Raw genomic sequence first — 144,179 nt, 5'->3', positions numbered from 1 at the left:
AGTGGACGCAACTATGCCACTGTCCTGCAGGGAGAGATATCTGGACCAAGGGACTATGCTGGCAGCCTGGGGAGAGGAGGACTGGAGATGGGGAGCAACTTTGTGGTGGCAAGGCCAGACATGGAGAACGGATTATCACTGACGGGGGCTCCGTCTGTGTACCCAGAGGCAGCTGGCTTCATTGGAGACTGGCGTGATCGAGTGGGTCTGGGAGGGTATGGTTTGGGCAGACGGGATATGAGTCCTCAGCTTTTACCTTTCCCAGGTCAGCCACGGGGAGCATATGCTGGAGTGATGGGCTATGGGCCCAGCTGGGTTCCAGGAATGGAAACAGTAAGAGGGCCACAGGGGCCAGGGGGTCCCTCGTTGGCACTGAGGGTCGGTGAGTTCCTACGACTGCGTCTGGCCCAGATCACTTTTGACCCCTCGCAGCCCCCGTACGACTCTGTGCAGGTGTACGGGCTGGAGGGGACAGGGTCCAGAGCCGGATCCCTCAGCTCACTAGAGAGCGAAGGAGAGAAGGAGGATTGGGGGGCAGGCCTGGAGGAGTGGGGTCCCCAGTTCCAGAAATTAGCCCAGCTCTTTAAAGACAGGGAAAAAGAGAGGGAAGATAACGAAAAAGTGGAGGAGGGTGCTAAAACGGAGAGGGAAAAGAGCGAAGAACCTGAGAAGAAAGAGAAAAAGGAGGGAGGAGAGCAGGCTGGAGAGGAGGGGAAAGACTGAGGTCGAAAACAATGAAACAAATAGAGGCAAAGGAGGTAGAGAGGAAGGGAGCGAACAGGAGGAGGATGAAAAGTCAACTAGAGCTAGAATGATGTGAAAAGAAGTTAAAGGGGAGAAAGATGAAGAGGCAAAGTAATAAAAAGAGACAGAGAAAAATGAGCCTAGGGAGGATGGAGAATGCGAGGGCAGGAGAGGGAGTGATTGATGTAATTTAAAGCAATAAGTGTTGAAACGCTGATATGGTTGAGCACAGATACTGAGACAATGCAGAGGCTGCTTCGGCTCGGGGCAGCAACAATTTGTTAAACGCTCTGGACAAAGAAAAACAACCCTAAACATCGCAGACTCGATTTAATGCAGCTCGCACGTCTGGAATGAGAAACAGCAGGAAACAAGAAGGAAGACGTTACTCGATGCGTGTGCAGGCCTGAACTCCGCGTCCGTGCGAGGGAGGATGGCCGTGCGAGCACAAGTGCGTTGTGTATATGCATTAGTTTGCGTGAGCGTGTGTGAGAAATCAAACAAAGACAGAGAAGAGTGGCAGGGACAAATCATGACACCCAGAGACAATTAAAAGAGGACAGTACGGACTGGCGCTACATAAACTGCCACTTTAGCTTTTAGGGCGATGTGTGAGAGCAAAATTAGAACAAGGACGTTAAGAAACGAGGGTACAACAAAGGAGAAAATGATATCTGGATATAAGGGGAATGGGATGACAAGAATGTATAGAGACAGAAAGGATCTTATAAGTGAGGCGATTGTACAGAAAACTGTTATGTTTTTCTCCATCTGCAACGGCAGAAAAGTGAATTATTCAGCTTGCTACTCCATTCCAAATGAAAATTATGGGACATTTAAATCCTGCAAAAGATTCTCCCTCTATTCAGCCCACAAGGAAAGCAGACATTGTGAACAAGGTAAACGATTAAGGGACGCGATCCCTCCCCTTTCCACCACTCCTCTCCCTCCAGCCTTTTGTAGTTTACTCTTGATATGTTTACAGAGATTCACACACAAACACACACAGCGACGCAAAAGAACTGATAAACACTACAAGGCTTTGATTGTACTACAGTTAATCCTGAAGGCCAAAACACTCAAAAGTATTCCATCGACTTTTTGGAGTCACGATCACTCTTTTTTAAAATTTGCTCAAATGTTTTCATAGACAAAGTCTCCCTTTCACTCTACTGTCACTGTACGCACCTTGAGGACGAATATGCATGATTTTTTTTTTAAAACGAGGAGAGAAAATAAAAGGCAATCAGTTCCCACTTTGAACACTCATACTGCCCAAACATACCCCAGTCGGATAATGAAACGATAGAGGGAACAACACCACGGAGACTCCAGCTACAGGCTTTCTGTTGTCATTAAAGGTCACGATGCAAAGAAGTTTGGAGTTTTCAGCTGGAATGCACTTTTATACTGTGTGATGTTACATGATAGATAACGAATATTGTCAAAGATTCCAGTTGTTTTATAAGACGTCGATGAAAAGATACCATGTCTGACTGTATGTAAAAACCATTTCAAATGTAAATACCACGTAATATTATTGCTAAAAGAGAGTATGTAAATTTAAAAAAAAAAAAAAAAAAAGAGTTTAAAGAGAATATATGTCTAAATGAAGCACTGTCGGGACTACCTGTATGTACTGTAGATTAGAAATTGAATAACTGAGATGGACTGAAAACAACGACATGTACTCAACAGTTGTATATTGGTTTTTGTCATGTGGTAGCTCTTGTCTTGAAATGGACAGGCCAAGGTTTTAAATAAACACGTGGCCGCCGGCTGAAGCGTGTTGTGTTCAAAACAGTGCTGTTGGCAAGCCCGTCCCCATGAAGAACCAAACTGATGGAAATCCTGTGGCGAGAGGGGAATTTCCTTTCATAGACATTCAAAACACGCACACAAAATTCAGTTTTTTCCCTTTAAGATCTTGTGCTGTTTAGAAAGGTAAAATAACGCAATAAAAAAATGGAATATGTAATGATTTGGCTTTTGCCTGAGAGATATGAAGGTTTTATAGATAGTTCCTTCTCTTTGGGAATTTAATAAGCTGTACATTAAGAGAAAGTGGCTTCTTTCATCTTTCATGCATTTCAGGCAGTGCAACTCAAACACCAGTTTCATATTGCATTTTTGCTTTGCCTGAGGAAAAATCTCTAATTTCCTCGGATAATGACTTAACTCTCAAATAGTTATTTTACTCCAGAAAGACTGACTTCAGACCGTCTGTGGTGCGCCGTCGCAGAAATGTCACAGTTTTTTTTATCACCGGGGGTCACTTTTGGGTCACAGTAAATGGTAGACGGCTACAAGCTTCACAAGTGTCCACCAGTTTGGTCCTCCATCATGTCACTGTAAGATTTTTTTACTGTCAACACTTATTTCAGACGGCTGTGAAATGGAACCCACATACACCTGTAAACCCTTTACCCGAGCTACAGACATGTCCATGCAGTGCCACTGTGCAGACTGGAATATATCAGGATCAATGTACAAATACAGCACAAGAACTGGAAAGAGGCTGGGGGTGCAGAACCTCAGGGAGCCCTCACCGATAATCGATTTAAGCCGATCAGTGGTGCTTCAACAGCTACCTAAACCTTTTCCACGGCTTTTGTGTTGTCTCTGCCCGTGAATTATGTTAGCACTGTTGTTTTAAGCTTTGCTTAAAAGAACTCCCATTGGGGCAACAAGCACCAACTTACACATTTTAAACAAACCACCGATACTACTGTCATAAGGCTTGTTTTTGTTTCTTTGTAAGATTTTATTCAGATGTAGATGACATGCACTTTTTCATCAAGGGCTTTGCAATTTTTACAAAAAGATATATGTCATCCCTTTTTATTCATCTCTGTTGTTACTGGCTTCTTCTTCTTCTTCTTGGGGTACAGGCGTACGCTGTTATTTCCAGGTCAAAGTCCCGGGCAGACACTGTAAGCGCGAGACATCCAAGGCCGGTTTGAGTCTAGTTGAGTGTATACATGCAGGAGAAATTCAGTTTCCAACCACATTAACTGGGTGTGTTAGTACGGTGTCGATTTAGCATGATTTCAGTTGAACTAACGTGTTTGGGTGTATTTTAAATGTGCTGATTTGGTCTGACTAACGCCAAGAGAAGAGTTTTTCACCATCTGAAAGAAACTCAAATCGCAGATTTCATTGTTTTAAGTGGTGCGATATTGTGGATTTTAACACGGTGTCATTTCTCCATCAGACAGTTGTTTACTTTGCCATGACATTTTCTCAACTGCAAACCGTTAATGCTGCTGTGTCCACAGTCCTTACAACACGCTGTCAGGGTGGGGACACCATGTGAAAACACGGGCTATCTCATGCAGATCCAGCATGTGTAACTGTTTGATTCAGAAGCGTTGCGGTGTAAAAACACACAATACAGCCTTTGCGTGAACCACTTTGAAATCTTTTGAGTTTGAACTGTTTTACATGGTGAAAATGTGTGTTCTTCTTATGGCGCTAACTTTTAGCTTACCTCACCTGCTGGGAAACTTTCTGAGTCTCCCATACTGAGAGCGAACTGACTGCTGTCTGCTGAAGATAAAGAACTGACCAATCCAAAGTATTTCACACATCAAAATATCCCTCCAAGGTTTTGAATGTGAAGAGTGAGATTTTAAAGTCAGCATGAAATCTAGTAGGAAGTCAGCACGGGGAGACAAGCTCAATGGTGAAGTGTTTGTGCTTTATAGTCCTGGTAATGAGTCTAGCTGCAGCGTTTCGAACCAGCTGGAGACGGCGCAGGGAGCCCTGACTGTGTGCATTAGTGCATTCCAGTGGTCCAGGCGAGAGAAGATAAAAGCATGCATAACTTTTCGTCAGTCAGCAGCTGAAAGAAAAGACCAGATTTTGTCTTAAGTTTGAAATAATGAGGATGAACAACATGTTTGACTTGAGCATCAAAACTGACATGGAGATCAAACATCACCCCTACGTTCCTAGCAGCCTGGGTGCTAGCTGTTGTTAGCTTGTTAACCTGATAATGTTGTAACCAAACTCTTCAAGGGCAAAAGTTCTTCTGCTCATTTTTCTGCACCGCCAGCACCTTCAGATTGGAATACGACTAACACTGATTTGCATATTGCCTCGAAATTTCGAAGCAATGTCCAAATCATACAGCATGCATGCAGCGAAGTGAAAATGAGGTCTGCCTCTGCATGATCGTGATAAGCTGCTGGCTTTGGCTTAGATCTTTTGCGCAATGTGATCTCCCATTTTTGTGCCCTATTAAACTTTTCAGCAATGTTTCGTCTATTGGAGTGAAATAAACAATTAGAACAAGGATAAGGATATCTTCTCAGAACATCTTACAAGACTGCCTAAGAACATGGCTATTTTGTTTATTTTTATGTAAGTTAAACTATTGTTTGCAACACTAATGTGTCAATCAACCATTGCATTACCTTTGCAGTGTTGTCCCCAGCACTATGTGGAATGTGCCAACTTTCTACGACTCACACACAGAAACACATTAAAAAAAAAAGGAAAGACTATCAACAGTTCTTGGGCAGCCATTGCAAAAGCGGTTAACATGCTTTACTAAGTGACCTTTCTCTCTTTTCTAATTATATGGTTTATTCTACAGTCTTGATTGGTTCCAGGTGTCTCATCTGTGTTTATTCAAAGCTCTGCCCTGGCTGATTGGTCGAAATCAAAGTGACGACTCTCTTGATTTGTCTTATTTCAGTTTTTGGAGCGCCGTGCCGGCTAAACCACTCAGCAAACCTGATTTTCGCATCCCCTGAGCGTGGCAAATTGGTTCAATCCAAATCATGATTAGTTTAATCAGTTGTTTTTAATGGAATAAAGGCTTGCTGTCCCTGCAGCAATCCACAACTCTTCCTTGCTTCTCTTGCTTGCTTAGATTCTCCAACAAATGAAAGTTGTCCTGTCAGGTCATTTGTCAAGCCAAGTCCCTAAGAAAAAAAAGCCCGGATGCTGACGATTGCAAAGTCCCACTCAATTACAAGATCACACACCCTTAGTCTGTAGTAATGTAGTTGCTGTGTGTAGCTTAAAGGTGCAAGGTGGGCCTGGCCTGTGGCCTTAGGAGTACTTTTAACGGAAAACAAGTTGACCCTGTCGGTTCTGCACCCTCCAGTGACTCCATAGCTCCTGCACGATGTTGATACTATTCTACAACTGTGTGCTGAACAGAGTGTATTTATTTCTGTTGTACTTTTTCTTTTTGTAAATTTGAATAAAAAAGGAACTATTTCAAAGAGAATCAAACCTGCCTATTTCTGTTCTTTTTAAAGAGTCAAACCTCTGTTGCTTGTACCCGAATATGCCTGCTTTTGTGTGTATGTGTCTCATTGTGAGTAGGTGGATGTGCCTTGTCAAATTGAACCTTTGAAACTTCCAAAACTCTTGCGGTTTGTGTGCACATGGGACTCTGTGTGTGTGCATGTGTGTGCGTGTGTGTGAGAGAGAGCATGCCTGCAAGATGAAGGAATATCTTGTCTGCTCTGATCCACCCAGATAGGGGGATGTGAGGCCAATAACAGAGGACAGAAGAGAGAGTTCTGCAGAGTAATCATGGTTTCAGACAGACAAGGAGGATTCTCTGTTTGTGCCCTGACAAAAGAAATAAAAAAGAAAAAAAAGGACATTTGGAACTTAAGAGCACAACAAATAGAACAAACCTGACAGCTGCAACCAAATAAACGAGGCCCCTTCAACAACCTTTGCAGCTCTCCTGAATTCTGTAGCGTTTGTCCTGCTCAGTGATGGATTGGGAAGATGTGCACCGCTGCTGTGTGACTGAATAGCTAGTTAAAAAGATTTATTACAATAATCAAATATGAAGGAGGGGATTATTGCTACATGATGATTTAGAGAATGATCGTGTTAGCTGGGTCTTTGCTTGATTAAAATGATAATACCCGCCTCAAGTCAGGAAAAAGAGAGAAGCAGAGGGAGAAGGATGGGATAGAGAACCATATTAGCAGCTAATATGCAAGTCTGTTGCAGTACATAAAATCGTATTTGTGAGTGGGTTTGAGCTGATGCTGCAGACTGCTGAAAAAAGCCTTTCCCATCTCACTCAGAGTCTATTCGCTACCATAATTATGATATTGTCGAGACCGACTTGCCCCCCCCATGGAAGCACCATCTTGTGTCCAAAGAGGTTGGGAATTAACTTTAACTCGCTTTGACCGCCACCAAACTATAAAACCCATCGACATGCAGCCAACAGAACACTGTTATCAATGTTCAGCTCCTGTATGTGCGTTTTATCAGCCTCCCTCAAGCATCAACACTGCAATGCAGTAAGCTAGGTGAGATGTGCTGTCATGGCACCGTCAATAATTACAGCATGCATAATTGATTAGAGTATAATGGCGGCGCTGGAGATAAAATGGGCTCTGTTAAAGTTGCACACCTGGGAATGCCTGACTTTACACTGTGCCGTAGAGCTACATACAATCTGTGTGCTGCAGGATTGCATCACATGACACATGGCTTGAGGTTTGTGTGTGTGTGTGTGTGTGCATGACAATTCGAGTACATAGAAATTTCTCATTCTGTTTGAACTTGACTGACACACTCGACCCCTCTGGCTACCTGGCACAATGGGAGCGTGTGTTTCCTAGTGTGTGCTGTGCTTGCGGTGTTGCATTTTTGAATTTCTTGGATGGACGGGGCTTTAAAGGCATCTCTAAACACAGGTTGAGTGTAACTTTTGAGACTTGAGAACTTGTTTCCTCGTAGTTAAATGTGCAAACTGCCCCCGCACTTTTTACACTCTCATTTGTCTTCCTCGAAAGTCTTCCTCCTTCTTTTTTATTTCTCGCTCAATGCTCACTTGTTCTCTTAAAGTGGAAAATTAAATCTTCATTATCAATCTTAATTGGAGTTCGATCTGCCTATTGCTATCTGACAGGGAATCCATAGTGTAACAGAGGGAGACGTGGAGAAGGGGTTGGTTTTGGTGAAGTGGTGGTGTCGGTGTGGGATTAGAAGGGGTAATTAGTGAATGGGTCAATTACACGAGAGGTATTTACACTTTAGAGGCAGGGGAATGGATAGAAGAAGTGGTTAATTAGAGTCGCCTGCTGGTTGATGTTGGACAGTGGAACGATAGTCCCACATGTGTGTCTGCGGCGCATGCGCAGCTCTTGTGTCTTGATTGCTGGCAAACTGCTGCTCCCTGCTCCTGTTAGAGGGAGACTACTTTATTAGTCAGAAATCTTCATTGCAATTGCCTCTTGTCTTGTTTTTGATTACATGGTTTTACTTGAGGCAACATAATCCCTTATCGTTCCATAAGCATAGAGCATTTGCCTAATACCAGCTGTAAATCATTCAAAGACATGCGGCCCAGTGCTTGCTCTCTCATCCACATTTACATTCGAAAGTATTTTGCTCCTGTGTTCAGGGATTGGCTGCGAAATTAAGAAATGATTTTGCGGCACAATTAAAATGGGCTTTGTGCTCCTGAAATGAGCTTCTCTTGAAGCATGTCTTTTCAGCTTTTCCAGTGAACGATGTGTTTGCTCACTGTTATTTTGTAGTTAGCCATCCTATCAGAGAGCATCAAAATCCCTCCGCGGTCCTCTTTGTGGATGCAATGAGCAGAAGAAGAGAGAGTTCTGCCTGTGACAGGAAGCACACGAGAAACAGTTCAACCTGGCCTAAAAGAGATGGTGTGTATCCTCGAAAATTGATTCCCCGTTTAGCTGTCCAGATGCTCCCCCCCCCCCCCCAGTTACACATAGCAGCAGAATATTTCCAAATGGTGAAGGCAGATAGTGTACGGACCTTCATTTTGCTTATCTCCTCGGAGCTGTTTCCAGGGAGCTGCGCTGGTTGACCGCCAGGAGCACGGTGATCATATCTGCAGTAATGTTTTCTCGGCAGCTGAAGACTCAGGCGACAAGTCTGTGGATGTGGATGAGTCTGCGTGTGTGTGCAAGAGAGTGTGTGTGTTGGAAGGTGACAGATTCTATTTACACAGCTGATCGTTAGAGAGAGAAAAAAATCTGAGAACATGATAACCAATTACAGACACACAAACAGAGAGAGGGGGAGTTAAGTACGTTCATTAGTGCTTTGTGTCAGATTGGTTAATTGTTCAATGAAGTGAGTGGAATAATAAGTTGAGGGGGATGTTATGCCTTTGGTGAAATGTTCATGGGGATTCGTTCTCATCTGCTGTGCCTCTTATTGTCCTACATAGATCATGAAGTAACCAGCTGATGGCGGCAGAAAAAGCCGGAGTCAGTGTTTGGTCACCTGCCTACACCAAACACCAACTCCAAACTCCAAAAGGAGGCGACTGGTTTAATTGATCAACAGAATTAATTTCCAGAAAAGTTCAAAATGTTCCAAAAGGCAACGAAAAGCAAAATCAGTTTGAACCTTTACTGAACAGACACACTGACAAATAAATTATATTTGTGACTTCACTGACCAACTACAGTGAATGGAAACAATGTAAATGCAAATGGGAAAATGTGAATAGAAACAAATTTAGAATTCGATAGCAGCAACACACGCACACACACAAAAAAGTTGGGTATAGGTTTGGCATTGTGTTACCCCAGCCTTCTTTTTGATTACACTTTTTAATTGAGGGAACTAATTCTTGCAATTTACTGAAAAATCTTTGTCTTTTCTAACTGATTCAAAGATTTCAGCTGCTCAGCAGCTAATTCTCCTCTTCATCAGAGCCCATGCATTTTCAGCGGAAGACAGATTCAGACTGCAGACAGGCCAGTCAAACACACACACACACACACACACACACACACACACACACTGTGCACCACAGACCTCCATGGGAGCATGTTTCTTCCAATTCTATTACATGCCACTGCATTAATGTTACTTTCACACATATGCAAGTCATTCATAGACTACTGCACCTCCATACCATCACAAATAATTTTGCAGCTTTAACTGATAACAGCTTGTACTCATCTGACCACAGAACACATTCACCCTGTCTTTCTGTCCTTCTGAGATGAGCTTGTGACCACAGAACTTTCTGTGCAGAGGTGATATATGGCTTCCACCTTGAATACAATTTCGGGTCATATTCGTGGATGTAGGAGCGGGCTGAGTTAAGAAAAGGATTTTCCAAGCTTCCTCCCGAGTCCTCTGTCTCAAAGGTCGCATGTATCCAACAATGGTTTCTGGCCCGGACTCACTGAATCTTTCACAATGTTATGGCTCTGTAGACATTGCAAATCAAAATCTCTTTGCAGTATTAAATTGAAAATATCTTTTTGTTGGAACTTGCTGATGATTCTCTGGCTGAGTTTGGCACAAAGTGCTTTTTCCTTGTGTCTCTTGAACAAAAGTAAAGGTATAAACTTTCAAATCAGGTGTGGTGTTGACATCACATGTGACATTTGTTCAATACGATCCATGCTGATGCGTTGAATGTGTTGAATCTGCACAGGATATTGTGCTTTCTTTTCATCTGTATTGTCAAAATTTCAAGATTCTCCTCCCACTCAGTCTTCAATCATGTGGGTCATGTGGGCCACCTTCACATGCTCTACCGTTAATTCTCCTTCCTCCAGGACTTACAGTTGGTTTTGGTTTTGCTGACTTACAGGCTTTATATCAATTTATTCGTTTTATTTTGCTTTTTCTCTGGAATGCTATAAAAGAAATCCTGCGGGCTAAGACAAACAACGCAGCAAAAAACTTCTCACCTTACGCTTCAGAGAACCTTGAGATTCGGTTCCCTTTACTCATCTCCTAACACAGCTTTACATTTGTTCAAATCAATACTCGGCTCTGATTTAGATATCCGTATCGTGTATCAGCTTTTTCAGCTCTTCACCAAAGCTGTATGATTGAGTTATTTACTTCTTGGCCCCTGTGATTGTTTTGCCTGCAGCAGTTATCAGATGGAAATATTGAATGTGAGAGGATCTCATCTAAAATTTTGATTCACAGGAACACACTACACACTGTGTAATGCTGTTGGAAAGTTTGCTTTTTTTTTCCGTCTCATCGTAAAATAGATTAAGTTATTTCTTTCCTAATCTATCACTCCAACGACGACAATAAAAAAAGAAATTGCTTTTATTTATCTGTACACAGCTGCGATATTCCATTTACATAAGACTGAGTGCTGCCTTTGTCGTGACGCTCTATTAAGCTGTGATGCTTCCACCTTCTATCAGTGATCTTTAGAATGACGCTCCAGCGTAACAGGAGTCCATGTGTGAAAAGGCAAGCCAGGAGCTTGCCTTTTCACTCATGGACTCCTGTAGATTATGAGGTCACACAACTGAAGGTATTTGTCAGAGTGGAAAAACAAGTTGTGAGGACAAGTGAGCTGTTCGCAGACCTGCGAGACAGGACTGTGTGGAGGGGAAGGATAGGGTCAGACATGGCAAACTACAATGGTCACTTTTAGAGAGATCCAGAGTTCTTTTTTTAGAGATGCGAGAAGCTTACAGCGGAGCAGCTATTGATGCAGCACTCTACCAAACAAGCTTAATGTAGACAAACAGACCAAAGGAATTATTACTGAAAAACACATAAAAGCCTCCTGGTAGTTTGCAAAAATGCACCTAGGTAACTCTTCAACTATGAAAAGTAAAATCCTTTGATCTGATGACAGAAAGATTAAACTATTTGACCCCAATCCTCAACGGGGCTTGTGGGGAAGAAACCACGTTCTGAGTGTTACCTTAAAGGGGACACTTTTACAGAAACATTACTTTTTCTGTGCTTAAGAGCATATGTTTGAATAATACCAACCCAAAAGCTCACACAGTCCTGGCTTAATGTTCCAGATATCTGAAAATGTGACTCTTAGTGAATCGTTCAGATTTGCAGGGGTAACTTAGGTCACTTCACAAGGTCATCAAGGCCATATATATTCTCATGTCTAACTTCAAATTCAGATGATGGTGTGTTCACTGTACCTCAGAAATGGGGAATTAAAAGTCATTTACTCTTGCTTTTCACTTTAATGTTAATATTGAATCTCACCATTAGCTATTTTAGTTCACTGAGCTGAAAAAAATAAATGAGTTGATAATGCTTCACTAATACTTTGTCTAATGTTCTACATCCAGACAAGAAGATAAAACTTTTAATTGGTGTATTTGATTACTTTTTAACCAGTCGGGGTTAGGAAGTCTGATTTCCCAATGGTAAATGAATGCAACATCAATACAGCACCAGCAGCAGCCCTTACAAAAACAGTAGTTGGTTGAATATTGCCCGACAGGTCATAATATTAGCTGGTAATTACTTAAACAAAACACAGAGGGACGCAGGCACCAGGAAGTTTAGAGTTAAAGTAGTTGATATAACAGGGGAAATTTGAGTTCTATATGGTGGTATTGAGAGCCAGCAGCCATTATGTCTACAGTGCGTGCTTTAGGAACTTCAGCACACGTCCTTGCATGAGGCTGCGCCTAAAACAGGGAGTGGTAGCCTACCAGAGGTCCATGGTGAAACTGCAGGCTGGGAATCGGAAGTATTTGAGGAAAAAACTGCTAGCCAAGAATGTTTCTATCAGTTTGTTGTGTGGTCCGAGCTCTCAGGCGTTTAACTCTATGCTCTGTCATACCATAATGATATGCTCCAGTGGCTAATAAGTAGGAGACCGGAGCCGTTTCTCAATATGTGTACTTGTCTGTACTTGCGTACTCGTGTACTTCTGAAACGTCATCACTGAAGGACCAAGTACTGTTCCAATTCAAAGTACGCATCCAGACAAGTACGCTCCACATTCCCGGATGTGTGCTTGCTCCGCCCATTTTATTGAGTTTGCTTCTGTGGTGACTTGTGTAGACTTCAGACAGCTTGCTATCCCAGAAAGCAGTGCGGCACGAGCTTCTGTTCCAAATGCACAATGAGCGTACTTGTGTGCTTGTGTGCTCAGAAGTCCGTACTTCTGACAAGTCCATACTTGTAAGCACACGAGTACGGACTTGTGTACTTGGGTATTGAGAAACGGCTCTGGGCTTGATGTCACACGGGCCTCGGAGCCGGAAGGTAAACATCAATCAACGACTTTCACGATAGACGTTGCGAGATTGGGTCGTTTAACGTAGCGACGCCTACTGATCGGGAGGTGAATTGCCTTGCGTATCCGACAGCCCGACGGAGAACTTAGAAAGGACGGACTACGGAGACGGATTGACGGATAGCGACGGAGAAGCATACTGAAGGCCTCAGTATGCTTCTCCGTCACTATCCGTGAACAGAGAAAGACTGTTGTTGGAGTTGGAGCTTATTGATTTTGAAATGTGTCGAATGTTGACCGACACACAGTAAACTCTTTCAAAAATGTTGTTGTTGTTCTGAGAGGAAGGCGCTAAACCGGAAAAGTGATTCCGGAAATGTTGTTGTTAGCCGACCAATCACAACCAATCACACCCTTGCGGTCTCCGTCGCCTGTCACACTGCAATTATCTTCTTCACCAAAGGGGGGAGCTAAAAAGTGGAATACTAGTTTTCTGCCTCGACATTGTCAGGTCTCATGTCCTGTGTGAGAAGACACCAACACATTGTAAGTTGAGAGGAGCACCAATTAACCATTTTCCACAACCCGAAGTAAAAAAATATTAACTTTATATTTTTAAAATTAAGCTTTTTTCAGTAGCAGTGATACATGTGGACTTGTTAGAGAAGAGATTAAGGTATCCTGTCATACCTCAGTCATTGCTCTGTGTAAAGCTAACTTTGAGCTAGAGCTTGCATCAGCAAACATGGTAGTTTGGGGCAACTTGTCTCAGTCATCTGGGGGTTAGTTGTCACATGTGACAAGTTACCCCAGACTAACAACTCTCAAAAATGATGAATAAACAAAAACAGTCTGCTTATCAGCAGTTGTCATAATGACATTTTTACTTTATTTATTTACAGAAAAAAAAGAGTGATTTAAAGGTGAGGAGAAAGTGAGAAGACATGGTCAAGAATTACAAAAGAAAAACAGAACATGGCAGTGCAGCGCCTGACGTGATGCTGAGGGCAGTCAGACAGGTGACCCTAACTAAAAAGTCAATCAGGAGTACAGCAAAGGATTTTAATGTCAACTACCGTACCTTGGCTCGGTACTGCAAGACGTTCACCCCAGCTGAAATACAGAGTCAGAGAGCTGTCCCAACTACAGTGATTGTGTACAAATCACCATGGCAGGTTTTTAGTAGAGAGATAGAGCTACAGCTTGAGAAATATATTAAGAGATCTATTTTGGTTTGTCCCCATCTGAGGTAAGACAGCTGGCATATGAATTTGCTGTGGCACATGGCCTGAAATTTCCTCAAGCTTGGTCTGACAAAGAAAAGGCCGCGCTGAATGGTTTTCAGGCTTCCTAAAACGGCACCCTTCACTCTCACTCAGAAAACCATAAGCAACTAGCCTTGCCAGAGCAAGTGCCTTCAACAAGTAGAATTTTAAGTCTTTTTTTGACAATCTTGGGAAAGTGCTAACCAGAGATTCCCTCGGACCAGGAGATATCTGGAACATGGATGAAACTGGCGTGACAACGGTACAGAAACCAGACCGATTGGTAGCCAGGCGTGGGTTCAAGTAGGTGGGGTCACTGACATCTGGGGAAAGGGCTACCCTGGTGACCCTTGTCTGCACAGTCTCAGCCACAGTACCCCCGCCTACTTTATATGTCCTCGGGTGCACTTTCGTGATCACTTCATCAACAATGGGCCACCTGACAGCAAAGGTGAAGCAAATCCGACAGGGTGGATGAAAGAGCAACACTTTGTCAATTTCCTCCATCATTTTGTGGAGCATGCCAAGTATTCAAAGGAGAAGTCCTGGTTGCTCCTCCTCGACAACCACTGCTCACACCTCTCCATTGATGGGCTGAATTTTGCAAAAAAAAATGGCATAATCATGTTGTCCTTCCCACCCCACTGCTCGCACAGGCTGCAGCCTTTGGACAGACGTGTTTATGGGCCGCTTAAAAAGCACGTGAACTCTGTTTCAGATTCCTGGATGAGGAACAACCCAGGTAAAACACTCAGCATCTATGACATCCCTGGGATTATAGCCACTGCTTATCCTCTGGCTGCAACCCCTCTTAATATCCAGGTTGGCTTTCGGGTGACAGGGATTCAGCCTTACAACAGAGATGTGTTCTTGGAGATAGAATTTGCTCCTTCCTATGTCTCAGATCGCCCTCTACCAAGCCCAAGCACTGACCCAGCCATTCCAGGCTCCGAGACTGAGCCATCTTTTCCAGGCCCCAGCACTAACCCATCCAGCACCAACCCAACCATTTCAGGACCCAGCACTGACCCAGCAACTCCAGGCCCAAGCAAGTGAGCCACCTCCACCAACACATTAACTCCAGAGAATATAAGGCCTTACCCAAAAGCTGGTCCAAGAAAACAAGTTAACCAGCAGAGAAAAAAGAGAAAAACTGTTATTCTCACGACACACCTGTGAAGGAAGCACTTGAAGCTGAAAGGCAGGGGAAAAAAAGACTATTCAAAAATAATGGCAAGGCAACCAAATCCAAAATACCAAAGAAGCAAAGCACAGGGAAGAAGCAGAGGGCACGTAAAAAAAAGAAAAACTCCAGATGACTCCTCATGGGAAGAAGATGAGAACCTGTGTCTGGTCTGTGTAGAGCCATTTGGAAACAGCTGCCCAGGAGAAACCTGGGTGCAGTGCATAATATGCAAAGGATGGGCCCACGAAGAATGCACCCCCGGCAAATCAGTGTACGTATGTCAGAACTGCGACCTAGATGAGGAGTCTGACTAGTGAGGTCAGGTTTTGTTTGAGATTTTATGACTGGAAGTTCCATGAGTTACTGAGGTCAGGTTTTGTTTTAGTTTTTTGAATAGATCTTCCAGGATTAGTTTGGGACTAGCTTAATGTTGCATAATGGTTTATGTCAAGGTTTATTCACATTCAAGTAAAAAGATAACAACAAGAATAATTTTGTCCTTGTTTTATTAACTTTGCTGTTGGCTGGGCAACTTGTCACATGTTAACAATCTCTATATAACTCTTATAACACTGACACAAGATATGAACATGATATGAATACAAAATACATACCTGAGACTTTTGTCTTTCACCTGGTACACATTTGTTTTATAAATGATGTATTGATTCCAAAAAATATATAAAGGAGTAAAAAGTGTGACAACAAGCCCCGGTCTGCCCTACAACAGATCTCAATTGAGGCAGACCCTGAAGAAGAGAGGGGCGGTGGAGTGGAATCGAATGGGCTACTCCACGCCCCCTACAATGATCTGCTCGAATAGAGGTGTAAACTAACAGAAGAAGAAAAAAGTGTCATTACGATGTCTTCCTCTGTTGTATTGAACAAAACATATAACAGAAAAAGACCTGTGAAAGCAAGATCTCAACAAGTCTCCTCTAACAGTTTCCTTTCTATAGCCAATTTCTATTCTAATATGGTGATGGCGGCAGCATGCTGCGGGGTCCTTTAACTGCAACAGGGTGTGTGAGACGAGTCGGGTTTGAGAGAAAGATTCAGGCAGACAAATATAGAGCTGATTGGGAATTTTTTTCTGAAGATCTTGGGCTGGACCTTTCAAAAACACAACAAAGCTCAAAATGTGGACCTGAACATCTGGCCCATCTTGATGCTCCATGTCTGGCCCGTTTCAGCTTGAACATTTCCAACATGTGGAACAGGAGACACTTAGAAAGGAAAGGAATTCTAAGCTCAGTGATTCATTCGCGTGCTCTTGAACTGAAAGAGCCTCTACTGCATAAACTGTGGCCCAGAACAGATTGAAGAATATCGGCCTTTTTTTCTAAATATTTTAACTGAAACCTCTAAAACTGACATTTTAAAGGAAGAGCTTGAATGGAACCTATTCAATCCGAAATTAAAATACCAGTGTCCGTGCGCGCATGAGTGCATGAGTATCTTCTCTTCTGGACCTTCAGTGCATCCCACTTTCCCTGAAAATGCATTACAAATACAACAATGGCTCCAATCTGCCGTGCTGTCAATATAGATTCCCTTTTTTAGGCCTTCACTATTTCACTAAAAACCAAATATGTGGTATATTCAACCACACCAACAAGAAGAAACAGCACACAAAGCTCATTGGTTTGTGTGTGCTGCCACCTGCTGGAATAATAATCACCAAGGTGGCTTAACTTCTGTCCCTGCTTATTCATTTTATTGGTGTCCGGAGCCCATCCCATCATGACCAGAGGGAACACCCTTCACAGATCATCAGCTCATTACAGAGCTAACTCACTGGTTCAAACTATCATTCATGTTCTCACCTTTGGCCAATTAAAATTCCCCAGTATGCCCGGCCTGCGTGTCTCTGGAATTTGAGAGAAAAATCTATCTCACAAAAACCCAGAGTTTAAAAGCTCGGAGGAGGAATTAAACTTTCATGTTGGGAGATTAACGCAGCAGGGGTTCAGGCGCCAGAATGCCTCGCCGAAGTGATGCACGGAATTTGAATTCGGGTGAATAGCTTGTTAAAGTGATTCATTGCATTAATCAGATCAAATGTGTCGGGACGGGACGATGCTTGCGAGATCAGTTAAACAAAAAACTGTCATGATGTATTGGTTTTTTTGCAATCCTATTAGCTGTTTCAGCCCTCTCCTGGAAAACATGCGATCAGCATTAGTGTGTATGGTTTCTGTATTTATAAACTTGCAGAACAGAGGTGTGTGGAGAAAAACCTGTCTAGAATCACTTAAAAAAAAATCCTCCCTTTTGGGATGGCTGAGATGAAAGCGAAGAAGCTATAATCCTGCCCAAACTACGGTCTGATGACTGCATAACGGACACAGTAACATTATGCAGGTTTCATTGGCTTCCTGTACAGTCTTAAGGAGCTCCATATCAACCAAAAAAAAAAAAAACATCAATGGATAAGGCGATGTCATGTTTATTCAAGAATACAACTCGTGATATTTGTTGTTTACCCAATACTTTGAGATTATCACTGCAGCTGAAGTCTTCTCTGTTGCACCCTTAATGAAGCTTTTGTCTACTCTCATTGTCTGACTTAAGGGCTTTTCCTCTGCCAGCTTTTCGTCACATTGCTGTCAGAATTTCGCTCCTCGTTAATTCTGATGTCACTGCTCTGGTCCAGTGGTTCTTCCTGCCAGCTGGTTGGTATGTTCCCTGTCCTTTTTAAAACTCACTTCTGTCCTGTCATTGTCCTTTCAGAGTGAGTCTCATGGAACTCAGCTCCTCCCCTTCTCCACCTCCTCCTGATACCCGGTAAGAGGCATCACCTGAAGTATCTGCCTCCCTCTAACTTGCTCATCCATTCCCAGCGTCTTGACTTGGTGGGTGCCGTTGTCCCCTCCCTTCTCTCCGTCATGTCACAGTTCGCTGTGACGCTCCATTGGAGCCAAACATTGGTAATCTAATTCTTTGTACTTCAATGAATTCTGTTCCATCCATTCAATTAGCCTCTCCTTTTTGAGCTTTATGCACATTGCGAAAACAAAACACTGATTAAACAAAGCCTGGAGCTTTTGTAAGAGCACTGTAGCTTTTGGAGAATTGAAGTTACTCAAAAGGTTTATTTATCATTCTATTTCACCCTGAATTGTTTCTATATTGATCCTAGAGGGCATAGATTGTGTGTAGCACTTTGACTTTCATACAGTTTTATACTATATATTGTGTACTGCCTTTTCTTTCTTTTTTTTGACGCAACATGCTTTTATTTTTCCTTCTGACTTTTCGCCACAGAAGCCTCAGAGTCAGTGATGATTCCCTTTCATCCGTGTCCATCAATCTGCTCTGCTATCATCCTTTGCCTGCCTCCAACTTTTTGCCCCCTGGCTTGAAAATTACACAGAAAAGCTTCCAATGCTGTTGCCAAGCATCAGTTTGTGCATTTGCTGTTGGAGGGCATCATGGGAAAAACTGAAATCTGGAACAAACAAAATGGCTGATTTTCTTTTTGAACAAAAATGAATCAGTAATAAAAGACTAAAGTGTCCCATTTGGCTGCGGGATCTCGTTTTTTTCTCTAATTCTTTTAACCGTTTATTTTCTGCCCACTGTTCTCCAGCTCCCAGCCTCAATAATGGCATTTTCCATTTTTCCTATTATTAATCCCAATGCACTGTTGAATAGCAGTTACAAAGGTTCATAATGAGCCTCCACAGCACAAAGAGACTGAGATAAGACTGGAGGACAATACCCTATTCAGTCTCAAGACAACGGTTTCATATATTTTACAGACTCAGTGGGTTTTATGACTCAGCTGTCCCTGTCTTCAGTCCACAGGTGCTTTTTTTCATTGCTTCTGTGAGAGATGGCCTAACTGTCAATGAAACTAAGGGAAAGGATGAAGTAGGATCTGAGAGACAAAGAGAAGAAATAATTAAATCAAATTTGAGCAACAATAGTTTGAGACACAATAAATCTTTTGAAAGTGGACGCTCTGAAGTCTTTTTATTCTGTAGAAGTGGTGAAAAGGGAACGCTTCGGGATCCTTTGGTGACTCCAGACAGTTGCCCAGAGGTACACTCTTTGGTCTTGATCCACCAATTACTAGATATTGCCTGTATTCATCAAGAGCACTATGTCACGATTATGAAACTCTGCAAATATCTAATATACCAACATCTGTGGTTGTATTGCCTTCAGGTGGTAACACTGCAGCACTGGCTACTCTCTTTTTTATGTTCTTGGGATCTTTGTGGTCAATAACAAATTATTCATAGGTGATCTGGTCGTCCCATCAGGTCAAAGCCCCCTCTGTAGTCAACAGCCTCTGAAACTGCAGTCATACAAAGTGCTGCCCACGTTCTTGTAACTGGATATGCATTGCTAAAGCTGCATGATTTCAGGTTTTGATGACTTGCTTACATTTCACCTTCATCTTTTGACAAACACTTGGATAAATTGGGAGGTTTGACTGAACTTGAAGGCTGGTATCTATATTGAATATAACATGATTTAGAGGCAATTTCATGGTATTTCTGGAAATCCTTATTTGTTTTTCACTTCAGTAACATCAGCAGCAGATGTTTCCTTTTTATTATACAGTAATTATGATTCCAGTAGGTGTAATCTCTGTATGTTACGGTGAATTTGTGAACCCCCCCAGATCATAATCTCCCTCTGACCAAGCTTGTGGCTCACAGCACCAAACTATCTCAAAAACCAGCTGCTGATTTTCCTGCACAGAATGAGTCTTAATATTCCTGCCACTCTCTGAGGTTTTCATCACTCATCCATAGGATCCCACCTCTCTTTTGAGCACCACATTAATTTGCAGCTTTTTAAATAAAATGACCAAATACAGTTGGAGAGCTCTCTATTTCATTCTTTTCAACTGAAATACTCTCCAGCAACAAAGAATGCCACTTTCATACTGGAGTATCCTGGAAACTACTGTCCCTTCACCAGCAAGTGTTCACACATGTTTCCTTTAGCAAGCCACAAAGTCCTCTTAAGTGAGGAGACAGGGTTTCCATTTTGTTGTTTCCATGGTGGCACATACCACAGTGATACTTCCTGGTTGGGTTTAAGCAATAACATCACTTGGTTAAGGTTAGAAATCGAAATGATGTGGTTAAGGTTTAATAACATTGTGGATCGGCTTGAAATAAATCCTTTCTGACGTGATACCGTCACCATTTGCTCTCACAGCAACTCAAGGTCACACATCCTTTAACCATAATTATAGGTCAGGCTATTCAGCTATGCCACTGCTCTATCTGGGTACTGTTAGATCTCTTGAATTGACAACCCATTCAACGTGGCTGCCCCCTCTAGCTGTGGGACTGGGAGTACAACAAGCGAACCAGATATTAATTCGAAGGCAGTTGGAGATGACTGGGGGATCCTTGATGTTGGACGTTAACATCTGGCCAGAGATCAGGTTTCCTGATGTTTATACATTCCTTGTTTCTATGCAGAGAATATATTCACAGAGCAAAGCCAGGAAGCATGTAAAGGTCTTGATTAAACTTCATAGAAAGATTTGTCAACAAAATGAAGTTGATGGGGACATAGACATTCACAACATGTGAATAATAACTCTTTTATCTTATTCAAATTTTTGTGGCAAAAACTGTAGGCATGGATTAAATCATAGTATTAAAATCCATTGTGCAGCCCCTGTCATGCGTGAGAAAAGTAATCATACAGTTAACATGTTTAGGGAACACACTTTTTGCTGCTTCATCGTGGTCTCTCATATTTATCTTTTATCTTTTTTTCTAGGTTTTTTTCTGTTAATGCAGACCAAAAGTAGTGTTGTTCCACGTGTTTTTAACAATCGCAAGGATGAAGTCTGCAGTCACTTGAAAAATGAATAGGAAATGGTGAATAGCTTATTATGTCTGTGGTTTGTCATAGTATTGTAAAATAAGGATTTTACTGAGAAATGGAAAAATACCTGAGACAAAGTGCTCACTTCAAATCCACATTTCAGAGCCTGGATTCCATTTGTCTCTGTGATAGGAAGAAATCCATTTGGCTCTCTCTCCTTTTTACTTCAAAGAAAAAAAAGCAAGCCCGACTTTTCTGAATCTGTAGGTGTGGTAAATTACACAACAGCTCTTGATAATTTCAGGCATGTTCTCTGTGTTTGCCAGCCAGTAAAACAGTCTGCAGCTGCTGTCTTTTTTCCACTCGGTGGCAATGAGTAGATATAACCGAGTCCGATCACACAACGCCACGTGCAATACGGCACTGAAGCATTCTGTTACAGTTTCTAGAGACTTCAGGTCTATCATGTTAGCTAGTGCTTTGTTTAGTTTATTGAACAGGGACCATGTACAGCAGCATTAATCACAGAAGAAAATGTGCTTTGTACCAGATTACGACTCTCTGAGCTAATTTCCACCACCTGTCCCTGAAACACACTGACATACGCTACACATAGAACAATACATAGCACGTATACAGGTGACAATAATAAAGAAGTACATTACATAGTATAAAAAATACAATGGTACAATAGTTGTAAAATAAGTGAGTGTGACTTGAGCCTTTTTAACCTCCTGCCCACCCTGCTTCCTCCAGTTCCCTGTAAAGTGCTGCTTTACAGAATGTGACATTGGACATACATTCCTTTTTTTGGTAAAGGAAAACATGACAAATGATTAAATCAGTGCTTTTTTTTGTTTGTTTCTGTGCAAAATGTTTTGAAGTGTTGGCATATTTTCATAAGTTTGTTCCATTCCGTCAGTGTTTTAAATGGGAACGCTGATCGTCCTCGTGCTGTTTTTCTGCCCGTTGATTGTTGACCCTGCTACGCTGCTCATCTGTTTAGATGTTGATTTGACAAACGTTTTGAGTGGTGGAGGCGCCGTATTATCTATCAGCTTGAAAAGTAAACGTATATTTGCATATTTAATGTAAGTTTCAAAGTTTAATATGTTGTGTGCTTGACTGGATATATCCACCGACCCTTTATACTATTTATCAATGCACCACCCACACAGTTGGACACACACATAACCTAACACATACAAATACTTGCAATACAGTATGATTTAATTAATTCATTTTTATATTTTCATGTCAGTTCAAAGGATACGAGTAATTTTCCAATGATGAAAACTTGCTGAATGAAGGTGCAAAATTAATCAAACGATAGGAGGAGAGTCCTTGAGAAATATAAGGTATGAATGACTTTATAAATGTTTTCTAGAGCTTTAAAGTGCCTCTTTTTGTCATTGTACAATGTATCAATTTTTCTTTTTGGTACGTTTGTCCTCCTCTCCTCTTTTTTTTTTTTTTTTTTAAATCTCGAACACCGAAAATAAAAGAGCAAGGACATTTGTCACTCAACCAAAACAGAACGTGACCATTTCTCCTCTGTTTGTGTTGCTGCCCGCACTTTATTGAAAAGTAATTTGACTTGGGGGCTGTGATCGATGAGCGACTTTGTGTTCATGCCGAGCTTCTACTGTGAGATATCAGTACCGCTGTGTAAAATAAGCTCAGGCACAGTATGGAGTCGAAAGTGTATTCTTTAAAACCCTGAAACAGCGGTGATAGATCATCTACCAGACTACCAATCTTTATAACATTTTCACTTTGATGCTCAGATAAGTGAAAAGGCTGCACTGCATATAAATTTCTACCTTCATAAATCATTAATCTTGTACAGAGTCTGAAACACTCCTGAGAAAATCTCACTGTCGGTGCATACGAGCTAGTGTTTTTTCTTTTTCCAAATCAGAGTGAAATTATTACGATGCAGGCGAGTTCAGATTGCATGATCAGCTGCAGCTGGACCCTTTTCTCTCGGCTGGTGGGTTTTTGAGCTTGTGAGAATATGCAGACTGAACCAGATGAGGTTACGTGCCATGCCGAGGAAGACTGACAGCTCTGTTACATTCTCTAGTTTGTTCTTTTTCTGCTTGACCATCCTGATGAAACGACTATCTACACCCTGCTCTTTGTCAGAGACAGGCCAGCCTGAAGGGCAGATCACAGCAGGGGTCTGAAGCAAAAACAAAACAACAGCAAAAGAAAACTTCCTTCTAATATATTCTCATTCTCTTCTTACTCCCTAAGCTCAATAATCCTACAGGACCAAGTAGAGGTCATAATTATGCTGAGCTTTTAACACGACTCAGTGCCTGTTCATGGGGCTGTGAAAAAAGAACCAGATAAATCAGTCTTTTTGTCAGTAAATGTGTTTCAGACCTCCGTTCTGCTGCATGAGAGTTTCCTCAAAGAAGATAAGGGTTTCATTTCCATCAGTTATTTAAACCTTTTGCTGTGCTGTTAAAATGGAAGGCTGTTCTAACTTTAATCTTTACTGCTGCTGTTCTAACTGCTAACATATTTCTTTTTTTCCTCTGGCTCCATCAGTAACCAAGTGTTTCAGGTATCTGGCTCTTGTCTTGGATGGTATGGTACTACTAAGGCCCAATCCCATTTCACCCCTTGGCCCTACCCCTTACCCCTTCCCCTCCGTTTTGCGCGTTCACGTGTAGGGGTAGGGGTGTCCCAAATCACCGAGGGGTAGGGCTAAGGAGAAGGGCTTTGTAGCCCTTCAAACGGAGGGCTTCGGCCAGGCAGACTCCGTTCAAAGGGGTATGAAATATTTCCCAGAGAACAACGAGACTACCGGAGAACGCGAGTCATTTTAAAAATGGCGGAAGCAAAGAAAGCACCACACAAATGTAAGTAGCTCTATTTTTTTGCCATAATTTAACTGTTGCATCCACAAACACACTTACAAAGTTGGGTGTAAATCGTCCGATGTCCAATTCTATTCATGTTTTCTTTTCCTATTTTTATCCTGACAGCAAACCTCACAAGATAATAAAGAGAAGCTTTGTAGCTATATTATCAACTTCCCAAATTCACTTTAACCATGTTAGACGGGCTGTTCAGATGTTATATCATTATATTGCAGAGAAAAGGAGAACCAACAGAGGCCAAGATGCCTTTGACACAGGGATGTAGCTCTACTGTGAGTCAGGTCACCTTGCCCAGTCTGGAAAACATGCAACAAGTAATCATAAGAGCTTGAATAAGGGTGACTGGACTTTTTTGGGGGATCCTGAAGAGGTTTCACCTCTCATCTGAAAGGCTTCTTCAGTTCTGAATGACCCTCTCTGCTTATAAGCTGATACTCCCCACCATCTAGTTCAGAACTGAAGATGAGATGTGAAATGTCTTCAAGATCCAAGAAGAAGTCCAGTCGCCTTTACTCAAGAACCTTCACCAACGTGTAACAGGTATGTTCAACATTTCTAAAACATAGTGGTGTCACAATAAAGAAGAAGAGATTTTGAGAAAAAGTTGATGGAGAATATTGGATTAGATGGGACTCAAATTAGTTTTTTGTTGTTTAACAGTATGAGGTGTCACACCACCATCTTCCCATTTTGAGCCTTTATTGTAAAACTGCTACTTTTTATGATGTGAACCAGCACAGCTAGCTAAATGTTTGGGTTTCATACTGTGTTGACTCATCACACCTCAGGCTTTCTACTGGCTTGCTTTGAATTCACGTTATTTCAGTTTATTCGTAGAGCGCCATTTCAGAACTGAAGTTATTTCCTGGCACTTTAAAGAAGAAAAATAAAACAAGTTCAATATGTTCCAATGAAAATCAATCCAATCCATTATAATCCAGTTGAATTTTGGAGCAGTTCTTTGATGCAGGGGCAAAAATGTTTGGAGAATAAATTCAAGGATTCTTAGGGAGATTGTATATTTTTCCAAAGATAGAGCATACTGCAATGAGTAACTGAGATATTTAAGATGAAGGAAATTAGTCAAAGCAATCATCAAAAGTTCATTTTGAAAATATTTGGTGGCTGTGTCATTTTGTACATTTACTTTGTATATTTACATATTGGTAATTGTCTTATCCATGAAACTTTCATTTTTCAGTGCAGTATACTCACAGGCTATATTAAATGATTTAGTTGATAAGCTTAGAATTTTTATTTTACTTTTATCACCATTTTGTATATTTCAGATTCATGTTCATTTAATCACCTTCCACAGTATTTGTAGAGGCCCTCACTGACGTGTCCTTGTGACTAAAAGATTAAGAAGACCTAACACAAAGTCTGTACATATGTAGAAGCTGCAGTGTGAGGAAATGTAAAGTCATGGGTATATTTACACAAGCAGAATTTGCACAGTTCCATGAATATTCTTACAAAAAGATCTTCATGTCGTAAATGATTAACAATCGCAAACATCCGCCTTTCCGCGAGAGTCAAGATCAAATGTCTTCTCGTCTCAAGAGACACAGACGAGCATCTCTGTAAAGTGAAAAAGAGCCTGTTGTTTTGGGTTGACATTTGCACACCAAATTAACTTTTTATTTCTGTTTTAGTTCATTTTCAGGCGGAGGATGCACGTTCGGTTCCTCAGAGAATCAAGCTGCATTAGCTATGCTTTTTTGCCTGATGCAAGAAGGGCTGTGTTTGTTGCTGTGAATGAGGACCACATTGCACTTACTCTCCATCTCGCACAGATCGTTTTTCAGCTAAACATGACTTATGTTTCGAGTCATGCTTTCCTCCGTCTGTGTGTGGGGGCAGATTCCAGCCCTGCTGCCTCAGAGAGGGAGCAGATGGGTAAAGAAAATGAATGTCTGAGTGAGTAAGGATTTGCGGGTACTGCATACTTGACTAGATTGCTCATTGCAGTTGCTTCAGAGGGCAGATTTTCTTTGTCCGCCTTTTATTTAGTCTATTTATCATCTGTACAGTTGAATGGCCCTGACCGGGTGGGCTGCCCTTTGTCTCATATTTGGTGTTCATGGACAGGATCTCGAGGAGTAGTCAGGGAGAGATGGGTTTCTGGTTTGGGAACCTCAGGTTTGCATCTCCGCTATTTGTTCTGTTGTCTTCTTTAAGCCATGACCTTCAGCACACGGTGGAGCATTGTGCACCCGGGTTGAAAGTCAGTCCCTCCAAGTCCAAGCCATGGTTCTCATGTGGGAAAGGGTTGAGTGCTCGTTCTGGGTCAGGAATGAGTCTCTGCTTCAATTGGGGGAGTTGAAGTCTCTCTGAATCTTGTTTACGAGTTGGAGTGAGAGCTAGATTAGGGCTTTATCAGCAGTGATGAGGGTGTAGTTAATCACGATATTGTGATGAGAGAGCTGAGTCAGAAGGCGAGGCTTTTCACTTGCTGCTCCCTCTTACTGTCACCTGCGTTCATCATATTTTGGTGGTGACTGAAAGAATGAAATCATGGATGCAAGTTGCCAAAATAAGTTTACTTTGTAGGAGGCTGGGCTAAGCCTTAAAGATATGTGGAGCTTGAAGAGCTGCTGCTCCTCCAACTGGGAGGAGACCCGGGGCAGAACACACTGGATGATTTATATATCCCCTCTGGCCTGGGATTGGCTCCAATCCACCAGGAGGAGCTGCAGAGTATCACTGGGGAGAGGGATGTCTTGTTTTCTCTCACAGACATGTTGCCTTTTCGACCCAACCTCGGATGAGTGGAAGAAAATGTATGGATGTATGGTTGAAAGATGGTGTATAACTGAATTATTTTTCAAATAGTGTGAAGGATATTTTTCATTGTATTTCCTGTACAAATCATTAAGCAAACATAGCACGTCTTAAGGAATTTTGTTTTGCTGTTACCATTTAAAATGGCATGATTGGGATTTGAAGTTCTCGTTTTTTGGCGATAAAGATAGCGGTAGGAGCAAATGTGCCGGGCAGAAATGATCCACTCATCCTCAGAAACTGCTGTAAGATAGACTTGCTAATCACTTTTTAAGTACAGTAGTTCACCTGCCACTGATCCCACCACCATTTGCCCACTTTTCAACTTCAGCTATTTTAAAACCATGCTTTCAAACTAAATGGAGTGTGCTTAGCGATGGAACCCTTCAAACTTTCACCTCTGAAAAGCCTTTGCATGCAGATGTTGCAGTTTTAGTTCACTTATGAAAGGCTGATGCTTAAAAGCAGCGTTTGACTTTTAAAACCATTATAAGCACTCTGGTTTCTTCACTTTTTATTGAAGGATCTCTCTTTTTTTCCTTCATGTCACCAGCTTTCAATATTTAGCTGTAACTAAATATTGGTCCAATGCTAATGCTCGGACTAAAGTCCCACTGCAGCAGTTATTTATCCTTTTATAACCTTTTCTGTGTCACCTAAAATTGCACATTTCAACTAGAGTGATTTTCAAGTTGAGCTGTGTAAAGTCGCAGAATTGTAACGTGTTCACTTTCTCTGGCTTTCAACTCAACGTCAGCTCGTTCGACTACTCGGTCGGCTAACTCCTGAGTTCCTGACAAGGAAAGGAGGTCCTGACTCTTTCAGTCACAAGCTTGCCTTGCTCCCAGCTTCATGAACAACTGCTTAGAGAGCTAGCTCTGGACTCCTGTTGCTCCAGAGTTTCTGATTTGCTTGGCCAAAAGCTAGTGTAACCTGCCTCAGCTCTTACTGCATTGTAAAGGTTGAGTGATACAGATGTGGTTTCATCAAGGTTAATATTCTTGCAGACCAGTTAATCAGAAGTCTAGTTTCGCTATAGGAGAAGGGGATATTAGCAATTTGCATTGAGTGTAAGAGTAAAGAATTCACACAACTAACGGGTAAGTATTTACGTGGTATTTTGTGTTAATTTTAGGAAACAAAAATTTAACTAAATAAATAAATGAATAAAGAATACAAAATTGAATGAGTGTCAATAAACACCTGAGATTTCAAACAATTCACAATTGAATTCACTGACAAAGCCACAGTTCTGTTTTTTCCCTTTGTTTTTCTAATTTGGATGGCTCGCCACAACCACTGAGTTGTCATCCACCTTTCAGAATAGGAAGAGTCTCAGCAGAAGAATTTTCCATGCAGATCTTGAACCCAGGAAATCATACGGCAAAAAGACCCGGCCTATAAGGGCCAAAAAGAGGGTTACTATAACTTTCTTGTAACAAAATATACCTCTACATATAAACATATGTATATAAACAAATATACACATATTTATTCATTCATAACCACTTTTACTGTCCATCAATGAACTGGCATCTTTTCAATATTAAGTTCATGGCTGTGCCCACCACGGAGGAGTGGAGGTCCATCGCAGGGAGTTTTGAGGAGCGGTGGAATTTTCCTCTCTGCTGTGGAGCGCTGGATGGGAAGCACGTTGTGCTGAAAGCCCCTGCAACAGCGGATCCCAGTTCTACACAACTACAAGGGAACATTCTCTCTGGTTCTCTTGGCTGTTGTAGATACCCAGTATTGTTTTCGGGTAGTTGATGTCGGGGGCTATGGGAGGACCAGCGACGGAGGGATTCTGACCAACTCAGCTTTTGGTCAAGCACTTCAGTCTGGCACTCTCCAACTGCCTGCTGACCTGCCACTACCAGGAGCTGAGCACCGCGGACCACAGCCACACGTGTGATGAGGCGTTTCCACTCCTGAAAAACCTCTTGAGGCCTTTCCCTGGACGTGCACTTCCAAAAGAGCGACGGACAATTACCGTCTGTCCAGAGCTCGGCTGGTTGTGCAGTGTGCCTTTGGCATCCTTTCCTCACAGTGGAGGATGTACAGGCGTGCCATTGAGGTCCAACCTGATGTTGCAGAGAAGTGCGTGAAGGCGACCTGTGTTCTCCACAACTTCCTGAGGAGTACAACCCAGACAGCTGCAGTGAGGAGCATCCCAGCTGAAGTGTAGCCACTGCCAGGTCTGGGAAGACTTGCTGCCAACAACTCGGGAAGAGAGGCCATCAGGGTGAGGGAGACCTTCGCATCCTTCTTCTCTGCAGAGGGAGCTGTCCCATGGCAAGACACCGTGTAGTGCATGAGCACCCCCAAAACGGCTCTTTTAAGACCCAACCACACATTACTGCAGGGCAAATATTCTTTAATATGAGCACCAAAATAAATATATACCTGTGTTTGTGTCATTAATCCATATTTCTACCACAGAGAACATTTATGTCTGTTTTTATTTTACAGTATTATTGTGTTGTAACATCTTTAAAGTTGCGGTCGGCAACTTTTTTTTAGTCATATTAGCTTGAACTGTCATGGGATTCTGGAAGTAGAATCTGGAAGTTTAGGAAAAATAACGAAATCTGTAGCTCCCTCTGAAGCCTGTAATCATGCTTGCAAAAACCGAGCGCTCCCGGCTGTTTTTAACCAATCAAGTTAGGGTGGAGGAATCCTAGCTGTCAATCACAGCTTGTGCACACGCTGCTGAGCGTGAGTCTGCCCCAGCTTGTGTGCGCTCACACTGGTGTGAACTCACGTGCACAACCTCGTCCACAGAGGGGGAGGGGTTGGGGGATGGACCTGAAAGTTGTATCAGTTCGAATTTTCCGACTTTAGACTCGGAATTTTGAAAACCTGCTGACGGCAGCTTTAATTGGGCATGTCTACATTGCATTACAACACAATAATATTACATAATAACATAAAACCACTGCTAAAATACAAACATAATAACAAATGACTACTAAATGGAAAAAGACCAACAGTCCTTTTAAATTCAATCATCATTTTTTATTAAAGGGATAGTTCGCCTCTTTTGACATGAAGCTGTATGACATCCCATATTAGCAATATCATTTATGAACATTGACTTACCCCCCGCTGCGTCCTATGAGCCGAGTCCCAGCCTAGTTTTGGAGTTGACGAAGCTAGTCCGGCTAGTTGGCTGGGGACACAAAAATAAAGCGTCTTGCTTCTCAAAACAATATGCGTTCAAAAGAGTAATATATTTGCATCACAAAATCGTTGTCCAGGAAAAAGTCAGACCTCACAATCGCTTGGCGCTATTTTTGCCTCCCTTGATATCAATGCGTCAAGCCACCTAGCGATAGCTGCACCTGTTACGGTGTTTACTGCTCGGAAGCAGGGGAGTGCTCGGTCTGCTCTTCGGTCTGCACAGTTTACATTGGACGCATTGATATCAAGGGAGGCAAAAATAGCGCCAAGCGATTGTGAGGTCTGACTTTTTCCTGGACAACGATTTTGTGATGCAAATGTATCACTCTTTTGAACGCATATTGTTTTGAGAAGCAAGACGCTTTATTTTTGTGTCCCCAGCCAACTAGCCGGACTGTCTTCGTCAACTCCAAAACTAGGCTGGGACTCGGCTCATAGGACGCAGCGGGGGGTAAGTCAATGTTCATAAATGATATTGCTAATATGGGATGTCATACAGCTTCATGTCAAAAGAGGCGAACTATCCCTTTAACAAAATATGTGTCTGTGTGTATCAGTGTGTGTATATGAGAGTGAGAGTGAGACAGACAGAGAGAGAGAGACAGAGAGAGACAGAGACAGAGAGAGAGAGACAGAGAGCCTGGTTCCTTCACTGCAGAGATTATCGCCCCAGCAGCCTTCTCAACAGGTTCCAAATTTAAAAAAACAGAGCTGGATTCAAAAATGAATTTATGAATTTGAAATTTGACACATTCCTTCTGCTGGGAACAATCTCTGCAGTGAAGGAACCAGGCTCTCGAGGAAGAGTTCATCTTCCGATGGGGGTAGTGTGGGTGGAAATGCTGGTCTTCTGAGGGCCTCCAGCAGAAGCGCCTCAATTTCACCCTGCCTGTCATCCCTCCTCCTGGCCCTCTTTGGTGCTGTATGAAAATTTAAATATAGGGTGATTCAATTAGATCAAAATTTCTTTTTTAATAATGACAGTTTGACATGACATTATTTCTGACTGAAAATTATGAAATCAGGCAAAGACACAAAGTTATGGATCAAACATGAAAAGGCAACAAATAAAGTAGTTGTTGTAGTGAAAACATACCTGCATAACTCATACTCTTAGCATTTAAAACATTTGATCTAATTTGTCATGTGCTTACCTGTGACTGCTCTTGACGTCGATGCAGCAGCAGCAGCAGATGCCTCGGTGTCACTGGCATCGGAGGACTGATCAGGGATGTCTGTTAGTAACAATAAAACAAATATATTTTTGATAGATTTGAACTCACCAACCATTTTATAAATGCATCCATATGACTACATCATAAAGTTAGCCATTATAGTATCTAGACTTTGATTTTCCCCTAACCACAACCTAGTGACATTCAAAAAGAAAAAAAAAGGGTTATTCATCTATGTGACACTATTTCTCATATGTTTCCCTTGCTGTGTGTGTCTTCATTGAAAACCAACCTCTCACATCACTCTCTGCTGCTGCTGCTCCTGATGCCTGGTCCTCACCTGCTGCTCCCTCATCCTGCGTGTACTCTGCGGTCCTCTCTTCCTCGACCCCCCACCCCATGTTGCCACTTGTTTCCCTGGGGGTGACCGCAGAGTACCTCCACCTTTTCCCTGTCCCTGCTGCCGACCCACTCTTCCTTCCTGCCTCCTTCTTTCTATCTTTCATGTACGTATCCCTGAGCCCCTTCCATGTCCTCCGGCATATCTCATCTGACAAGAACAATAACGTAAACAGATAAATATGCCGGCCGGCGAAGGCTGCTAGTGCTAACTAGTGCTGCGATCGCTAACTTTGTAGACAGAGAAGTATCTACAGCAGATAGCTGAAATCACAACATTTTCACAACTTACCAGGTAGACCGGTCACCTCACTCGCCCTCCTCCAGGCGAGCTCCTTCTGGTTCCTATTCCGGTAGGAGGGTGAGGTGGTGTCGTAGAGCTCCGGGAGCCCACAGACAGCGACAATCAACTTTTTCCTCCATTTTTCCTGGAATAGACGGGATCCCGGGACGCATGACGTCACTGTCGTCCAGAATCTCAACGCTGATAGGCTGTCATGACGCGAATATTTCGACAAAGTTGCATTTTCTGAACTCTCGCGAATTCGCGTCTTGTCATTTGCGCGGCGGTATTTGCGTCATTCGCGTCTTTGCATTAACTTTGTATGTAATTAGAGGTGCACCGAAATGAAAATTTGTGGCCGAAACCGAATAATAATTAATCACTTGGCCGAATACCGAATATTACAGTTCAGTTAAGTTATCAAAAGTTAGATTTTTCACCATTTTTAAATATTGCTTAAATCTACGCCTTACAATAAATGTTTAGACATGTTTTTCAAAGAAAATAAATGTTTATTTGAAATCTTCAAAAGTTATTACTAACAACTAGAGATAAGTTTAATTAATTCCCATTTTCAATTCATTCTGGGTTTTTTTTCATTCATTTCATACAACAACAAAAAATACAACATATTATAAAAGCGTTCCAACACAAAAATGTAAAAACATGCAATATAACAAATTATCTGAGTGTCCTTTTTGGCATAGAGTCTAGGTAGCCTGCTCCTTCAGGAACAGTGGCAGCATTTTTTGTAGTTTGTGTGTTTTGCCTTTAAGTGATATTTTAGACTGAAACTACTACGGTGAGAAGACAATTCAACTTGGCTGTAAATGCAGGAGTTTTTTAAAAATGTATTTTGAAATACATGCTTTTACGTTGAAATAAGTAAAACAGGAAGTAGCACCGGTTAGCTCCGAGAGCTTCACACAGAGAACGAGGAGCACCTGTAGCGTGATGTTACCTGCTAGTTTATTTTTATTTTATTACTCCATGCTTCGTGGTCTTTGCTGTAACTGTGTGAATGTGATGCATAGGAGAAGTGTAAGTTAAAGAATCCTAGTTCTGACCGTGCAGATTGCCTCTGGGGAATGACTCTGCCGTTGGTTGAGAAGCAGCTAAAGTGGCCAGTATTACTTTGATTATTTATTGGTACCAGCGAAAATGCTAAGAGTGCTATTTCTTTAATGATTACAACAACTAATGTTGTATTTTATTTTGTTTACTTGAACATTTAGTTCTACGGTGTTGATGTGGCGTTAATAAACATCTGTGAAAAGAACCGGAGTCTCGCATTGAATCAATGGGCGGCATATTGGCACAGTTTACAGATGACTTTGGTTCTGTCGACTCTTCCGTCTGGAAGTGGATAATTTTGCGTCACCACTATTCGGCCTCCGATTCGGCCACTCATTTGGCTTTCGGCCGAAAGCCGAATGTGGTTTTTTTTTGCGTTTTCGGCCGAATATTTTCGGTTGCCGAATATTCGGTGCACCTCTATTGAGAATGAGGAGTTGTCGTCATAGTACAGAGCCCCGCCCCTATCCGCCATGTTGGCAGAATGCTAGCGGGAAAACGCCATTCTCTCCGTTAGTTTACATTGTACGCGTGTGTTTTTAAATCAGTAAGTTAAATACCTAAACATAAGCTTTAGCATACATCAAAACATTGGAAACGTTTGTGTACATTGAACATCTCGTTAATCTAGTGTTTACAAAACAAGTCGCAGTTAATTACGTTGTCATTTTGGTCAAGAAGTGTCTAAATGCAATGTAATTACAACACACTAAAATGCATGACAAGAACTTTACCTTTGCCAGTACAACGCTGTTATCATCACCAGAGCCACCTGGAGGCTTGTAGATGGCCAAGTCCTGCACCCAGCCACAGCAGAAAGTCTCGTACAATGCCAAAGATTTGTGACTTTTAAACTCCTGCATAGTGTAGTAACTTACACCAAAGACAAGATAATTGACTATGTCCATATATGTGCACGGAGGTAACTGGTCCAGGTCTCTGTGCCATTCTGCTGCAGGGAGCTCGTAAGGATCAAAATTTTGGATGCTGGACAGTGTCTCCAAATACCGCTGCTTTGCGCTTGTAATAAGCTTGTCCCTGCAAGGTCCCTTTTCTCTCTCCATTGCTTTGCTTTCTTTCTTTCATTTGTATTCGTCTCTGCCCTGCCGAAATGACAAATGCGGGAGGATATCCGTTAAGTTAATGGCGTTGCCCCTGGCAACCAATAGATTCTTCTGCCAACATGGCCGACCGGAGTCACGTGACTCCTCATTCTCAATATGTAATCACGTCGCGCGAAAAATTCGCGCCGCGTCAGGTCTGAACGCATGTCACAGAAAACACATGAGGCGAGGGTAATGCAATTAATACCATAACATTTGAACAGATATTAATTGATTTAACGTTTTTAAACAAAACATACATGAAATTAACGCCCCTTTATCTGATATTACCACTAACATACACAGCATTTTCATCCATCTATGAGACTAACATTAACAAAGTTTACTCACCAGAGGCTCAATCATTACACACACACAGCTCTCATCAGTCCAGGTTACACTTTTAAAGAAACAGGGACACGGGAGTTCAGCAATGTTTATTTTCCCAAAACGAATTTAGCAAAGCTAATGTGGCTAATGGCTAAAGCTAACGCCATGGTTGCTAATAAACACCACTCACTCTCTCTCTCGTCCTCTTTGCAGCATACGCTGTCCTCTAATAATCCCACAGCGACAAAAAAGAAGGTCTCACTCTCCACACCGGTGGACAAAACAGACTAAATAACTCACTCTTTTGCTCAAAAAAAGAAGTGCATGCCCAGCGAAATGGTAGCATGCAGCTGCCTTAAAGGGGAACTCCGGGGCATTTGAAGCGTGTTTCCATTGCTAGGGGTTGTCAAATAGTGATAGTAGGACACAGAGAGGTGCGTATCTGTGCTCCCTGTGTGAAGATCGCTCTGTCCGCTCAGCATGTCATGCGAGGCTAATACGTGGTGGCTAAGGGGCAAGCGCTAACCCTTCCACGTAAAACAACAACTTGCACACTGCAGAAACGTCACACCACTTTATAACCCATCCGACAATAAAGTCACAAGCCTTACCATCAAAACCATATGCATGGTTCTCACATTACTGGCATGGGGACGTTACAAAACAACTTTATAAACAGCATGTCACTCACCGGCTGGTTGTAGGCTCGCGCATGTGAAAGCCCAAAAGAGTCGATGGAGAATAATCCCATATACAAAACAATTATATTCTCTAGAAAAACTGCGTTCAAGTATTTAAAACATTACAACAATACATGCCCAGTAATATTCTTGTAATGTTTTAAATACTTGAACGTAGTTTTTCTAGAGAATATAATTGTTTTGTATATGGGATTATTCTCCATCGACTCTTTTGGGCTTTCACATGCGCGAGCCTACAACCAGCCGGTGAGTGACATGCTGTTTATAAAGTTGTTTTGTAACGTCCCCATGCCAGTAATGTGAGAACCATGCATATGGTTTTGATGGTAAGGCTTGTGACTTTATTGTCGGATGGTTTATAAAGTGGTGTGACGTTTCTGCAGTGTGCAAGTTGTTGTTTTACGTGGAAGGGTTAGCGCTTGCCCCTTAGCCACCACGTATTAGCCTCGCATGACATGCTGTGCGGACAGAGCGATCTTCACACAGGGAGCACAGATACGCACCTCTCTGTGTCCTACTATCACTATTTGACAACCCCTAGCAATGGAAACACGCTTCAAATGCCCCGGAGTTCCCCTTTAACATCGGTCTGGTCGAGAGAGGGAAAAAAAACCACGACGACCCATACACCTTGACGGCGCCTGATTCGCTACATTACATCATGTGAACTCCTCATGTCACCTATCTTGTACACTTTGAGAAAGGTGCATTTACCAGTCCTTGTCAGACACCCCAGTAGGTAAAGCTTGTTTGACCAGTAATGGTAAAAACAACAAACTAATTAGACTCCTGTTTAAAAGGGATTACAGTACACCACAGTTCCATACGTGGTCTCATACTGGAAAAAATATTTGGAACACACTAACTGGAAGAAGATCTGGCTCTTACCCAACCGATACCTGTTAACTAATAAAGTCAGAGAAGTTTATTTTAAGTTAATTCATAGATTTTATCCATCCAATGATCACATTGTTAAAAGATTCAAAAAAGACATTGATGTGAAATGTACTTTCTGTTTCTTTCAGACTGAAACTGTTACCCATTTATTTTGGCACTGCCCTTTTGTCCAAAGACTGTGGAGTGACATTTGTACCTTCATCGCTAACAACATTGATAATGAGTTTAATTTATCTTGGAGGAGTGTATTGTTTGGGCTCCATGACAATAACAAAACCAAAGAAAAAGCCAACATAACTTTTATTATCAACCTCATTATTTTAATATCCATAAATGTAAATTCATGAAAAGAAAACCTTATATTCTTGCCTTTTTCGGTGAGCTCAGGCAGTACATGACCTCCATTAAATACTCAAACAACAAGAAAACGATTAAGACTGTTGATATCTGTGAACACTTGAATATTTTATTATGACCTCTTTTGTCCCCTGGCGTTTAATATCGAAATGTTTCATGTGTACTGTAAAAAATGTTTTTTTTCTTAAATAAAAGGAAGTAAAAAAATAAATAAATAAATTAAAAAAGAAGGTGCATTTACCACACACATTTATCCTATTTTTTCAGATCTAAATACACATATGTGCATTATTTATTTTACTATTTATTTACATATTTAAGATTTGAATCCTAAATCATATTTATTTATTTCACCAATAAACGGATAATGGTAACCTGGGTTACACTAGTCATGAGGTCAAGAGGCTCAAGACAGTTTGTGGTTCTGGATCAGCCGCGGCTATTCAGAGACAACACGGGAAGCCGGACAGCCTCTCCCATTCTCTGGCGAAATTGCTACATCTTCAATGTTAAATTGACGATAAAACAGTTATTCACAAAACACAAGATATGCCCAATACTGCATTTACTCTCATAACTACAACATGTTGTCCTGTAGCTTAAAGCTGCAGTCTGCAGGATTTGTTGTTGTCATACGTAAAGTCCTAATTTTTGGCATTTTAAGAGTTTACATGATCTATCAGAACGCTTGAAGTTGAAAACGGTGACCTCCGTAGTCGCAAAATGCAAGAAATGCTTATTTTTTAACCGAAAAATAAAAAGTTATTCAACTTCCTGTCCCGCCCCATCAAAACACATGAGAACTCGTGCACGTCTACGTGCACGCCAGATGCGCGTACACGACTCCTCATTCATCAACTCACCTGTCATTTGCGATCATGGAAGACACAGTAAGTAGACTAGCCCGTAATGAAGTTCAATAGTCTAGAAAGATAAATAAGCGTGGGGACGAGCCTACCTTGTATCGCGCGTGCACAATCGGTGATTGACAGGCAGCAGAGCCCAGCTCGTAACCTGACTGGTTACCTTTTACCGGTCCGGTCTGCAATTTTGTAAACAAACCTGCTGGCTTTGGAGGGACCTAGTGGGACCTATAGGGGACCTAGAGAACTCTTTTTTTTTTTGTATTGGGGTATTTAATGTACTACTTTCAGAATCCCCGGACAGTTCCAGGCATTATGCTTGAAAAAGAGTTGCAGACTGCAGCTTTAATGAAGTGATTTGTTCTGAAATCGCCGCCGTTCACTGAGGAAATAATGTTATGAAGCCGCCACTAACAGCCAGGCTTCCGCGCCGAGGGTTGCCCGGCTTCGAGGAGGGGGCGGGAGAGTCAAGTTTTTTTCTACAATTCTAGGTCATCATTGGCTAAATCGACAAAAACTCATCACTTCCGAGGCTGCTCGGCGTCTCTGGGGGTAGATTAGATGTGGGCGTGTCAATATGAGGGGCTGTGTCGTGATGATTGGAGTTAGTGTTTGTCCATCATGAGAGATCTTGTGGCAGCCGAATTTTTAAGCGGGGAGAAGCACTCTGGAACTTCAGTCCCAAAGCGGATACGAGAGAGACTGCTTGTCTGTGAAAGTGCTGTCGGAGTTTCACTCATTTCCCATCGTTTCCATTTCCATCCTCACACACATACACTTTTGTAAATATTACACTGTAAATAATAAACACATCCTTGTTGTTTAGAAGTTTTGTCAATCATATTCCTTTTGTGCATTTGTTTGTCGTGCTAGCTAGTAGTTTTGTCACAATGGCGGCTATGCTCGCAGCTAAGCAGTTAGCAACACCAAATGTAGTTAACATGCTTTTAGCCAAGCGTAATATGGGCTTCCCCTGTTTTAAAAGTCAGCAGCCGCCACTGGTCTGGATGTCCCGACTTGTTCATCTGAGAGCTAGTTTGACTAGTTCCTTGGGAACTAGCTCGAGAGGAGGTTGCAAGCAACCTCCACCAAAATTTCTCCGCTTACCTTGTGGTTCCCAAGCTCTTGTCGTAGCGAAGCTACCGGCTTCAAGTCAACCAGCTTCTTGAGCAGCTCTGGGCCCTGCCATGGTCCTGCCATGCCATGCACAGCATGAGCCGAGCATTGGACCAAGAGCCCCACGTGCCCGAGGACCACGCCTCCACCTGGCAGAGGCCCCCCCACCTGACAGGACCGAGCCACCCCAGACGGCTGCCCCCAGCGAGCCAGCACCTACCCCAGCGTCCAGGCAAAGTTGCCATGGGAACCCAGATGCACCCACCAGCGAGGGTAACAGGGAGGAGGTGACCAACCATTAGACATGAAATATGTTGATATGAAAACTAACAACATGCACAGAAATGATTAAATAAACGTAATATACTGTATTTTTTTTTTTTTTTTACAAAAGTAATGTCAGGGTTAGTTTTTGTATACTCAAAGTGCTGGTGCACAAACAAAACATACGGATCCTTTTTCTATATTAGTGGTTTGTAATTCATCAGACCCCCCCCCAAAAAAAGAAGCTATAATTATCTAGTCGATAACAGCATCTACTGTACAGTAATGGTGTGAAACTTCGCAGGAGGATGAATGCTTTCATTTGGTATGGTTTTCAGAAAGCTACTCACTCACTGGATGCACCGCAACCGTCTGGAAGCGGAGATAAAGTGCTGGGACTGCAGATTTACTCAGAAGTATTATCGACTCTTTTCCAGGGAAAGCAGTTAATGTTTGCCCAATAATTGATAGATACGCCATTATGCTCCTGTTCTGAAATCAAAACTCAAAGGGAGTCCTTGTTACTGCAATGAGGCAAACATTAATACTGAAATGCTGGAGCAGCTTCAAGTGTGCCGGTTAGGTTGCTTGTGGAAAATACAATTCCCAATAATATTTATCAGAGAGACATTGATTGAAAAGTATGTAGAGTACATGTGAGCAAGGATTTGTGTCCTGCTTCTTAAAGAGGCTCTCTATTATCACATCAACTTAAAGTGAACTAATACAGGCCTGTTAATAGTCATAAAAAGACATCTGTTGAACTTTTCTGTTGCTATGCAGATTTACAGACTCGTCTTGCAGTAAGACACATAACTAATAAAGTTTATTCTGTTTCTTTTAGGGTTTGTGGATTTTGTTGTTCATGGGATTTTTGTTTTCTAGTTCATTCTTTGCCTTTTGGTTTCTTGATTTCCCATGTTTTTTTCACTTTAATTGTCTTATAATCTTTATTGCTTTGGTTTTCGTTCTAAGCTCTAGTGCAGTTCTTCTTAGAGTCTCAGTTTAGTCTATGTTCCTTGTTTTGGTTCAGTGTTTTGTAGTTACTTTTTAGCTTTACATCCCCTATTCTTATCATTACCCCTAGATGTTCTCAGTTGTCATAGTCGTGTCCCTTGGTATCCATGCACACCTCCATCCATCCATCATCTTCCGCTTGTCCGGGGATCGGGTCGCGGGGGCAGCAGCTTGAGCAGAGAGACCCAGACGTTCCACTTCCTCCAGCTCTTCTGGGGGGACCCCGAGGCGTTCCCAGGCCAGCCGAGAAACATAGTCTCTCCAACGTGTCCTGGGTCTTCCCCCGGGACCATGGTCTCAGATTTGGAGGTGCTGATTCTCATCCCAGCCGCTTCACACTCGGCTGCGAACCGCTCCAGTGAGAGCTGAAGGTCACGGGCCGACGACGCCAACAGAACCGCATCGTCCGCAAAAAGCAGAGACCCGATTCTGAGGTCGCCAAAACGGACCCCCTCAACGCCCTGGCTGCACCTAGAAATTCTGTCCATAAAAATGATGAACAGAATCGGTGACAAAGGGCAGCCCTGGCGGAGTCCAACCCTCACAGGAAACATGTCCGACTTACTGCCGGCAATGCGGACCAAACTCTGACACCGGTCATACAGAGACCGCCTGTTAAACCACTAACCTGCTGTCACTAAACTCATCAACCCTCCCAGTATTTATAGCCCCCTGGTCCTCTCAGTCCTTTGACAGTTTCTTCGTATCATTATCCCCATGATTATCCTGACTGCTTTCTTCTGCGTGCTCAGTCATTTAGTCGTTTGGAGTCAGAAGTTTTGAGTTTTTTTGAGCTCTTGGATTTCCTGCTGTGCTGCTCCTACATCTTGGTTGTATTGAATAGAGATTTTTTTTTTTCATTTCACCATCTTTCTGCTTCCTGTGAGCATGTCTTCTTTTGTGTGCACCACTTTCATCTCATCCACTATGGATCACAACACTTTCCTCTGTTGACCTATTTGAAATTGTACTATATCCAGTGGAAATCAGCTAATCTTGATGTGCCGTTTTCATACAACTTTTTAACGCCAGGTTGCTTGCATATTCAGCACTGATCTCGCCGCAGCCAGACCAGAGCTTTGTACTCCCTCCAACTCTCCATATTTGTACTGCATTAGCATTTAGATTTGTATGGTTTTAGGATGTTTGCCCTGTATCGCTTCACATTCCTCCAAATGTTTTGGATTTCAAGCTCAGCCAGAGGGCCTCTGAACTTACAGATGACCTTTTTTTTTATAAATTTGCTACTGATATTATTAAGCAGCAGAGCCATAACATGAAACTCAAACTGATGGTTACAATTTATGCTTACACCCTGATGCGAGTATGTCACTGAAATTTATTCACATGAAGCTCTTATCCCCTCGCTCATTCTGGCCTGGTGTCAAATCTCCCCTGTCACATCTAAGACTCTAAGACATCCAGAAAAGGGCAGTGAAGCCCTTTAGGTGTTGTGTCCAATCAATGCTCTTCTCGGCTTTTTGGTGTGTGACATTAACAGATCAGTGGAGCCATGAAATAGCAAGCCAGGCAGCTCAGCTTTATGCTGTTATCCACTCCCTGGTTCTTAAAAGTGATCCTCTGTGTTACTTCTAATAACTCACTGGCTGTATTTCAAATGTAAGGAAGACATGAATCAGAGAAAATAAAGTGTTGTAACAGCAGGAGCCCTGACCAAGTGGAGCGGGTAGCCTCTGGTTGCGTGCAGCACACGCAGGCAGCCAAGCTGTCCTCGTGTAGCCAGCTGTTTCACACTCAATCTTAATCTGCATGCAGGCTCATTTAGCAAGTGGCTGCTGTGGGTTCGGTTTTCTCAAGCAGAGTCATTTGCTGTGAAGGTCAACTAAAATTCACGCTCCGGGGAGGTCCTAAATATGGATGACAAACCTTGAAGTGCATCTGTGAAAATGTTGATGAAAAGGCAGAAAACACAGGAGCCACAGTTCAGGGGGGCATATCAGACCTTTATACCGTCTTTGAAATTTACTGTCGTTCAGCAGTCAACCAAGTTCATTGAAGTCTGTTTCTCTCTGGTCAGCATGTGACCTTTCAAAAGTTGGATGGCCGTGTAAAATACAAATAAAGATTAATGCGAAGATCTGCAAATCTCTAAAGACCGCCCTTTTTGTTGAAAAAAGTAAAAGACATCACATCAAATAATGAAACTGAGGAATCTTCTTGTTTGTGTTTTTTAAATAATTTGAATTTGGACAGATTCAGTGGGTATAGAAACTGGATGGATGGAATTTGAATTTGATTTCAGCAGTATGTCACAGAGTAGATGATACAGCAAGATTACCTCTGTGTTGAATCACCTCTTCCTGTGTTTTTTTCAGAGTAAAATATGTTAACTCTTTTCTTACTTTTCAACAATTCAACGTCTGATTTGTTGTGCTTTTTGTTTCATAATGCAGAAAATGTTTTCAGTGGTAAGTAAGCAAGTAAGTTAAATATATTTACATGGCCTTGTTTTAAGAGCAAATGACAAAAAGTACTTCACAAAGATGAAAATAGAATAGGAAATAGGCCTTTACTGCAGACTCTGCAACTAAAGCAAGATCTTCTCTTAAGAAAGTAACTTTCTGGATGACCCAGAAACTGTGTAGTGTTTAGCATTAATGGTGTCCTCGCAGATGTGCAAGTTCCCCATGTCTTGTGCATTCAGACCCACTCGTACGACCATGGATCCTGGCCTTTTAAAGGTGTGCTGCTGATAATGAGCCAGGTGGTCCCTCACGTTTTTAGCAAGGAGGACACAGCACCCCTGATTTCCAAAATGAATTTCACGTTTTGAGTCCTTTGACCACATAAAATACTTCTATTTCATTTTTAATTCACTATAAATTTCTGGATCTTGTTTACATATTACATTGCAATGATTAAGCAGATGGTTTTTTTCCAGAGCTCCTCCAGTCTGAAAGTTGCTGGATCAATGCCCAAAGTCGAGGTTGAATTGATGTTAAAGTCGTTAAAATGTCCTTGGGTAAGATACAGAACGACCGTCGCATGTCTTCCTGGGCTACAAAAGCCTCTGTGTTTTGTTTAATTTTCATTTTTCAAAGAAAAGAAGGATTTTTTTTGTTTGTTTAGTTTAGTTTTGGAATTTACTCTGCAGGGTAGATTTCATTTTGATTGCAGATGCAGCAAACCGTGATGACTGCTATTGATTTTTTTTTTTTAGAGGTGATCCTGATTTCCTCCACACACCTGTTTATCACTGTCACCTGAAGGGTGAAGATAACAGCCATTTGTTGTTGTTTGTTTTTAGGCTGCATGCAGATATTTCTCAGATTTTTCACATCCCTTGGATTTAATAAGAAAACTATATAACACAGGCATCTAAATCACTAAATTCTGCACAAATTGCTGAACTATTTTTTCACACAGACATTTGCAGAGCAGGGAACCACTCCTTATCTTTACTTCTGAAAGACTTAATCTCCTTCGGATACTCTTTTTATAAGTGATCTTTCATGCGATGGGCTTGGATTTAACATCACCCACCAACCTAGAATTACAAAGAATTACACAGAATTCTTGTCCAACTCAGGAGTGGCAAACTCTTGCATCAAGGGGAGCTGAATCAGCTTTCTCAGTTTTCAACATACAGGGTACCCCCAAAGCATTGTTCTCACATATGCAGGCTTTCCCGAGCCAGTAACATAGTAGTCTTGGACCATGTTGTCATGGCAATTCTGAACATGTTGGAAAAGCTTTCCACCATAAATCTGTTGCGGTGCTTATAATACTAAAAACAAATTACGTTTTCCTCACCTTCACCAAGTACTTTGATTATCCGAGCTTAATGGTATCAAATTAAGTACTCGAATGTGTCACAAAACAAGTATAGTGGAAGAGCAAGAGGAAGTCAAAGTAAAGACAGGAAAAAACTATGTGGGAAAAGAGCACTCAAACATGAGTTTGCCTCCAACATCATTACGTGATCCGTATTAGTTGTTGATAACCCAGAGCTCTCGAATGACATTTTCTTGTCATAATTTAGAATTGACATGACTGGTGCGTCACTTGCTGCCACAGAAAAATAACTGGCGGTACGCAGCTATACAACAGCGCCATGTGCATTGAAAACTGGCGCTAGAGGCTCTTGACCAAGTGGCAGTGTTTCAAAAAAGTTGTTTGTAAAGTGCACTTGAAACTTGAATCTATCATTTGGTAATTAGTTTGAACCTTTATACCATACCATACCAACTTTATTTATAAAGCACTTTATACACCCACAGGACCAAAGTGCTATACACAAACATAAAATACAATACAATCATAAAATAGAAGGGTCAAGTATAAAAGCAGTACTAAAGTAATTAAAATATAAACTAAATTAAACAAAGTCAAACATCTCAGATTGTGCCAAAGGCCAAAGAAAAAAGATGGGTCTTAAGAAGGGATTTAAAAACAACAAGTGAAGAGGCCTGTCTTATGTCCAAAGGAAGGTCATTCCATAGCTTAGGAGCTGCCACAGAAACTTTATTCTTAAGACACGAGTACAAAGGAATTATTTTTTGTGACTTCACTGACCAACTTCATTGTATTAGAAATGTCAAATTAGATGCCAGCAACACCCTCAAAAAAGTTGGATGGAGGCATGTTAAGCATTGTGTGACATCACCCTTCTTTTTAAACACAGTGTTTAGTGGTTTGTAAACTGACAACATTAATTCTTGAAGTTCTTCAGAAGAATATGTGTCTACTCTCACTGAATACAAGATTTCAGCTGCTCAACGGTCTGTGCTTGTTGTCTGGTTCTCCTCCTGATGCTCCATGCGTTTCCGATAGGAGACAGATCTGGACTGCAGGCAGGCCAGTCACACACTGTGTCTATGAAGCCACACGGTTGGGAGTCATACAGAATGAGGTCTGGCATTGCACTGTTAAGATAATCCCTTTTCTCCGGGGGAAATATATCACCTTGATAGTGGTAGTAGAAGTCGTAACCACAGGATTCCAGCAGAGGGAGTGTAGAACTGTTGAGCTATGAAAAGGGGAGCAAAGGAAAGTTTCTGTCCACTGATTTCTTACTAATATTCTTCTTTATTTTATTGTAACCTTATTTTAGGTTTAATATGTCAAGGCAGGGATGGATTGTGTTCTGGGGAAATGTTTTTTTCAGGTGCTCCTGAGCCCATATGGTTGTATTGATCATGTGGGCATTGTGGTTTTTTATGCAGGGTTTTTTAATGAGGGTTTGAAGGTTTCACACAGCCAAAAGGGGTTTCTGTGATTGACCTTTGTGCACTGAGATTTCCTCAGACACCTTGAATATTTTCATGATATCATGAACTGTAGATGTAGAAAGTCCAAACTTCTTTGGAAGTTTGCATTAAAGTTTATATCAGTGTTTAAAGAAATATTAACCAGGGGATTCCAGCAGGAGAAGCGTAGAACGTTTGGACTATGCAAAGGGGCACACTCTCCTAAGTCAATACAGACACAAGCAGAGGAAAGTTTTTGTCCACGAATCTCTTCAAATAATCTCATTTTCAGGTATGGTTTCCCTTATCATATTGGTTCATGTTTGCAAAATGATACATATATTATATATATATATATATATATATATATATATATATATATATATATATATATATATATATATATATATATATATATATATATATATATATATACATATACACATATGTGTGTGTGTGTGTGTGTGTGTGTGTGCGTGTGTGCGTGTATCTATATCTGAAGTTTTCATAAATTTTCCCATATATACTGTATGTACATAAAAGAAGCTCGATGAGGGCTGCACGGTGGTGTGGTGGTTAGCACCATCACCTGACAGCAAGAGGGTTCCAGGTTCCAATCCCAGATGGGGCCTTTCTGTGTGGAGTTTGCATGTTCTCCCCCATGTATGCGTGGATACTTCAGCTTCCTCCCACTATCCAAAAACATGCATGTTAGGTCAATTGGTGTCTCTAAATTGTCCCTATAGAAGTGAGTGTGAGCATTCATGGTTGTGTGTCTCATTTGTCTCTGTGTGGCTCTGTGATGGACTGGCGTCCTGTCCGGGGTGCCTGCCTCTCACCCAATGACAGCCGGGATAGGCTCCAGCCCCCCTGCAACTCTAAATTGGTTTAAGCGGGAATAGAAAATGGATGGATGGAAACTTCATGATTTTAAAGACAATTTGACACAAAGTGGTGAACACAAACCAAGATTACTGGGAAAAACCTAAACTGAATATTCCTTCTAAACCCGATCCTGACACCCTCGCCTGCACATCAGTTCATATGCCGAGAATAGAATATTCCAGAAGACTGTTACTTATATGTTCTATAAAAGTCTGTCTGCGCCTTCCTCCCAGCTTTTTTTTTTTCTAGTGTGAGGCTGGCACCAAATTTTGGATTTGATCATTTTCTCTAAATGCAGTGAGGTTGGTATAAAGAGACTGAGTGTCATTTCTTTGTGTTTGTGTTTAGATGTTTGGAGACCGATGAGAATGCGATGTATTCAACATCCTGTAACATCCTGTGTGATTTGCATTGTTTTTCCATGGCCTGCTTTTTGGGTCATGTCTTATAAATATTTAGCAAATGAAATAAAATAGAATGTAAAGAATAATCACGGTCTTTAAATCCAGGGGTAAGATGTTGACTATATTTGCCCAGATGAGGGCAGTGCTCTACAGCTCTACAGCTCTTGCTGCACAGCCTTATCTGTGCTACTGTAGCACGTTCTTCATGCTGGGACAACCCTGCCTGAGGTGAACATTGGGAATGGATCGAAAGCCTGCTTTCAAGCATCATCTTGATCACTAACATCAAAAAGAACGATGAGATGAATGGTGCTGCAGCTTTTATCCACTGGCTAACCAGTGTGTGATGGCCTATTGAGAGCACTCCAACACCACCAAATAACATGCACATAGAGATGTCAGAAGGAGGGGTGTGCATTTTGGTCATTTTTTTTTAATAGGGGACGTGGTTGCCCTTCTCAAATCATCCTGCCCTTCCCTGTTCTTTCTTTCTGTCCCTCACCATGTGCTTATGTGCTATGTTGATCGTCTTTCATGACGATCAATGACCCTCTGCCAAATGACATCCAGACATCTGCAGAAGGAGAAGCGAAGATTCGTCACGAATGGTCGTTTTCTCTTTTCATGTCTGCTTTGCTTAGCAGGATCTTCCTTTATTCCAGCAGTGCTTTATGTAAGCAGATTCATGCACATGCAGTAGACAGTGTAATTGAGAGCATATTGAGCATCTCAACTCCTACGTATCCATGAGATGCCGCACTGATAAATAAATGATAGCTCATCCTTTCAAGTGCACCTTTGAACAGAGCTGAAGTTTTAACCAGATGAAACCAGGAGAGACTTTCAGTCCCCAGACTATAAACCTCTTATTCAAGCCTCACATACTGCGCTTTTCTCTTTCAGTGCTCCCAGCCCCTTCTCTCTCTGCCATAATACCCCCCACTGAGTATTCTTTCATCAGAGTGAAGTATCAGTGAGATGCAAACACAAAGGTCTCTCATACACCGGCCAAAATCTACATTGAAGTATGCGTGGATACAGCACACTGTGCACTTTTATTGTATGGCTCTGGGGCCCTGTGGTGCCAATTTTTGGAAATCCAGAGACAGCTGCACCCATTCATTGTGTCTTTGTGTCTCATATCAAGAAGTGATATATTGGGCCAAAAGAGTTACAAATCCTGTTCTAATTTTGGCTGCAATTGCGAAACGCTGAACTGCGTTGCATAAGCAATGACATTGACAAGTAGAAGCCATTCAGATGAGTGGGTGACTCATATATCCCTGTTACTTTCAGCTTGAACTTCAACCTGACCTCCCAATTCTCCATCCCAAATCCTATCATAGCCATGAGGAGTGATCTCACAGCTCTGTGGAGAAAGCCTCTGAGTGAAACTGTTTGATACATGGGTCTATTCTGTCGATGTCCTCACATCATTAGTTAAACGTTGCTTGGAAAACACATTCATCACAAGCAACAAATCAGCTTTCCGCTCTGACATAATAAAACCATTAATCGGAGAAGAACTAATGCTCATACATTCTTCAAATAAATATATTATTTATTTTCAGACGCAGCTGACAAAGTAGTTCAGGATCAGATCAGTCTTTAAAATACCAATTTTATATGTCCATAATGTTATCAAAAGGTCTGGAAGTTTGGAGCTGAGACTTAAAGAAGCTCCACCACGACTTTGTTTTACTGTCCTTGAAATCTTCTATCATTTTTTTTTAATTGCTTAATATTCTTTGTTAATTCCAAAGAATTTCAGCTCATTTTTATTCATAGCTTTTTTTTCTAAGTTTGTATTCTTTTTCTATTTAATTGTTAGATTTATTCACTTTATCATGAGCTTGTTAATGATGTAATTTACTTTACTGGAGGATGCTTCTGGGAGGAAATATTTCCCCTGCAGTAACAGAAAAGTTTGTTTGCACTTCTGTTCTCTGTTTTATGCTACATATTTTGACCGGAACACTTTTTAAAATTTAATTTGATGAATTAAAAACTATGCTATTACACAGTGGGGTGAACAGCATGCATAGGTTTGCGTTTTCCTTATTCTTATATTTATGGTTTTAGTTTTATGGTTTTAATATGGTTTTGATTCCATATCACTTTGTCAGTAGTGCCCAATTTTACAGACCTAAGTGTGTCACGAGAGCTACAGTAAATTAACTAGCTAAAGCTAGCTGCTAAAGTTGCTAACGCTCATTGTGTCTGTGAAAACTCATTCTTATATACCCTCTGATTTACTGTTTGAACTTTTAGGATTATTTAGTGGGATCATCATCAAAATGGGAAAAAAAAATGCTTTCGGACACGACTTTGATAATTTTCAATCAAAGTCAACAGCACATCAATTTTTTTGTGATGTACTAAGTGTATGTTAATGTTTTTCTCGAATAAATAAACTAATCCAAAATGCCGTAAGTTGTTATATTTTTTTTGCTCTGTTCAAATAAATCATTTTACTCTTGACCCATTCTTTTCACCCCACAAATCATTTATCTTTTTATTTTCATTGCAAGAGCGAGTTGGTTAGCAGTTCCAAATAATTAGCAGTCTTATTGGCTGAAAGGGGAAAGAGCAGAAACAGCACATGACAAAGCTTTGAAAATGTTTAATTTTTGTTGTAGAAGACTATTCAAAATGCCTTCGATAGCAACTTCTCTGGTTTTTGGGACAATGACCTACGAATTAGTGTAAAATTAACCGTAGCGCTTCTATACAAACTTGGCCAAAAAGATGCATTAGTCCTGCATCAAGCTCATTTCTAAAAATTGGGAGTTTTGGCAAATGGGGTTGCCCTTTATCGCTCCATTAAACGCAACATTTTTGTGAAGGTGCTGATGGAAGCTCTTAAGGAAACTCATGAAACTTGAAACACATCAAAAGTAAAGGATACTAATATCCCATCTTGGATTCATGGTGGGGTAGTTAAAAAAAAGAAAGAAAAAGAAAGATTCAAAGACATAGCCCCGCCCGGATATTTTACAGACAGATCTGAAATGCCCATATGTAACATTCCAGGAACTATAAAAAAGTATCTTACATCCTGTAAACACAACAGGAAATCCACCATTTTGAATGACAATTTTCAGGTGTTGTATTTGAACAAAGTCCTACCATAGTTTTTATCAGATCATCATGATATATCTAAACAACACTCAATGGGGATGCTAAATGACTAAACTGCGATCATGGCACATGTGTTTTGCGATTAAGGGGAAAACTGTTGTGATTCACATATACAATGTGCCCTCTTACACAATTTCACAGATTTGATAAAGCACCCCGATCTAAGGACATTTTGAAGCCAACATTCACTTAAAGTCACAGGGCCTTCAAAGTGCCACCAGGAAGTCAACCAAGTTAGACAAACATTATCCACTTTCAGTTTAGTCTCCTCTGAAGTTCTGAAATGGGAACATATATCCACATATCCGATAAATAGTTGCAGGGTTGGTATTTGTAAGATGACTAGTAATGTGACAAGATCAGCGTCCCATTAGAATTACACTCTTTATTTTGTGATATTACATTGTTTTCTAACCCTAATCATGTATTTTTGAACACTTTGAACTTCATACCATGAGCATTAGTGGGTGGGAGTGAGACAGAAAAGTATATAATCATGAAAGTACAGTTGAAGTTAAAAAGATTAGCATGTGGACATTGGACAGGATTTGAAACAGAAATTCCTGACATGGATGGCAAGGAGTTTAACACCGCTCACTAGCCCCATTTGTGATATTTTATTTTTTTGTCCTAATCAAGACCATCAACTGTCAACATAACCTCACGATCATCAACTTTATGCTTTTACAACAAGAGCAGAAACGCCATCAGCGTGGGAGCTGCATGGCAGCAGAGAACTGAGGATGGAAAATGTTGCTACATTCCTTTGTTTTTTTGCCTTAATTGTGAAATTGTAGTGCATTTTTCTGTCGACCAATGCACGGATTTTACAATCTGTCATGAGATCGTGTCGCACGTTTACAGATAACCCACAGGGCGAGCTGTAGAAATGAGATGGAGCAACATGAAACATTTTTGGTGGAACTATTTTATCGCCCCACGGCAGACACAGGAAGAGATTGGCAGCTCCAATTAGTTCATGGTGCCACATGGATCCGGGCAAGAGGAGGGACACGTGTCCACCACAAAGACCCCTTGACTACAGCTCTCCTCCACATGGCTGGAGGTGCGAGGGCCTGATTTGGCTGCTTGTAGCTTTAATGTTGAACTCATACATTTTCATTTTACATTGGACATCTGGTGCCCCATCAGAAACATTCATTATATAAGAATTATTAGGCAAACCTAACCCCTAATTAAAACACCAAAAAATCCAGTGTAAAGTGTAGTTAGAGTTCCTCACAGCGTATTGTTGTCACTGAAAGATTTGGTTCATCAGGAATATCCATCAGCAGGTAACCCCAGAGGGTAATAGTTCATCAGTCACAAACCTCCTTGTATTTGATCATGTATTGATGAACTATTTTCAAGCGAGACGTCTTTGGAGAAGTATGGATTTACTATCTGGGCCCTTCTGAGCAGTAAATAGATCTGTTTCCAGTGGCCAATACCTGAACAAGTGGTCTAGAGTCTTCAAGCCTGACAGATAATCGCTGTTTCCTGACTGATTAAAAACACCAACAGTTCCAAAAGCAAATAGTTGCTCTTTTTTTCCCCTTCTTAAAAACATGTCAAACTGCGAGTTTAAATAGATTTTAAATAAATAAATCATTTTCAAAATAACCAACTGATCGATAAATTATAAGAAAAAAAAGTCCCTATTTCTGTAAAGACCACATTTATATAACTGACATCTTAACCCTCTTTCTTTGGGGCCCTGCGGGGATCCCGCGGTCATGGAATCTGCCACCAAATTCCCCAACAAATGTGTTAGATTCAAAGACGATGAACACGAATCCAAGCCCTTCCAACCTCCCACCACCCCCCCACCAATCTCTCCCCCTCCCTCTCGCTCCTCTTTGCCTGAGTGCTTCAAGTCGGTGGCGCTCGTTGGATTTTGCCAGTGCGCACACGGCGTCGCTTCACGCTTCACTATACGGACCGTTGCTACGCGCGGAGTATACACCTGCTGGCGCGGGGGTTTCGGGAGAAAGAAAAAGCCGAGGGGACAGAAGTGGGCAGCGCGGATCAGAAGGGACGTTTGACAGAGGAGTTGAGAGGGAAGCGGCCGGAAGGAGCGCGCCATGGCCTCAAAGGACACCACATCGGCGGGCTTCGTCAACGTCAGCAGGGAAATCACAGGTGAGTTCAACGGGACTTTTTTTTTTTTTCTTTTTTGGAGAAGTGTGTTTTCACTTCTTACGAAAGCCCCTGAGTGGGGCAGTCAGTGGCAGACAGCGGGACCCGTTTGTTGTGGTGTTTCTTCACTCAGCTGCTCTTTAAACAGCCTTTTCCGCTGCGCTTGATTTGAGAGGTAATGTCTCCAAAAGCCGAAAAAAAAAAACGAAATGAACGACTCTTGAATCTCATGCGGATTGTTATCCCATCGATCCCGGTGCAGGGGCGTTCACTTTGGAATTGATTTATCCTTTAGGGTCTGGCGCAAAACTGACACTGCACGTCGTACAGTCAGAGTTATTTTTAACTGACAGGGTGCGCACTTTGATGTGCCTTCATCAGGAGTTTTCATCCCTTGATTTTTTTTTTTCATCACACGCGTGTGTGCGTGGGAGTTATGATGTGACCGGGGGGGCTCTTTTCGTGCAGAAGGCGGGCAGCTGCACACAGGCTGAGCTCGGAGCTCCCTGAGGGCATCGCGCGGTGCGGTGCGCAAACATATTTGGACGATAACACGTCAAACAAGGTGTGTCTCTCATTATTAATTATCCTGATGCGGCGAGTTAAATCCCGCTGTTTACTAGCTCAAGCCCCTTCTGTCTGGCCTGGTGATAAGCACCACGCGGTATTAGGCTCATTAACACACCTGATTGAGGACAGGAGGAGAAGGGGGGGCGGCTGGGTGAGCAGAGACACCAAACTGTCAGAAAAAGTGAGTGACGGTATGCACTCACCCACTCTGGGTTTCCTTCCTCCACTCCTCATGTCTCTCTTTACTCTTTTGGGAGCAAATGCCCAGGTCACACCAGTTGGCCCTTTGGTGCTGTATAGTAAGTTAAAAGGTTTAAGTGATTGGGTCTTACCCAGCTTAATGTCAACAACCCCTTGTTTGTCTTCAGCTGATCCCTCTTTCAAACCACCACCCCCCCCATCCCGGCCTCATCCCTCCCGCATCTGCCGCTGCTCATCAAAGTGCCAACAGCCAAGTTGATGCTTGTTGCTGGATGGGGAGAACGAAGTGCAGTGAGAAAGTTGTGTCAAGAAGACACAATACTGTCATGACACAGCATGACTTGATGCATCCCCATATGCTGGGCTCCGTGAGCGCATGTTTAGCGTGGTGGGCTCACTTGAAATGTATGCTGTGAACACACACAGCTTGCAGGCATATGTGCCTGTTTGCAGTCTGTATGTATGTGTATATATATATATATGTGTATGTGTATATATATATATATATATATATATGTGTATATATATGTGTATGTGTATATATATATATATATATATGTGTATGTATATATATGTATATGTATATATATGTGTGTATGTATATATATGTATATGTATATATATGTGTATATGTATATATATATGTGTATATATGTGTATGTGTATATATATATATGTATATATATATATATATATATGTGTATATGTATATATATATGTGTATATATGTATAGACTGACATTGTGTTGTTGAGCGACAAGCTCTTTTATTTTGGTTGCTGTGGGGAGGATGTCAGTGGAGGAGGCCTCTGATGCAGTTCAGTGAGTTTCAGCAGGGTCACCCAGCATGGTGAAGTCTAGGTCCCTGAAGGTTGCTGTTCTGAAACGTGTGCTTGGTTCCACTGAGATGAGCCGAGCAGCTCTGAGGCCAAAAATAGTCCGGTTTTTGATTCCTCTTCAGAGAGAGGCTGTGCATTTATCAGCCCGTACTCATGTTTGTGCCTTAATAGTTGTTCACTTGCCTTGTGCTCCTCGGTTTGTAACTGTTTATCTCTGCGCTGCCATCCTTAATGAAATAATCCACCTGCCTCTCCCTAAGCTCAAAATCAGCGACGGATCACAGCGGGCATGTTGATTTTACTAGAATATGAACGTGTTTCCTGATTGACATTCAAATGGGATTCTTCTGTGAAACGGTCTTAAAAAAGGTCTATGATAGCTGATCCCGTAATTTGTTTTAGTAGGACAGTTTCCAAAAAGAGTCACCTGCTGGTGTCCTAAATCCAGGTCTTAATACTCTGATGTTCAGCTTACGCTTCTATTAAAAGTCACTAAAATGGCGCTTTACACAGACGGAGAAAAAAAAAAAAAACAGAGATAAATGGCCATGTATAGTTGCTTTTTGAAAAAAAATTAATTTTGTCTGATCGGCTCCATCCCATCACATTGCAGTATTACATGAATTTAATGACGTTAATTTTTTTGATCAGCAGTGTTTCATTACCACTTTGGGCTTTATTGTACAATTGTGCAATCAAGTTTTAACATAGAGCAAACTCGATCTGCCGATGAAGACCGTGTGATTCATTTTGAATTTCCTGAACTCGGCGATGAAACAGACTGTGAAATAGAAAGTGAAGCTATTTGGTGAACTGGTGAAAGCGGGATCACTTAATGGAGACGTATTATACTCTGTTTTTCACAAGTTGATAACCTTCCTTTAGGTCTTCATGAAATGTGTGTGACATGCTATGGTCCAAATATCCCAGAGATACAGCACAGAACTTCTCTTTAAAACTACGGATTTGGAGCTCTTTTCGTAGCATCTGATTTAGGGCACGTGGTGAGCTATTCGACTTCCCCTCCCCCCTTTTTCTTTCCCAGTTTTCTCTTATTTTAAATATTTCTTACTGCTTCGAGCTACAGTGCAGATGAAATGTGGACACAAATTACTCTCAATAACCTTTGAAGCACGTTATTACTGTATGAGAGAGCAGCAGCTCGCCTAAGAGCTCACACTAGCACACACCAAAGTGGGAGGAAAATACTTGATGCCCACTTTTACCCTCAGACAATTTCATTTTCGTTACCTTAAGTTTGATTATGGGCAGCTGGTACTTATCACTTTTTTGGAGGCAATCTTGCTGCCGAGTCATGGGTCAAAAAAGCCCAGGTTATTAAAACATTGCACCATAGATGTTAAGGCTGACGTTATGTCAATCCACTGGCTGGCAGATTGATTCACTCGTCCAAAGTTACATCGTAATTCTTTCTTCACATAATGCCTTAAAAAACTCTGGGCTGAGCTGTTGCTCCATTTCTTTGTGTGTATGTATGTGTGTGTGTGTGTTTTTTTTTTTTTTTTGTTTGTTTTGTTTTTCTACATCCGCAGCAGCTTTTGTTAAGAACTGCCACTCATGTGTGCTAATTATAACTGAGTTTTATTTTTGTAAAGGTTGAGAGCAGTACTTTCATTTCTCTTTTTCTTTTTCTTAAGTTAAGTAAATTATTACTTGCTGATGTGTATTTCTTGTTTATAGCAAAGTGAAAGAAAAACAATTGGAAAATATAGCTGCAAGCAGCGATGTGGGGGTCCTAGCAGAATGGCACAATAGGCAAGGCTTGGGCTGCTCAGGAAGGCGCCATGAGTCCATGCACCAAGTTTGGCATCGATACATCAATGCATCGCAGAGATACGGCCAAATGTCCCGTTTGCGTGTTGGCGTAGAGTTTGATTGGCTGCCGCGGTTAAACGGAAGTGAAATAAAAAAATTCACATGATAACCTATGTGCGGCTTGGTCTGAAGATTCTATTTGCCAAGTCCCGTGGAGATTGGACAATCTCAGTGGCCTGAAATACTTTTTTAACGTTTTCAATTAAATTCAAAATAGCAGAACATCCAAGATGGCGCTGATGACGTCATTATGTGCTTTGACCTCGTCCGCATCCAGGGATTCCATTGGTACCTCATTTGTGACATTTGGACCAAGGGGTCCAAAGATATGAGCAAAAATGCATTTTTGCTACATATAGCGCCACCTATTGGCCAAACGTCACCAAACTTTGTTGGCCATCTACCGTCCTGGTCATGAGTCTGTGTTATAAGATTGACTTCATAACATCAAATGGTTGCCAAGATATGGCCTCACTTCCAGTTTGGCGGCGTCAACCTCGAGTTTGATTGGCTTTTATGGAAAAACGGAAGCCTAATTAAAAAATCCACTCTATAACTTTTGGTCTTAAGAGTCTATGTGCCAAGTTTCATGAAAATTTGACAATCTCTGTGACCTGAAAAGCTTTTTTAAGGTTTTTGATTAAATTCAAAATGGCGGAAAATCTAAGTATACGCAAATTGACGTCATATGGTGCGTTGGACTCGTCATAATCCAAGGATTCCAACGATGCCTCATTTGTGAAATTTGGACCAAGTTGTCAAAAGTTATTAGGCTGAATGCACTTTGAAATTTGACGTGTTGGTGGCGCTAGTGAGTAAGCTCTTGGGGCATGAAAATTCTTGAGTTTTAATTTGGCACTTGGCTGATTATGTGTGCCAAATTTCACAACTTTTTACCATAGCGTTCATGGGGCTGCCATAGACTTCAATTGCAGCGGAAACGTATGAATAATAATAATAAGAAAAGCTACTAACTCAATGGGTTCCTGCAGCTTTGCTGCTAGGCCCCCCAAATTCTTTCACCTTCGAGTACAGGTAATATAGCAGGATCTGAAGTTGGAGTTGGGTGCGGAGTAAGATGGGCAGCTGGATATTTCTAAGCTAGGAGTGTGACATACACACACCCCCTCCAAATCTGCACGGCACACTGAAATCAAGGTAAAGGAATGAGAACGTTTGGAACCTAGGCGACCACAAACAAAGTTCCAGGCTTTGGTTTTGTCAGTTTTTTGAGTTGATGGTAGCCAAATGTATGCTCTCAAGCACAGCAAAAAGATAATCTTTTCATAGCTACCCTTTAAAATGTTTTAGTTTCCTATCTATGCATCTCACTAATCCAACTTTTACAGCTGACAGAGATTTTTTTAGCATTTTGAGGAGACTCTTGTTAGCAATATAGTACAGTATCTACTATTCACTTGAAAGACTTCGGTCCCAGTGCAATGTTAGAAGCCCCATATTCTTCGCTATTTTCCATGAATTTAGCCCTGCAGGCTCATTTAAATGACAAAGTAATAATAATAAATAAAGTAAATTGTAGCTTCTTGACAAAGTTAAGAAGTGATGTGCAGTTGTGTCCTCATCCTACATGGAGAGAAATGACCCATCACGGGCAGTTTAGTCAGAGAGAAATATGAGCTCTTTTGGTGACGTGTATCACCTAATGTCCTAAGTTTGCGACACAAGAAACCGAGGAAAAAAATGGACTCACCCTCGTGTTTCTCCTCATTCAGGTTTTTACTTTCACGTATCACCAGGCTGTTTGTTTTGATATATGGATTTTCCCCTTGAAAGCTTTTTACTGCATTTTTTTTTCTTCCTTCTCATCTGAAGGCAACCCTGTTTCTGCATTATGTTTCCACTTTCTAATTAAATATCCTTTGTTTTTTTTTTTCTTCTCAGAGAGCATCAGGAAGGTGCTGGACAAACAGGCCATTAAATTTATGCGAGCCATCAAGCAGGAGACAAGAAGTGGCAAATCAGAGGACAGAATCCTGGTGAGAGCTGCCGATACCTTCTCTCTTGCAGCCCCCCCCCCCCATCCCCTCTCTTTCTCCCACACATTACTGTGCTATCATGCCGGGTCACCTGAGAGGGATATTGATAAAGTGAAACAGGTTTTATGTCTGAGATGTTAAGTGTGAAAGGGGGTAGACTTTGGCTTGTTACGGCTAGAATGGAACTCAAGGGAACCAAATTGCAACAAATTGAAAGAGTCGTAAGAAGACAGAGATTACACTTTGTGAGACATCCAACAGACGTGTTGTAAATCAGGCTTTCAGACAGATGCTGTCTAAGCAGAGCAAAGTGGACACCGTGCCATGGCCTACTGAGTCGATCCTCAGACTTTATTAGATGTGGCAGGATGGCCTTAATGCCACAGGCAACAGTGTTGGGTGTGTGTGTGTGTGTGTGTGTGTGTGTGTGTGTGTATAAGCACTGACACTGAGTACATTCAGGGTGTGTATTGTTTTTCAACTGAAAAATAAGCCTGCTTGTATGAGTGCTTGCCAGAGGGTGTGTGGGCAGCGTGCGACGTGTTGAAGGAGCCAGTGCGAGCCAAGGCCACCGCCGTTATAGAGAAATTGTCAATCAGTCAGCCACATTAGCGACTGATCAGTTACTCACATGGCGTTGCTATGCACAAGAGTGAGCTCACTTCCTCCCGTGAAGATGGCAAGAAAGATGCACAGATAAGCGCATCAGAACTATTAATCAGTACTTCTCTCCATTTTCCGTCGCTGCTATTATTTCTCCTCTCTTACTAGCTCCAAACCCCCCCACCCCCACCCTCCCCCTATTTTTGTCATCTCCTCTTTGTTTCCATTCTCCCTCCCTCCTTATCTGTCCATCTCGATTATTCTCCTCCCCGTCATCACCCCCCCTCCTCCTCCCACCCCCACCACGCCAGCCTCCTCTCAGTTTCACTGCCTCTCCCCTTTCTGCCCTTCCCCTCTTCCCTCCGTCTTCACTCAAACCTGTAAAAGTGTATTGAGCTCCTCTTTCCATCAGAGGCAATTCAATTAGGTCTTTGCCTTACAAGAGCTTTTTTTATTATTATTTTTTTTCATACTATCCAAATGGGCCCTGGCTGCTTCATGCTGCTGCAACTGCTCCAGATTATTTCAAGGGAAAAGGGTTGGGAATGTGCTGGATATAGACATACCTGCATTCTTTTTAGTTCGTTGTCAAGGTCTTCCCCCTTTTAAAGGTAACCTTTTCTCTCTAATGAGTGCATTAGTCTGGATATATAAAGGGTGAAAAGATGGGTTTGTAAGCAGAGTGTCATAGTCTCTCTGGGTTGTGCACAAAAAGGTTCAGTCATGCTTGAAAATATCGTACGTAGAGGATGCTGGAGAAAGTTAAAGGATTTTTCTTGATGGATATCTTGAACAGAGAATTTAGTCTCAAATAATTTCTCTAAGCCTGAAGGATTAGGCGAGGCCGCCTTTTACCTTTATCTTCCTTTCCATGTGGATCTCTCTTTCTGGATTACATAGTTCCATCACCTTCATCTTGATTTCTCAGGTCTATTTGGTTGGTGGAACGAAATGCTCATTAAAGTATGAAGTTTATATTCATCAAGTCTATGTTTTCACCTTTTTTTTTTTTTTTTATTTTATTTTTTTTCTCGGCCCCTTTTTCCCTCTGGAGATTGCCGATACCCAAATGTCTGTTTGTGTTGACTGTGCCAGCCATCATGCTGTGACCGACAGACACACACGCACATACACGGGCATGGCTGTCTCCCCCACACCCAGACACTGGGAGGGCTCAGCATGACATCCAAACGACACCCTGGGCAATGTGGTGCGAAGCGTCAACTTGTGTGTTTCTATCATGCTCAAACACACTCACGCACACCCAAATGCAGATTTGAGCAGTTTGACATGTGTAGCAGGCACACACAGCAGACAAACGTGGCTCAGTGCATCAAAACTTGCCTGCGCACTCACTCTCGCAGCCATTATTAGATTAACCTATTTGGAGATTAGAGGCAACTCGGAAAACAAAGCATCTTCAAAGGCTAAGTGGGAGAGAGAGAAGTGGGGGGATATGATGGGAGAAGAAGGGAGGGCATCCCAATAAAAAGTAAAGGAATGAAGGATGCAGCGAAGGGAGCGAGGGGGAAGAAATCTCTGTGTTGTGATGCCCCAGTTGCCGCTTTAGCTCTTCCGCCACTTATTTATCTTGATCGGTTGCTCCGTTTTATCCTCCGTTGACTCTGCGGTTTCCGTGCTCTTACCAATAATGGGCCTATTACTGGCTGAAAGCGCCACTGCTTGGCGGTCATGGACACACTTGAGTGCCCGCTCCTGCTTAAGTTGTACAGTTGCTCATGAGTTTCTAGTGGAAGCGAGGTCGAGTTGGTGTGACTACATCTAAAGATGTGGTTGGACTTGCCCGCTCGGTGACTGTGTGGCCGCGGGGGGGGGTTTACAGCAGGGCTGTGATTCATGACAGTGGTAGTGGGTGTAGTATGCAATGGTGATTCATTGTCTTTAATTGTTTTTAAATAGTCCCCTTCTTTTGCATAAATCATTCATGAATGAAAGAAATTGAAGATTTTATTGGTTTACCAAACACAGTTACTGTAGTGCAGATACTGCTTGTACTTACATCTCACTTATTTGAAAAAAATCAGGGTAAAACTTGGGATATGAAAAAAAAACAACAACAGAAATATGAACCTTATTTTAGATGTAATAAAGAATTCATGATTTAATATTGCCAACAAATGTTCTTTTGGGGCGTTTGGTAATTGTAGAATCTTTTGTCAAGGATTTCTGTCCACTTTCATCTTATTTTAGATTGTAGAAGATTAAGAATGAACTGAGCAAATGTGGGCTTCACTTACTGTGTAGTTTTTCGTTCTAGATTTTCTTACCCTTGTGCTTAACATCTCGTGTATGTGTGGTTATTTTCTCCCCTTTTTATCTGTGTGTCTTTTCTTTAGTGCACGCACCTCCATTCCTGTTTGCAGTCATTTACATAATTCCCCTACGAGTATGGAAGATGATGAAATGATAACTCTGTGGTGCCAAAAATACCGTGATTTAAGATTTGGGTGCACCTGAGTTTTGCAGCGGCAACCGGTGCAAAAAGTTGGCCTGGAGACCTGTCTGAGACTGTCGAGGAGTATCTGGTACTGCGACGTTAACAATTGATCTTTTGGGTCCTGTTTAGGTAGGTTGTAAGCGGTTCAAAGGTTCATCCATGGATATGCCAATGTTTCCTAGTAGATCGTTGTATTGCATCAGTGGTGACAAATCCTAGAATGTGTAGGTGGAACATGCATATAAGCCCACAGGGATTAAAGTGATACTTCACTGATCTGTATGATTATTCAGTATCTTCTGTGCTTCTGGAAGCATCAGCGGGTTAACCTATACAGTGTTTGGACACTTAGTATTTCAAATAGATGGCCTGCCTTTCAAGTTGGGATATTAAGTCCAGGTATCATGGGTGTTTCTCAGAGATAATGAAAACGCATTATGTGGGATCAGGCCTCCATTGGAGCTTACACTATCAGACTAATATGTATTTCAAGAAAGAAAGCATGAAACTGTTAAAAGATTAAGAATTATGTACGTTGTGCTGAATTGTGGAGTTGGATTGTTTCAGTTTTTTTCATCATTTTTCTGTTCAGGATGTTTTTTTGGGGTGCGCAATCCTGTCATGATGAAGCAGTAGCGCTTGTATCTCAGATAACACCAACCACCACCCTTACCTTACCAGTACTTTGATATTATAAATACTTGGGCCATTAGTGTCTCACTAGCTAACTATACCAACTAGCTGTCCTATCTCACATTCTAGAAAGTGACGCTGGGGGACATTTTATGGAAAAATAATCCTTTTTTGGCTTGAGAGCATATATGTGGGTGTCCAAAGTCACTACCAATTAAAAACTTATTTCTGTGAGCTGTCTCCACGCAACTTCAAATCATACTGCATTCTACATTGGAAGTAGGAAGGTGAAACTTTTGGTTTTTCCTTTGCTCGTGCAAAAAAAAAAAAGAAGAAAAGAATTCTCATCAGCAGTTATATAGTATACATAACCCTGGAAATATTAATGCTAATAATCTTCTACCATCATGTACGTTTTATATCCAGACCAGAAAGTGTTGTTTTTTAGAAATTGGATGCTTTGATTTTCAGTTTGTCTATGGATGCACTGCCATTGTAAAAGCAAACAATGGTTCAAAGACGCGGACTCCGTTTGCTCCGTGTGCTAGCGTTAGCGCTCAGTCTCGGAACTGTATGGACTCTCAAATGGTAGTAATGCGCTTTAAGAGTTATTGAATGTGTTTTGTATCTAAATTTACATTTACACAGTGTCTCACAGCTATAGGACAGATGTCAGATGACCTAAACCCCGTGGAAGAGAATGGGCGCATGGAATTGAGTCGCTTGCGCCACAACTAAAATCGGTTACAGTGAAAAGAGCTGTAATATCATGGTTTAAAGGGGAACTATTGTAGTGCGTTTCTTTGGTATTTTAACAAAGGCATGACACAAATATTTTGTTAAGACTCCAGGAAATTGTGTCAACTTGGAAAAATGTGCCCTTGAAAACAAAGTTAGCAATTGCCTTACTGTGCACATCTTGCAGTTTAGTGTTTAGTTTGAGCCAAAGACGTCAGGCTGCATTTTTCAAGTAGGGCAGTTTTTGTGCCAAAAAAATGGTATAGAACTCTAGCTTAGTCTCATGAGACCACGCAGAAAGAAAAGTCTTACCCAACTTTAGGAAGCAAACCACTTTCTTTGTTTCTTCTCACCATTTAGTGCTTTTTTTTTGGTATAATTCAATTTTGAGTTAACTCCCAGCTACCCGATCAGTAGCTGTTCCTGGTTAGACCAGCTTCTGCATTTGCTTGAAGATATGTTTAATGGATGCCTATGAAAATTGTAATTTGCTTTCAGTCTAACACATTTTAAATCTTCATTTCAAATTGTTCGTTTACCAATTTAGTACAAATCCCAGAAAGTGTGACTGAGGCAGAAGTTGTCGGTGCATGAAGAGATGCTGCAGGCCAAGCATCAAACCCTCATCAAAATAGCTGCGATGATTCCTTCGAGACTTTCATAAATCCATCAACTCCCTACAATGAAGCTGGAGAAAAAAAACGAGTTGTAGGAAGAGTGAATGTTTTTCACTTTCAAGGTCCTTTGACCAGATTCAAAGCCAACATTTCTTTTTGCGTTGTTTACTGATTGCGCTTCAGAGATCTGTGAAATTCGAGCCATTTCTAAGCGCTTTTTTTTTTCTTCGAAGCTACATAAATCATCTGTGAGAGTCAGCAAAACTAAAAACAAGAGAGACGCTCACTGAGTTACATAATTTATAATGGTGAAACTGGGCCTTTCAGACGACTTTGTTGTTCAGAGAATCAAACTGTGCGTTGGGCTGTGATAAAAAGCAGAGCACAAAACTGGAGAGCTGAGGCGGCCTGCGCTTGCGGCTGAATCTTGGCATTGTGTGTCAGCGTCTCACCACCACATATTATGCTTGTGTAACGGCACACCACAGCATCTTCTGTGATTTAGCCTTCCTGCCTTCTACCATGCGATGTTGTCAGTATGGAATATTTTTCTCTGCAAGTATCATAATTTACCATCTGATGCTGCGTGGAGAGTGCTCTGTACTGTAATTAGGTCTGAGCTCTCCTTTAAATATGATGACACGTGCTGGTAGCCTATGGCAGAGAGGCTGTGAAGTGTGACTGCTGACCTTCTCTCTTCTCCTGTGAGAGAGAAAGTGTGAATGAATGAGTGTGTGTGTGTGTGTGTATGCCATGGCTGAAAGGGAACTCAGAGTATCTCTGCTTCTTTTGCATCACTCCATCGTATTCAGTTCCTGTCTCTCTGTAGTTTCCTCCCTCTTATTGTCTTGATCTCCTGTGTCCTCTGCTCCGCTCCTCCACTTTCTCTTTCCTCATCTATTTGACCTCATTCACTGTTCATTCACTGCTTGTTTTCATCTTCTATCACATTTACTTACAGTAGTGTTTGAGCCATGGAAACAAGAAAGTTAATCACTGTGACTGTAAATGTGAGTAGGGAAAGAGGGGAGAGAAAAAGAAAGTGCCCCCTCTTTTACATAAAGGGACATGAGGTCTTAAAATGAGGTAAATACAACCTCGGAATGAATAAAGCACGACATATTGCACCATTTCATTATTCATTTAATGGTATATGAAAAAACGAGTACATACCACGATTCAACAGCTTTTAGGGCCACCTTAAGCGGCCATAACTTGGAAGCAGTTGTTTTCTGTTTGATATTATCTGCCTCTCTGACATGTGGAGGAATTTTGACCCACTCTCCTTTAAAACATTGGTATAGTTCATTGAGGTTTGCAGCATTAATTTATTCATAACTTTCTCAAGGTTCCACCACAGCATCTCAGTCAGGTTCTGGTCTGGACTCTGAGAGGGTCTTTACATCACCTCGATTCTTTTCTTTTTCAGACATTCTGTTGTGGATTTGCCGCTGTGCTTGGGATCATTGTCCTGTTGCAATACTCAACGCTCCTGGGGAGATTGGCAGGACTTTCAATCCTCTCTTTTTCTCATGAACACACACAAATGCATGTAGGCTGACACATTGTCCGATGGCCGGGTTGTGTTCTTATTAGGATGAGTTTCCTTGACTGATGATGGTTGACAGTGTGTTTGAGACAGGCGAGTGCAGTGCAAAGCCAGCTTAGAGAGAAGAGGCTTTTTCCTGACAACCCTTCCAAACATGTCATACTTTTTCACTCTTTTCCTAATTGTACTGTCATGAACTTTAACATTTGACATGCCAACCGAGGCTTGTTGGGTCTGAGATGGGCTTTTGGGCTTTTGGGAATTTCTTTAAGCATTGTATGGCCGGTTTGGGGTGAACCTCCTGGGACGTCCATTCCTGGGAACATTGGCAGCTGACTTGAATATTTTACTTGTGAATAATCCTTCTCAAAATAGAAAAACACCCATAGAATATTGAAATCCAAATAGTTTAGAAATGGCCTTATAACCCTTCCCAGATTGATGTGCAGCAACAATTGCTCCTCTGAGATTATTGCTGGTGTCTGTCCTCCTTGGCATTGTGTCAACACACAGCTGAATGCTCCAGACCAGCAAACTGACAAAACGTCTGCTTTCACAGAGGTGCTCACACCTGCTGATGATCAGTTAGTCAAACACATTTGATGAGCATCACTTGACCGCTACCTCTTCTCTTAATTCTTATGAACGCAGTAATGATGTACTCAGTTTTTCACTCCCTGCTTTTGCAGCTTGGCTTGATTCTTGTCAAATAAATGATGTAACAGTGTTATTTGTTATGCGTTGCTGTTCTTCTGTATTCATCTAATATCAGGACCTAAGGACCAGATGATTTCTTTTTGATTGATACATAAAACCTTAGAACTGAAAGAGTTTCTTTTTCCAATGACAGCATTTTTGCGTCTCCAAAATATGTTTCTTTTTATAAATCCCATTTCTGCTCGAGCCACACAACATAGTTAGTCTCTTCTTCCTAGTTTTTCCCCAGTTGCAGAAGTTTGCTTTCAGAGCTTTTGTTTGGCATCTCTTTTGAACTTAGTATTAATGAGGGAATCTGGAACACTGTGTGTTTTTCTTTTCTTTTTTTTTTTTTTTTTTGGAGCTTCCCTTTTTTTCTTCTCCCTCTCACTTGGCATAATTTTTTTCCCTCTTGTTCTACCTATTTAAAGTCCACTTAGGAAGCAGAACTTGGGGTATCTGTACTTTAGATTCTCTCTTTCTTTCACGGACACACACTCGCTGCCATGTAAGCTGACACATTGTCTGATGGCCGGGTTGTGTTCTTATTAAGATGAATTCCCTTGACTGATGGTGGTTGACAGTGTGTTTGAGACAGGCGAGTGTAGTGCAAAGCCAGCTTACCAAGCCTATTGTGCATCCTTACACGTGCACTAAAGTGCAAATGTCTGTATTGAAATGTGTCTGATTTTTGTGTGTGTGTGTGTTTTAAAATGCCCTTGTGGCTGAGCTAGAAACCGCGAGTGACCAGATCTGGCACTGATCCTCAGCTTGTTCCCTCAAAGGCAACGCAGCACCACACACACACACACACACACACACACACACACACACACACACGTACGTACGTGGCCCAGAGACACACTTTGATTTGCTCCATCTCGTTTGAAGTGCGAGACCCAGAGCCTGACAGCTTATGATTAATATAAGCCCCCGCCCTCTGCCCTCTGCGCCGTGTGTGCACGCAAACACACACTACTGGAGCGACATGAATTTGTTGTTTTTGTACACGCACTCCCTCTGAGTGGCACGCAGCTCCCACCCTGCTCCGGCAGTCTTGCTCTGGGGGCCGGCTGGCTGGCTCTTTGAACTAGAGCTCCTGACACTGTGCCATCACAGCAAGGGCACCTCTGTACCCCTCATCCCATCAGCTCCACGTTCCAGTCCTTTTCTCTTGCCACTTCCTCATCACTTCTTCAGATTGTCACCTGCTGACTTCTTGGCAGAAAGAAAAAACAATTCAGCTTCATGTCAAAGAATTTCCCCGGCAGGAGAGGAATTTTGAGGGTCTTTGGGCGAATATTCTGGTTCTGACTATCAGGACTTGGCTTTGGGCTCTAGCTGTGTTTATTAATATTAAGAACTGTATATTTTTTCCTTGTGGCCTGATGAAAAAGATTTATTTTTTTGTCCTGAAGATGACTAATTTATTTGCTCTATGTGTGTGTGTGTGTGTTTTGCATGGCAACGTAAATGAGTCTGACCTCTATTATCCACTAGCAATGGTGTGACAGCTGATCAAATCGTTTAGAAACATTAGCGAGAAGGGCTCACTGTGGGACGAGCCGAGACCTGCAGACTCAATTCTTATAGCGATGGCGAAAGTACCACTGATATGACGAGGACAAGAGTGTTGTAGTTTTAGTTCGCACATTTGATTGTCTTTGGAGCCGAGAGGCTGCCTGAGGATGCCACTTTGCTGAATGAGTCAAAACACACTGCATTGCATCACACTGATGGGATGTAGTATTCTTTTTACACATATGTTGCATACAGTGCATCTATTTATTGCTTTATCTATTTATACTTGAAACAGAACATTTTAGCTCTTTCAGACGTGACTGTAAAGCCCAAAATTTGACTTTACCGATTTTACTTTGCGATTATTTCGAGACGGTTCTGATTTTGAAACAGAGAGCGATGTTGGAGTGAGTTAATGCTGCATTAAATACCAGTGGCAGCCGTGCTTGTAAAAGAAGCTGATGAGTATTTTGGTACTGACCAGTTCTTGGTTGAACTGGCACCAAGTTGGTGCTCGTTCTTCGACCCGAATAAGTTTTTGAAAGAGTTTTGACTCTTAATTTGGTGCGAATCAGACGTGCAGAAGTCAAACATTTAAGTTTCCTACAGTAGGGGAGGTGAAACTTTCAGTGCTTTCCATGGGGAAAAAATGCAAATGAGGCGATCATTAGAATTGCATCAAATTAGTTTTCAACACAGAAAAGAATCATCTTCAAAGTTATGTTGGCTCGTCGTTCACAAACAACCCTTTTCCTTCCATTAAAAACTAATGATCACCTTGGGCTTGCATGCCTCCGGCACATTATGAGACAGTGGTGTGATGCATGTGCCAGGCTGGCTGTTTTTGTTGTCTAATGTACTGAATAGTTGAATAACCTGGTAGCAACGGCGTGTTCTCTTTAAACAAACCACATTAATTTAGCATCAGACCACCTGGAAATATTTCTTTGACACGAGTTCGCTTGAAGGTGAGCAAGCTCTTCGTCACTCGTCCAGGTATTCCACGTCCTACGGGGGAAATGTAATCACAGTAACTCATAAGTTTGTGCATGAAAGAGGAGTGAGTGTCTTTTGCATGATACTGCATGAGTAACGTCCTTTGTTCCCACAGCCATAAGGCTTTTTAACAGTGACTGCTGAGTTCTTCTTGATTTGATTGATTGATTGATTGATTGATTTTTTTTTTTTTTTTTTTTTTAAATTTGATTTATTGTTTATTTAGTAATTTATTATTATTATTAGTTAGTAGTAGTATTTTTACTAGAATTGGTATTATTATTGTTGTTGTTAATATACAATCATTGTAAATATTTTTTATTTTTTGAGCTACTTGAATAATTTGAATTTCCCCCATTGGGGGATAAATAAAGTATTTTTCTATTCTATTTCTTTCTATTCTATGATATCTGATTAAGGACCCTGCATCTGCGTGCTGTTCTCATGGTTAAGGGCACATGTTATCCTGCTTCTATCCAAATCTGTAGGCAAAGTTTTACCCGTGATCCCATAAAACAAACTTTCTTTTTTTACACCTTTTATATAAACAGGCAAAATTGCCAGGGAGAATAAAATCTCTTTTGCAAGGAAGTCCTGGCCAACAAAGTAGCAGCGTTAGTGTCAACCTCTGCGTGTGTTTGACGCACTTCACCCACTCACAGACTTTTGATAATCCACTTCAAGTATTCTTGTGCAAATCTAAATGTTATTTTTGAGAGCTTCAGAATGGGACTGAAGTCGTCAAAGATCCCCCATGGCTCTAAATGTATCGTGCTGACAGATCTCCAACCCTGTTAAATCAGGCGGTGACTAACATTAGTTCAGCTGCAGAAATGGAGACGGTCGGGAAAAGTTGCGGCTCGGCTCTGAATGTCTGGAGGTCCCGATGAACCTGACCGAAATATTCATGTGATCAAATGTAACTCACTATCCTCCGCTACTCGATTGCTATCCAGCAACAACATACCGGACTATTAAATGATGCAGGAGGCTTTGTCTCTGTATTTCTCTGTTGGCATTTGGGCAACAAAAAGACACAAATCTCTCTGGCCTCATGGATACCAAATGATATGGAAACATTTTTTTTTTTTTTTTTTTTAATGACCCACAGAAAACAGTTTGCTACGTAAAAGCTTTATTTTTGTAGTTTGGGCTAAATCATAAAATATGAGTCTCAGCAGTTTATGAAATCTATTCCTGCAAGGCCTGCTGACAGAAGTTATCCTGCTTAGATGTTGATGGAGAAACCCTGGATGCAGCGATGTTAGAGTGAAGAGGGAAATTGTAGTGTGGCTAAACCTGTGTCTGCTCTAGCTGTTCTATTGAATTAACACCACTTTGTTTTTCTCATTTGAGCTGCACATAACCCCTACAATTAGGGGAAAAAAATGACAGGATTCTCGGATCCTGTCAGTAATAGTACCTCCGATAGGCTGTAAATGTTGCATAGAGTAGGAGTTCTTTAGTAGAAGCCCGTTTCAGCATCTGACCATCATTGGCCTGCAGGGGAGCTTGCATTATTGATGCCTTTGTTTACATGATGAGACCCTTTGCGAGGTAGCAGGCCTTTTGAATGCTTCTATGGCTCTCTCAATTATTTGTTGAAGTCTCACTTCATGTTTTCCTTTGCAATGTCCTCTCCGCGTTTATAACTGTTTCCAAACTTGTCAGCGAGCTGTGATTTGGACTGGAAATCTTCTGCAAAGGCCCCCCTCCTAGCTGAGCGTGGGGATTTTTTTCTTTTTCTTGATGGGAGTTATTATTCTGTCTCCCCCTTTTCAGTTCCATGTCGTCCCTCAACTCTGTGGGAGTCTGTTATGGATGTCTACACAGTTAAGACACAAGGCTGATCTGTCAGGCGGGCTTCACTCGGAGTTGGTGTGGTGTAGTGGAAGAAAATCTGAAGACTCTATAATCAGGAGGGAAATCTAGAGTATCCATCCTCCTGTTGCCTCCTATCTCTCCTTCCTCTCTTCTTCTTTGTGTGTTTCATTTTCTTTCTCCCTCTCACCGCCTCTCAGCAGGGCGCCATTAGCCATTCAGCGCAGAGAGGCCTTGAGGAATTGAAAGCGACAGAGCAGAAAAAGAAAAGAAAAACCAAATCGGGAAAGGAGACGGGGGAGCTGGGAAGAAGACAGGAAAGAGGAGGGGTGAGGGCAAGAGGGGATGGAGTGAGGTGTTAGGGCTGGTGCGAACCAGACAGGACACAGTGTCTGGTTGGGGAGATGGAGGGATTAGGGATTAAGCAAGAGGATGGGAAAGGTGAACACATTTCCAAGAAGATGAAGAGACAAGTCAGAGGGATGGCAGGATGAATGGGAGGGAGATTCTGAAAAAGGCAGGTGGGGAATTTGAAAGCAAGCTGAAAAAGAGCTCAGAGAGAGTGCGGCCAAGGGTTTGAGAAAGGGCCAGGGAGGGGTAGATGGGCCCAATGCACGCATGGGGTATGCTAAATGTGGATCTCTGAATTACAAATTAGATTAATTGGAATATATTCACATTTTGCCTCTCCTACTCCCCCCCCCAAGCCCCAGACACTTTCTTTTTTCTTTTTTTTTTTTTACTGACAAAAGCACACCTCTTTCTGCTCACCATCTTCTTTGTCTTCTTTGTTCATTTTTTTTTGGTGATTGGTTGATTTCTCTGCTGCAAAATTAGACATATCTTTAAATAAGTGCTACTTAGTTCCATCAGCACAAGTTATTGCAAGAAATTGGACCGTCCTGACAGGCAATCTCAACATTATATTTCTCTCACAAACATTTTCACGTACACCACCATTAGCTTGCTAATGTCTTCTGTGCTTTGTATGACTTGCAAGCCATTTGGATGAGCTGCAGAGATGATGTGCTCTCTTTATGGGATGTTTGTGCTGTGCTATTTTTTGTGCTGTGATTTGCATTTTGCATTTCCTGCTCAATGACAGAAAAATAAATGTGTTCTCCCCTCAGGTCCTGGCAACATGGAGACTGTATCTCTTTGCTGTCAAAGTGCCCACCAAGGTAAATGTTCCCCACTCCCTGTAGATTTTTTTTTTATGGCATTAACTTGCCAGCCTTGATCTTGTAGTAATTTGATAGAGCTGAGACAGAAAGGGAAAAAAAGAAAGACTTTTCAGAGAAGGAAGGTAACCTTGATGACTGTGGCGATGTTATAGGAAAAAAAAAAATGCCGCAATGAATGATGAGGACAATAAAGATGATAAGTGGGAAGTTTCATGAGGCCGGAGAAGCAGTAGCCATTCTGTGAAATATGTGTATTAGCTTTCTTGGCAAAGAGGGAAGGCAAGGCATTTTCATATTTTGAATTCCAGATTAAATCAAATGTGATATTAAAGTGCTTTTATGTGACACCTTGCATTATTTCTTACCTTTATGTCAGCATATAGCTCACCAAGGACAAAAAAATCATTTTGGAGGTATTCCTCATGATATTTCAGTGATTTCCTGCAAAAAATGATAAATGTTGATGACTCATCCTGTACTCTGTACAATAATTAAGCATCCAGTGTGCAGCTTTTTTTTTTGTTGTATTTTTGCATTTCTTGGTAACAAAAATGCCAGAGGAGTTTTTTCACATCTCCACAGGTTCCACCTTTTATAAACTCTTTGTTTCAAAGCTAAACTGGCATTACATTCAACCTACCTACCTACCTAAACATTGTTGCTAAACACGCCCCTTAATGGAAACGGTATTCCCTGAGGCAGTGGCCTCTTTTAGCAGATGAAGCCCTGCCACTGCAAAAAGAGAGGTAGTTTGAGGTGTTAACTTGGACTCCAGAATCTGCAGATCCAGTCAAGCATTTGTGGGATGTGCTTGACAAACTCAGATTTATGGAGGCCCCACCTTGCAGTACTTAAAAATCTGCTACTGATGGCTTGGTTCCATATGCCACAGCATAAATTCAGAGGTTTCCATGCCCAAAGAAGGGCTGTTTCGGCAGAAAAAAGGAGGCGTACCAGTATTCACCGGATGGTGGTAATGTCATGGCTGATTTGCGTTCAGTTGCTAAACAGATTAATTTTGACCATTTCCACTGTTTTTCTGGGTTACATGTACAGGTGACCCACTCAAAACAAAAATTTCAAATAAAATGTTAACAGGGCTCTCTGGAGATGCTGCCTAACCCACTATTTGCCAAACTGGACACCATCAAGCTAACAGTTTAAACTGAAATGATGGCCACTTTCAATGTCTCAGTGGTAATCCCTCATTACTCGGAAGCAACACTTGGTTTATGATTTTCCAAGTTCAAAAGAAAAAAATAGAATGAAATTAAGAAAAATAAGTCGATAAAGCTTGATATGGGTATTGTAGTTCTCAAGGCTATAGGGCCCATCAGGTCTGAATGGCTCAACAGATTATGTAAGAGGAATATGTACATATAACCATAATGTTTTCCCTGTTATCAGGTGGAGGTCACTTTCAACTTTTTGGAAATCAGAGCAATGAACACCTACCCAGAGCAACAAGTGAGAAACACATACACTTTGTTTGTGGACCATCTTGCGAGTGTAAATTATTACACTATAAAAGCTGTCATGCTCATATGCAGGTTATCATCGATACAGACAAGACTACCTACACGCTGAGGCTACAGACCAAGGACCAGCTGGATCACATGGTCAGCCACATCAACTATGCCCTCTCCCGAGTCTTCAACAACTCGATTTATGCGTAAGCCCTCCAGGGGTAAAATCAACTGTGTGATTTTTTTTTTTTTTTTTTTTTTTTTTTTTGGGGGGGTTTTATTTGCTTTGGAGCAAACGCAGAAGTTGTCTAACAGTAACAACACTTAGCTGCACATAGGGAGGCTTCGCAGCACTTTATTTCTTCTCATCAAAAGTTAAATCCAGCCTTGTTTAGCTGTAATTTGCATCCAATCCATTTCCGTGTCACAGGACACATAAAAAAACAAACTGAACTGGCTGTATTGAACCTGCCAGCTGTTACCTGCAGGCATTTTGTTCTTAATGTTTTCGAATGGAGTTTATGTTGTAAAGCCTCCAACCATGAACGCATTCTTACACAATCCTAAAGTGGATGCTGAATTCCAACACACTTGGAAGGCACAGGGAACACACACACAATAAAACAAAGGCTGGATAGAGTTACGTTCAGATCATTGGACACCACCGCCGCCACCTTCCATGATGATGAGGCCGTAAAAGTAGGCAGACAAGATTGAGAGTATCTTCCCTCTCGTGGGTCTCCCTCCACTATTTTAAAAGCAATGAGATTGACTTTACTCTGGATATTGACCTGCACAAGGCTTTCTCCACCATCCTTTTTGAATGGCTATTTTCCATTAGGCGCACGGCAGATGATTGCCCCCAGTGAGAACATTTAGGGAAAATAAAGTGGAGAGAACAGAGGGGAGGGATGTTGTTATGGGTTTGATTGTGCAGCAGTGTAACTGCTCGGTGCTGCTGTACTGAAGTGCATAATGCAGGCAGTACAAAAATAACCTGCGGACACCGATTGTGGTGACAAGGTAGGGATTTGGGTCACGGATGTGGTCAGGTGTTGGGCGCGATTTGTTGGCAAACGAGATTAAGGACGGTCGAAATCAACAGTATAATGTTGTAATCCTTTCAAAAAGCCGAAGCGGGTACGGCACGGCATCGTACGTGTAGATTCTCAGGCTTCCAGCTCACGTTCCCGGCTTTTGAACTGAGAATAGAAGTCTATTTGCCTTCTGTTCAAGTACTTAGAATCAGCACGGCATTATGTTTGAGCACAGTATTTACTGAAGTGTATGAGCTCAGTCCTCCACACCTTTCTGCATACTAGATGTCTTTTTTTTCTTTTTTTTTTTGATGATGATAGACACTTTATTTGAGAGAACATTACAAGTAACTTGAAGAGTTTTTTTAGTGTTTGCAGGAGGGAGATTCAAACAGCTTCTCAGCATTTCTCTTGTTACTTATTCATAACTAAAGTAATGTCATAAGCAGCTTCAACACTGCAGACAATTTTGTTTCATCTTGGCTCTGACTAGAGGTGCTGTAATCAATGAGAAGTGAAGCTGGCCACAAATTAGCATCTTTTCCAATGCAAATTAGGCAGTTATGATCTCAATAAAATTATGCAGCCGTCTTTCGTTTTGTAGGCATAAACCTGTTTTAGCTCTTAATTTGTTAGTCAAACACTCTGTTGGTATCCTGGCTTAACTCGACGATGTCTTCCACTGCATTACTGTTATTATCATTATTAGAATGTCTTGCTGAGAGAAAGTTAGCAGGGATTTGGAGGGGGACTTTTGCTCAATCATTCAAGCCTTGGAGCAACCTTCTGCCGGTCCCATGGGCACTTCAGAGCAACGGTTAAACAGGAAGTTTAATGCCTTGCTTAAGGGCACCTCCGTCTTAGCTTGGAGAAAAAAAACTATAATTACAAGATCATCTGCTTCTTTCATCCAACTTACTACTGAGACCAAAGGCCTTTAATGGCAGCACCACTTGTCAGTGATCTGGGCCAAGGCCCCCTGCTGAACATACAGATGCTGTACTGAAGACAGTGGGTTGGGATGGGTTATTATTTAATGGGAGAGCTAAGCTTACAGCTACTTAGAACCAGGCCACCAAAGGATTCGAGTAAATGCTCTGTTCTGGAAATCTACGCTGCAGCACTTTGGCCCTTTGGTTCGTCTAACGCCGACTGTACGTGTTGCAATACCCTGCAAGCCGAATTCAACCATTTAAACACACATCGATACAGCACTTCTTAGTCTTTACAGTTTTATTCACAGCCTGTGCAGTGCCTTTATGTATCACACACACACTCGCACACCAGTGAACGCATCAAAGGCAATGAGAATTTTCAGTGTCTTGCCTAAGGACACCTCACAAGTTGGACTGTGGAAACCTGGGATGAATCCACCGACCCTGCGATTGGCAGCAGCTGTTCAATCTCCTGAGCCAAAGCAGCCCTTAAAAAAGCCAAAATGCCTCTTTAATCATAAAATCTGGTAACATTTGCTGTTGTCTTGCACAGTCTTAGGGACAGGCTCCAGTTGCTTTATGTAGTTTGTGGTTGACTTTCTATCAGCTAAGAACTATAGAATACACTCAGGCACATTTTGATATTTTAATCTCTCTGTCTCTGTTTTTTTTTTTTTGTTTTTTTTCAGTCCTCCTATCTGCCGAGCAGAGGCAGACTTGCCCGATGGGAGCCACAAGTTTTCACCAAACTCCGAATCCTCATTAGAGCCTCCGAAAACGTGCGGTCAGTCTGCAACTGCTCTCCCAGCATCACACGCACATACACATGTATGCATGGAGACATATGTACAGGCACCACCTCTGTCTCCATCCTTTCACTCACACATTGAATTACTTTTGGTCCAGAAGTGGGTCAGAACACTGAAAGTTACTTGATAAACTCGCTCTCTGCTGGTAATTCTCTAAGAACTCTTTGATGATATTGTTCTGTGCTTTCATCTCACCTCAGTGTTCACAGCTAATTTTCTCCTTCTGCAGTCTGTCCCAGGTTCTTTCATCTTTGGCCTGCACCCGTTCTTCTCTCCATTTCTTTAAGGCTTCTATCCTGCTTTATTCCACCTCTGCCACTTCTGAGCTGTTTTGATGTTGTTTGGATTGATTTGTGCCTGCTCTGCTCCACACTTTAGGTGGCTTTTCTGAGACTTATGCTGCTCTCTGTGACTATAATGGAATTGGCTGCAAAGAAGAAGTACAGTGGGTGAGAAGGCCACATCAGCTGTGAAAAAGACACTTATGTCTTGTTTTTACTGTTGGCGTTTAGTCATAACCGTCTGTTTGCAATGGAGGAAAAAAATGTGGTGTACTATATTTATCTCATTCCTTCTTCTGCTGTGTTTGTTTCTTGGTCTCTTCTCTAGGATGTGGACACAATCTACCACTCTCAGGACAACAGGGAGTTCAACTTGATGGATTTCAGCCATCTTGACAGCAGGTGACATGTTTTATTGACACCTCAACCCCACCCAGGCTCTTTACACTAGCTTATAGTGATTGGGAAAACAATGTTAACTCGTGCCAAACTAGCTGCAGCAGTAGACGGTGAAAACAGAGTTGGCTCTGTACTCCAGCACCTTGGATTTGGCACAAAGCAATGAACATAAGATTTAAGTGTTGCCTAATTTGTAGGTGTTGGTATTGGCATCACTGGGCATTCAGGGGGACAGAAATTGGACAAGAAGACACAAACTTAAACTTGATATTTGTCATTTCTGTTGCAATCAATATCTATTTGGCAGGACTGTACCATATGTCTGGCTGATGTGAGTAACCCACAGACATCAGCCAGACATCTGGCACAGTCCTGCGGAAAGCTCTGCCAGTACTGTACCGCAGCCACCTTCAGCTTTTCTGTTTTTCCTCTTTTGTAAGAAAAAGCGCCCTCTAAACTGCATGACTTCATGCAGATATGACTAAATAGGATGGTTATGTGTAGGAACTTGTACCAAGAGCTGTGTTTTACAAAAATACTATTTATACACAGTTTACCGTAACAATTGGAGCTGATCTTTTTTTTTTTAGTTTAATGTTAAGAAATATGGAGTTGTGATGCCGAACGGACTGAAATTCTAAATGTACAAGGATCAGAAAAAATATAGTCCATCAAAGAGAAATATTTGCAGAGCTAAGAGTCGGTGGGGAACTGAGGCAGTGTTCTGGTGAGTTAGCACCGTTAGCTAATGAACGTTTAACGGTGTTTTTCTTGGGACTGTACAACAGAATTGGTTGTTTACCACCGGAGTATTAAACAGGATACAAGGCAGATCCCAATGTCTAATGATCAACTATTACAGTTGTATAAGAAAGTGAAGCTACGTTTTTACGGTGCCTGCTACAGACATCAGAGCTGCAGGAGGTGGGTAAATCAAGAGAGATATAAAATACAAACTGTTAAATTAGGGAAAAAAGACCAACAATGAGGTTTCCCATCTTTGCCAAGCTGCATCAGCACTCTGTCACCACCGTTTCCTCTGTCTCGAGCACCCTTATCCTGGCAACCTCGTGCCGATGGAGATGTACAGCAGAACTGCTGTCTGCGATCAGTCTCGCAAAAGTCTGTCGGCTTCTACATCCCGTTTCCAGCACCATGCCATATCCAGGCACATAATTGTCTCACCTGAAGTCTAATGAGTACCAAACTCAGTCTTCTTTGTTGTCGCAGCTACACCAGTGAGGTCCCACTGTCGCCTATAATGAGCACAGCGTTGGAGCGGGCATACTCGCACGTTGGGGGAACTTTTTAAGAAGCACTCCTCTGAATAGTTACTTTCCTGGATTTATGTCTTCTAAATGACATTAAATTGATTATTTATACAAAATAGTGTATATCCTTAGTATATGAGACAACCTGCAAATTGCACTTGAGACCATATAATGGGCCTTAATCAGCTTTTCAATTATTTATGTCACACAGTTGGATTGAGGTCAAAGTATGCAGATGCATTATCGATAGCCTGCACGCTAAGCCATTCAATTCATGAGTTAATGTGCAGAAGCAAAGGTTCTACAGTGTATGAGCTAAAATAAGGGCTCTCCTCTGCATCATTGATATAATGTTCAAAACAGTAGTGAAGGACCTCTTAGCTAATGCCTGTACCAAGAAAATCCATCTTAATCCACATTGCTAGAAAGACACTAGTGCAGTTAAATTGAATGAATCATGTACTTCTGTTTGTAGCTCGTGAATTTTTTACCACTGGAGTTCATGGCCATTGTTGGCCTCTGGATAACGGCATGCAAAGTGACCCCTTTCATTGTCTGCAGAAGTCAGAAAATGTTTAACAGTATGATAAAGATAATTTTTTGAGTCTGTAAACTGATTCAGAATTGTGGAGGATAAGAATCTGCGTCATTAAAATAGATTTTCTTCCCAGCCACCCCAAAACACAAACGCACACACACTAAGCAATAGAAGTGACTGACAGACGTTGGAAAATACCAGTGTGTGTATATAGTTAATCAGTTTGTAGTAATCCGTGCTGCACAATAAAGTGTGTAACACAGATGGAATTTCTCATGTGTCACCAAATGACCCGGGCCTGAGCTAAACCTCGGTTATTGTTTTATATGAATTCCATTTCTCTGGAGAACAGACCCAAACCAATGAAACTTGTTTTTCCTGATTCATTCTGACTGCATTGTTGTTTGGAATTCTTATCTTTTTTTCATTGTGCATCAATATGTTCTGCAAAAATAGCTCCCAGACAGTGTGGTTCATCTCATGAGCTGTCAGTCCTCATGACAGCGTAGGTTTTTTCTTTGTTTTTTTTTTTCCTTTCACACGACTTTCCCTGGGTAAATTGTTGAGTGTGTCAGTCTTTGTTCAGTCTTTGTCTCACTCTCTGTCTTGGGCTTCTGGTGGGTTTTGATAGATGGGTGGTAATAATGTACAGAAGGGAATTGATATGCTTGTCAGCGTCGGAATCAAGTGCTCAGGAACAGCTGTGAGATGCCATGCGTGTTCCCTACTATCTATTTGCTTCTGTTTTTTTTTCTTTTTTCCTTTTTAAGGAATGTTTTGCTTTATAAACACTTGCAACAACAGTCCTGACTGCCCATGAAACATTCACGCTGAATGATGCATATTTTATCATAGGAGTGAAGTCCTTGCTATGCTGATAAATGATAGCTCTTCATATAAATGTGATTCAGCAGCGAGTCATGAATATATTAGTGTCTTTCATCTGTACAGCTGTAAACCACAGCCTAGCCTTTGCTGTTGCTACAGTTTGAGTCCTGCAAGCTTATTTTTAAGATCTTGTTTTAACATAATATTACATTGAGTCCACAAAGAATGTCCAAGACAACTACAGGTACAAATAAGACTCCCTCTGTTCATCTTCTACATGATCGTTCCCTCCATCTCTCCTGATTGAGCTCGTCTACAGTTACCACGAGTGACAAGGTGATGCTTTTTCCGCTGACTGCTGTCCGTCCAGACACCATCTCTGCTCATTCCCGCTGACTGAAAGCAGACATCTCTTCATGCGGCCCTGTCTCATCCTCTTGTTATTCACTTCCTGAGTTTTCTCCTCATTCATTTTCCTCGGATGACTCACTCACAGACTCTGCCTGTCACTGTTGGTTCTGTCTGGCTGCTGCAGGTCGACATTGTCTTGCAGGAGGGCAAAGTGTGTCAGCTTAAGTCATTTTTTTAGTGCCTGCCTACATTTGTTGATGCTGTATGTGCGATTGTGAAAATGAGCTGGCTTTTCTGCCTCAAGGACATGTTTGGGAACCTCTTGGAATGACAGTGGGTCCTCTGTTTATGTAACAGGGTTTCAACTTCACGTCAGCGCCATGTCGTGGCCCACATGTCCCCACCGCAAGGCTTGAGTCATGTTAAGCATGTTAAACTGCATTGATTTATTGCAATGGGAAAGCACATTCACATGCTTCAAAATCTAGTCATTTTCAAAATGATGAGGATGATTGTTTTGTTATGAATATCTAAAATGTTTTCAGTGACACCAGGTGAGGTTTCTCTATAATTACAAATCCTGTTGAATGGATTGATCGCTGTGACATTTGCAAAGCTTATTCCACAGAGAACAAAACACGTCAGCTTTGTACGTTTAATCATATTCCCTCAACTTTACCACCCTGTTGGTATTATTGTTTTTGGGTTGTTGCCATGCAATTCTGAGCACATTCATGCACACATTGAATCTCTGATTTAAATGATTCAAAGGACCTTTCCGCCAGTTAGGTTTATCTGTTAATGATTGTTAATTGGCAGTTCAAGAACACAGTGCACTTGGTAGTGGGCAGGATATTCTCAGTCTGATCCTTAAATGGAAAATAGTTTTCATGGTTGTACATTTTAAGCAACATGCAACATGTAGGTGACGAAAATTTTGCCACCCTTAACAATTTAGCCACATGAATGAAAATAGTGTAATTTGAATTCAATGGAATAGTTTGACTATAGAGGATGTTGTGATACGTCACGCCAACTTGTGAGGAATACTTTCTCTTTAGCTCTGCTTAAAACCATTGTTACAAGACTAGATTTTGTTTGGCTAAAGATGGACAAATCTGGTGAGAAGAAAACATCAAGAAAGATCTTACCAGGAGTAATCAAATGCAAGATCTGCTGATTAACAAGTCGGCATAGTGCTGAAATCTGATTCCTCGCTAATTTGGCCCTTGTTTTTTTGTTTACTTTAGTCAAGTGTGATGCTACCAAATAGATTTAGTGATGTGTTTTATTATGTGAAGTCATGTGTAGTGGATTTTATGAGCAACTATGTTGATAATATAGAAGGATTTTAATATTGAAACTTATTCTTTTTATAGCAGTTGACAGACTAACATTTTGGTCATTGTGACTAGAAAAAGAGTTACTATTGTAGTGGCTGATCCAACAGTTTGAGCATACTACCACTATCCTAAAGTTAGAATTGAGAGTCTGTACATACAAAAGACAACTCTAGAGCATGTAAGAATATAATATGGTGTCCAAACAAACCAACAAGCTTTTGCAGTCTCTGGCACCACTCTCATTTGATATATGAAGCTACAGCTAGCATCCACTCATCTTAGCTTTGCTTATAGAAATGTATACCTAGCTTGACTCTGTTTAAAGTTAAATAAGCAACTTAAATATCAATGCATCAAGCCACCTAGCGATAGCTGCACCTGTTACGGTGTTTGCTGCTCGGAAGCAGGGGAGTGCTCGGTCTGCTCTTCGGTCTGCACAGTTTACATTGGACGCATTGATATCAAAGGAGGCAAAAATAGCGCCAAGCGAAGTGAGGTCTGACTTTTTCATCGATAACGATTTTGTGATGCAAATGTATTACTCTTTTGAACACATATTTTTTTGAGAAGCAAGACGCTTTATTTTTCAAGCCCCAGTCAACTAGCCGGACTACCTTCGTGGACGCCAAAACTCAGCTGGAACTCCGCTCACAGGACGCAGCGGGGGGTAAGTCAATGTTCATAAATGATATTGCTAATATGGGATGTCATACAGCTTCATGTCAAAAGAGGCGAACTATCCCTTTAAAGTCAAAGTCAACTTCATTGTCAAATCTGTATACGTACAGGACATACACAGGATTGAAATTACGTTTCTCTCAGACTCAATAGTGCAGCGGTAACATTTAACTTAATACTTCAATACACAGCAAAAATAAACTATAGTAACCGGTAAACAGAGTGACAGTACAATGTGGATATAAATATATACAAAGATAAGGAGTGAGGCATGGTCTCCAGTCAAGAATTAGCCATCTAATATTTTTATGAAGATAACTTTCATTATAACAAATGGAAAAGGGCTCAAAGCAGGGCAACTATCAGATTTTTATCAACCAACCTCTTGTGTCTGTGATTTTTGTCATTACGTACTGTACAAGTAACGGCATCGCAGTCCATGACTGAGTGTGACAACATAGAGGTCAAATACATGTTCTGTTGTCAAAATATGAATCAGCGGTGATGATGAAACTTGACGTGTGCATCATCTGTTCACACACAGATGGACTCAGCGGTGTTAGTCACAATGGACTGGTCTGATGGCTGGCGTCAGTAATGAAATATGAACGCAGCCTGAAGCCATTTTACTTCTGAGATAAAAGTGTAACGTCCTGGATTCTGCAAATCTGGCAACAAGACCCTCCCTGGCTACATTAGCCTCTTTTATTCCATCTTTCTCTCTCTGTGTCATCCATTTTTCCTTCCAATCTCTGGGCTTCTTTTTCTATACCTCCCTGTACTCTTTGCTCTTTGCTTCTTGTTTGTCAGATGATATATGACAGATGTAGCAGCAGGAAGGCTTTAGTTGGACCTTCGGGTTTCTGAAACAGTCTCTCCCTCTTTCTCCCTGCAAATCTGTGGGCTCTGTCTATGTCTACAGTGCTGGACATAGTGGTGTTTGAGGTTTGTAGCTGGAATCAAAGTCTGGCTGTTATTGAATAATCCACTGACCCCCACCATCAATCTCCACATCTTCCCTTTTTTTTTTTTTTTTCCTTTCTTATTCTCTGCTTCTCCACTGTGGGTCTGCAGTATCGGTCATCTGTTGGACAGCAGCCCTGCCCACGGTGCTCTCCCTGTCACAGTTATATACTCCTTTTTACAAAACAGGGAGCAAGGAAAAGTTGAACCAAGATAATGTGAATTTATAGATCAGTGATATCAAATATTTTTGAGCAGATGGAGTTTGCTAATTCAACCATTTGAATTTTATATCTAATATATCTGTGTGTGTGTGTGTGTGTGTGTGTGTGTGGTTTCTTCATTACAGGGATTTGGCAGTGATCGTGGCATCCATTGCATACAACACCTGGTTCACCAAGCTGTACTGCAAAGACATGCGCATAGTAATATATTTTTTCCTTCTCATTTGTAAACCTTGTCGCCAGATGTAGACTACCGATAAGTTCATATTCTATTATCATTATTATTATGTTAATTTGCTTGTCATGCGTTGTGTGCTACCCAATTTATTTACCAGCTCAATTAAAGGACTCTTGATTAAAAGCATAAAGATTTTGGACACATGGAATCATCATATCTTAAGTGATGACTGGATGCAGTGTTCACGACAACTGCTGTGTAACATAGCTGTCATTTACACATCAAAGTTAAAGCATTCTATTGAGATATATTTAGCAGGAAGCTTGAACTCTAGATTTTTAGGTTGATTTTTAGGTCCATAAAGTTGGACTGTAGAAAAATGTATGCATAAAATGCAAAAGGCAGCGGAAAGAGAATGATTTTTGACTGAATTACTTACTTGTTTGTATTCTCTGGGTCATCCTGGATCAATGTATCATATCATACATAAAGCATGGAGGCTTCCAGTAATGCTTTTATGTTTTATGTATATAAAGTATACAACACAGCATGCACTCACTGAGAATCAAAGACAGAAATTCTGAACGAGGACAGTGGGTCAAGGCACATCCTCAGTATAGTTTTTGCATCGGTTTAATATTACACTACATCTGTATTAATTATTTAGAATGCACACAAGTTAATGGAGTCTGACTGTGAATTGCTTTAAAATGACTGGTTTACTGTGAAAACCTAAACTGATCAGATGAGGATGAGTTGCAATGTTTTAGTTAATTTAATTTGCTTTTTTTTTTCTGACCTTTTTAAGCTTCCATTTATAACATGCACAGCTGTGTAAAAACTGATCTCAGGCAACTGCACTCATAGTTTCTAATGCATTATTTAGTTTTTATCAGGGTGATTTGGAAATGCCAGATATTCTTTTAGTGTCAGCTTCTATTTGAGGATGCAACAATTTACAAAGGACCTATACCACAGGGAAGTGGTGTGGATTTCTTTTTCTATTTTTCTACTACAACCAACATTTAATAGTCAAAAATTTGAGTTTATTGCTTTGAAATATAGTCTGGAGACTAATCAACAATGAAAATCACGGCCCAGCAATTTAGTTTTCTTTCCCTGTCTAGATTGTCCGTCCCTTTAAACTCAGAACTTTCACTCACAGATGTGTGTGTTTTGTGTTTGTTTGTCAGGGGTCGGAGGTGGTGGACCAGGTTCTGCACACCATCAGCAAGTCGAACAGCCTGGAGGAGCTTACGCTGGAGAATGCAGGACTCAAATCGTAGGTTTCTCTTTCCTTGAAAAAAATCATCAGCCCTGCCTGTTACCTCCTTTAGTTTAATCTTATTTCTTCCCCTTTTTGTTTTTTCTCCTTGCACCTCCACCTCTCAGACACTCATTCACCTCTCATGTCCTTTGACACAGGTCTTTCTCTCCCCTCTCCATCTTCCCTTCCCCGTGTCACTTGCCACCCTCTCCTTTGTCTCCCTTTTCACCTTAGCTCACCTCACTTTACACTTTTCCCACTCTCACCTTTGCTCTGCACTCTTGACCTTTTCCACCTATCTCTCATCCTTTTTCTCAACCGTCTCCACTCTTAACCTCCACTGTTTTGTTAAAGAAAGTTCCTTTGTGCCCGCAAGTATAGTGTTAATCCACTGAAACTGAGCTTCATCTGGCAAGACATTTAATTTTCAGTGCATAGCTCGTATCTTTTAGCAGAGCATTTCCCTTATTTAGCATTAATTGAGAAGAACTTGCTGCCTCACGGCAAGAAGAGTTACTGCTGCATAATGGTGAAGTTTTTATTATTTCCTGGTACTGAAGCTCTTCCATTAGTGAGGGCAATTTATATGACCTTAAATGACCCTCAGTGAAATACACTTCTGGATATGGAATTTTACATGTGATTTAAAAGGATTGTCAAATACGAAATGGAGCACTGAAAGAATGAATGATTATTGGGGAGTTTTTTTTTGCCATATTTCTTTTGGAAAAAAAGAGCTTTTATTTCCTTTGGGAAATGGGTGAGTACCTGCAGCTTGTGAGGAGGGGAGGGGGACATGATTATCAGTTACACTTGCTTGCCCCCAGCCTGTATGCATGCCTAATTTCTACACCCACACACATCCAGGTTTCTGGCAATGCGGCACCTTCCCGCAGGACTGTGCGGTGGTGTGTTATTCACGTTTGTTTTAAAAACATCTCCACAGTGAAACAGTTACTCTGCTTACTCTCCACTGTCTGAACACAGCTTCTTGCATTTGACGCTGATGAGGAGAGGCTGAGTTGGAATGCTGATTGCAACAAACAGTAGCTAAACCAAAGAGGCATTTTAATACACAGTAACTCATATTTCTTTGTGGTTTCTGGCTAGTAAGCTTGTGTGTGCTTTTTGAACTTTCAGGATAAAAAAGAGATTTGAGGAGATGCCACCACAAACAGCCCTGAAACTTGTTCAAGCTGTCCTCCTTTCTCTTTGTGCCAAGTCTCTGGACTTTCACACTGACAAGAGACGGAGAGATTAGAATATGCAGATCTTGAACATTATTAAACATTGGCTTTTAACAGTTACTGTACAGCCCCAGATAAGAAGAACCAATCAGATTTGTAGGATATAAATGGAATACACAAATGCTCCTTTTTGCATTTCAGGATCAGACATTTTGAAGTTGTTTTTTTTTTTTTTTTGACAAAGCTCTTGTCACTTAGTTCACAGAATGATACATTATATTTCCACAGTCTGGAACACCGGAAGGCAACCTTCTGAGGACTTAATTAGAATCCACACAGAGATTTTACAACTCTTCCCTTTAAAACCATGAATTTACAGCTCTTTTCATAGCAACCGGTTTTAAAGTGTGGAGTGAGCAGCCCCTTCAAACCACCATGAAAATGTAAATTGCACTCAGTAACTCATGGAGCACATTATTACCATGTTGTCTGCACTTCCTGATCCTCCTTTTGAGCACAATCTTGCCGCAGGTCTTGTGGGAAACTCGCCCACGCAGCACCGCAGACTGGAAGGCTGAAGTCATGTATACTCAATTCAAAAAGCACTAATTCTTCCCCCAAAAAAACAGCCCCACGAACCCTGGACTTCACTATCGCGCAGTTCCTCTGTGATTTGTTTAAATGTGTAATGATTACAATGAAGAACGGTTTCTTTTATAGGCATCTTTTAACCAAATTATGTATTTCTTAGGGGAAAGGGCAAGTCATCCAACCACAAATTGAAATTCAGAATTTCCAGTTTTTATCTTGAGGCAAAAAAAATCATTTTTAGAAGTCAGATTTTCTAGTCAGAATATATGTGCTGGAAGATGATCATTGGCTCACTTCTTTCTTGCTGAATTTGCTGTTAATTGGGGGAAAAAAAGAAGACGAACAGCGAAAGCTTGAACTTGAAGTTGGATGGAGATAAAACTGAGGGTAGATATTTGTAGCGTGATCTGGGAGTGACAGACTTTCTCCCTGCAAATCTGAACGGCTCATTTAAAGGCACAGGACTGTTTTTTTTTATAGCTTTCGATTTGGAAATATATACTCTGAAGAACAGAAAATAGTGTGTTCTTTCATGATATACCTCCCTTTAAGCCTGTTTTGCAGATAGATAGTAAAGAGTGGAAAATTTATATCAGGCAAAATGTAGTTCAAAGTAGAGTATCTTTATGTATTCAAACATGCCTGGAGTGGTTCTTTAAAGCAGTCATTGTACAATTAATTTGTTATGCCAAATGTGAATGAGCGACCTGTACAAAAGTGTTGGCAAACACTGATGAGCATTAGTATTCGCTCCAAGTTAAGTCTTTGGCCAGGAGACAAACATAAATCCAATATTCTGTCTCCTTTTTAGGTCTGTGAGAATTATTCGATTCCTAAGCTGCTGCATTCACTCGTTGGCTCCGACTGTTTGCAATTTGGAACCCAAGTTTGTTTGTCAGAGCTTTTTCCACCATTTCCTACTTTGGCTGGACATGGGCTCATGCGCGCAGTGAAGGCGAACCAACCACTTAGCTACAATAAGCACGGGGTGCTCAGTGTTTACTGAATTGAGGGAAATTGCAAATAAGCCGGGTAATAATTCTCTGCAGGTGTTCCCGTACAAGCAGCAGAAGGCAATGAATTGGCATGCAAGAAATTTGTCCAGGAAAATTGTTATTTGAATAAGGAAATGAACCGTTTAATAGTAAGGTCTCAATAGACTGAGAGGCTGAACGCTTCCTGACAGTGTTTTTATGCACAAGCACAGCAGACTTGGAACGGCAGCACCTTCGGGCTGCATCTTCTGACTGCTAGTTAAACAGTGAGTGACGTTATTCTGCAGTGCCGTTTTTATTTTAGTGGTAGATTTGAGATTAACCTCCTTTGCATTTCATCTTAAGTTTGCTTCGGTACCAAAAACGACAGGTGTACTGATATATTTGGCACTTGTGGGTGAAACGACGGGATTTCTTCAGTCTTCGATACCAGCACAGAATTCACAGTTTTGCAGAGAATCCAATTTCCCTTTATAACACTGTCTCCAGGGATTTTCCACAGAAGATGGCGTCCGCGCTGTCGGAGAACCCAGCCTCTGTGATTCACTCTCTCAACCTGGCTCATAACACACTCGACAACCAAGGTACAAACTGTGTGAACTCTTTCCCTTCCCTCCCACTGCTCTCTCTCTACGGGCGCCTCGGATTGTTCTTTTGCTTTTACTGCACCGTGGCATTTATTTGCTCTCAAAGAGTTCAAAAGCAAACTGTGTCCTTGATGCACCTTCATTCTTAGGTTTTCTCTTTTTTGTCTCTTATCTGTGTTTCAAGCTGTATGAGAGATCCTTCGAAGAAGACTTTATTCTTCTACCTTGTCACACTCCGAACATCTCACTCTGCACAACGCGCACTTTAATTGTGTCCTCCTTTGTCATTGTTACAGTATACATCCACTGCTTTTTTTGGTGTGTGTGCGTGCGTGTGTGTGGAAAAGAACCAGTGGCAGGCAGTCTGACACTTGTCACTTCTACTTGACTCAATGAATTTGTTGTGCTCACACTCCCTCCCCCCGGTGTGTGTGTTTATGTGTGTGTGAACTATTTTATGATGATTAAGACCAGAAACTAGCTTTAGCCTTCCCTGTCGCAGTAATGAGCGAGCAGTGTTTACACACATTATCCAAAAATGAGAAAGCTGAGGAGATGCAGGAAGCGGTGGTAGACATTACAGTGCAGTGAAATCCATTTTTAAAATATCATCATTATAGCTGCAGTGTGTGTAATAAAACTGCTGAAGTGAAACTTGGTTATGTAATCCGGCCTACCATGAGGTGTTCATACGAGTGCGTTTCCAAAGTGTGTGTGTGAGTGTGAAGTATCTTTTCAATATACATGTGTTTACAGCCATTTCTGTGCCCTCACTGATGTCTGTATGTTTTTTGTGACTTTTTTTCACTTACAGCATTGATTAGCCTGTTTTTTTTCTTTGTCCCCCCCCCCATTTAATGAACCGATTTACTGATTTTTCACCTTCCTTTGATGTAATTAGTTACAGAATCATATCCTTCACAATTGGCCCAAAGTTGTTCGGTTCTGTATTTAAGACTGTTAAGATGTTTAAGAAAAGATAATAATAAATACCCACATTTAACAGGTGTGCGTGTGTGATTTGCGTCAACACAAAAATATTTGTATTGATTGAGTCCTCTCTCTCTTCACACAGGAGTCTCAAACCTGATTCAACAGGTGTGTCGGCTCAACAAGGGCCTGCGTCTCCTCAATCTCTCCAAGACCTCCCTCTCCTCCAAAGGTAGGCACAGCAGCCCCTGGTGGTTGACCTGGCTCACATAAACACGGCTAATTGTTCTTAAATGTGAATTAATTTTTGAATGTGTTCTGATGGGATAGCACAGGGAGGTAAGCTCTCTTGGTCTGAACCCATCTCGGTCCGATCCACAGTCTCGCCCCTACATGCAGTTGCATTTGGGCAGCCCAAAAAAAAAAAATGTGCTGAGTGATCCATCTACCAAATGACAACCGGGTCTGACTCATAAGTCGTTTGATCTGTTATTCTAAATTCCACGTGGGCATTAGCGCGGTGTCCCAGTTATATCGCTTTAATCTCAGAAAATACAGCCATGCGCTAACTCTGGAATAGATCACAAAGGATTATATTGATGCAGTTGTTAATTCACATATTTATAGCCACTTTCTTAAGTCGGTGTAGCACATGTCCATGTGTTGTTGTTTTTTTTGTTTTTTTTATCTTTAGTTTTAGTGTGTCTGTGTGGGTGTGTAACTACAGTAACTACTGCTGCTTGTGAGTTCAGTTGCCGTTCGGAACTCTGGCTTTTGCTTTCCTCCCTTCCTTAAAGGGATAGTTCGCCTCTTTTGACATGAAGCTGTATGACATCCCATATTAGCAATATCATTTATGAACATTTTCTTACCCCCTGCTGCGTCCTGTGAGCCGAGTTCCAGCTGAGTTTTGGCGTCCACGAAGGTAGTCCGGCTAGTTGGCTGGGGCTAGAAAAATAAAGTGTCTTCTTCTCAAAACAATATGTGTTCAAAAGAGTAATACATTTGCATCACAAAATCGTTCTCCAGGAAAAAGTCTGACCTCACATCGCTTGGCGCTATTTTTGCCTCCCTTGATATCATAAGTCCAATGTAAACTGTGCAGACCGAAGTGCCGACCGAGCAGTAAACACCGTAACAGGTGCGGCTATCGCTAGGTGGCTTGACGCATTTTTCTAGCCCCAGCCTACTAGCCAGACTACCTTCGTGGACGCCAAAACTCAGCTGGAACTCGGCTCACAGGACGCAGCGGGGGGTAAGTCAATGTTCATAAATGATATTGCTAATATGGGATGCCATACAGCTTCATGTCAAAAGAGGTGAACTATCCCTTTAACGTCCGACCCCCTTTTAAAGATGGTGCCCTCTGCCTTAGACTTGGGTGGAGTGGTTGGGTTTGGATGCCGGCGGCGGAGCTGTACCTCAAACTTGCCTTCTTGGAGTGTCTCAGGCTTTCACAAACAGATCTCGCATTAAATACAAGGAAAGCCCTCTTCTAAAGGAACATAGAGTGAAACAATGAATGCCCAGGCTGTCAGTGTACAGTATATTGAGTTTACTTTCTACCCTTTGCTGCACAATTTTCCATCGATTGAATTGTCCATTAAATGCAGCCCAACGCCAAACAGAAAGTCGGAATGGACTAACTCCACTCAGGCAGAAATGTTAATGTGAGTTGAGGTTAAGTTGTTTCATGCAGCTGCTTGTAGGTTGGACTTATCCAAGTTCATTAGATGTGTTCAGCATCACATAGCAACAAGATCCTTATTAATGTCAAAGCGAGTGAGCATCATTTCTGCACGTGGCACAACAGTCGTAACTTCATTAACTGCTTCTAATTAGAAGCCATGTCAACACAGAGACTGGCTCAATTAGGATCTAATGGCAGTTGACACGGTGTAGAACTGTTCATTAGTTACAGCTGAATCAGTATTTAAACAGCAGATGTCCTCAGGTTCAGTCCATCACAGCTGTGGAGATATTTTTATGGTTTGTCCTTTGTTAGAGCCTGTTCCAAACCTTCTTTCTTTTTTAAATCTTGCAGGCTGTTTGTATTGCGCATCACTGTGCATATATGTGCATTCATACTGCGACATGACCTCTGTAATCATTAATGTTGCTATCACAATACGACCACAGTTACTATGGTAACGGTTAGAATGTAATACAAGCAACCACAGTTCCAATTGTTCAGACACATGGACAGAATTATCGGTATGTGCTGAGGAACTTTATGTGTGATCTTCTCCTCAAAGGCACCTCAATATCCTGCGATGTTTAAAGGACCAGCTCGCACAAATAACTAATAATGAATATTAAATATCTCATCTATTCATCCAGTTAATAAGTAGTTGGTCGGTAATTGCTGCCACTTGATTCAAGAGAGGGCCATGTTGGTGAGTGTAGGTCGGTTTCATATTTTAAATGTATTCATGTATGACCGTATGACTCTTTTATATATATCTTGATATTGAGCATATTGAGAATATGAATATTTTAAAGCAAAGCAAGAAAATGGCAAGAATGCTTTGAGAAAATTTTTGGTTTTTTGTCCTTGCGTATTGAAAAGATTATATCACGGAAAAGTACGCATTCTTCATTTTTTTTTTTGTTTTAGGTAAAACATATTCAGAGGACAAAGTGAATAGAACAAAATGAAGAGACTCCACTTACGCATCTGAACTTTTTCTCTTTTCAGCTCCTGTAGTTACTGCGGTGTGTCGTTGCTTGGCCGTTTGAATGAGGACGTGTTGACTGTAACCATGAGGCTCAAAGTCAAATGCACTATATGTCACAGACGATGACCTTGATACCCTGTTAGTGTGTGTTATGAATGGGAATAGGTGCAATTTTAAAAGCCAGTGGGTTGACACGGTGATTCAGCGGGAGTGCAGTGATGGTGCCGACCTTGAGTGGTGGGTGTTGGTGTGACTTTGCGGAGGCTGAACACTTCTTTTTTTTTTTTTTGTTGAATATTTATAGATCTCTCCCCCTCTCCTGCTCATTTTCTTGTGTCTCTGATACACTTCCACATGCGCTGAAACGGTTTTGCTAGAAATATATATGCATAGGTCATCTCTTTCTGTCTGTCTCACACACACTTGATAGTATCACGTAGACTGGATGGCTTCCAAATGTCTACTCTTGCAGCAGAATCAAACAGCTGATGGATAGATTCCGGGGGAGGGGGATTAGACACCCTGTCCCCTTTTCCCCTCATTTCCCTCTTAATCACTACAAATTAGGGATGAAGAGCTTAGTGCTTTGTCAGCTTCTGAGCGACCCATGCGGTGGCTGGATTCTTCCACACATGCCCTGCAAAGCAACAGAGCAAGAGTTACACGCTTCCTGATTTTAATCCCTGCTGCATCGGAGAGCGAACAGGACACTGACCAACGGTGGTTGTGGACTGTTTTTGTTTTTCAGAATGTTTTTCTATTTCCAGAAATCGCTCCCGTGTTTGCACTGTGCACAAACACAATCCTCCACCTGCCGCAGCGTGCTGGTTTTTTGCATTAGCGTTGCAGAGTAGAGGATTTTAATGAGGGGCTCCATCAGGCCAGTGGGTGTAATTGTTTGGTGAATCGGGTTTGGGAGAAGTGTTACTTGCCTTGGGTTTGAGTGTTCACTCGGCTTCTTCTGTGAGCTCTTTTCATGGAAACCTGCCACCTGAGCTCAGTTTTTTTTCGGCTCAGTTATTTTTTTCTGTCGCTAAGGTTGCTTACCATCTTGGATAGCTGTTACCTTGTCATCTCTAGAGCCCACTGAGGGGGGGAAAAAATAAATAAATCATGTTATCAAGTGATTGAATGGCTCAATGACACATCCCTTCCCCTCCTTTTCTTATCGTTTGTCATGTCTTCCTTCCATTAGGCGTTGTGTCTTTGTCCCAGGCTCTGTGTTCAAGTGATGACTACTCCAATTCTCTGCTGCACCTGGACCTCAGCAAAAACCCCGGGGTTCTGTCTGGAGAGGATGCCACAGTAAGTGACACTTAACACGCACGGTAAGGAAAAGTTTTCCAGCAAGAAAACACTTTGCTCGGCACTTTGCTGAGGTGGAAAAGTTGGCCTATCGATTCAAGTTGAATATTAAGTGTAACAGAAACGGATTCGGTGAGTAAATCATTAAATAAGCTTCCACTGAGCAGTCCTCAGATTAGTAGCTGAAACTTAAACTATGTGAAACACACAAGTAAAACATGCCATTTACATTTTTCTTATGTTTTCAGGTTGATTGGTGCTTATTTGACGACATTGGCTTCTTTTGCACTCCCCAAATGCTTAATGGGAACTGACTGGAGAGTCGGCCCCACATAATACTTCCACCCGCTGCCAGATGCCATTGTAACAAGAAAATTAGTGTTTTCCACTTCACCTGTCAGCTGCCAGCTGCCATAAAGCTATGGCTGATTGGTGTATATAAACCCATTGTAAAACATATGTGTGCAGACATATTGACCCTTCTTTGCAGGACTGTTCAGTCTCTGTCGGGTTACACAGTGGGAAGCATTTTCAGGCTCTGATTCTCCTCAACACGCTCGGTTTTGTTTTCATCAGACCAGGGGGCCTGTTTATTCTCCCACATGCCTTCTGGCAAACCTGAGAGCTGAGTCTTTTTTTTAATGAGGGGTGTTTCTCTTTTACATTCTCCCCTGAAAGCTTTAAAGGGGAAGAGTCCAGGCAGGTGCTACCCTGCACACTTTCTTCAGTCAGATACTCTGAAGCTCAGCTCTGCCTGAAAGTTTCCTCTGGTCTCTTGGTGGTTCCTCTCACCGGCTCGCTAACTTTCTGAGTTTGGTCTGTTTGAAGCGGAGTTACAGCGGTCACACTCATTCCAATTCTTAATATTTGAACTTTTCTACAGGGGACAGTAGATAACTTTGAAATGTGCCCCCTTATTTGTGTGTTTCAGTCACATTTTAGCAGAATTGCTTGGAAGTTTTGCCATGGTGCTAACTAACCAAAAGTTGGATGAGGCAAATAAATGTATACGACATCAATTCCGAACAAAAGTTGTTACGCTGTGAATAAAAACAGAATGCAGTGACTTATAAAGCTCATAAACCCATCATTTTCTTCACAATAGAACATAGAAAGCAGATGTTGAAAGTTAGACATTTTACTATCATCTTGAAGTTTTTGCCAGCAGCCCGTCTCAAAACAGTTGGGGTGAGCTCGGTCAACAAAACAATAAACTAATTGTGTATAAAACAAGAGCACCTTAGAGAGACAGAGTCTCTCAGATGTTAAGATGAGCAGGGGTTAAACGGTCTACATGGAACTGTCTGCAAATCGTCGTGCAATTTCAGAATAAATGTTTTATAAATGGGGCTGGAATAGAAACATCTGGACTTACGTCCGTCTGCAGTCAACAGATGTTTTTGGGCAGAGTAAATGTGATTATTAAGATGTTTGAATACGTATAACTGCCATAGATATTCCAGCAAATGTATATATATATTTTTTATTTAAGATTTAAATGCATTCAAAGAAATCTGTTTCTATAGCGACATCTATAAGGCTTTTCTTTTGAACGGTGTTAAAAAGCCACATTGGATTCACTTTATTTTAGCGTTTTGAAACAAAACATGAAATATTTAAAGGAATGTGAATATGTTTATTGGTATTGTAGCATTTTGGAAAGGTTACTATGACAGATGTTCTTTCTCTCTCTTTTTTTTACTTATTTTTTTTACGCAGAACCTATACCTGTTCCTGGCCCAGCCCAACTGCCTGGTCCATTTGGACCTGTCGGGGACAGACTGCACAGTGGACTCGGTTTGTACTCTTGTCTTATACAGTTACTATCCACCCATCGCTGTCTCATCTCATCCCCAAGTTGGGATTCAGGCCAAGAAACAAAGAGGATAGTGTCCTGAATGTGAATTGCCCATCATTCAAAACCTCAAATGACCCTTTCTTGGAACTCTTCAGCGTGCAGTGCTTTAAGTGATGGTGAATGCTCTGAGGAGGCATTGCAACAGTAAGGTATAGCCTCTTATGAATTATACAAAGGTTTGTTAGGAAAAGCATGCAGTGTTTGTTTCATGGATTGATTGCCACATCAGAGAGTGACTTTGCTGTGTTACTACTGTATCTAAATTAAGCATGTCTGTGTGCTAGTATGATGATAGCGTATCTTGCCACATTAGCAGGTTGGCTAACAGCTGTGGGAACGTCAGGGCTCTCTTTCTGTCTGAGAAGTGTTCCGTGACTGCAGGTGAATGTGTCCGCCCCTCCAGGTTACTGCTGACGGGAGCTTCTCTTGTTGTTTCACTGTGAGTGTACGAGGCTCAGCGGGAAAATGTTAAGTTCTAACTGTACTCGGGATGCTTTTAGTCTTTGTGTCTTTTTATAGAGGATGCTGTACTTTGTGAAAAATGCCGGCTGAATGGGAGACAGCTTTTATTGGTATTTGTTGTTGCTTCTATTTTGCCAGTGGTGTATTGATCCTGACGCACAGTAGGAGGCATCAAGCTTAGATAGAGCAGATAAATCTATATATATATTTTTGTATTGTTCCCTCCACTGCAGGGTCAGTGATCAGTCTGAGCAACAGATAAACCGTGAACATGGCTCTTGCTCAGGAATGCCCCAGTTGAGGCGTCGTCTTAATGCTCCACTTTATACTGCACCACACTGTACCGGGATGATGCCATGTCAATGTAATCTGGCACGTTCATTTTACGGCACTTCATTATATTTTGAAATCATAGTTTAGAGCAGTGATTTTGAAGGGGGCTTTTGTTGAACTGCTCTCATTCACATATTTCTCTTTTTCTTTTCTCACGAGCCAGAAAATGTGACTGAAAAGCCGCATATTCGTCAACCAACGGTCATTTAAAGCATTTCCAGACTGTCACTCTGCTCTAATAAAATCCAGATTTTAGAACCGCAGTGTCCTCTGACAAAATCCCCGCTCGGGTCATTTGAAGACGACGTCCGTGCAGTGAATTCAGCTCTGCTTAGATGTGCGATGGTCTCCCACAGAGAAAGAGAGTTTGCTGTGATTCCTGTGCGTTCTTCCCTTGCTGCACTCCACCTCACCTGAGCTGCTCAAGCAGGAATCATTTTCAATTCCCTTCTCTTAATCGGGGCCAAGAACTTTGTTTTGAATTACATGGAAGTCGCTGCTCTCGTTTTGTTTTTGTTTTGTTTCTTTTGACAAGTTCTCAAACGTGCTCCCCCTCAGAGGGCAGAGTTCCCCCTGGGAGACATACATCACGGTGTGTTTTTCTAATTGCCATTTATTCTTTCAGAGTGGAACTGTCTAAGGGGGACTGTTTTTTTTGTTTTGTTTAGTTTTTTGTGTTGGCTTGTTGGACTGAATTATTAATAACTTTCTGTTTTTAATCTCCACCAACGTTCAGGCAAACAACCCATCCGTCGTTTGTGTGATGGATCGCACTGTCAGGGAAGAGCTGATAGTTTACCCTCTCACCTCTGATGAGACGCTGCTTAAAGTCTTGAAAGACCAGGGTTTGATTCCTGTCGTGTTGCCGTCTCATACCCAACAAACATATTTTCATCATTTTCTATTTGGAGTAATTGGGTCCCCCCCGCACGGTCATTCTTACACTCCCCACAGCTCTTTATTTTGAGAGTTGGCCATATCTTCACTGCTTGATTTGAAATGCCCATTGATGGATGTCGGATGGCTGCATTATGTCACATCGATCATATAAGAAGGGAAACTGTATGTGGCTCAGCATACTTGATAGGAAGTTCTCTGAGGCTTTCTCCTATTTTTTTACTGTGAAACATGATCAATATGCACGATAACACATTGAAGAACAGTAAGTCATTTTTTTTTTTTTTTTTTCCTGGTATAGCCCCAGCATGACTTTGATTCAGTGCAATACAATTGCACTTCTTATTGCCCATTTAGTCCAGCTATGGGGAATTAGTAGACTTCTCTGACAGATGAGCTCTTTCCGCACACACTTTGTCAGATTGGTGGGAGCCTTGGCTGCTGGAGCTCGGAGGCATTAACGCTTTCATGTGCAGGAGCAAAGAAATAATGAAGGAAATGAAATCGGTGTTCTTATCCTGGAGAATTGTCCACCGATGTGGACTTCATTTGAATAGCTGCTCACTTTGGAAGCGGATCTGAATCAAGACTTTTCAACATGCTGAAATGTTTGGACACGAGACTCAACCTCAAGCCCTTGATTTAATTGTTTTTTTAAAGTAGTGGTGGAGATGTTTGATGGCTATAAGTAAATCACTGTTTTAGCTTGAGGTCTAATACATTTCTTCCTTCTCCACTAAAGAGCCCAAAACTGTGGTGAGAATCTTTATTTTTACTGTCCTGGTCTATCTGAGGAGATGCAGACTGCGAGAAGTTGAAAAAACTAACCGCAACATTAAAGGGATAGCTCGCCTCATTTGACATGAAGCTGTATGACATCCCATACTAGCAATATTGTGCATGAACATTGACTTACCCTAGACCAGAGGTTACCAACTGGCGGACCGCAAAGCCGTCCCATACGGACCCGGACCTAACCGGCCAAAAACAGAAGGTTATGATAAAACCTGACGGAGCGCTTCCATTTTAACCGACGCAGCTTTTGTAGTCTTTACGGTAGCAGTTTAGCTGGTGTGGAAACGCACAGACCAATCCCACGTGATACTACTCAGCCAATCAAGTCATTACAAGCGGTAAACATTGCGAACCTACAGTGCAGACAGAAAAGAGTTTTAGTCAAGTTACACCTGAAAAGACGATAGATAGCATACAGTTAGAGAAAACAAAGGGAGATATACAGACGACTGACTTGAAGAAAGTTGAGAAACAGGAGTGAGACGGACAAAGGGAGAGAAACAGGAGTGAGACGGAGAAAGGGAGAGGAACAGGAGTGAGACGGAGAAAGGGAGAGAAACAGGAGTGAGACGGAGAAAGGGAGAGAAACAGGAGTGAGACGGACAAAGGGAGAGAAACAGGAGTGAGACGGACAAAGGGAGAGGAACAGGAGTGAGACGGACAAAGGGAGAGAAACAGGAGTGAGACGGAGAAAGGGAGAGAAACAGGAGTGAGACGGAGAAAGGGAGAGGAACAGGAGTGAGACGGAGAAAGGGAGAGGAACAGGAGTGAGACGGAGAAAGGGAGAGGAACAGGAGTGAGACGGAGAAAGGGAGAGGAACAGGAGTGAGACGGAGAAAGGGAGAGGAACAGGAGTGAGACGGAGAAAGGGAGAGGAACAGGAGTGAGACGGAGAAAGGGAGAGGAACAGGAGTGAGACGGAGAAAGGGAGAGGAACAGGAGTGAGACGGACAAAGGGAGAGAAACAGGAGTGAGACGGAGAAAGGGAGAGGAACGGACGACGGAGCCGGAGAAAGGTAGAGAAAATTAAGTAACAAATGGCGCTCTCCAAAAAAAGAAAAGTGGACTGCGAAAATAGAGCATTTAAAGGCGGGGTAGGGGATCTTTTTCTGGAACTTTTTTTTACATATTGCTTGAAATACTCTTCACACCCCCATTGCAACCAATTAATTAAAAGTTTTGACACAAATATGAAAAGTTTTAGTGGCCTCTAGAACGTACAATCTAGGAAAAACAGTATCCAATCATTGTGAACGGACCGTTCACAATGATTGGATTCTGATGCCGTCTATCAAACTGCAATCTGCTCCTCCCTCCCCCTCCTCCCCCCCCCTGTGCGCGTACCCTGCTCCATGAACGAATTACACGTCCAGAAGCTTGGCAGGAAGCTAAACTAGAGCCAGCTTGGCTAGCACCTAGCATTATTAAACGTATAGTTAGCATAAACTAAATACTAAATACGGCAACGATCGATGCTTGCTGTCAGAACAGCGCTCGTGCACCTTCATGCTCGTGCGCGTTCATGTACTCTAGAGGCGTGCCTTCGGGGGGAAAGTGAAGAAAAGGGTTGGGACTTTTTACCGGTGTATTTTCAAAATGCAGCTTCGCTGGACTCAAAATCCAGGATCTCCTACCCTACCTTTAATCCGGAATGGACAAACTCGTTTCTGTTCATACTTCCCACTGGGAGCATTAAAGCAGTGTGTCTCATATGTTCAGAGACTGTGGCACTTATAAAAACTGCCAATGTGAAACGCCATTATGAGACAAAACATAAAGGTTTTGAACAAACATACCCACTCAAATCTGAGGTGAGATCACAGAAAATAAGTGGTCTCAGAGCCCAATATGACCAGTCCAGAAAGCGTTCTGTGAAGACCTGTTAGGTGTCACTCCCCTTCAGACCAGTACAAGAGGAGAAGACATCTACCTGGCCATAAAGGAGATGTTAACAAAGAGAGGAATAGAGCCAAAACAAGTGGTTTCAATAACCACAGATGGAGCCCCTGCTATGATCAAGAACATTATACTTATCTGCAGTCATACATACATGTTCAGTTCTATGTTACGTGACAATAAATATTGACAAAAAGTTTTTGAATTGTACTGAATTCATTTGATTTAACCGTCAGGTATTGATTACATGCAGATGTTGATACAACTACTTGGCTACTTAAATATATGTCACACTAAACTTAAATATATCACACTAAATAGTTAGACATTATGATCTTCCGGACCTTTGCTTCAAGAATTTTTGTCTAACTGTACCTCTTTAAATTTTAGTTGAATACCCCTGCCCTAGACTTACCCATGCTGCCACCTGCGACAGCCGCACCTGTTTCATGGTGTTGACCGTGCAGACCGAAGTGCAGACCGAGCAGTCCCCTGCTTCCGAGCAGTAAACAGCGCGCAGTTATACGAAGGTAGAGAAAATAGCGCCAAGCGATTGTGAGGCCTGACTTTTTCCTGGAGAACGATTTTGTGATGCAAATATATTACTCTTTTGAACGCATATTGTTTTGAGAAGCAAAACGCTTTATTTTTTAAGCCCCAGCCAACTAGCTGGACTACCTTCGTCAACGCCAAAACGAGGCTGGAACTCGGCTCACAGGACGCAGCGGGGGGTAAGTCGATGTTCATGCACGATATTGCTAGTATGGGATGTCATACAGCTTCATGTCAAAAGAGGCGAACTATCCCTTTAAGACCACTGACAAATAAACAGTAGCAGAGTAAATGATGTCTGATTAAAATCACCTTTCACAAAGTCCATGATCTGAAATAGATTTTTTGCTGCTGACATGTAAGATGAGGCAGAGACACAGTATGAAGTGTATACAGGACTGTTATGGTGACGCTCTTGAGTGGAATTAAGCTACGTATAATATAACAACATGTTGCTGTATGTAACGCTGCTTTCTTTTTTTGGTAAAAATGGATAAATATCCGGGACAAACTGCTTCCAACAAAGGCTTACAAATAATTGTTGTTTTTTTCCATTAGCAGATTCCTGATATTCAATTCAATTCAAAAATACTTTATTTATCCCAGAGGGAAATTAAATGTTGATGTAGCTCAATTAAATCAAGGAGTTATTATAGATGCTGATGGCTGTGGGCAGGAATGATTTCCTGTAGCGGTCCGTTTTGCATCCAAACTGAAGAAGCCTTTGACTGAAGAGACTCTGTTTTCCGATAACAGTCTCATGGAGAGGATGTTCAGGGTTGTCCATAATTCTCTTGATTTTCTGCAAAATCCTTCTTTGCATTATTGTCTCCAGAGGTTCCACAGTCGTCCCCAGAACAGAACCAGCCTTCTTTATCAGGTTGTTGAGTCTTTTTAGGTCCCTGGTTCTGATGCTGCTGCCCCAACAGATGACGCAAGAGGAAATGACGCTCTCAACAACAGACTTGTAGAATATCTGCAACATCTTGTTGCAAACCTTGAAGGACCTTAGCTTCCTCAAGAAGTACAGTCTGCTCTGTCCTTTCTTGTAGATGACTTCACTGTTGTGTCTCCAGTCCAGTCTGTTGTCCAGATGAACACCAAGGTATTTATATTCCTCAACCACCTCCACTTCTTCTCCCATGATGGAAACCGGGTTTGATCTGACCCTGTTTCTCCTGAAATCTAAAATTATCTCCTTTGTTTTGTTAACATTCAAGATGAGATGATTGTTCCCACACCATGCCACAAAGCGGTCCACCAGCTCTCTGTACTCAGCTTCTTGTCCATCTCTGATACACCCGACAACTGCAGAGTCATCTGAATATTTCTGTAGATGACAGGAGTCTGACTTGTACTGGAAGTCTGAAGTGTACAGAGTGAAAAGGAATGGTGAGAGTACAGTCCCCTGTGGTGCTCCTGTGCTGCTGATCACCTGGTTAGACACACAATTCTTCAGTCTGACAAACTGTGGTCTGTTTGTCAGGTAGTCATTAATCCAGGTGATTGTTGAGGCCTATATTGTCAGCTACTTCCAGCTACTTTTATATGCAGCTCAGGAGTTTAGTCCAGTGGTGTCATAAGATGCATCTGAGGTGTTTTGTCATGACTGACTGAAAAGAAAAAACGAGTGACTTTGATTATGATTACACAGTGATCATGTAGTCGCTGTGTGGAACACCGTGGACTCGAAGGCAATGATTACTTTGTGCACTTTTTTTAGACCTCTTTGAAAGTGCATTAATTAAGTGCACACGACAATGCATTGTGTTCCTCAGGGGTTGCAAAAGGTCTTTCTCAAAGAGTCCTGACACACAGTATGTGGTATTTGCTGCTTTGTTTGTACACTGGGGAGTTGTCTATTGGACACTTGTTTTATTATATTCTTCTCTGATACATATTTCGTGGAAATCGGACGTCGGATATTAAATCTGCTTGTGTGTGATTGTGGAAACTGAAGTGTACAAACAATCCATTATTTTCTACAAACAGCTGCTATATCACATGAAGGATGAAATGAATGTTGGAATAAATGGCTCTGGCTGTTTTGTTATGATTTGACAGGCAGTAAACGTCTTATTCTGTTCTTGTCTGTTGTTCAGACACCCCGTCAAGCCTTGAATGTTTCCTCAAATAATGCTTGCATTATACATCAGGGGATGCATTTATTTAAGAGCCTTTGACACAAAAAGGAGCAGTTATTTTTCTTTTTTGTTCCCTCGTTTGTTCGTGGGCGTCGGCTTTGATGACAATTTGCCGAAATAACTGTTACACAACACAATCACATTGGCTTCGGTGAACCAATCCCATCCATTAATCTCTCTGTGTCTCTGCCAGTTGTTCGGGGCCTTGCTGCGTGGCTGCTGTGCTGACCTCTCCTACCTGAATCTGTCCAAGAACTCCTTCTCTCACAGGTGGGCATTCATCTCAACCGTAAATCCCTCTTTTCTATATATAAAAAAATAGAAAAGCCACACAAACACTTTTTTTCCCCCTATGACTCAGCCAAATATCTCTGGAGGAAATCCAGCGGGAGGGCTTGAAGAGCGACCGTCATGATTTGTTTTCTCCTGTAGATTAGTGTTTAGCCTTGGAGCTCGCTGACGGAATGAGAGACTTGCACGCCTCACGTCTCTGCATGTGTGTGTGTTGCCTAGGTTTCTTCTATGCTCACATGTCTCTGTTTGCTAACAAGTTTTCTGTCTGTCAAGCGCTTGTTTGCATGCCCACAAGTCTTTTTTTTATTTATTTCGTTTTATGTTTTTTATGCGTGTCTGTGTGTGTGTCTGTGTGTGTGTCTGTGTGTGTGTGTGTGTGTGTTGGCTAAATGTGTGTCTTTGTTTACGGAGCTAGAAGGCAAGAGATCCTCATCATGTTGTGTCCCACAGGAGCCCAGGAGCTTCCCTGCTCAGCATATTACATTACAGAATTACAGAGAGAAATGGGTGAAAAATGAGGCTAATTTTAGATGAGAATTATTGCTCCAGTTCCCAGCTCCCGTGTCTGCATCATTGCATTTGCTCTTTGTTCCTTTTGTATTTACAGAATCTCTCTATCTGTCTTTATTTTGCATTTGTCTGGCAGCACCTGCTGCATCCATCCACTGTTTGGTTTTTATCTCTCCCTTTCCGTGCCTCCTTCTCCTCTTTCCCCTTTTCCGTACCTCCTTATCACTCCTCCTTCCTCCACCTTTCATCATCTTTTACCACAGCTCTCTCTGCTCACCTTTTCCACGCCTCTGTTCATAGTTTGGCTCACCTCCTGCCAGTCCTCTGGTATTAATTGCGTGCTGGTTCGTTGCTGCCGGTCGGACGACTGCGTTGTTGTGGTGACAGCATGGGGCCTCAAAATTGAGCCGAGCAGATAAGAAAAGTTCGACTGCTGCTCATGAATATGGAATCTACTGCCTCAGACCCCATCTTCACCCACAACATGCGGGCACATACAGATGTCCACATTTCTGAGGGACAGTGAGCAGTCCATGTAGATACTGTTACCCACACAAGCGCATGAGGTTACAAGTTGCTGATACAGCTCTCTGGAGAGTGTTGTGTGACACCACATCTGCTCATGCGACAGCAGCCGTTGTGTAGCTCTGGAGGCTTGACGGGCTTTATGTTAATCATTACAAATGGCCGAAAAAAGAGCTGGTGTTTCACACACTGGGAGGTTATCACTGCAGCACTGACTGCAGCTTGTAATGCAGCTGCCTGCTTTTCTTTGGACCTTTTAGATTTCGATCCCCCCGATTTATTTATTTCTCAATCACATGATTGACTCTCCTTTTTGTTCCCATCTTTATCTCACGCTCCTCTTATTCGGTTTTATTGCGCCGCCAAGTTAACATAGTTTTATCTGTGCGGGGAGTGTGCATGTGTGTGTGCACGTGAGTACGCAGGGTTTGCATTTAACGCCCATCATACATTGTAGTTTGTATTATCAGAACACGACACCTTGGCAAGTGATTCGTCAAGTTCTAACGATCCTCATTTCAGCAGTCAGCTAAAAGCACTGCTTGAGGTCTATGGGTTTTGTCGGGGCCTTTGTTTCTCTGTGTTGTCCTCGTCACTTGGATCCCCATGTTCTGTCTTATAGTTTTATTACCGTTTCTTTAGATTTTGATTAGTTTTCCTTCTGAGCCTTAGTTAGTTTACCTTGTGTTTAATGTCCATCCTGTCCTTATCGAACATCACATTGCAGCTACTGACATGCGTTTATTAGTCATCACATCCCTCAGTTTATGTAGTATCTTATTTCCTTTTTTTCCAGTGTGACATGCATTGTGTCAGTCCTTCCTCCTTCTTTATTCAGTGCCAGCTCCTTCGTATTTATTCTGTTAGCCCTCACTTCCTTTAGTATTTACACTACCAGGTTTCGTTTGCCAAGTGCCACATCCTTTATATGCACTGTATTAGTCCTCACTTTACTTCATTTATGCTACCCAGTTTCTCTTCAGTGCCATATCATCTTTTTTATTTATAGTTTTTGTTTTTCATTTCCTTTGCTGATTTATTTATTTTTATTTTTCTAGCTACTGCTGCATCACTTTTTGGTTTAGTTTAATACAAGTTCATTCTGTTCTGCCTGTCTCATCCTGCACCTGGGCCTTCTTTTTAACCCAACTCATGACGCTGGGATGTGCACACAATGACAAGAAGGGCGCGCAGTGTGTAATGTGTCCAAAAAGGAGTTTGAAGTGAACCCGAAATTGGAACGGCTGAGCGATTAGTCATTATATTCCAAAACAGGAACATTACTGCTCTCATATCTGTGAAACAGCTGGTGCCAAACACATGGGAACGTGGAAAAAAAAAATGACCTCAGCAGTTAGACAGAGGAGAGTTCAAAGCAGTTTTCCCCATAACGATCTCTCTTGGAGCTTTACAGATTTTGTTTTCTCGATAATTATGATTTTCTCCAACTTTTCTGTAATTCTGTTAGGGTGAGAAACTACACTGGTGAGAAAGGCTTTGAAAGAAGTAAAAGGAGGACGGGGAAGTCTTGCACAAGTAAACAACATATTGTCTGCCTAGAGAGAGGCGGCAGATAATCGTTTTCTGACAAAAAACAAACCTCATCTTTCTGCTCGATGAATTCATCTCCCCTTGCTCTCTCCTTAATCCTGCCACTCATCGCTTCATCCGGCTTTTTCTTGACTCTCTTCGTCATCCTCCCCGGTGGTGAATTATTTGTGCACAGAGGCGGAAGTGGCAGATTGGCTCCTTTGACAAGTGTTAAACACAGATCTGAACCAGCACTCTACAGCCATCCTGTAAATGCAGTGTGATCCTCTCTGACTCAGAGGAACGCTGAACATACATGCAGACATACTCTGTCCTTCCTCCGATGACAAGCTAATCTACTGTATTTGCCAAGCAGATGGTTGGTTGATTGGTTAGTTTTACCTTTTTAAGTGGTGACAGTAATAAATGCCAACTTCAGCTCCTCGTGGCGTGTGCTTGATGTAATGCTGAACTAAATGTCACAGCCAGCATCTGTCGGCTTCACCCTCCCCAATGCTTTCCTTTTCGCTTCTCCCTGTCAGTTTCCCTCTGGTCTGCTGCAAACTTCCTGTCACTCTTCTTCTGCTTATCTCGTCCTTCATGTCATCGTGTCCTACTCGTCATCCCCTGCTTCGATCTTTTATCTGTTCTCATCATCCTCTTACCACCTTTAATGTGCTAACTGCGTGATTGTGATCTGTGTTTAATGCTCACCCTCCTGTTTTAACATCTTTCTATTCTATTCTTTTCTGTTTTGTCCTTTTGCAGAAAAGCAAGAGACTCTCTGCCAACTTTCCGCCAGTTCTTCAGCTCAGCATTTAGCCTGACTCATGTCAGCCTGGCCTCTATCAAGGTCCCCCCTGATTCACTGAGGTGAGTCTCTGTCATGGGCAAGTATTTAAAGGTACTGTTGAAACTAGAAATCTGCTGTATCACTTGACTCTTGTATTTAGCCGAAAAATAAGCAGCGACCTTATTTCATTTCACTTTTGCTTGTGTTATAAAATGAATTAAGGAGCATTTATTGTTGCTCATTATTCTGTAAAAGGAGATTATAGTTGAACTCCTCCACTTGGAGGAGTTCAACTATTGACAGATGGATCGGTGCGGCGTCTGCAGTGGTGCGGCGTCTGCAGTGATGCGGGCTCTGCACCGGCCCGTCGTGGTGAAGAAGGAGCTGAGCCAGAAGGCGAAGCTCTCGATTTACCGGTCAATCTATGTTCCTACCCTCACCTATGGTCACGAGCTGTGGGTAGTGACCGAAAGAACGAGATCGCGAATACAAGCGGCCGAAATGAGTTTCCTCCGCAGGGTGTCTGGGCTCTCCCTTAGAGATAGGGTGAGAAGCTCGGTCATCCGGGAGGGGCTCGGAGTAGAACCGCTGCTCCTCCGCATCGAGAGGAGTCAGATGAGGTGGCTCGGGCATCTGGTGAGAATGCCTCCTGGACGCCTCCCCGGTGAGGTGTTCCGGGCCCGTCCCACTGGGAGGAGGCCCCGGGGAAGACCCAGGACACGTTGGAGAGACTATGTCTCTCGGCTGGCCTGGGAACGCCTCGGGGTCCCCCCAGAAGAGCTGGAGGAAGTGGCCGGGGACAGGGACGTCTGGGTCTCTTTGCTCAAGCTGCTGCCCCCGCGACCCGATCCCCGGACCAGCGGAAGATAATGGATGGATGGATGGATGGATGGAGATTATAGTTGCACTTTGAATAATTAATAGTCTTTCGTCATAATAAACGGTCCTTGTGTTTATAGTACTATTGATGACAAGGATGACCTCCAGAGTTACGTTTCACGTAGCAGGTTTAGTGAAAACTCTGAGTTGGTTAACCCTGAAATGAGGGAAACCCTGAGTTTTCCGTTTCACAAAGGGAGGTAACTCAAACCAGAGAAAGAGGGGTAACAGGCTGTTTCACAAAGAGAGGTAACTTAAGCTCTCGGTCAGTTACCGTAGTAACAGACTCTCTGAACCTAACCTGGTCAGGACCAGGTTTTACTCAAGAAACCTCGAGTTTCTCTCTGTCTCCGCCCTCTTTCAGCCACACACGCCATTTGATTTCCTCATTCATTCAGTCAGCAGAGCGAGTTCTTCTACTTCTAGAAGTCCATTAGGCACGACTTTTTTCACGAACACGGCATGTCCTTTTGACAACAATCCCGTGGATGAAGGTGCAGCATTATTGCGCAGAGAAATAAATATTCGTCGGGAGATGGTTATCAGACCGATGTTTTAGCATTTCCAGACAATTATCTTTTTGAGCGGCACCATCAGAATTTTATTGGGACAAAAGAAAAAAAAAGAAAAGGCAAATACATATTTGTATGAATAGGCTTCAAAAAGATATCTATAGGCCTATTATATTTTATAAAGGCACTTGTGTCTTGGGGGTTGACTCCCTCAGCCACTGGCCTTCCGTTAGAGGTGGCGGTGCTGGGCACCACCCGTTTTACGGGCATCTGCCTTCTTTCTGTTGGCTCAGTAGAAGTCTGTGTTAGTTTAAATAGGCTTAATTATTTAACAGAACATGATATAGATGATAAGACATTCATGTGTGTGAAAACAGCATTATGTTGGGGATAAAATAACTGCACAGTCAAATAGCCACTTAATATTTACTTTACAGTGTAAAACATGATGAAAATGAGGTACCTCCATGCCGAGGTCTCACCTGTTTCAACGATGTTTTTATATTTCATCTTAAACTGCTGCCAAGTGCGCTTCTCCCCCGCGGGATTGCAATCACAATAATATTACAGGGGAAAACTTCTTGAATGGTAGCCCATTCATTTATTTAATTTAGGTGCAAAGGACTACATTTAAACTTACACTTTTGCTGCTGCAGCAGTGTTGCACTTTCTAAAAACGTGTTGAAACTCGCCGTATGAGCGCATCAAGCTTTCCAATTTGAGGTTGGTGAAAAACGTAGCCCCTCCTCTTCCCTGTTACCATGGTGACTCGTCGAATCGGGGCTCCATTGATGCTGGCTTTTTAAAGTTGTGGTGCACGCGCTAAACTCAAGGTAAAACTACTCAGAGTTGACTAAACTCACTCAAATCAGCGTTTCTGGAACCAGAAACTCAGAGTTTTCTATCTCAAATAGATCAACTCAGAGTTCAGGAATAGACTCAGAGTTTGTTGAACCTGCTTTGTGAAATGGACCCCTGTAACATCCTTTCTTGCCGCATAGCTGAAGAAGACTCTGACTGAACATACTCTCTTATCACCATGTTGTCCGTCATAGTTAGCAACTTGTGCAGCGCTATTCTTTGCACAATCTGCTCCAGTGCAGTTCCCAGCCTTCTTTATCTGTTCAGTGTTTTTTAGTCACTGGCTGCAGCCCTAAAAGATGCCAGCAAAGCAAATTACTTTCCACACCACAGGCTTTTAGAAAATGACCTAAATGGCCTAAGCTTCTGAATGACCTCAAGAAGGAGCCTCTGCTCTGTCCCTTTTTGTAGACAGCTCAGTTCAGTTTGTTGTTGAAGTAAACACATTTAATAAATGTGCATCCAAGTCATTCTGTTCCAGTAACACATCAAAACAACATTGGAGACGTGCAGTGAGAAAATACCTACAGGAGAGATTTATTTCCTTTTTTAAAGGCTAGTTTTGACAGAAAAGGGTAAACTATAATTAGGGAGGCGTTTTTTTTTTTTTTTGGTCCTCAATTGACACATGAAGCCATAACAACATCGAGCACAATTAACATGAATGCAGAAAAGCACCAATTGGCACGTCATGTCCTCAGAACAAGGAGGACATTCTAGTTTAAAGCGTTGATCTGTTCAGCCTACAATAAACAGGCAGTGAGTGCGTGTAGACTCACCTTACCATTAGAGATGGATGGATGTGATTTGTCTTAATTATGATAAGACACACTCTGTTCAAAGTGACTGCAGTAAACAAAGCCCTGACACTGGATCAGTGCTGATGATAAGAATGGCATTTATCCCGAATTAAAGTCGGATAAGTATTTGTAGACGAAAGAAAATATCCAAAAAGTGGACGATACCCTGCAGCATTCACTCATTTGTAACCACATCCTCCGTTTGTATTGTGCATGTACAATATACTGGTGAGTCAGGCCTTCCTGATGTGGCTGCATTATGAATATTCTGCTGAGTATGTTGATCTGAATACCATCTCACCACCTGTGACGGCCAGTTGGTAACTAAATCTTCTCTTCAATTGGAAAAACTTTAGACATCTACTGAGCTGGCAAATAAAACTGCAATAAAAGCCTTTTGTGTCTTTTGTATAACACACTGCGTAAAATAAAGTAGGTTCATCAAGATGCGCTGCTGTCAAGGGAGAATGTTGGGTAAAAAAAACGGAACCTCCCGGAAAACAAATTCTCTTTGAACACTATATGAATATTGCAACACAAAGGTTTCGGTTGAATTGGTAAAATAAGTAAAAGTATTTCTTAGAATTATTTATTAATGTTTTGCATAATTTTCCCCTTGAATTTCTACTCTAAATATAATGCACAATAGGTGTAGTAAAGCCTATCAAATGATCGTATCAAGAAACTTCAACGAGATGGTAGGAGCTTAAAAAAAGGCCCAGTAAGAGAATTTCCAGGAGGAATTCTTGGTGTTAGGCCCCAGCTCTTGTCCTATGTACTTAAAAAAAGAGGAGCGACCCCTTCAAAGAGTTATCAAAGCTATGAAAAGGTCCAAAGTTCTTTCTGATTAGAATAAAGCTCTTAGATTTTCTCTGCCTTGACTGGACCAGCCGATCACAAGACCTGTTTAACATGTGGCAGGTATAAGTGAGGCACATGCTACACTACCTATTCCGTTGCTACTGTTTGTTGTCATTCCAGTTGCATCCGTTTTGGCAACATCATTGGAATTTAAGGAAGGAACTGAGAGATTCAAATCTGATTTATGCATTTGTCTGTTAAGGCCAGGCAAGCTCAGCAGCCTTGAGCTCACATAAACGCGACTGGGATTCATGAAGAATAATGAAATAATGATGTATAACTCCGTTTTAAATGGGCCGTAAAACAACTTGTGCGGCGTATTTTTTTAAACACTAACCTCTTGAAGTGCGTTGGCAGCAGTTTTGACTGATGTTGCCTCTTTGTGTCAGTAAGAATTATTGCCTCGGAGAATGTTTAATGTTTCAAACTTTAAGCTGCTCGTGTTAAAAATATATCCACCCATGATGCTGCTGGAAGGGTGTTGCAGGTGAAGGTTCACTGCTGAGGGCCTTTAGATTTTACATCCTGGTTGTTCTGGCCTGTGCACATAACTGATGCACAACTGCCCGGAGAGAATAGTGGTATAATCCACCCCCACTATGAGGAGAACCACTCTGTTTACAGTCCAAATGTGTTATTTTACCTTTTTTCTATGGGCTTGAATATGAAAATAGCTTGTGCCATATGGAGTATAGTTTGCACCCAAACTATCAGTCAGATTTATTCACCAAGGTGCACATTAGGCTTCAAACATTTTTCCGTTACTGTAGAGCCAGTCCTCTAATTTGTTTGAGACTGGCCTTAAATCAGAGGACACAGACTAAAGCCTCCATGTTGGCCAGCTTCCACTCTGCTGACATGTCTTTGTGCAGGACTTTGTATTCTCACCAGCTTTTCCGAGTTCTGTAGCTAAACCAGCTCACATCGGCCAAGCAAAAATTGACTTTTCCTTCCGGAAGAAATGGAGCGTTGCAATTTTACGGTTCCTCTGTGAGGAGAACGACCTGCTGTTAACTACCCGTGGCCAAAAAGCACAATCAGTAGCAGAGAAAACAAAGCAAACTGCCAGCAGTTGAGATGGTTGTGTGCCGCTTGTTGGATCCCAGCCAAGATGGATGGAGTGGACACCCCACTTAGCACTTCTTCTCATAATCTCCTTATGGTGCATAACTCATAAATGTGTACTTATTGCAAAAGAATAACTCCCAGGAGGGCCGTGCCGCGTAGATGCACTGTTCTCTATGCATCCAGCATGGCTTGTGTACGTGTGTCTGCTGGCTGGGTCTCCTGAGTAAATGTCGAAATATTTTTGAGGTGATTTCTTTCGGCGACTTTGTGAGGTATGAATCTTCTTTCTAAGCTACTTTTCTCTAATCCTTTAAGGTGGCTCTAAATCCTTTAGGTGTGAACAAGAGAAAGTGGATGGGGTGGGATACTTTATCCTGTTCAGGTTCTTGGAGGGAGGGAAAGAAGCGGTTGGATTTATTCAATTTTTTACTTCTCTTTGTCTCCTAAATGGCTGTTTCTCCCTGTTCATCTACCTCTCACTCCTCCTATATCTGTACTCTTTTTTTTGTCCTGTTATGCTTGCCTGTACCACCCCCCCCGTCCCCCCTTACACACCTGCTGTCTGAACCTGCTTGTGGTTTCCTTCAGGGCTCTGTTCCTGGGTTTGTCCAATAACCCTCATATCGCTGACTTACACCTGGACATCAGCAGCTGTGAGGTACGCTCCATCATTCTTTCCTCTGGGTATATTCACTCAGCATCTTCGGAGATTAACGCTCGCGGTTATCCCATCGCCTCTGTCTTCCTCCCACAGTTAAGGTCAGCAGGTGCCGGGGTGATTCAGGAGCTGTTTCCTCGAGTTTCATGCGTGGGGACTTTAGACATCTCTGATAATGGTAAGAAGCATTTCTTTGCACACACCCACAAGGGATGCACTTAGGTGGACGGTTTGTGTGATTGCAGCCAGGGTGGTTTGAATCTACGCAGATATTTTTTAAATGAAAGTCCTCCTTTTTTTTCTTTCCTTTTTTTTTTTTTTAAATAAAAAAACATAATGTTTTAACCCCTTGTCCTGTCCAGCATTATGGCAGCAGAATTGTAATCTGAATACCGTTTATGCCAAACACTTTTGCTATGCCAAGGGAAGCTTTATAAATGTAAAGCTCCCCTTGATGCCCATCAACTCCTTATTTATTTATTTATTTATTTATTTATTTATTTATTTATTTTTGTTACAATACTTAACATGTGATAGTGCCGAACCGGATCGGGGGACAGAGAAAGATGGAGAGCGAAGAAGAAAAAAAAAAGGAACAGAAATAGGAAGAGACAAACATAGAAAACAATGAAAAATCAGACAACCAGCTACGAAACCTGTAAAAACAAAACTGAAGACAATCCACGGCTTTTGTGGGGAATCCAGCCTTACAGGCAACAGGAGCACCTGTAAGCAGACAAGCAGAGAACAAACACACAAACAAACCAACAAAAAAGCACAAGCAGCAGCAATCTCACATAATACAACTGTGGATACAGATGACCTTAAACCACAGGACAACACAACAACTGCTTAGCGAGCATGCTACTGGGCTAATGAATGTCCTCCTTTTAACTTAAACTGATATAATCCACAAAGGGAGAGATTGTTTTTTTTTTTAATAATTATTATTATTTTTTTGCAAGAAACAGGCATGTATGATACATTTTGGGGGATCGACTCTGATTAGCAGTGGCATCATATAAGCAAAGGAGTCCATGTTGAAGATGGGAGAGGGAAACGAACCCCCTGGAGTCTACATGCTGGTGGAGGCAGAGTTAGGAGGCGCCAGAGATGGTGACAACAGTGAGGAGGAGATGGTGACGCAGAAGATTGTTTGAAATGCAGGATGACAGTATCAAAATTATATTTAAAGAGCAAAGGCTAAGGGGTAATTGGCTCAGAAATCATGCTAAAAGAAAATTGGATGAGAGCAGTGATGTGGAAACTGGGGATGGAATTATTTTGACAGCAAAAGTGTTGGCGATAACAGACCCACAGGAATAAGATTCATCACAGAGAAATGGAGATGCGACGAGAAAGAACTGATTTATTTTTTTCTTCTTTCTTTCTTTTATTATTTATTTATTTGTTTTAATTGAACTCATGCTTAACCTTTATGACAAGCTCAACATTGTCTAAAGGGCCAATTTGCATGTTCAATCCTAAAGTGTTAAATGAGGCAGCAAGTAGAGAATTGTATTAAAGACATTTTAATATAAATATATAAAAGAATAGAGAAAAGTTTTAAGGGGTTTAACCAGTGCCTGGAGAAATAATTCATAGGGCAAGCCTTCTGCTCTTTAAAATAAAGAAAATAAAAATAAATAAAGCTGCTACAAGCATTGTGATGGGAGAAATAATCCTCCCCTGACTACCGTATGTAAACGTGATCTTTGTTGAATCATCTGCAGCAGAAGCTAATCACTTGAGGAGTTTTGGGGTGGCGGCGGAATGATCTGCAGCACAGTAATAACGTTGTATACCTTGACACAGCATGTTGGCCGGCGCAAGAGAAACTATTAAACTAACATGAGTAAGCGGGTGGAATTGTGTTTTTACAGGATTCATTAGAATTAGTTTGAACTTCACAGCCAGTTTGTTTTTTATATTCGAGAGTTCACTTCATAGTGTACAAAAAGGGTTCAGTGGCCTAATTTTAGAGTCATTCAGAGAGGCTCAAGAGAGGGTTTATCAACATTAGGTTTCCAGTAAGTGAGATACACGTGGTCGAGAAATAATTAATTTTCGTGGAGAAGTGTGAAATCGTCTGTTTACGAACCAAACGGTGAAACGACAGCTGCCTGCTGTCATTGCTTTATTGCTATGGAAATACTCCATATTGGACATAAACTATATTAGCAGTACATCACTGATTATCATCAACTCAAGTGCAATATAACATTTGCATGACATGGTTCAAATGTATATAGCACAGAATGTGCTGCAGGTTTACTGCAGAATAAATTATAGCCTACCAGACAGAGTGATGCTAAAATAACAGAGTGTGGTGCAGCTGTACAGTACTATAAATGATGGCCTATAAGTATAAAAAGCTTTGATACGAACGCATCACATTACAGTATTACTTTCATTATAATGGTGACCTGTTTGGAGATGTGACAGCTTTTACAGTCCCAAGCTGATCCAGATCCAGGCACTGCAGACTGTGGTACCTCCTGTCCAAAAAGAAATGGAATTAGAAGCACAGAATTCCTCAGGTTTCAGGAATCGATAGACTTCTTATAGCAGCGATCTATTTTTGTGATTGATCACCTGATGTGTTGTCCCACGTTTTGAAGACCAGCTTCGCCGTTAAGATTCAGTTATGTTCATATAGTATTACCTGATGGGTGCAATCCTTTTAAATTGCTTTAATCTGCCGTAGAAGCCCGTTTCTGAGGTCTATGCCAGTGTTCACAGTAAACCCAGAAAGTAGGACTTCCTCCCAGTGGAAAAATATCTGATGGTATGGTATTACACTGTATCCCTCAGGCTGTGCTGAAGCAGAGTTTTTGACAAATCACGTCTTTGAGATAAAAGATATTTGTCTGCGTCACATGAGCCAGCCTCTCATGCTAAGAGTGAGCTGACAGCGGGTCAAATTGCAGATTGAGTCAAGTGGGGGGGGGGGTCAATGAAGTGCATTTTATATAAAGCGACAATATGCTGAGACTGAGGTTAATTTACGTTGCAATGTTCCGAGCGAAAGTCTATCTTTTATTGCTTTTATGATTTAACCTCCTGACCCCTTTCTACCAACAAAAACTTGGCAAATGGGATGTTTATTGGCCACACTATTCCCTGAACGGCCATTCATCCACGTGTTGTTAGAATCAGTAGCTTTAATGCGTCTTCCCAGCACAAGTCATTTGTGCGGCTCCTCTCTCCTCTTTCCTGCTCTGCTGTGTCACAGGAAGCCATGATAAAATAAACCCTCCTCTCATCGCTGCAAAAGCCCACGAGCTGATTTCACCAGATATTTTTGCTCTCTGAATGAGTCGGTGTTCGACGCCGATGTGTTTTGCCATGGTTACCATATCCTCTCTTTTAGCTTATTCAAAAGGTGAGTGAGTGGGTGTGAGTGGGGGGGCGTTAATTGGGAATACTTTGGAATTTCTGTGGGAATTGAGATTTCTTCCAGAAGGAAACATGAGGGACACACACACACACACACACACACACACACAAAAACAAGCTTTTTGAGGCAGAAATGTTCACACGTGGCAGATTAAATGAGTCACTGCTGGGTGCGTAGCCCAGAACTGCCATACAGCCCAGAAGGTGTCAATTTTGTGTGGTAAAAATATGACTTTCTGTTCAATATATATGTTGATTTCTTGTCTTTTTGCCTCTGACCTGTTTCAAAGTTTCATGCCTCTTCTCATATTGCTACTCAGAATTATGTAATACCAAAATCGACTTAGGAGCAAGGTTTCATCCACGGAGCATAAGGGTGCTGGTGCTGCCCTGTACTTCGGTAACGAGTGTGTATGTGTGTTTTGTGTCGGAAATTAGGTTTGGATGCTGACTTGCTGGCCATCATCCAATCATTCTCCCGGCACCCCTCTCTCAAACACCTGATGTTGGGGAAGAATTTCAACATCAAGGGCAGGTACAGACCACGTGGGGGAAGCAGCAGGGCAGATGGTTTTGAAGATGATACAGATGATGAATGTTTTCCTCCTCTTTCTCCCTCCTCAGGGTGCTGGATGAAATTCTGCAGAAACTAGTTCATTTGGTGCAAGAAGAAGAGTGTGTGAGTTTCGTTATGTAACATATTGGGTACACACACGCACACACACACACATTCTCTTTGGTGTTGTGAGCAGATGCACACCTACACACGCCTCACAGATTTGTCGCCTCACGCATGTTTTGCACATCCACAAAACACGCACTTTGTCCTCATTCATGTCTATTCAAGCTCGATATCCCACCTGCCACACATACAAGGTGTAAACATGCACATAAGTCATGTTGCCTGTGAGAGCGACGAATGATTCATTTGGTCTTGGTTTATTTGCGAGGCTCCCCAGGCTCTCTCTTTTCTCTGCTCTGCAAATCCAGCATGACAAGTCACTTACTCAATTATTTACCACTGTTGATGGTGATAGCTCACAACGATGCTCTTTCACAGACTACAAACGGATGTTTGTGCACATGGACACTAACACAGGCGGGTGTTGATATGCATTTTATTTTTATTTTTTTAAAGGAACTGCATAACTAGCTTGTCAGATGTTGGGAAGCTAGTTATGAGGTCAACACTGCTGTGTTTTCATTGCTGTGAGAGCCCTGCATGAAAAAGGGCAGCTAGCATCAAACGTGAGGAAAAATACAAGAACTGCGAGCATTTTCAAGATGCATAAAAACAGTTCTTCAGTTTGAGTACAAAGTTATAGCCAGAAGTTAACCTTGGGAGTGGGGGAAGCTAGCCTGACTCTATGTAAAGATAACAACTGTCATCTACAGAACCTTTAAAGCGGAAATTGACTTCCAATTGTGTCTTGTATACATTTCTTTATGTTTTTGGTCTCTAACCAAACTGACTGCTAGCCTAAAGTTTCTATTTATTTTTGTGTGATCAGAGTAACATTGATTTTCACATTGAGCTCTGGCCAGGAGAATGAGAGTGTTTCAAAAGTGTGTTTAAAACTTATTTCCAAAAGAACCGAAAGTCAGAGTAAAGCTAATTCTGAGAGCTGCGTTAAAACATGTCAGACTGTATTTGACAATAGTTTTTTTTTTTTTTTTAAACATGTTAAAAGACATAGAACTATGTTGTAATTGTGGATTTGGATTCACGTAGATTTTTTTCTCTTCAGGATTTCTAAAGCTGTGGTGCTCCATGTTGCAGTGAATCATTGATTCAAGGTTTTCTTTTTTTTTTTTTTTTGTTGTTCAGTTTTTTTGTGAAGTTGTGAGTAGGCATTTTCTTTCCTGCTGAAGACGGAGTGCTTTTAGTTTAGAGAAACAAATGGTTTTCTGATGAATGAGCTAAAGCTAAAAGCTACTCAGAAAGAGGCCATGTAAAGAACAAATTTAATTTCCTTCGTAAACCACTCAAACGGCAAAAGTAGCAGTTGGAGTGAACACTTTACTGTGGATTTTTGCACAGTCTCACTTCTGCGTTACACTTTTGGAACACACTACACTATATTGCTAATGCTACTCAGACTGCTTGTGGTCGAGAAAATGCACTCACAAAAAACTGTCTGTCTGAGATGTAGCATGGTGTAAAAATCCACAAAATATCTATCTCTGAAACCTCTCACATTTTTTTTCGAGGTTCGAATTGTTATAGATGATGAAAAATTTGCTCTCTGGTGGCCCTGTTTAAGTGTGGCACGATGGATGTTGGTATGGCTTCACACCAGCTCAGAGAATCAGATTTATGTTGGTTGGATTGAAGGCTCTAGTTAACAGTTCATACCGCATCGCCAGCACAGCTCTGCATAGGTTACAGGGCTACAGGAGTAGTTGGATGCTCGGTTGATAGATTTTTTTACAGAACGATGATGATAAAGAGTTGAGGATCATCGCCAACAGCTGTTCCATTTTTCACCAAATAGTCTCACAAACTTTCTCCAGAGACGGGTTAAGAGATGCACAGCTGCTACAATTTATCAGAGCTGGATCGACTCTCTCTCTCCTGCTCTCATGCTCGCTGTGGCGACAGTTCAGCTTCATTGTTGGTAGGAGATGCCCGCACCATGAAAGTGAAAGTTACACAGCTGTAGACTGCTGGTAACTAAGTCTACAGCTGGAAGGTGACTGAAAAATTTAACAAATGTAATGCATGTTTCTGACTTCACATCCAAGCAGTTTGGTTCAGTCAAACCAAACTCTGGTGTTTGCTCCATTAGTGTGGTTCATTTAAGCTGGTTTGAGATCTGTTAATGAGAGTCGCCAGCGGCTACGCCCTCAGCGTCTTAGGGCGAACAACATCGGCCGTTTTCTTGTGATTTTGAAACCTAATTTTATTTACTTGCCAACCCTGTTTGAATTATTCATGTTTAGCAGGATGGTTAATAACGCACATTTTCTGTGATGTTTCAAACTCAGAGGGACAGGTTTGTCTCTGCTTTACTCTGGCTTTAACATGCTCAGCGATAGGAGACTGTGTATGGTAATGGTATATGAATGTAACGGTTCTTTAGTAACTTACCTAAAGCACGTCTGTGGAGTACTAGAAGCTACAATCGAGGGGTTTGGGGGGTTTACCACAGTAGTAAAGAACACACTCTGAAATAATGCTAATTAATAGTAATTAATGATGAGAACTGCTAAATGTGCAGTTTTCTGAAAGTAATTTCCAAATGACAACCTTTTTCATACACATGAATGACATTTACTCCCATCAGTTCAAACATGCTGTAGCTACTGCCACTTACAGATACTGAAAGCCAGTAAAGTCTTATCAATCTTCCTCCATATCCCCACCATGCTCTCCTCGTATCCCTCAGGCCCTGCAATCCCTCTCCTTAGCGGACTCGAGGCTTCGCCAGCGGGGTACAGTGCTGGTCAATGCCCTGGGTTCCAACACTTGCCTACGGAAAGTGGACCTAAGCGGCAACCTCCTGGAAGACTCCGGGGCAAAGATGCTCAGCAAAGCTCTGCAGATCAACACAACCCTCAGGCTTGTACTTTTTTCTTTTTTCTTTTATATCATTATCCTGACTGAAAGATGAAAAAAAAGATGAAGACGGAATGGGGTGAGAGGGGAAATTAAGTCGGATACACGTAACAAAATTCAGTGTGTTTGAGATATGAGGAAGGAAGGGATGAAAACTGGAACGAGAGAGATGGCTAGGATGAGAAATGGTTGGATATGGAATGGGAAGGAAAAGGTTATAAAGGGGACAGGAGAGGAAGATCTCCTATGGAGGGAGATTTGGGTTTTGACAACTCAATTTCTTGGGTAAAATTAGTTTGGAGGGGGGGAGCAGAAGTAGAAGAAGAGAGATAGAGAAGGAATATCAATGAAAGGGAAGACGGACTGGAATTGACTGCATGTGTAACTAGCTGGAGTTGGACAGTGTTGGGTGTCGGGGGAGAACGTGCTCTGTGAAATAACAGAAGCTCATTAGTTGCATGACAGCAGTTTTTTCATTCTAGATGTTTCATTACAGACTCATTCTGCACATGTAGAAAAAGAAAGGTCCAGACAAATGTCCTAATTTATCCGAGATGTCTTTTTTTTCCCATCTGCACGGTCGCAGAAGCATATTAACTATGATACAGCATAAACGCGCCTGTGTGTTGGTGTGAGGAGCTTTAGACGGCAACTGATCCTCCTCTTCCTCATCTCTGTGCCTCTCTAACCTTATTTCCCGTCGGTTTGATCCCCCTCAGAAGTGTGACGTGGGACCGCAACAACACCTCTGCAACAGGCTTCCAGGATGTGGCGAGGGCGCTGGAGCAGTAAGACAAACACAACACACACAACACACGTACACACACGCAAGCATCTGCTTGAAGAGGGGATAAACATAAAAGAGATCACTCACACACCCATATGAAGAGGCAGATAACCGTCTCTGTACAGTGTTTACTCTTTCACGGCGTTTCATCAGTCTTCTAACTCGTTTTTCAGTCCCATATGTGTGGGCGGGAAGTTTTTACTTTTCTGTCTGTGTCTATAAGGGCATGTGGGTGTATTTTGGAATTGGTGACAGCAGCTATTATAAGAGCCCTCAGCAGTTCTTGTTTGTGCTCGTTATCACGATTCTCTCGCTTTACTGTTGCAAAAGTAATATTGTCATTCTTTTGTGCCTCTTTCTCTCCGACACTTAGCAACTTTACCCTGCAGTACATGCCCCTCCCTCTTAGTGACATCAGTCAGGCGTACCGCAGCGCACCAGAGAAGACCGACCACGCCTTGGCCAAGGTGAGGAGGGCTTCAGTTTCTCCATCATGTTCGAACCATTCTCTGTTTAATAACAGCATTACCTGAGGGTCGGATGGATTCATGGGTTTTATGACTGTGATGATTAATTATAAGATTGCAGAAATTGTTATTGGACATTGCAGGTGTAGAAAAGCTACTACACTAAGTTACTGACATAATCAGTCATATGTCAGGCATGCCTTTCAGTCTGTATCAGCTCAGAGATTGTGGCAGAGTTGCTTTGGATAAAAGAAAATGTTAATGCTGCTGTCACAGTAAGTCCACTTAAACCATAAGACGATGCCGGCCTTGAAGAGCTGGAAAAAAAGATTCTCTAAACTCATCTGTAGATGGCTTGAAACCAGAATTTTTGGTTAAAATGGTTTTTGGGAACAACGGTGGTGGTGGATTAGTGGTGGATTGTTGGTATAGCAAAGGTTTACAGGTTTATCCATTAGCAGATTTCATTTATGCTTTTTCTGTTTTAGAAGCTCGTACGATGGTCATTCCTGCCAGCAGCAATAACTGTACTGCTTATGAAAAAAAAAACATCCCACCACAGCATTATAATTTCCATTTTGGATTTAGATTTCAATTTAATTTGTTTGATACTGATTTGCCTGGTGGCCCTTTTAATGAAGGTGTACATACTTTTAGTTAAGTATTGTTTCTTCTTGCCTCACAAATGGACATGGAACATTTACATGAACCTTAGTCCTGCTCTTACGCCATTGTTTTTACACCAGCTTAGAGGTGATTCAAAGAACTGGTTTGATTTTCCTCAACCACAGAGCCCCGGTCTGGTGTCACTTTGAGCTTCTCTTCCTATGTATTGCTCAAACCTCTTTCTAATATATTCTGAATTACTGCGGAGGACTCCAGTGCAGGGAGACGGTGTTTCAACACGAATGACAATGACCGTCTCATTTTCCTGCAAACTGAATCACCAGAATAATTTATAAAACCTGGGATTATAAGCAGAGGATTTACATGCATTGATTTCAAGCAAAAAAGAAGCGTTCACAGAAACTGACTGACAATATGAAATCATGAAACAGAAAGAAAAAGGGGAACAATGTGCCATATGCTCACCCCGCTGCTTCTTCTTTACATCCATGTTGAAGCTTAGTTGTTTTTTTTATTCTCTCTTTGATTAGGCAGGTGTGACATGTCACTGGCTGTGGAGTTTTTCAAAGTATGGCGGTCACAACATTTTTAGGAGGTCTGGTTGATCATCCCAGCCCCTGGCGTAGCAAAGAACTGTAACTCTTTTGCTTTGCGAAGGAGGTCAAAACAGCAGCATTTTATGTGTATACTTCAATTTCTGTCTGCAGAGTCTCTAACATCGGATCAGATCTGCTGTGCCATCAGCCCCAACGATTCTCTGGTCCTTAATGGACCCTTTAATGGTTAATGTGTCACGTATGAAGCCTCTAATTATGCTGTTTTTGTTTTTTTTCTGCCTCCGCGTTATCTAAAACTCACACGTCCTTGAGGGATTACTCGATTCCATCTCTCTTTACAGAAGATGATGATGCGGGGAAAGTTTTCCACCTGCTGAGTCCAAAAGAAAATAAATTAAAGGCGTCCCTTTCATATTTCTGGGGATCTAAATTATGTCTGCGGTCTTCTTATTACCATGCAAATGGACTTGTCTCCTGTCTCCACACGCTGCACTTTGTAAACACCTGTCATCTCAACTGCTGCCACTACTGTTCTTTTCCTCTGTGTTTGTGTGTGTGTGTGTGTGTGTGTGAGACAGATCCAGCGTGCCCTGCTTAGAAACAACCAGACTCAGCGATTCTCTCAGAAACAGGCTCTCAGGCTGCACCAAGGCCTCGTCACCAGCACGGCTGAGCAGGTGTGTCTCGTGTGTGTGTCCTCATGGAGGTGAATGAGTCGAGGATTTTGATAGCAGGCTGAATGTCTTTTGTTTGTAAACTAATAGTACACATTCATTTTTTTGCCTGTGTGCAGGTGATGGACCGTCTGTGTGTGCGGGTGCAGCAGCAGGTTTGTGTCCTGAAAGGCTGCGAGGAAGTAGAGGACGTCCAGACTGCCAGACAAATCCTCAAAGAAGCCCGGAACTCCAGAGCTGTGAGTGGACTGTGTGTGTGTGTGTGTGTGTGTGTGTGTGTGTGACTTGACCTGTAAATTGCAACAACCTAAACTACAAGGCTACAGACTGCGTGGAACAGACATGTTTACTACATTATAGAATCTTTATATCTTATAGTATCTTTGTGTACTTTATGCTGGAAATTGAAAAAAATTAGATGTGCCAACTCACTATGTCCACTACACTTAACCCCTGAAGTGCTGATTCTTTTTTTTTTTTTTCTTTAAAGAAAACCTTACATTTTGACAACGGGATTTCAAAAGGCTGAACCTTTTTTAGAAATGGTTAGAGATAGAGGGATGCTGTAAATCATCCCAAAGTGACCCAAAGTTTATGAAGGTATTCAGTTTAATCACCTAATTTGCATGTCCCGATAACAACCTTTTGAGAGCGTCGTTGCGGTAATCAACAGCAGATGTTGTAAATGACATCCAGGGGACGTCCCCTGTTAGCAGGGATTCTTGAAACTTAGGAACTGCATCCATCATAACATCATTTAGAAACTGTAAGCTGATACAGTGTCACAACAGTTAATTCCATCCAGAGCTGCTTTCACTTTTTTCCTCCAAGATCTTGTATTGATGAGTCAGACTGCTGCTTAAAGTCTTCTCGAGCACATTCCAAAGACTCTCAGAATTATTGAGTTCTATACTTTGAAGTGGCCACTCCATGTGTGAAAAAGATGTTTCATGCTCCCTAAAGACAGTTTGGCAGCTCTTTGTAGATTCATCAATCTCCTCATTTGTTTTGTTTGCTTGATTCAGACCAGTACTTTGACCCCCCTGAAACAGAGAAACTGCGACATCTGTTCCACAAACGCAGGATGAACCTTTCCCCAAGGTTAACTGAGGGATGAGAAGCTCCTCACTGCATCAGTTAGGGTTAAAGAAACTGTTGTTAGCTGGAGCTGCTAGAGGTGGACCTTGTGCGAGCTACTTTATATACGGTTTTACACGCGGTGACACCTGATTTAACCCAAAAAAAGAAAAGAAAGACAGCTGGTCAGATTATTAATGAAGAAAGAAGAAAAAATGTTTTCGGACATTGTCTCCGGTCTTTAAAATATCCTGAGATGGTTGATTATCAGGAAATGTGATGACGTTTGAGCAGTTTAGGGAGAAAAGTCGTGATTTGGTGGAGCTGTTTTCAATTAATAGACATCTGAAATATGACATGGCTCTGCACTCCTTCTGTAAAACATCAGAAGCCAAAGAAGGTTTGAAATCGCTGAGCAACATCGCCAACGTTGAGTTGTATTTTAAAAGCTTTTGTTGTCCTTTCAAGCTTTTGATGCTTTGCCTTGAATTAAGACTTTTTATTCAGAAAGAGAAAGAGTTGAAAGTGCTACATTTCTCTCCGAAATGTATCAAATGAAAGAGTAAAGAAAAACCACCTTTTAAAAACTCTGCCTGAGTAAATGAGAGCAATTTCCTCCACTGGCTGCCTGGACCCATAAAGGTGTCTTTATGCAACAGTTATTCCTGCTTTTAACTTTGAACCTTGAAACCTAACAAAAACATTTAAAGATTCCGTGTTTTCTCTCCGTGTTTGATGCATCATTTAGAGGTTCAGCATGAGATTGATCATTCATTATGATAAAGGGTTTCAACCTGTGAGTTATAATCAATGATCCTAATTATGCTTAATTTGTCATATGTTATTGTTTCCGTTGATATCTTTACTGAAGGGTCTGTACGCAGCGATTTATAAGAATTCAGCTTGTCAAGTTGTGAATAACATCTCTGCTTGACGAGTCTTTAATCATCAAGTCTTAATTAGACTAAGTTAATCAGTCTAATAAGCCGTCAGGCCAGCAGTTGTGTTATACATTCTCAAAGAGTGCTTTTTTTTTCCCCAGACCTTTTTAAGATCTAGAAAGCATCTAATAGGAGTTACAAATGTCCCCTAAATCTCAGCTCAGATGCAAAAATGTCCCATTTTTGGTTTCTATGGCAGCATACAAACAAAGCACAGAACAGAAGTAACGGGGATCGGAAGCAGAAACACAGCACGAAGACCGTTTAAATGGATGATATTGTTTTTGTTTTTTTAAGTGGGTTTGTGTGAAATACTTCAGAGTCGTTGGTGTCTTACCAGCGGTTGACAGCAGTCGGCACGCTCTCTGTTTGGGATGTTCGGGAAGTAATCCTGATGAGCGAGCCAAGCTAAAAGCTGCTCAAAAGTGGGTCATGAGACATATCTTTCGACATCTGAAACAAGTCAAACATTTCATAGCAGTTCAAGCAAGCGCTATATTTACAACATGTCTGTTCTGCGTCTGACAGCTGTTTAGTTTGTCACTGCACTTGCTCAACCACAGAACCCGGACCGAGTTTGTTTAAAGCCGACTGATGCAGAAGCAACGGTGTGTAAAATAAATAAATAAATAAAATAAACCCACAACGTGGCATTGACTCAAACCACAATAAAACTGTGGAGGTGTGAATGGTTTTAGATGGTGAAGGATTTTCCCTTCTGTGACTTGTCAGGAAAACGTCTGATCCTCCAACAACGCTCTGCTTCAAATGAAGACCTAACTAATATCCCTTTAAATGCTGCAGCTGTACACACGGCAGAGCAGCTTCACTAAATGAAAGCAAATGAGAATTCTGTTCGGACTGAACACTCAAGTTTCAATAAATCCAAATATCGCTACGAAGCCTCTAAAAACAAACGTGCCCCACTTTGCAGCCTGAGCACCCAACAGAGAGGCAGTGGCAACAAGCTCGCATTTTTTAACAGTGTAACATGTGCTGGTAACTAATAATGTACCTATTTCCTCCATTTGACTAATATCAGAAAACCACATCCACTGCTAAGCCTCACAATTCACTGTTTTTCCGTGTTGTCCTAAGTTATTCCTTCTCTTTTCCACTCACTCGGTAATTGTTATAGCAACTAAAAGGTGGAGCTTTCGGCCCCCTAATTACACTCAAGATCAAAGGAGAACCCAGCTGAAACGGTGCTCTCCTATTTGGAACCCATTTCCCACTGTTTAGCCCTTCTAAGCAGTACAGAAATAGGTTGTACTTACACGCTACTGTAATATGTACTGGAATGATGGTGGGTTCGGTGTTTGTTAATGCGTGCTATTTGTCTGCATTGGGACATATTAAGATACTCTTACTGTGTTCACATAATCTGGTTCTGCATGAGGAGATGTTGCTGGTTGATAGAAATTTAGACAAAGAAAGCACAGATGCAGTAGGCTGTATGCCATTAAGTGATAATGCTATGATAATCTGCAGAAATGGTACAAAGTTACCATGCCCTGTCTGCATTATTATAGGTTGATAATACGATTTGCTCCTGTATAATTCCAGTTAACGTTAGCTTCACGTTGGCTGGCTGGAAAACACCAGTATGCTGCCTGATGAAAAACTGTAATAAGTTTAAGAAGTTCCTTAATGAGTTCTCGCACATTTACTTTGGGAACAAACTCGAATGTCAAACGCTTCTGCTTGTGTTAGCTGAATGTCGAATTGTGGAACAGTTGCTGAGTGAGCGCTCTTGTTTTTTTTCCATCAGCTGTATCCGTCTCTGTGCGAGTTGGCCCACGTGTTGTCGGTGGACGGCCCCGTCAAACAGCGCCTGGACACTCTGGCCGGAGAGCTGGCGAAGGCTGCCGACAAGGAGCTGCAGGTGGGTTCGGAAGCTGGACCATCGCCGTCCATTCTCCTGATGTGTGTGTATTTTAGACAGTGAACTACTTTGCATTTAAATTGCGCATTAATAACGTGCGAGTGTGTGCACAAGGCAGGTATGCTGACTTCAAAAGAAACGTTGCATTTAAATTCCCACTGAGGAAACCCTGTTGGTCCCATTGGATGGAATTCTGTGCTTGCGATATGCAAAAAAGGGTTAAAAAGCAGCATGTGCCCTCAGGAGGACTGGGATACGTCATTTACATCACTGTTTGTGCTGCTCAGTTTTGTTGTAAAGATGCACTTCTTAAATGCAAAGTTCCACCTGATGAAGGTAACAACTGTCATGAGATTCATCCCAGTTGTAATTCACACACACATAGAAAACACAACAAGGAGGAAATTGTAAGCGAGCTTCATGAATAGACTGATGATAAAGAATTAAAGACTTTAAGAATTTGTCAGATGTACAGTACTTAAAGTGTGTGTAGTGATGCAAGGGTTGGGTCGGGTCGGGTCTGTGCAGGTGGTGGTGGACTCCATGGTGTCTCTGTGCCGTGAGTTATGCCCCATGTCCTGCTCAGCCGCTGAGAGGCTCACTCCGCCTCTCTCCTCCATCTCCGAACAAGTCTCCATCCCTCGCTCGGCCATCCGCAACGCCCTGATGGAGCGAGCCGCCGAGGATATCAACAGAGCCCTGGAGTGAGAAACGCAGCGGCTCAAAACCTTCAAGGCAATATGAGAGCTTAAGTGAAAATGCTGATTGATTTTTTTTTTTTGTTATTCTTTCAGGGATGTGAAGCTGTCCGTGGTCTCCTACCTGACCAACTCCATAGTGGATCAGATTTTGCAGGAGCTCTACACCACCCATAAAACACTGGTACTGGTAATATCCCTTTAATGCATGACTTCTTGTAGATTCTAGAAAAAAAAAAGTGTTTGGTTGTGGCTTAAGATTGAAGTTGTTTTTATTTAGAACTGCTTTTTAAGGAGAATATTGTGTTTCCAGACATAAGAGGAGCTTGATTTAAACAAATGGAGGTGCAGTTTGACCCTGCAGGTTGTCTTCTCCATAAAGTGTAATTGTTTCAAATGAAGACCGTAGAAAAGCAGATAAAAGGAGACGTTTCTGGCAATAACACTGCCTGCCCTGCTCTGCTTTGCATTCCGTTTGCTGCCTCTGCGGTTGGTGACAGTGTGTCCTCCGTCATGCCTCACTCTGCTTTGATGATGCAGAAATTGCATTTAATTCATGTTCTACTTGGGCTTTTCTACAATGATAGCAAAGTACCCTTTCCTATGTTTTTGAACTTCAAAGGGGGGGGGCTGATTAGCTGGTCCTGAGATTGCTTTTAAGGAAATTATGTGACTTATCTGAGAATTGATGTACATGAAGTCAAATGTTTTTTTTTTAGTTTTTTTTTTTAATGTGTGTGTGTGTGTGTGTGTGTGTGTGTGTGTGTGTGTGTGTGTGTGTGTGTTGCATCAGCTGCGGCAGGTGTCTCAAGTGAAGCGTTGGGATGAAGTCGGGACCGGCAGACGGACGGTCAGACAATCCAGATTAGTCGAGTCTCTGGATTTCCCTGATGAGGACTTTGGAGTCAACTTGGGAATTGTAAGTGATTAAGACGCACAGCGCCGTGGCAGGAAGCCTCAATAAGTGAAAAGAGAGCTTCTTTTATTCCAAAATTGTGTTGCACTGATCGTCACTGTGCTACTGGTGAAGTAAGTTAATTGTGTGCAACAAAGGAATGACTTATTTTGACAATTTTCATAGAAATTAGGAAGGTAAGCAGCAGCCAGGTTTCCCTAATCAAACGCTCTTAATTATCTAATCAATCCGCAAGTGGGAGCAGCTCCATTAAAAACCCCAAAAATTGGCAGTTTGCTGGTCTGGAGCATTCAGGTGTGTGTTAACACAGTCCTGAATGGGAAATATATCAGCATTTATCAGTTAGAAAGGGTTAGAAAGCTTTTTTTTAAACTATTTGTCCCAACAAGTTCACTCCGATGTCAGACTGTAGTGATCAGAGAAACTGGAAAGCTACTTCTCAGACTCTACAGGCCTCAGTTAGCATGTTTAATGTTAAAGTTCATGATGGTACAATTAGAAAACGTAAGGCTTGTTTTTTGAAGTGTAGCAAACCACAAGACAGATGAAACCAAAGTGGAGATGTTTGGTCATAATGCACAGCAGCACGTTTGGAGAAAACCAAACACAGCATATCAGCTCAAACGCCTCATACCAACTGTCAAGCATGGTGGTGGAGGGCTGATGATTTGGGCTTGTTTTGCAGCCAAAGAACCTAAGCACCTTGTAGTCATTGAGTCCACCATGAACTCAATATTCTAGGGTCAAATGTGGGGTAATCTGTCAGCTTGGCTGAAACTGGGTCATCAACAGGACAATGATCCCAAACACAGCAGCAGATCTCAAACAGAATGTCTGAAAAAGAATGAGTCAGAGTCCAGACCTAAATCTGACTGAAAAGCTGGGGTGGGACCTTACAAGAGCTGTGCATAAATGTCGGCAAACCACAATGATATCAGAGACTGATAACATCATACAGAAAATTGTCACTTCAAGTTTTTGCTGCCAAACGTGGTTCTACAAGCTGTTGGGTCATGGGGTGGACTTGGTTTTTCTACACACTGCTTTTAAATTCTGGGTTTCTTTTTACGTAAATGACAGTGGCCTTTTTCATGACTTGATACAGCCCAGCCAAGAGTGTTCAGAGTTACTTTTCTGATTGCAATTATCTTCTGTGCCGAAAGGACACCATGGCTATCAAGAAGCGGAGCTCTAGGACTCGAAGAATTCGCCCCGTCTCCACCAGACTGAGTGAGTTTCTCGCCTCGTATGTGTGCGCCCTGTATGCAAGCAGAGCGGGGTCCGGTTCTGCTGACCTTCTATCTCTAATTAATGAGAAAGTAGTTCTTCTACGCCAGTGGTGTGGGATGATGCTGTGATGAAATGAGTGATGGTGTTGTTCAATATTTAATACGGCTGTAGCTTTCCAGTTAATGGTATTTGTATTTGTTTTTCAAAAAGAAGGAAAAACCCTGCTTCACATTAACACGTTTGCAGAGAAGCTCAGAAGAGCAAACTTCTTCTTCTTTTTTTTTTTTTATTCCGATCGTTTCCAAAGAAAACGTCTCATATGTGATCAGCAGCAAAATTACTCCATGAGTAATTGCAGCCTTGGTCTGACCCCGCATTGGAGATAAATCAAAGAGGACTGAGCCGGGTTAATATGCAGTGTGCCGCAGGTCGGAAGGTAATGAGATTTTTGTCACTATTCATTTCCATCTTCAAGGTTTAGGTGATGAGCCCAGTCCCTCCCCTACGCCCTCTGCTCCTCCCCACTCTGCATCCCTGACTCACTCGGCATCGTGGGAGAGTCTGTCCACCCTCCCCACCAACGGTTCTCCCTTGCGCCACGTGACCCACGTCAGGCCACGCCCACCGCGGAGACACCGAGCCGTGCACCTTCCCCCCGAATCTGTGAGTAGAAGCTGTGGCATGGCAGCGACCCTTCTCTGAACTCTTGTGAGCAGAGGTAGGCTCTTCCAGTTTACTTTACTTTGACTTGTATATGAACTAAGCTTTCACTGAGCCTTCGGTGCCACTGGATACTTTGACCCAGTTTTGAACTCCACAGCACGGAGCTCAGTCCATCTTTCTTTTCACTAAAAGTGAAAAGAATCCTTTAGCTGCTATGTGTGATGTCATTCATCTGGTGTTTGTTGCCGGAGGCACTCTCCAAATATAAGTTTCTTTTAAAGCAGGAAGCTGTTGCATGTGCCTCAAATGTTAATCATGTACCGCCATTTCCCATGGGGCCGCAGGGCACCGACACACTCAGCGGCTTTTGTTGTGTAGGGAGTGAAAGAGACTTTGTAAAAGCTTATTTCTGAATCGGTACAAATTCAGTCAGGGCAGTGTGATAAGAAGTGTTTTATAAACAGACTTTTGGCAGTGGATTGCAGTTTGCCAGCCTGCTATTTAAAATGCCTTTTGTCAACCTTTCAGTTTTTGTAGACGTGGTAGAATGACATTGTTGTTGTTTCCTGTTTTGTGTGTGTATGTGCGCAGCATTGCTCTGAGAATGGAGGAGTCAGTATGCTGGAGGATGGACTGCCTGATTTCTACAGCAAGAGAGTTCTTCCTGACAGGTAGAATCCCAGATCGGTTTTATTTTGTCCAGCTATAATAAATCCCATCTCCTCACTACGACGACACCTGACTGGTTACATATGACAGGAGGGAGCTCAGCTTCACATCTGGTGGGCCATTGAAACCTCTTATTTTATTATTTAGCTACTTCAGGCATGGCAGATTTTCAGACTTTTTTAATGACAACAGAATTTGATGATTCAAGTTGTCGTTGAAAGCGGATCCTGTGAACAGATCCTGCTTGAGTTGCTTTTACTATCGGGACCTTTTTTTTTTATTTTTTTTTATGTACACCATTTTTGTGAGGTAATTACCTCTCAAAAATCTCCCACAAACAGTCCCTGCCAATGCAGGAATGACCTCCTGTAACGTTAGAGAGTGTGCAGCATTCATCTACTTTCTTCTTTGCATAATCAACTCCAGCAGCTCCAGAGCAGTCCCCAGCACAGAGCCAGCCGTCCATTACAGTTTATTCGGTTGCTTTGGGTCACTGGCTCCGATGCTGCTGTCCAAACAAATGGCTGCAAAAAAGAAAATTACACTCTCCACCCTCAATGTTGCATTTCCAGTTAGATAAACTCCTAAGTATCTGTAGTCCTCCAGCTCTTCTACCAGGATGGAAATGGTGTTTGGCTTTTTCCTCCCATAATCTTCAAAGGTGAGAGAGGACATCTACAAGCTGGAAAATATGGAGTCATAAGTCATAGTTTTCTAAAGATGCTTAATCATGTGATATGATCAAGAGAGCATTTTACATTTACTGTTATTTGTCTGTCTGTATGTGTCAAAGGAAAATAACCTTTGACGAAACCTTTCTAAGACCGAGCTATTGTTCACCACCTTAAAAATATCTCCCCAACAAAGCTGCAAGAAACCCGTGTGTCATGATCGATGGCAAGTTGTCCTTCTCTGGCTGCGTTACATCTTCTCGGTCATGCTGTTTTGCATTAATCATTAAAATCAGACTCTGGTTACAGGCCATGTTTATCTCGCACCTCGACGACTGCGGTGCTCTTTAGCAGATCCCATGCGCATGGTGTTTGATCAGTCTAAAGAGACAAGTAACTCAGTTACTCACTGAGGAAACATCTTCCTGATCCTTTTTAATGACTGCAGAGGGAAATGACACATTCATTTGAGATGCCTTGATTTTCCACCAGCACTTAAACGTAGCATGCACTCGTGTGTCAGTGAAGATCACGAGGATCCCCATGTCAAGTCATGCATGCACACGTGCACGGGAAGCATTTCAAGTGTGAAAACACTCACATCTGTGAGACTGAGGTTAAACACGTGTTTGCAAAGTGTTGATGTTTTTATATTTTGCAGTTCACCACATGTGGATTTGTAAATTTCCTTTACGCTTGTTCAAAACAACTGCAAAAAACCCAAAGTTGTACACAAATTGCTTAAAATAAATTGTTTGTAAATAGTATGATACACATTTCTGACCGTTATGAGATGAATTTCTATCCAAATTTCTGCTTTTTTTTTTCTTCTACTTGTGCTCTGATTTTAAAAAAGATTTCAATCCAGTTAACACTTAAATGTACTTAATGCTGTGATGGACTGGCGACCTGTCCAGGCTATACCCTTCCTCTCGCCCAATGACAGCTGGGATCGGCTCCAGGATTAAAGTATCTTAAATGACTCAATGGGATGCGTCTGCACATGAGAATTTACTTTAATGAGATTTATCATCACATCAGTACACTTAACACTCTGTTGAAGTGGAAAGAATCCTGTGAGCACTTTTTAATCCACAGGGCCCAGGTTACTGATATAAATCTGGCTGTTTTAATATGAGAATGTCAGTGAGGTGGGTCTTACTGAAGCGTGAATGAACTCTAAACATAAAGTACAAATGGATACTCATTCTAATTAGCAGCTAAGAACAGCAGCATGATTCTTACAGTACTGTTTTTGCTATTAGATTTCCTAATCTGCATTGCAGATGTAGTCTTAATGTCACATTTCATCAGCGATGACAGAGCAGCATGATCCTCAAGCTTTTGGGCACAGAATCATCAAAGGGGGTCCCATTTGCATAGAAAAGAAGGATCTCTATTTACTCCATAACTACAACTAACTTCAGCACATTTGTAAAATTTCAATCATCTTTATTCTCACTGTCCAGTGTCCATAAGTGAACTGTGGTTGCGTAAATTGATAATTTTCATGTATTTCGTGTATTACAGTTTTGTCAGTGGCAAAATAATTGTATATCGGACATTTTTTTCTTAAATAGTAAATTAATATACAGCAAGGTGGACTGTGTCATTTGTTGTAGGTACATTACAAATATGATCAAATTCCAACAGATGCATTCATCTCTTGGCGTCCATTTTTTAAAGAGACAATAACTAATTTTTTCTATCCAACATTCATTCACATATATACTTGTATGCAAAAGTAGTCACCATGGAGATGGAGCCTCAGATTATCACCTGACCTCACGTATGGCCTGAACCGTTACTGTTTCAGTTACTGACAGTTTTTGAGATTTCAAATGGGTTTTTTTGGGGGGTTTTTCAGCAGCACAGACACACAGTTAGCAACCAACCCCTAAATGTAGTGGAGACGTTCGTCAGGTGATTGCATAACGATGTCATCACTGCACGTGTTTAATGTGTGAGATGATAGCGCTCTGCTAACGTAAAATAAAAGCCATTTTTTCACAATGTGAAGAACTGTTTTTGAATTTTGCTTTGTTTACCAAACTAAGATTTGAGCTTTGAAAATGATCTCAGTGTGTACAGATAGAAGTTATTACTTCTAGCTACCTCAGTGTAACCAAGGGTGTTCCTCAAGGCTCAGTTCTGGGACCACTTCTTTAAATTAAATTTGATGCTGATGATACAGTGATATATTGTACACCTCATCATGCCCACTGTAAGCTTCAGCAACTTCTTAATGCTGCACAGGCTCCTGAATCCTGCAGTATTACTCATAGGGCCATGAGATTGAGTTAGTTTCCTAATTCCAATACATAGGAATCCTGCTTGGCAATTATCTTGCTTCTCACATTAGGATTTAAAAAAAAAAAAAACTGAAGTTAAAGTTGGTTTGATGAGAATCAAGTCTCGTCTGTGTTTAGGCCAAAGGGATATTTGTTGCCACCACTTTTATCCGTGCTGGATTATGGCAGTATAATTTACCTGCCTGTGTCTTTGAAATGCTTAAATGCTTTGGATGCGGTCTACCATGGGGCTCTGAGGTTGATTTCAAACCTTAAAAACCTCACACACCACTGCACATTGCGTGCTCTGCTTTTCCCTCCCATAGACTCAGACATTGATGTAATCTCAATTATAAAGCTAATATTGGTCTGCTCTCAGTTTATCTACAGTCCAACCTCCTTAAAATAATCCAGAAAACTCTTACCCCCCCCAAAAACACGTAGCTTTTGAAGAAAAAGAATTGAATACGCTGGCGCATCTGCTCGTAATCGGCCGCAAAATCGCCTGAATCTTCAGGAGTCAATTTCACAAAAGAAATTTAAGAAAAGTTATTAAACTTTGTTGAAGTGAATTCATTAAAACCATTTTTAATGTTGTAATTAAAATGAAATTGAAGTTGTGATACACGACTGATGATGTAGGAGGATGGAGTTTTTTAAAAGAACAAATGGGCTCCTCCAGAGAAACAACAGCAGGATTGCTAAATAAGGTCTTTTTTTTTTTTTTTAACAGGACAAAACTCTAGTATAGTAGTCTTTATTTTCATTTGAAGACACAAACACGATGGTTTAGTACTTAAAAAAAACTTATATCTTGACATCAGCTATGTCAACAAACACTTTGCAACCAGGTTACCCATAATGCAACATTCTAGAAGGGGAAAGGCTTGACCAGAGACAGAACATATGTACTGTATGTGTGTTTTAAATGTCCTTTATTCACATGAAAGTAAACCTCAGATTAACTGCTGGTGTTCCTCCACCTGACAGCTGTGACGGTGATGTCATATTTTGACATGTTCCCATCCTCTGGAAGCTGGCTTTGATCAGCTCGTTTTAATTGCCGTGTTATAGCTCAAGGGCATTCATCATGGTTTGAAATATTCTGGTCAAAAATGGAGAGCGATTATAATTTGTACCATAATTGTTTTATATTTTTATTTTTTCCCCTCTTCTTTGATTGCTTTTAACTGTGTGTTTTAATTTTTATTCTATTTTTTGTTCTCTTTAAATTGCTTGTTTTTATGCTGCTCTATGCTGTTCTTTTAAACGCCTTGTCTTTATGTAAAGCACATTGAGTTGCCTGTTGTATGAAATGCGCTATATAAATAAAGATGCCTTGCCTTGCCTTGCCACTTGGAAATGGTAGATAACCTCTCATGGGTTTCTAAGTACAGGACAATGGCAGAGTGTGCTTTATACACACAGAAGTATATTGCCAACCAGAAAAAGAACATTAAAGCAGCATAGCTTACTTCGCTCTCAAATATAGGACACCATCAGTACCTCCTACATGCAGTTCATACAGTGTAGCCTGTCGTCAACACAGGGGTCAGCCTGTGATAGTGACTTGTATAGAATACAGGCACAATCCCACAAGAACTGCCATCTGACTTTAAACATAGTGCATTGTATCGTTCCTATTTAAACCAATAACCTCATCCCTGTTCTGCCTCTTTCTTTCCCTTTTAGTCAGTTGTCATCCCTCCATCAGACCCAATCACTGAGGCGGAAGAAAAGGCGCAGCGTGTTGTCCATCTTCTCCGGCTTCCGCAAGAACCGCAACTCCAGCGTCTCCAATCAGGACTCAGAGTGAGTGAGCAGCACAGGAGCTGAGCGAAGGAGGGAGTTCAAATAATATTTAACTGCTCAGACCCGGTGAATCAGGTGGCTGCTAAATGAACCCAGAGCTGGGCATTAACAAATTTCTTCGTGTCCATCTGTTTTCATTTATTTTGAATTTATGGCTGTTAGATTAAAGCAACTCCACCGTCTGCTGTTATCATTTTTTTCTGTTGCGCCAAGCTTAAAAAAAAAAGAAAAAAAAAAGCACAAGTTGGAAAACTTATTTTCAAAAATGCCTCCGCACAAGATAGAGGACACTCAGCTGGCGCACACTGGCAGACATGACCATTAAACTACAAAGGCGAACAAATCGGAGGGAAAGTATGTCTCGCGTCGCAGATGCACCGCTGCTGCTTAACAATGCTGCTGTTAAACAAGAAAAACACATAACACGGAGGCCAAGTTTTACAGCTGGAAGGGTTGACATCTGAAGGCCAGCCCCAATGAGTTTTCATCTTTTTGAAAGCAGTCGACCGTGTTTTTGTGATGATTCACCCGCAGATTGATGGGTCCCTTGGCTGGAGTCTTCTTCTGTATTTTTCCTTGTAACAGCAGCACAGTGTGTGGGAGGTGTAGAAGCATCTGGGCCGTCACTCTTTCATGAACTGCAATGTAATGCAAGCTGGTGGCATGTAGGAAAAATAATGAGGACGATACGTGTTTGGCTTATTTAGACCATGCTTATGTGGTGGCTGCACACTTACTGACCGCTTTTCTGCCTCCCAGGTAAGAACTCAACTCGGAGCTTTTTCTGTATCTTCCAGCAGCGCCTCGGAGAATGTCTACTCGATGATCCAGCACCCAAAAGATGCCGTGAGGCTGGAGGGCGCTGTTCCTGGGGCAAACGGGGCCATGCCATCACCACGGGTAACTCAGGGTGTGTCTGCTCAGGGGTTGAGGGCTGTCAGCCCCCCTTGTCTCACCCAAAGACAGGTACAGTGTAATCGAAACGTACAGCTGTTATATGGAGACAACTATTACAGTTGAAAGCTGAAATTCAAACTCTGTGAAAGGAGGCAGCTTCTAACATCTGTGGAGCAGACACACAAAGTGCTGCACACATAGTCCACTTAAAAGCCTTTTGCCCCCAAAAAGATAGTTAGATAGCGGGCAGCTTCATCTAATGTTTCACATGCCCTCTCTCTAAACTTATTTGGATTAATTTTGTTGTGCTATTGTTATCAAATTTGAGCAGAAAATTTGTGAGTCATCAGGCTGTGGTTCGATAGTCTTTTCCAGATAATGCCTCACAGCTGCTGAGGCTTGACGAGCAAAACCGTATGTTGTAATTTTCCAGATATTTGTGATCTGAGCTTCAAAGCACCATCAGCTTAAAAGCACTTAGGTCTTCACATACGTTTAAAGTTGTTTTAGGAACTTCCCGAAAAGGAAACACAGTGCTGTTTTATATACTTGTACTTTAAAGCTGGAAGAGAAATTTGGTGGTTTTAGTTGGGGATTTTTTTGTTTTCTCTCGAAGTACTTGTTTTTTGTTAACCTGAACCTGCCGGTTCAGCTAAACAGCGCCATCTTTTACGTGAAACTTTTATATGAAATTTCACGCTGCCATCTTGAGCAGGACTTCCTGAAAGAAGAGATCGTGTATCCCAGTGGCGAGCTTTCTGGCTAAAGTAAAGTCCAAACTTAAGACACAATATCGCTGCTAAATTCAAGTAGGCCAAATGAGAGGAGGAAACTAAATGAAATAAGCTAAAGTTTAACGGTCTGTTTTGTAATTTGGATTTCTGTATAGGAGCGTCTTTCTCTCAGTTCCAGTGTTGTCGTGTGAAATGAAACGGAGCAGAGCCACACGCTGTGCCCACCACCTGCTTCCTCTGGCCCGTGTCTGTCTTTGGTTTGTTTAGCTTTGGTGAAATTTAGACTATATGATTTTTTTTTTTTTTTTAATTTCACACGCAAATGGGTTCAAATGGGTTTTGGCGACTCCAACCCTCGCAGAGTGGTTTCCATAGATCCTCAGAGAACATTGGGGGGGATTTGAGGACATCCCATGCAAAATGAGGGCTCCTCTACTTTGGTCTACTTGAATTTAGCGTCAAATCAAATTTATTTGTACAGCACATTTCATGTACAAAACAATTCAAAGTGCTTCACATAAAATAAAAGCATTGCAGCAGGGAGTGTAAGAAGCATTAATAGGTAGGTACAGAATATAAAGAGAAACAAATAAAATAATTTAAATGAATTTAAAAACAAGCAACAGTCCAGATAAATTAAAAGAGATCGTGCAGATTTCATGCATAGACACATGAGAAAATAAATGTTTTTAACCTTTAGCAGAGATATTAAGTCTTAAATTTGGACTTTGCTTTAACCAATACGTCCACATGTGTAGGGGTTTATCCTTCGGCACTTTATCGACAGCAGAAAAAAAAAAAAAAGTCTGTTGAATGGTTTGACTAATTATTATCTGTTGCTTTTGTCCTCACGCAGTCCACAGATCTGGTCAGCATGGTGTACAGCTGCATCGGGGCAGAAATCGACGACTCTGATGGCAGCAGCAATTGTGACATCAAAGCATCAGACCACGCTGACATCGATGCTGACATATCGATCGACATCTCAGATCCCTCAACAGATACCCTGAGCAACGGCCATGTGGTGCCCTCCAAACAACAGACGGACAGACATATGGAGACGGGCAGGCAGGAGAGGGTTGTTCCCCTGACGGACGCACGCACTGAGATGAAGGAGGACGCGCAGAGTGGCGGCGGTGGCAGCGTGACGCCCTGTGGGTTGAGGCCAGAGCCACCTCCACAGAGCACCAAGCCCAGTCTGGCTGTGATGAGGCAGAGACACCTGCAGGAGAATTTAGGTACTGCGACAGCAACTAAAGTTCCCTTTCAGCGTGGTGAGCCAGACAAGCTGAGTACAGGAAAGATTCCTGTGTGTGTTTCTTGGAATGCTTTTAAGGTTAGGATGGAAGAAGCTGGTTTGGCTCAGTCTACATGCACATTTTTTACTGTTCTCTTCAAAAGTCTAGAGACACCCCTTATTTCTTGATATTTTGCTTCCAAGCAGTCAGACTTTCTTGTAGTCTGTAAAAGTTACCTTGAGCAACAGTTCCCCAGGCTTTCTGAAGCTCTTTCAAAATTTTTCTTTGAACATCGGCTGCTGCTTCACTCTTTTCAGTCCTGTTCTTGTACCCGACAAGAATATGTATATATCAGAGGAATATGCCTTTTGTTGAGGTGACTTAACTTTGCCCAATGAATCACTCAAGCATAAAAAAACCCACCAAATGTAAAGGGATGAACCATTGTCTACACAAGTAACAGACATCTTGGCAAAGAAAAGTTTTAAAACTTTAAATTCCAATTTGAATCTTTAGGCACTTTATTACCTACAGTCTCTCACCAAAAAAAACACAAAAAAAACACCAAAGACCTGGCACAGGACCTGAGAGATGCTACTGTCCTCTGAAGCCTCCTCAGAAACATCTTTGAAGCAGCCAACATCCAAAGAAGAGCTTTGGGATGTCCTTCAAGAAGCCTGGAGAACTATTCCCAAAGACTACTTAAAGAAAGCTTGTCTAAGGGGGTTCAGACTGTTGGAGAATAAAGGAGCTCAGACTTTGAACATTATTAGGATTGTACAAACTCTTTTTTTTGTCTTATATTCTGTGTAACAACTGCACCCATGTTCTATTTTCTTGACACTAGCTAAAAAAACGAGGGGTGACTCACAAGTTTTGCACATTACTGTAACTGTAGGACATCCTTTCTTAATAATGCAACTCTTCTCTCACTTCTATTAATTTGACATTAATCAGAGGCTGTTGGATCTACATGTATAGATGCCAGCGGAGAATTCTGAATCCCAGTCATGTGCTTCTGATCACAGTCTCGTTGAGGAAAAGAATTTAAAACTAATAAAAACCAGATTTAACAAGGGCTTCAGTGTGAGATTGGTCAGTGATTTGACTGGATCATTCCCAACGGTGTGCTGCTCCTGGGAGTTTGCTTTTACAGAGAGACATTATTAAGGCCTGTTGTTACTTTCAAATCTAGACTTTTTTTAATGAGAGAAACCTCTGGAGCGGCTCAGACTGCACACAGAGGGAATTAAGAGATCTGTCAGCCAGCCAGATGTCTGATCTGGTCATGTAAAAAAAAAAAGAATGAAAGAAAAGAAAAGGTGTATACTTATATTTACACATGCAACCTGTAGCCAGCACATTACGTATTTATTTCTCGATCTCCTAAAAATGCAGCACACGCAGCTTCACACAGAAGGGGAACGGCATCATTCTAGGTTTTTTGTTTGCTTTTACTTTCCAGTCTTTTTCCCCCACAGTGGGTTTCAGTCGAGGCTTGTTTTCCCCCACACATACACATAAAAATGTGTACACCTGCTTCGGGCCTTTTCACTCTGAAAATTCCGGACAAAGGTTTGATTAACGATCGAGCAGATGTGTTTACTCCGTTTTTTGTGTCACCAGAAGAGGCGGGGAGGATGGAGATGGAGGACCAAAGAGAGAGAATGCAGGAAGAGAGGCCGAGAGGCCGAGGGCCAGAGGGGCAGCGTCCCCTCATTCCCAGAAAGGTGCTTTTACAACAAGTAATAAAGGAAAGTCGGAGAGGCAAATACATTTTGTTGTCACATAACCACTTCCTGTGCTCCTCCATCAGCCCAGCACAGACCTCTCGAGGGACAAAACGTCTCCGGAAAAGAGCAAGACTTCGCCCAAAGCTTCATCTACCGCTCCAGAACACCTGACCAATGACCAGAGGGGTCTCCCTGCTGCTCAGTTCCTGGGTGAAGACGAGGGGACCGAGGAAAAGAGCCCAACAGCGTCTGTCAGGCCTGGGGTGGAGACCTCCGATCCTGCCGTCATCACTCGTGGTACCATAATAAGTCCTTTGATTCTCAGAAAGAGCGATGTATCGTATCTGACTCTGGGTTTTCTTCTCCTTTCAAAGTAACTGTTAAGAGCTAGAAAGCAGTTGTACTTGTAAAGTTCAAGTATGTTGTCAGTGATGTTAGTAAAGTCAGATGGGCAGGCCAAGTTAAATGATGGATTATGATATTCCCCCCCCCATCAACCTCAGATGAGGAGGGAGGCCGTAATGGATTTCGAGCAACATCGCATCACACCAGGAAGTCCAACTCATTTGACATAGGTACTGTACGTCCGACACCCCTGCTGTTCATGTACTTGGTTGTACTTTAGATGACACTGTCTGCATGCAGTCATGCCCCTTGGAAGCAAATGCACACCCTGCTGCGTTTGTGCAGAACTCCTCACAAATGCGTGATTCCTTTTGTTGTTTATTTCCTTTTCTATCAAATGAAATCGGTGTGAGTCCATTCCTTGATGTGTGCTCCCAGGTCTGTAGAGTGTGCTGGCTGTGTGTCGTGTTACTGCTTTTTCCCCTTTGGTGTTCCCACACCCCACCGTGTGTGTGGTGTGTCTCATGCCGTCCCCCCCCCCCCTCCTTAGGCATGGAGCAGGACATCCCCTACGATCTGGAGAGGTCTTCAGATCGCAGATTCCCTGTGAAAAAGCCCTGTTTCCCCCAGTACAGAAACAGATCCCTGGACTGCCCTGCTGGGACCAGTATGTATCTGTTTCAGTTCCTCCTCATACGTGTGGTGTGACAACTAAGTAACCAGAAAAGTTTTGTGGATGTTTTCCCCCTTTTTTTTTTTTTTTTGCCTTTATTGATGTATGAAGCATTTGATCTATTTCTTCCTTTATTTTACATTTGCATAATCTTTATTTTTCCGGCAGTTTTCACAGGTGAGTCATATGCATGCATGCATGTGCCGGCATTTTATAAGTGGCCGAAAAAAAGAGGGGTTCCTAAAACGATTTAAAGGTGTATTAAGACTATTTTCCATGTATGCATGTCTCATTGTTGCCTGTAGTTGGATCCAACACTGCCTGTGCCAGGATGCAAACAGATGAGAAATAATTAGTTGTTTCTGTTTGGTTTTGAATGAGCACTTTAATCGCTCGTGCTTTGAATTGAGCCATTTTCTCTTCTTTGGTTCCATTATTGTGATAATTGTCAGCCAGGTTGAGCTGATTCATCACCAAATTGTTCTGTGAGCTGAAAAAGAACCCTAAGGTGGTGGAATTCAGTGGGATTTAACGACATGGCGCAAGCACTTACAAATGTTTTTGTCACACAGAGCTGTATGTTTGAAAATCTGCAGCGGGGAATCTCAACACTGTGAGCGTGAAAAAGAGGGGCGGACGTGCCAGAAATGGTGACATAAAAGCCACTTTTATTGAAAGTTCAGACCAGAGTGGCCCCCTGTGACCCAAGCAGACTTCAGATTCGGAGTAAAAGTCGCGTTTTTTTTAAACTTCCTGCGTACACTGAAAACTCAATATATGAGCTCCATTGACTCTGTCAAGGGGAGTGCATTGGGTTGTGGTTTAACAATGTTTGACACCCTTTTAAGATGTTAGGCTAAACGTAAGCTATTCAACTTTTTTTTTTTTTTTAGAGGACGTCAACTGTGACTGTAGAGAAATAGGTGGTAGAGAGAAGGCTGGAATTCTTAATCTAAATTCCTAAGTTTGCCACTTGAGGGCAGCAAGAACAAGCTGACATACAAGAGATCTTGTTCCAAGATGTGTAACATCTCAAGTAGAACACAATGGGCCTCATGCAAGAACATTTTCTTATTTTTATTCTAAATTTCTCTCACTTTTTGTACGAAGGTCTCGTACGAACACGCCAGATTCAACGAACGCTCTTAACTTCGGAAAAAGTGTGTAAACGACCTGCGTAAATGATGAATCCCACATGGCGTATTTAAGGGGCACGTGCACGAGGATAGTAAATTTGCATACTCCACGCCCAAAATTATACCATATAAGGCTGTGCTTCCTCTCTCCTGTGCCAGGAAAAGTTGAATGTTGAGTCATGAAAACGGCATCAAGGCGCAAAAAGAACAACTTTACGGGCTCTGAGACTGAAGTTCTGATTCCAGAGATCCAAAAAGGAAAATCTGTCATTTTTAGCAGTGTCAGCATTGGAATTACGGGACCTAAAGCGAAGAAATGGGAAGCAATTAGGAGTGCTGTTTATTGTCACCTGTAGTTCGTATGTCACCGAAATAATTTAAAAAAAAAATGAAATGGTTTAATATGAAAATGGCTTAAAAAAAAAAAAAACGTCTCGCCATGGCCAGGCGCTCGATGACTGCAACAAAAGCCGTGCAATCAGTTGTTGCCTCATGATGGCAATTTGATGGGGTGGTCCATGAGGGGGGTCTTCTGGCACCACACCTTCTGGTCTGCCTGGGCTGGTTCAGGTAGTAGGAGACCCTTGTTCATGGCAATATTGTGCAAATCTGGCATGCCTTCTCTGGGCGTATATGTGTCTCGTGCTCCAATTATGATTGGCAGTCCAGCCACGGCATGAAAGTCCCTCTTAATTTGTACTTGTTGGACAGCGGTGTATGGGAAACTGATGAGAGCTTTGATGACCAAGGGAAGCGCACGACTCACAGAGGACTGGGACACCCCCGATCTGTCTCCAATCTCCCTCTGAAAGGTTCCAGTGGCCAAAAATCCAAGGGTGGTGAAGACCTGGACGTGTGGTGGAATTGGGTTTGATCGGCGTGTTTCTCTCTGGAGTTGTAGCTCTAGCAAGCTGCATATTTGCAGCAGCACAGTCCTTGGCAGTCTTAATCGCGATGTCAGACATTCGTCTGTCTCCGCAAGGATATCTACACGGTCTCTTCCAAGAGCCTGACGCGCTAAGGCATCCAAAAGTAGAAAGTCAGCCGCTGGTTACGCTTCCCATTGACCTTGTTATATACAGATTCAAATTAACCTTCAATTATTGCATAATTTAAGTCAAACAGAATAATGTCAGCATCATTATGGGGTATATAATGTATATATTTATTTATGTTTGCTTCAAAGTAATTAAATATACAATCCATTAGTCAAGCAAACTTGATTTGAATAACAGCGGACTATTTTACGAAACTCCTACGACAGCTCTGGGTCACTCGTACATTCTGTTCGTACCTGAAAGAAAACGTAAAATACGAAAATATTGGTGAATGTGCAAATTTTCTTAAATCACTCGTACGCACGGTTTAAGAACAAATCTGTGCGTACGAACGGTTCTTGCATGAGGCCCATTGAGTTACTGCGATGGCACTGGGTCACTTTTGCTCACTGGTGATGTGGCAAGTGACGGACTAGATTAATTTGGTCACCTGTGGGGATGTACTGTTTTGGTTGGACGGTGCTTCGCAGTACAGACGGACAAATGGCCCAAAACAAGTGCACAGGTAAAGGAGTGGAATATTCTACAATGGCTGAGTCAGTTCTCTGATCTCAGTACAATGGAGAGGCGGAACTAAGGACACAAAGACCGCTGCAGGAAAACCCTGTCAGCATCACAAAGGAGGGGGAACTATTACTATATATTTCTATTGCTGTCCCCGGGTCCCAGATGACGGGCCGGACTTCCCTGGAGAGGAATCTACCCAGCATATCGAAAATGAACGTTTTATTTATGGTTTGATTTCAGTCCCTGAGGAGAGAGAAAGTGCTACAGATTACAGAATCTTCATTTCGAAACCCTTTCTTCGAATTAAGATGACAAACTGAAGCTGGGATTCTTGTATCATCACTTTATGGGTTCACACATCTGCTTTTGGATTGGAGCCTCCTTTTTGTATTGCACAGGATTGGATCCATTGTTGATATTCTCATTTCATGACTGCAGCTTTTAAACTTTTGTGCTTAAATTACATTTTCTTCCGTAGGTTATGAAAGCCCCCAGCTCGGCAACAGAGATGCATTATGACGTTACTTGAGGACCGGGAGGGGACGACTGGAGAAAGAACACTACAACGTGGAGGACTGGAGCGAGACGAGCTTCTAAAGCTGTGTGAACTCTGCTGGGAAGGATTCAACCGGAGCTCCTTTTTCTTCTTTTCATCCATTTGTCGCTGAAAATGCATGTACTGTATACTTTTCTGGGTTTTTTTGTTCCAGCTGCTTGCACTCTCAATGGTTTTCTCAAGCGTAGTGGGAAGTTTCATAAAAACACACAGTAGCTCTGTCTCTCCAGGATGCTTATGAACTGTTGCTTTATGCTTTCGTGCAATCATTTAATATTGAAATGCGTCTTTTCATTCCCTGCCCATCTTTTACTGACAATCTGTGACTACTAAAAGTGAGTTTGTACTGTATTTATTCTATTGAGATGTGTAGATGATGAATATAAAGCTGCACTAACCGTTGTGGTGACTCTGCCAGTTAACAATCATGTTTTTATTTGTGATAATATATCATTTGATATTTGTAAGTATGCTTTTGGTGTGTGCTGGCGCTGATGATTGAGACGGGTTTCCATGTACTCGGCTTTCCCATCTGTTCAAGAGTGCTCATCTCCGTCAGCGGGTCGTTTTAATCTGATTTTACGGGCCTGCAAATGAGTATATTTTCTAAAGATGCTTCTATGAATCGAAATGAATAAAATTGACTTTACAAAAGGAAGTGGACTGTTTTTAAAGTTTAATTAGCATGCATTTGCCTGTGGAAATATTTATGTTGTAGAGTCAGTGACACCTATTTGCCATAGAGGATCTTTGTTAAAGAATAACTACATAACCTTGAGAAAGACCGTGGACAATGACAGGAATGCCACAACAGACTTAAATCTACTAAGCGTAAAATAGAAACTTTCGAACTGGGCAGTAGTTCTCGAGCCTTTCTGAAGGGCCTTCACAGTTCTTCTTTGGACATTGACTTTTCATTCATTTTCAGTCCAGTTCAAGTACCTAATCATTTTCAGAGGAATATTATTTTTTATTTGTTAAAAACCCACTTCGACAGTTATAAATCCTTTAAAAACTAATGTGTGCAGTCAAAATGGAACAATTCAAAGGTTTTGCCATAGAAAAAAAGAACTCATGGCCTTAAAATAGGTTGAGTGTGACCACTGATCTGATAACAAGATCAGTACTTTGTATTTAAGCATGATTAAGCTCAGAAGCTGCTGCACGTAATCTAATATATTTTCTCCCTGCAATAAAGCAAACGATTGCAATTTTAAAAATGTATGAGGTCAGATACCTCATGGGAAACCTAATATCCAGCATTGTTATATATTCACCAAATATAGTTGGGGTAATGTAACATTCGTTGTACTACTGACTAATTCTGAGTGTTACTGCCTCTTTGCAGCAGGTGGCAGCAGAGATTGTGTGATCCGCCAGCCTGAAACTCACTACCACTAACTCACTGTTCCACAAACATATTGCTAAAAATTAACACTGATCACCGTTAATGAAGCTCAAATAAACATGATTACACAGTTGTTCTGATGTTGAAATTTGCAGAGAGGATGATAGGTCTACTGGAGACTGAGCTGGATCAGCATTTCTTGACACCGTAAACATGCCTTTAATTTCATATTCCTGTCTTTAGCATGTGACTTGAAGATTAACATGCGTTGCTTGGACTCTCTGCATACGAGCGAGCTCAGGCTTTGACAGTTTGTCGGCGTTTTCCAGACAATGGCATCCAGGTTTGTCTGGTGACAATGGGAAGCTCCTTATTCCCTCCATGCAGTCACCTGATCTCCCACACTGGCAGGACAGATCACAGCCAGGGGTGTAGCGTTCACATTCTCAGCGTCTCCAGGTAAGCTTGGTTAATTCCCTCTTTATCTTTCCACACACACTCATAGGGCTCATGTTCCACACACCATATGCTCAGCTCAGCGTTTCATCCCTGTATATGTAAACCTACACAGTCCAAGCATAAACATAATGAGCCACTTAATAAAACTCTATTGTGTGTATGTGTGAGAGGGTGTTTATTCATTTATTCATTCATTCATTCATTCATATTGATGTACATCGGATGGTGTGAAATCCACGCTCGCTTATCTGCATTTCTGTAACCTCCTGTCCACTGTGTTTGTAGAGAGGAGTATATTGCGCGTGTGCAGGCCCAGCAGATGGGTCAGCAGCAAGCCATTTGACTCACTGCATAAACACTGGAAGGCTGGTAATGAGTTGATACGGGCCAGCATGCTTCACTGTGCACCAACTGAGCAGCACAAAGGCAGGTAATGCAGCCTGACATGATATGCTTCCCCCTACGTATGGTGTCAAGAAGGGCTTCTGTGTTTGGATATATGATACCTGACAGAAAAAAACTTGAGCTTAGTGTCTGTCTCAAAATGTTGTCTTTGTAGTAAGGTGCTGTCATTTCAAAGCATGCATTGTGGAAATAATCCTCTCAGAAACACCTAAGCAGTTGCTTATCTGCATGAAGACATACAGTGTTCATAACCTTGTAACCTCATCCACAATTCTTAATAGAACCTGATGTGTTGACTTTAAAGTAAGTGAACTGGAATCCTGTTCTATTCTCGTTTTGTTCAGCTCATATATGATAATTTTGAGTAGTGGACTGCAAAGGCTGGCTGATTTATATGACTCAGAGATAAGCACCTTGAAAGCGGTGGCTCATTGGGTTTGTCGTAGCATTTTGTAGCATCATAAAAAGCACCAACATTGACAAATCTGACCTGAACAATTTTCAACCCAATTCCAAACCCCCATTTTTGCTCAAAATTAGGGAGAAAGAACAAAAATAAAAGGTTTGTACTCAGCCTCTTTCCTTTTTGGACAACAAGAATGTTTCAGAGGAATTCCAATCAGGTATCAAGGCTTGTCAGATCACAGAATCAGCTCTGCTACAAGGCTGGCATCCAGGATATTGTCCTGCAGTGCTTTACCTCCCTTTTAAAAGATAATCCGTCTCCTCTTTGGCTGCATCCACTCACGGGGTACCTCAGGGATCTATTTTGGGGGCCCTTCTTGTTTGTTTTGTATATGTTTCCTTTAGGCTTCATCTTCCACAAATACTGTACAATAATACTCAAATTCACATGTCTTTAAATCCAGCGGAGTCCACACCTGTAACAGCCATTCTAATATACCTTCAGGATAGGAAATGGTGGAAAGCAAACAAATGTCTCAAACTAAATGACAGCACAGGTGGTTGTTTTTGGTCTTCCTTAGCGCCTCTGACCTCCAATCTCCATGCGCATGCCGGGAAGTTTTGTGTAATGTTCTGTTGAAAAATTCAATTCAATTTGAATTGCTAAACACGGTGCTGAAAAGTTGCTTTTTTAAGAATAATGCCAGGCTAAAGTCCATCCTCTCAATTACTGATATGAAGACAGTCATATCAACATTTATTACTTCAAGGTTGAGCTTTTGCAGCCAGTCAACTTGACTTGTCAGCAATACTCCGACTGGTACAGTGAGCCTTCCACCAGCTTTAACATCCCTCCACTGGATTCCCACAAGGAATACATTCTAAAAGTCCTTTTTGTTTTTAAAGCTTTACACAGGTTTCCCCTGAATACACATTTGAACTTCCGAACTTCACGTTCCAAACTATGCGAAGTCAAAGACAGTCTGTGTCTGACAGCAGAGGAAAGATATTCAGAATCAGACCAAACAGTTCGAAGCGCTCTCCGGCGGCAATGAAAGTAGGGGAGCCCTGGTTGCATTTGCAACACAGACAGATGCACTGGAGGGACAAACAGCCCTCTGGTTCATTGTTGAAAATCATGTTGGGATTCTTCCACTGCTTATCGGTTTGGTAAAACCCAGGCTTTACTGTCAGTCCACCCCACCTCTCTGGGTTTTGTTATGGCTTTAAGAACTGTTGCTTCCAGAATATGAGCAA

General features: G+C 41.8%; 2 protein-coding genes across 8 annotated transcripts in view; both read left to right on the top strand.

Annotated features, from left to right (window-relative positions):
* cdh24b (cadherin 24, type 2b) overlaps positions 1-5,985 on the top strand; it is a 183,809-nt gene extending 177,824 nt beyond the window's left edge. The window contains exon 14 of the mRNA XM_075483843.1: positions 1-5,985. This exon is cut by the window's left edge and continues 279 nt beyond it. Within this exon, the coding sequence (XP_075339958.1) occupies positions 1-723 (723 nt within the window). The 3' untranslated portion in view covers positions 724-5,985.
* Positions 5,986-50,930: 44,945 nt separating this feature from the next.
* On the top strand, positions 50,931-140,963 carry carmil3 (capping protein regulator and myosin 1 linker 3). 7 transcript variants are annotated; one of them, XM_075483812.1, is made up of 40 exons: positions 50,931-51,181; positions 56,526-56,620; positions 69,383-69,433; positions 70,844-70,903; positions 70,987-71,108; positions 73,564-73,658; positions 74,062-74,132; positions 74,293-74,366; positions 80,685-80,760; positions 81,931-82,019; positions 85,267-85,361; positions 86,440-86,526; positions 90,168-90,277; positions 91,997-92,074; positions 99,408-99,484; positions 102,842-102,946; positions 108,436-108,505; positions 108,602-108,683; positions 112,343-112,439; positions 112,529-112,583; positions 115,294-115,466; positions 116,183-116,251; positions 116,624-116,717; positions 118,480-118,578; positions 118,695-118,814; positions 122,365-122,478; positions 123,007-123,182; positions 123,273-123,360; positions 123,970-124,095; positions 125,256-125,322; positions 125,798-125,985; positions 126,577-126,656; positions 131,309-131,428; positions 132,229-132,394; positions 133,916-134,297; positions 135,924-136,027; positions 136,114-136,327; positions 136,534-136,605; positions 136,926-137,042; positions 140,228-140,963. In XM_075483812.1, exons 1-40 carry the CDS (start codon positions 51,124-51,126, stop codon positions 140,266-140,268), a joined length of 4,257 nt encoding a protein of 1,418 aa, XP_075339927.1. In that variant the 5' UTR covers positions 50,931-51,123; the 3' UTR covers positions 140,269-140,963. The 7 variants fall into 7 exon arrangements, with proteins under 7 accessions (XP_075339927.1, XP_075339928.1, XP_075339926.1 ...); XM_075483813.1 differs by having other exon boundaries at positions 132,226-132,394; positions 135,927-136,027; XM_075483811.1 differs by having other exon boundaries at positions 132,226-132,394.
* The last annotated feature ends 3,216 nt before the right edge of the window (positions 140,964-144,179 follow it).

Source organism: Odontesthes bonariensis, chromosome 14 (genome assembly GCF_027942865.1).
Source record: "Odontesthes bonariensis isolate fOdoBon6 chromosome 14, fOdoBon6.hap1, whole genome shotgun sequence".
Taxonomy (NCBI): domain Eukaryota; kingdom Metazoa; phylum Chordata; class Actinopteri; order Atheriniformes; family Atherinopsidae; genus Odontesthes; species Odontesthes bonariensis.
The sequence above is the reverse complement of the archived record's forward strand: the minus strand, read 5'-3'. Positions and strand labels throughout refer to the sequence as shown.

Excerpts from the sequence above, each read along its gene's own strand:
- carmil3 (XM_075483811.1), top strand. The coding sequence starts at position 51,124 with ATGGCCTCAAAGGACACCACATCGGCGGGCTTCGTCAACGTCAGCAGG. Across the intron at positions 112,440-112,528 it reads AATTTCAACATCAAGGGCAG|GGTGCTGGATGAAATTCTGC; the intron begins GTACAGACCACG and ends CTCCCTCCTCAG. Across the intron at positions 125,986-126,576 it reads TGCACCTTCCCCCCGAATCT|CATTGCTCTGAGAATGGAGG; the intron begins GTGAGTAGAAGC and ends GTATGTGCGCAG.